The sequence below is a fragment of the Sceloporus occidentalis genome, unplaced genomic scaffold, assembly GCF_023333645.1.
Source record: "Sceloporus occidentalis isolate IW3139 unplaced genomic scaffold, rSceOcc1.0.p SCAF_1, whole genome shotgun sequence".
Taxonomy (NCBI): Eukaryota; Metazoa; Chordata; class Lepidosauria; order Squamata; family Phrynosomatidae; genus Sceloporus; species Sceloporus occidentalis.
Window position 1 is genome coordinate 20,114,632 of NW_028316981.1, and position 144,179 is coordinate 20,258,810.

Below are 144,179 nucleotides of genomic sequence, written 5' to 3' on the forward strand. Positions count from 1 at the left end.
CAACCTGATTATCTTGGCTTCTAGGGAGATTTCTGGCTTGATCTGCTCCAGGACCCATTTGTAGGTCTATTTGGCTGTCCATGGAATCCATAGCACTCTTCTCCAACATCACATTTCAAATGAGTTGATTTTCCTCCTTCTTAACTGTCCAGTTCTCACATCCATCCATGGCAATAGGGAATAGAACGGCTTGTACAATTCTAACTTTTGTGTTCAGTTCTATGTATATCCTTGCAATTTATGATCTTATTTAGTTCTTTCATAGCTGTCCTTCCTATTCTTAATCTTCTTCTGATTTCCTGGCTGCAGTCTCCATTTCTATCAGTGGTTGATCCCAGGTACAAGAATTATTTTACTATTTGTATTTCTTCGTTGTCTAATTCAAATTGGTGTAGGTTCTCTGTGGTCATTATTTTTATTTTCTTTAAGTTCAACAATAGGCCTGCCTTTGCATTTTCTTCCTTGATCTTTCTTAGTAGTTGTTCCAGGTCTTTGAGATTTTATGCTAGTATAATGGTATGTGTATCTCAGATTGTTGATATTCCTTTCTCTTATTTTCACTCCTCCTTCTTCTGTGTCCAAGCCTGCTTTTCTTTCAATATGTTCTGCATACAAGCTGAACAAGTAGGGTGATAAGATGCAGCCTTGTCTGACTCCTTTGCCAATTGGGAACCGTTCTGTTTCTCCATGTTCTGTTTGGACAGTAGCCTCTTGTCCTGAGTACAGATTTCTCATCAAGGCTATCAGATGTGTTGGCACTCCCATGTCTTTAAGGGCATTCCATAGCCTTTCATAATCTATGCATCCTAGGGTTGAAGGCACACAACAACAACATATGGCAAGATTTATTCTGAGGAGGTTTGTCATTACCTTCGTCATAGACTGAGAGTGTGTGACTTCCCCAAGGTCACCTAGTGAGTTTTCGCAGCTGAATTGTGATTCAGACCCTAGTCTTCATGGGATCCTAGTCCAATATTCAAATTACTATATCATGCTAACTCTAAAACTATTTTATTATATGAAGATGCCATGGGGCAGTGTTAATTACTTTGCCTGAGCTTCCCAGGCATTACCTTCTGTGGAGGGCAGAAAAGCTCAAGGGCTGCCCTTATCTCTTTCTTGCTGCCCGAGGAATGGGCGAGGTTACCATCCCATTGTAACTGCCAATCCAGTCCATTTCTGCCCACAGAAAGATAGGCTGGAATGCCATCTTGTCCTTTGCCTCAGGCAACAAAATGCCTTGATCTGGCATGGTCTCCAATCAGACAGCCTTCCTGTGCTGTTTGCTTTGTTGTCCTCCCGTCTTTTGCCTTCCCAAATCTTGAATTAGTCCCACACTCCCAAGCCAAAACAACCCCAACAATCTCCCCATTGTGTTCCTGTTCCCCCTCCTTCCCTTGCCTGTTTCAGACTTTAACCCAGCCATTTTTTGGCAGGGCCCTATGCAGAGTCTCCCCCATCTGCCATAATTCTCCATATGCCAAACATTTGGGGGGGGGGGGGGAGGAATGTGCCAGGCACAGAGGCTTGGCATTCTGCCATCTCCTTCTTTGGTTTTTCTGCTGGCAAAGGAGCACTTGCAAGGGAGTGGTTGCACAGGCCAAAGGCAAACATGGATAATTGCCATATATGTTAACTCCCTGCTTACTGAGGAACTTTGCTCTGTTTCTGGAAGTGTGCCATCTCTAAACCTGGGCATGCACTCCAAAGAGAAGGAGGAACTCTTGTTCTTGGGAAGAGCACTGGCTGTGCATGCAAAAGGTCCCAGGCCCCAGGCCCCAGGTCCCAGTAGTGGCGGATGGCCGTACTGTCAGTAGGAAGCAAAAATTTAAAAGCACCCCAAAAAAATCCAGAGGGAAAAAATTGGAGACATGTCTCAAGTTGCTCAATTTAAAAACAAATTTAATTTAGAAACAAATAAAATAAAATTCTTTAGCCTTAGTTCACGTTTCTTCTGATTGTCCAGTAAATGGCGTGAGAGGTTTAGCTCCAGAAATGTCTGAAGTTCAGTTTTAAATAGGTATGTGCAGATATCAGCTGTGTACAGATATAATAATGATTTAGTGTAATATCATTTATTTTATAATATATTTATGTGGTGTCTCCTTTTATGATTTTATATAGCCCTTGAAGAAGGCCTTTGAGAGCATATACAGGCCAAAATGCACTGAGCTTTTTATCAATAAATCTTCCACTGTCTGTGAATTTGCTCCAGGTTTCATGACAAACTTTAAAGGAACTGTCCATGGTGCTGAAGTTATTTGGAAGGACAGGTTTCATCCCCTTGCTCCTTTAAACCCATCTGGGGTAGCCACGTTGGCCATGTAGCAAAGTACCATAACATCCCAAATCCACAAAAAATTGATACCATTTTGCACAAAAAACATGTTACAAATTTTCAAAGCTCTACTTGCATCTTCATCAGGCAAAGATGTGTAAATCTACAGCGCTATATAAATATAGCATAATAATAATAATAATAATAATAATAATAATACAGGAGGGGAAAATTATAATGTTAGTTCCAAATCTGCATTTTGAGAGGAGACCCTGCTCTCCTGGGGCCCAAAAACAGGCTTGTTCTGCTTTGAAAAAATTCTCTTGGAGGCCCTGGATGAGAGATTCATTTCCTTTTGCACTTGGTAGTTCCACCCTCTAGTCTGTAGGCTACATGGGCTGAGAGAAAAGAGACTAATGTCATGCTTGGATTTTTCTACTGAAAGAGATGGAAACTCTTATTATAAACAGCATTACAGACAGAGTTCAGGACAGTTACTTTTGGGACTGCAACTCCCAGTATCCCCCAGCCAGTATTCTCTGGCCATGCTGGTTGTGGCGTTTTGGCAGTTGTCGTTAAGCTCTGGTTAAAGGCAGGGTTGTCAGCTTTCTTTTTTGGGCAGATCTCCTGTCTCTGTGGCAGAGAGCATGTGACTTGCCCAAGCTCATCCAGTGCGTTTCATGGCTGAGCAGGGAATCAAGCCCAGGTCTCCAGAGTCATAGTCCAACACTCAACCACTGTGCCACACTGGCTCATTATGTACATATATACAGATACAAGTATTTCAAAATCCAAATAAAATAAAATAAATCCAAAATGTGAAACACTTCTGCTCCCAAGCACATTGGATATGGGAGACTAAACCTGTAGCTTTAAGTTGGAAACAAGAGACATGGGGGAGTGGGACTCGGGGAAAGCAGGAGAAGAGATAAGCAAATCACAACATTTTCCTGAGGAAGATGACCTGGCACCCTTTTCTTGCTTTCTGTTTGCCTGGCTGCTACTCTTCCAGAAGATTTTGATTAATGATGTTGCCCCATCTAGCAAACCAAGTGGAAACATCACCTCTTATCTCTCCTGTCTGGGTTGTGAAGAGGAGCAGTCTGTCTGAAGATAAGTAAAGTCTGTGCTCAGGTGCAGGTGTTCCTCTGCATTCCTCACAAATGGCATGCTCTGCTAACTGTAAAATAAAGGAGAGGGAATGTTAGTTGTCTTTTTTTTTAAAAGATGAAACCAATTCACAGTCAAACACATGGTGGTACTAGATGACGAGCAACTAAAACTTTGTGAGGCTCCCGAGAGTCTCAATTTTAGGTTTCTAGTCTTCACTGTTAGGAGGGGGGGGCGGGAATCACTGATTTTGCTCTGTGGATCATCAGCAAGATTTTCCAGAAGCAACTGTAGCAGTGCATCTGTTTTCCTTACCTTGTTGTTGAGCACCTTCAAGATTTCCCAACTTATGGTAGCAATATAGCAACAGCAATAGCAAGTACATTTCTTTACCACTAATCAGTGAACTAGCTCTCCCTGAGCAGTTTACAATGTCTTAACCAATTAGCCCCAACAAACTGGATACTCATTTTACTGACCTATGAAAGGATGGAAGGCTGAGTGGACCTTGGAGTCCTCCTCTGGGATAGAACCTACACTATTGTGGCTGCAGTATCTGCATTTAACCATTTTGCCTCCAGGGCTTCCCTAATGAAGATCCTATATCATGAGCTTTTTTTTGATGCATCTAGGAGGTGAAATAGTGGTGAGACAATCATGTTATGTATGAGGCAAGTGGTGGAATGAAATGAGGTAAATCTGGTGCTTGATGTAATGGTTTGAGCGTAAGACTATGAGTCTGGAGACCAGGGTTCAATTTTCAACTTGGCCATGAAACCCAGTGGGTGATCTTGGGCAAGTCATACTCTCTCTCAGCCTCAGAGGACGGCAATGGCAAACCTCCTCTGAACAAATCTTGCCAAGGAAACCCTATGATAGGTTTGCCTTAGGGTTGCCATGAGTAAAAAATGATTTGGAGGCACACAGCACATATACAAATCTGGTGTTGCCTGCAGATTTACAGCCCTGTGACTCCCCTTTCTTCCAACCTTACTTTTTGTTTGGTTGTCCTTGACCTCTACCACCCGTTCTTTCTGCAGCTCCTGTTGTGTCTGCCTAGTAATGTAAATGCTAAGCATTGTAGAGAAGGGATGGGAAACATCTCGGTTGCTTACATTTATTTAGAAACAACAGAAAACATCAAGCAGAAGACTGCCCCGTATGCAGCTGAAATGAAATTATGCACCTTTTGGAAATGCTGGGAAATGTAAGAATATGAGTTCTAAAGATTCAAAATCTTGTTTGGCTGCAAAAAGTCAAAGTCAGAGCTGAACTCTTTCATTTTTAAAGCTGTTTAAGAAGAAGAAAATGTGGTGGGGTGGTTTCAGTGTTGGACTAGGACTCTGGGAAATTATGGTTTCAAGCCCCACTCATCCATGAAAATCCACTGAATGACTTTGGGAAGGTCATACTCTGAGATGAAGGCAATGACACCCTCCTCTGAATAAATCTTGAAAACCCTACAATGGGGTTCCTACAACTATGGAATTCTGGGATTTGTAGTTTTACAAGGCCTTTACCCTTCTCTGCCAAAGAGTGCTGTTGCCTCACAAAACTACAAATCCCAGGATTCTGTAGGATGGTGCCACAAGTTAAAGTGGTGTCAGATTGCATTATAAATGTGGGTTAGGGATAGGGTTAGATTTTAAATGTGAATTGTTTTAATATGTGTATATCTTGTTTTAACCATCGTGTTTGAATTGATGTTGTTTATCTGTCAATTGTTGTTGTTCCCCATCTCAATCCATAGGAAGAGGAGGATAAATAATAATAATAATAATAATAATAATAATAAATTTCTTACCTGCTTCTCCCCATGGATCAAGGTGGGGAACAGCAATAATAACTAGTAATTATTAAATTATTATTAAAACAATTATTAAAACATTTATTATTATTATTTCCATTCTGGTTTTTTTCCAGTTTGGGACACCAAGTGGCTTGTTGTTGTTGTTGTTGTTGTTGTTGTTGTTGTTGTTGTTGTGTGCCTTCAAGTCATTCCCAACTTATGGCAACCCTAAGGCAAACCCACGCTGAGGCTTTTCTAGGGCTGAGAGTGTGCGACTTCTTCTTCTTCTTCTTCTTCTTCTTCTTCTTCTTCTTCTTCTTCCTCCTATTTCTGCAGTTCAGATGCAGCCATAGAGCTAGCTGGAAGAGATCCGAAAGGCCATCCAATCCAACCCTCAGCACTCTTTGATTTTCAAATCACTCAGAGTAGAAAAGAAGTGGGCTTTAGCCAGAAAACACAGGCAGAATGATTGCAAGAGAGCCACAGTTTCTGCATAAGTTTCTGCATACGTTGTCCTCTCCTCTGAAAGGTCCTGACCTTTCCGGCAGTTTTCCATTTTAAATGCTTCATGTGGGGAAAAAAAGCCCTTGGTCTGGACCTGCTCATTTCCTTCGGCTTCTTCTCAACAAAAGGGGAGATTTTGCCTCACCCACAGAGAGAGTGCAGCTGTGCCGAGGTGAATCAATAGGGTTCCCTGGACTTTGCTATATAGAATAATCAGGTGATGCAGGAAGCTGTCCAGAGGGATTAGTCTGCCTGCAAGAGCACTATGAAAAGATGGGGTCACCGAGGCAGGCTGAGAATTCAATGAGTTCAATCAAACAGTCCCACTCCATCGCCTTCGATACACAACCCTCACCGCCTCCCCCCTCAGCAGGCCTTCTGCTTTCTATAGAATCCAAAGAGGACCAAGAGGCATTAATTTGTGGAAGGAGAGAGGGGGATGACAGAGCTTGACAAGCCAGAAGGATATGGGTCACTGGATTCACTGAGGCACATCTACTTTGGAGAAATAATTTGGTTTAATAGAATCCAAAGAGGTAAAAAGGGTCCCAAGGAGCCATCTAGTTCAACCCCATTGCCAGTGTACAACGGAACACAAGAAAACAGATTTATTATGCTAAACCAGACTATGGGCCCTAACAGACAGGCCAAAATAAAACTGCTTCAGGTCACTTTGGAGGTATGCTGTTTAAATGATGCATGCGTCCTAAGGGGCCGGAAGCCACGCCAAAACCATGCCATAAATCAGGACCTCCAAACCGGGACAAATGTAGGACAAATGTAGGATGACATTTTCAAATGTAGGACACAGTTTTAATAAATGGAGGACACACAAAAAAAGATGACTTTTTAAAAAATGATAATATAAATGCATGTTTCTTAGGCATGATCCAAATGGAGGACATTTTGAAATTTGACAGAAGAGGACATGTCCTGGAAAAGGAGGAGGATGCCTGGTCACCTTGTCTCTGGTCCAAAATACACTGCAGAAATAAAACATAGCTGGACTGAAATGCCCAGAGTTCCTCACCAAAGCTGCATCCACACTGAGGAAATAATCCAGTTTGAGAGTGACTTAACTGTCCTGGGTTAGTGCTGGGGAATGCTGGGAATTGTAGTACATTGTGGCCCCAGAGCTATCTCTGACTGGGAGTCACATAACCCTCCAAACGTAGTTGAACTGCAGTGCCCAGAATTCCTCCCCAGGTGCTGCATCCACACTGAGGAAATGGTCCAGTTTGAGACTGCTCAGTGCTGGGGAATCCTGGGAATTGTAGTCTATTGTGGCCTCAGAGCCATCTCTGACAGAGAAGTCTCAATGTCTCCCAAACACTAGCATTCCCAGGATTCCCTAGAATTGAGTTAAAACAGTCTCAAAGTGGGTTATTATTCCTGCAGTGTGTGTGAGAGATATAAAAGCTAGGGACTGGATTCATTTGGAGGATCTCTGTGTCCAAAACACACTGCTTGGACTGCCATGGCTCAGTGCTATGGAATCCTGGGAATTGTAGTTTATTGTGGCACCAGTGCTCTCTAACAGAGAAGGCTAAATGCCTCACAGACACCAGAATTCCAGAGCATTGAGCCCTGGCAGTCAAAGTTAGAAAAAATACACAGGGGCAACATAAATATTGAAAATGGCCACGCACCTCCTCCTCCTCATCATCATCATCACCATCCTCGCCTCGGTGCCAAAGGAAATGGCCCTCTCCCCTCTGCTGTCTTGTTGGGACCAAACAGAGGAGGAGCTGAGGCTCTTCCTTAGTCTGGCAACCTCCTGTTGCCAACAAGCCTCGAAGATAATTCCCCAAACGTTTGGCCAAAACTCACCAAATCCCCCCGTATCTCAACAAATATTCAGTCAAAATCCCTGAAAAGTCCCTGTAATGTTAATATGGCAATAAAACGTAGCCCTAATTGAATAAAAATAATTGGAACTTATTTCAACTCTCAAAATTACCATTAAAACCAACCACCAAAATCACACCAAAGGCTCTGAAAAGGACCCATTTTGGTGTGAAAGTCACCAGATTGGCTACACTTGGCCGGGAGTCAAGGAGGAAACCGTGCAGGGATGCCCCCTAGTGGTGAAAAACCGGGAATGTCCCGCCGGCAGGAGGGTTATGGCAACCCTAACTGGAGTGCAACTTTGGCGCAGCTCCTGGCCTCTTAAGATGCGTCATTTAAACAGCATACCTCCAAAGTGACCCAAAGCAGGTTTATTTTGGCCTGTCTCTTCGGGCCCTATATGACTCCTGACTTTGACTGGCAGCATCTCTCCTGGATTTCATATTTCATATCCTTTATCACAGATTACCCTCTCATATCAGGAATGGGGAATGTGTGGCCTTCTGGCCACTGCTGGGCTGAAAACCCAGTGGTCTCTCGCTATGATTATGCTGGATATGACTGATGGGTGTTGTAGTTCAGTATCATTTAGAGAACCATGTTCCCACCCTTGTTCCATACTGTTGTTGCTGTGTGCCTATATGTCATTTCCAGCTTATGGCAACCCTATCATGAGGCTTTCTGGGCAAATTTATTCAGAGGAGTTTTGCTACTGACATACTCTGAAGCTGCGAGTGTGTGGCTTGCCCAAGGACACCCAGTGCGTTTCATGGCTCAGCAGGGATTTGAACCTTGGTCTCAAGAGTTGTAGTCTTAACACTCAAACAACTATGCCACACTAGCTCTCTGTCCTATATATTACCTCCATTTTTAAAAAAATAAAAAAATATGCAAAACATAGAACTCAGGGAACTGAAACCCAGGGAGCTTAATCTTGATCTTTCTGCACAGACCTTGGAAGAGTTCCTTTGTTTGGACTACAGTTCCAATGGCCATAATGGCTGAGGGAGTCTGAAAAATAGAATCCAGTTTTTCTCTGTTTCTGCACACAGAGTATATGCAGTTGTTGTATGGCTTCAAGTCATTTCTGACATGTGGCAACCCAAAGATGAACTTATGACACATTGTCTAGGCAAGATTTGTTCAGAGGGGGTTTGCCATTGCCTTCCTCTTAGGCTGAGAGAATGTGACTTGCCTAATGGGTTTCACCCCATGGGTTTCCATGACTGAGCAGGGATTCAAACCCTAGTCTCCCAGAGTCCTAGTCCAACAGTCAAACCACTATACCATACCACCAGTCAATTTCAATTTTTTTTTACCTTTGTGACCCCCATTATATTTACATGTAGATGTCATCCCCTCCCACTAAACATAAGTGGACAGATAGCCACACATTCAGTAATGCGCATCCTTGCAGATACCCCCGTAAAAACCATGATTTCTTTTTCAGCAGTTTTTGGAATCTCCCCCCACCCCCCACCACAAAAAAGCCTGAATTCCCCCAAATCCTGTATGGCCGAATCACAGTATATTCAATTTGAATGATGAGTATTTTAATTGTGTAGACAAGCCAGTAGTCTTAACTCTCAGAGCATTACACCCTGCTGGCTTTGTGGTATAGTCAGAGAATCACAGAATTGTAGAGGTGAAAAGTAGCCTGAAGGGTCATCCAGGTTTCCCGCTGCTGGTGCATGAATTCCACAGCTAGAGCACAGATGATCATCCAATCTCTGTTTAAAAACCTTAAGCAAAGGGAAGCCCACCATCTTCTGAGCCATTTTCAGTCATTCCCCCCCCCCCCGCCCCCAAAGACCCTGGGAGCTCTAGATCTGGATGAGTAGAAGGAATCTGGAGTTGCCAGACTGAAAACTGGAGAGGACACCTGTACTTTTTCTTTCTTTCTTTCTTTCTTTTTTTTAAAGTTTATTGGTTAAAAACAAGCATAACAAACATAACAAAACATAAATAAACATAAACCGTATCATACTATCCATCACATATATATTACAACTATACATACAGTTACTACAACATACTACATTTAAAAACCCTTCCCCTCCCTCAAATCAAAGACAGCTGTCTATTATGTACTTTCCTTATTGACTTAACATTTACTTTATACTTGATCAGAAAAAAAGAAAAGAAGGAGAAACATATATATATATATATATATATCTTCTTTCGCACACTTCTCATCACCAGTATTATTATTTCCTTTGTGTAGAATCTGTCCCATCTTTATGACTAAACGTTGACTTATAAGTTTATATCAGCGAGCACCTTGTATATATCCAGAACTCACGTTACATTTTACTTTTTACTCAAATCCCCTTATACAGATCTATTTTGGTGCTTTCTTTATTTGTTCTTCACAGTGATTTATAATAGGTGCCCAGATACCCTCCCATCTCAATTAATCTCCACCTTGCAATGTATTTGTGAGTTTATCAGATTGAAACATATCAAATATTTTCATATACAGTACCAGTCCTTTAACAGTAAAGCGTCTTTGCTTTTCCATTTTTTTGCAATTACCATTCTTGCGGCTGTAATCATGTAAAAAATAATTTTACCATAGTCCTTTTCTAATTTTGAGTCATTTACCATCCCCAACAGGAAAAATTTAGGCTCGAATTTGAAGAATCTGGCAAAAATACAAACCTTATTTTGTAACTAAAATTCCCGTCTGGGCTTCGATAAACGAAGCCTTTTTTAGAAGAGAAAGGATGAAGGACACAGACTGGGTAAGATATAAAGATTTATTGAAGTTAGAAAATGGGCTTTTGAAAGTAAAAGCAATGGAGGAAATGATAGAAGAAGGTTTCAACGTAAATTGGTTTTTGTATAGACAAATTGTAGAGCGATTCAACCTGGATAATAAAAAATACCAAATAGAAAAAGAGGATACAATATTTGGAAGATTAATGACGGACGATACAACACAGATTATCTCCAAATTATATAAATTGTTATTAAAATTGGAAACAGAAGATGAAACGGTTAAACAATTCATGGTAAAATGGGCACAGGACCTCAAAACACCAATCATGATGGAAGAATGGGAGAGAAATTGGAAGGTTAGGCTGAAATATACATTGAGCACAGAAGTAAAAAAAATTATTTAAAATTACAATATAGATGGTATATAACGCCTGAAAAGTTAAGCAAGATAGACAAAAATAATAGGAAAGAATGCTGGAATTGCAAAGATAAAAATGCAAATTATATTCATATGTGGTGGGAGTGTAAAAAAATAAACAGTTTCTGGCACCAAATTCATAAGGAATTGGAGGTGCTTCTGAATACAAAAATAAAATTCGAGGACACCTGTACTTTTAATGGTTATGTGGAAGAGGGAATTTCAGCAGGTGTTGCTGGTTATCTGGTTGTGTGACCATGCAATACCTCTAAAATTCCCCCTTCTGCATGACCTTTAAAGGTACAGAAGCCTCTCCAGTTTTACTCTGATAATTCTAGTTCACATTACAGGGCTTCAGATTCCCCACCCTTAAGTGACAGCAAAAAAGTGTGTGTGTGTGTGTGTGTGTGGTTTTTTTGGCACCGCCAAATTGAGCAGGATTGGTAGCAATGGCAAAGATTGCTGGGAAAGGTACTCAAAACAGGACAGATGATCACATTCTGAACTCCACTGACATATCCGATGACTAGCGGGTGTGGGAAGATCCCTAGATATTAGCCCTAATTACAAGGTAATTCTTCCAGTTCATCCCAGGGCATTCAAAGGATAGTAGGAAATACAAACAGTCCCTAAGCCAGGGAAGGAAATATATCAGCCTGTTTCAACCAGAGATTTGAGCAAGGCAGGTTGAGACACTTGCTTCCCAATCCCACTTTCCCTTCCTCTTTGTTCTTTGTTTTCCTTTCTTGTCAGCGTTTTGGTGTTTCCCTTTAGCTAGAGTGCTTCCACTCTCTAATAAGCGGCTTTACAATCATACTGAATCAGCTAACCACTTTTTCCAGAAAAGAAGATTTAGTTTATTATATCTTCAAACAGGGGTTGTTCTAGACCTCTGTGAGCTCACAGGTCTTTCATCAGACTTCTCTTGATTGCTTATCACTGCTGTGAATCATTCAGCTTCTGGACAACTGAACATGGTTTTTCGTGTGTGTGTGTTTGTTTTGTATGCCTAGAAGTCCTTTCTGACTTATGGTGGTCCTAAGGCAAACCCACTGCAAGGTTTTCTTGGCAAGTTTCTTCAGATGGGGTTTGCCATTGCCATCTTCTGAGGCTGAGAGAGTGTGGCTTGCCCAATAAGCAGTGGTTACATTTGAATGAGATCCATAAGGGCTACTCATCTTATTTAATGATACAAAATGCAACACCAGATCATGTGATCAGGCATTGCATTTTGGATAACTTAACATGGCATGTATTTGCCATGACTGGAAACCATTTTTGGTAGCAACAAACCAGCTATGGAGAAGCCACTTCCTCATTCATTTCAGACAAGAGATATACTAATTCAGGGTTTGTCTACATAGGTTATTTACTCCAGATTCCCCCATGCTCACTGTGTCCTGTGTACATGATGCACAGCCAAAATCCTAAATTGAGCACAGACTGTCCTCATGATGTCTGCACCTGATCCTGCCTTTCCATCCCTTCACCCAAATTTTAAAACTTTACCATTTGCTGTTTTTTTCAGCTCTCTTCACAGCAACAATGGGTGGCTGCCTTCCCATGTAGTCCTTGCAAGCTTCCTGGCATTGCCACTGTGGGTGTGAGTTGCTCTGAAATCACAATGAATTGTCCAGCATTGATAACATGGCTGGGCACTTCATTGGGACATCAGCACTGACACTTAGTGAAAAAATGCGGATCATGTGAAAAGGCAGCTGCCTGTCGCTGCAGAGAAAGCACAGGCAATGGGGGGAATTTGGGGCCAGAATACTCTGGAGGAGGCCTGGCGTAATCTGCCCAATGAAGATAAACCCTAAAGGACACTTTCATGTGTTCTTTGTGGACTTCTTAGAGGCTATTAGGATGCCAGCCTATTTAATGGGCTTTTGATCGAATCCAGAAGTCTTCTTACATTCTCAGACTTCACCAGGCAGTGTTCTAAAACTCTGATTATTTGTGTGTTGTCTCTGGGAACAGAATGATCTGGACCAGGCCTGTAAAGTACTGTTCTGTTCTCATGCAGTTTCTGTCCATTTCACTGAATGTTGTGCAAGAGAATTGCCCCATGCCTTGTGTGTCAGAGCTAGCTATCTGACATGCTTGATAGCATCTTCAGGCTGTTGCTTGAGACTGTCTCCTCAACTTGCCTGCTGGCAGAGCTGGCACATTCCATCCATTGTACTTTTTCAGAGAACTCAACAAACAACCTTCTATCAAAGATCCCATGTTTATACATAAAACAGGCCATAAGGAATAATTTTTCTACTGACCACATGGAACCTTGTCACCCAGTTGGGCTGTAACTCTTCTCATTCCTCTCCTAGAAAACCCCACATATGAGAACTTGGTTTCTAACCACAGGTGAACCACTTTGCCCAGAATTACATTGAGTGGGTGAGTGAGAGATAGGGTTACCAGATCTCAGGGCCTTAGCCTTTGCAGGGCAGGAGAGGAATCTCAAGGCAAGAGCATTGTCTTGAAAATTATGTATGTGTGCATGCATATCTGTAGTTGATGCTTAAACTATCATGCTTAATTATATCACCAAGATCTGTCTCTTGTCATATCACCTATAGCATCCTGTGACATTGCAAGGGATCATCCCTAGGACTCAGGTTTTGGCCCTAGAATCTCAGGGCCTGGGACAATATTGACCTCACAATCCTATTACATCTGCTTTGACTGTGTATTCCTACATGGCACGGGATTAGACTGGACAATGCTTGTGGTCTCTTCCAACTCTATGAGTCTGTGAGTCTAGTAAGAAAAGAAGCACAGACAACTTGGTGTCTTGCTTCCATATACCAGAGCTTCCCCATTCAATTCCCTATACAACTCTCAGCAGAACAGTTTCTAAGGGCACATCTGCATTCCAGAAATAATCCAGGTTGACCTCACTTTAATTGCCATAGTTCAATTGCCATAGTTCATTGAGTCATGGGAGTTATAGCTCTGGGAGAGATTTAGCCTTCACTGTCAGAAAACGCTGGTGCCACAACAAACTACAATTTCCAGAATTCCATAGCATGGAACCATGACAGTTAAAGCAGTGTCAACCTGGATTATTTCTGCAATGTGGGTGCAGTTTCAGAAATCATATTGCCCTTATGAGACTGGAGAAGAAGAACTATACAGCTACCTGGAGTGGCTCTTCACTTCCAGGTAGCTGCCAGAATAGCATTTGAGGAACCATCTCGCTATGGGGAAAACAGGAGAAGACGTGCCAATGTCTTGGTAAGCTGCTATCATTCAGCTTTTTGAGGTGGCCTTCACTCGCTTCAATAAAAACAACTGCCAAAACAGCTCTTGAAAGCTGTCTTGCTGTGACGGAGAGGAAAAAATTCATGATCAGAATACAAAATGACAAGAGAAACATCAGAGAGAGAAGAAAGGAGGAAAAAATGCCAGCCCAGAACAGGAATGATGTCATGTAGAAACCATGACACTAGAAAGACCAGCATTCATAGAGTTCCAACTTGTGTCCACCGTCTCTGAGTCAACCATGACCATCTTGCTTCTTTCTATTTCTATTCTATATTTCTGATTTTCTCTTTCAGATTGTAAATCTCAGAGGAGGCACTAGAGAATAATTTATATATATTTGATAAGCTGCTCTGGGAGGCCGTTGCTGGTTGCAGAGAAGGGTAAACATTCTTTAAATATTTTTTTTAAATGCCTCCACCCCTACTGTGAATCTTCAATCTTCTCCCCCCTGTGAGATGGAGTCTACTCTTGGGAACCCAGGGAGTCCCATCTCTCTGCTTCTCCCCCCTGCTGCGTAACCCACTTGAAATTCCAGCTTCTGTGTCTCCCTCTCCCTTTCCAGCTGCTCACTGAGTCATTTTCAGTTAATCCAGGAGGAGACGTCTAGACCTGCCCTGCTGAAATCTTTGGTGCAATTAAATAAGTTGTTTAGGGTTGATGTTTTACCTGCTGGGGCCTGCAGCTAATGCCTGGGTGGCAGGAAACCTGAAAAAGGATTGTTATGAGTGCAAACCCTTAAGCACAATGTCCTTCCAAGTTCTAACCACTGGTTTAGGAGACCGAACTGGTTATCTCAGGACCAAACTGGGGCTGCTTTTCGAAGGATAGATCTTAGGGTGACTAGTGGAAAAACACAGTGGTGCGAATCTTTTCACGCTTCACAGAATTTCTTTGTTAACATTAAAAAACCCCCACAACTATGCTGGAAGAAAACATGAAAGGGTTACCAATGGAAGACAACAATTCCTAGATCCTCCATACAAATTAAAGCGTACAAACATATGGGGTGTTTTTGACTCAGCTCTCAAATTCCACCAACCAGCATGGCTTCTGCTGGAATTGTTGTGTGCCTTCAAGTTGTTTCCGACTTATGGCAACCCTACAGCAAATGGTGTTTTCAGGGTAAGATTTGTTCAGAGTGTGTTTACCATTGCCTTCTTTTGTGGTTGAGAGAGTAACTTGCCCAAGGGCACTCTGTGGGCTTCCATGACTGTGGAGGGATTTGAACTCTGGTCTCCTGGAGTCCTAGTTGTTGTTGTGTGCCTTCAAGTCATTTTCAGCTTATGGCAACCCTATCACAGGGGTTGGCAAGTCTTGTTGAAAGGGATTTTCCCCTCCCCATCCTCTGAGGCTGAGAGAATGTAACTTGCCCAAGGTCATCCAGTGGGTTTCCATGGCCAAGCCAGGATTCAAACCCTGGTCCCCAGAGTCTGTCCAGTGCTCAAACCACCATACCACACTGGCTCTCTGAAGTCGTAGACCAATGCTTAAACATTGCTGGTGTAGACCCATCCAATTCAATGTTTTGATAGACAAAACTACTTATCGGTGTGTGTGTGTTTGTTGCCTTCAAGTTGCCTGTTGACTTATGGCAACCCCATGAATTTAATAGGGTTTTTTTTAAGGCAAGGAATACTCAGAGGTGGTTGTGCCACTTCATTCCTCTGAAATACAGCCTACAGCCATTAGGTATTCATTGGTGGCCTCCCATCCAAGTAATAATCAGAGGTAATCCTGCTTACCTTCCAAGATCAGATGGGATCTGGTGTCTTTAGGGTATTTAATGTCTCCATTAAAACTGCATGGGAACAAAATCCCACAACTCCAGCTTGCTCTAATGCCAAACCTACTAAAAATAAGAAAATGGTTTCTGGGATAGAAACAGAAGAATGGCCTTGGAGAATCTGTCCAGTTTTCTTTCTCCCAGGGGGGCCAGTTAGATATTATTGGGAAGCTTGCAAGGGGAGGTGAAGGCAGACATCTATCTCCTTTTGGTTGTTGCCAGTATCTGTCACCTAAAGGCATGCATTGTCTCTGAATATATATATGCTCCAGTTTTAGCTGTCAAGTTAAATAGCTGCTGATAGACCTATTCATTTGCTCTAATCCTTTCTTAAGGCCATTGATAAGCTGGCCCCATTGCTGCATCTGGTGATGATAAATTTTGTAAGTTAATTATACTTTGTATGAAAAAAAATCCTTCTGTCTGTCCTGAATCTGTGGTGTTAGCATTCAAGACAGAGAATACTGTCCTCTTCACTCTCACTACCATACTTTGATAGTATTATGAACTGTATCACTCTTAAGCATCTCCCTCATTGTTCAATTATTATTATTTTAAAGCTTTAGGTTTTCTGGTCAGAGAGATGCTTGTTTCAGTAGCATCTGTACTGTATCTTCTCCAACATCCTCTTTGCAATGGGCAACCAGAACTGCACACATTAATCCAAACGTGTGAACACCACTGCACAAGCCTTCCTCAGCTGTGGGGCAAATGTGTTGGATATAAAACTCATAATTGACAGGGTTCCAGTGTATTGGTTGGCATTGGTTGTGGATGGTGGGAAATGTAATCTTTTCATTATCTCATTGCATTCACTTCTTTTTTGGCATGAATGTCATCCCCACTAGTTTGCACCACTTCGGAATGCATGTCAATCATCGGTGATGCTTGGGGGCTATTTTTCTTTTTTAAAAAATTGATAGAAGATTCGATTCATTGATTTTGCAACTACCTGCCCCACTGAGCTGCCGATCTCCCAGCTTGCCACCCAAGTATTTGCAAGTTGTTGCAAAATCAATGAATTGAATTTTCTATCAATTTTTTTTTAAAAAAATCATGCGCCCATAGGTCACACCACAAGCACAAAGTCAATGCAGGGGGGGAATGGTGGATCTACCAAAAACTGAAGCAGGATGGTAAACACCCCTCTGCCATTGATCCCTCCCCTCCAGAATGATGCAATTCAGATCCGCCATTGCCACTTATTGAACATGCTTTGGAATCATTTTTCCCCCAAAAGAACCGCCAAAGAACTAGTGTCAGGAAAGATTTTTTGTGTGTGTGTTTGCCTCACTTCATCACGATTGAAACCGATCACAGTAGGATTGTAACTGGTTTCAAATGGGAACTATGGTCATATAACCCAGTCAGTAATTAGCTTTAAATCATACTGGGAACACGGCCTTAGACTGCAGTTTCCAGAATCCCCAGCCAGCATGGCCAATGGTTTTTCTTTCCTTGGTATCTCTGCCATCACCTTGTTTACAGTAATTTTTCTGATTCTTGGAAAATCCTTGCCTATGTTCCCCTTAATCTTCTTTACACCTGTCCGGTCCGTTCAGCATTTCCTTCTGTTAATCATGCATTTCTAACTAGTAATAATCTATGCTGGTCTCCTTTGAATCACTTCCAGTATACAAAGAGCCAAATTAGACATAAACACAGATTCTCTCCCGTTGTCTCTCTGCGTGTGCTATGTAATTTGCAAGTAGCTGAGCTACACAGATTCCAAGTTGTTGGTGGTAATTTTTTTTTAAAATGAATGGACCTGACTAAAATGTTAAATGCTACTTCATTTTATCCAAATCTTGAGACATGGCCAACCCTACCATTAAGTATAATGAGATAGCAGGTTTGAAGTGGTATTAGCAGGAGAGCCAGCGTGGGGTAATGCATTGAGCATTGGACTACAACACTGGAGATCAGGATGCGATTCCTAGCTTGTCCATGAAACCCACTGGGTGACCTTGGGCAAGTCACACTCTCTCAGCCTCAGGGAAGGCAAAGGCAAACCTCCTCTGGATTAGTCTTGCTAAGAAAACCCCATGATAGGTTTGCCTTTGGGTTGCCATAAGTCGGAAATGACTTGAAGGCACACAATAAATTTAGAATTCACAGCCAGATTGCCCTAGTGCCTCACACACTCCCGTTCCCCAAACCATAGCACTATAATTGTGTAGTGTGGAAGGTACAACGCTTCAACTTCAACCCTGCTGCCACAGACTCTTGTGGCATTTTCTTCTTCCTAACTGTGGTCGTGTTTAAAACATGAAATATTTTCCCCAGAATCATTATAGTACAGAGAGTTTAAGGTGTCTAGAGAACCAAATGGAGATCCTCTACATATCCTTGAAGCTCACTACGCCAATCTCTCTCCTCTTAACCCAGTTGTTATTGTGTGCCTTCAAGTCATTTCTGACTTATGGTGACATTAAAGTGAAGCGATCATGGGCTTTTCTTGGCAAGATTTCTTCAGAGAGGGGTTGCCATTGCCATCCACTGAGGCTAAGAGAGTGTGACTTGCCCAAGGTCACCCAATGGGTTTCCATGGCCTAGCCCAGCCTAGCCCCAGTGTGTGGAAAATAGGCTGTGAAGGGAGAACAGTGTACAGTATCCTGAACTCTTTGGATGAAAATCAAGATAGTAGAGTTTCATCTGCTTTACTTCTGCCAACTGTGTGCATTTTCAGGGGTACTGTGCTTACTGAAGTTTGATTTCCGTTGGAAGTGGTTTGCTGGAGGTTCATTGGCATTTTGTAATATTTTCCTACTGTACAAAGACAAAAGCTGAGCATAGGTGGAGGCAGACAGTTTAAACACTCTGACAGCTAGCCAAACCCCACTGTTCCTACATGAGATCTCTAAAGAGATAGCTAGCATCCCAATGCTCACAGAGCCACAAAAGCTCTGGTATGTATGTGTGTATATGCATGCTTGTCCATACGTGCAGCGCATATAACTTCAAGTTGCCTGTTGATTTATAGCGACCCCATGAATTTAATAGGGGTTTCTTAGGCAAGGAATACTCAGAGATGGTTTTGCCAGTTCCTTCCTCTAAAATATAGCCTGCAGTACCTGATATTTGATGGTGGCCTGAAAACACTAAAACCTACAAAGTATCCCTAATCTGTGAAATGTGTGTGTGTGCGCTATGTGCCTTCAAGCCTGTTACAACTTATGGCGCACCTAAGGTAACCTATGGCATAATAATAATAATAATAATAATAATAATAATAATAATTTTCTTATGGGGTTTTCTTGGCAAGTTTTGTTCAAAGGAGGTTTGCCATTGCCTTTCCCTGAGGCTGAGAGCATGTGACTTGCCCAAGGTTGGCCAGTGGGTTTCATGGCTGAGCTGAGAATCCAACTCTGGACTCCAGAGTCACAGTCCAACACTCAAACCTCTATGCCATGCTGTTAAATATAGAACTAGGCAACAGGATAGGTGTGGACTGATCAAAACCCCTTCAACAGCAATGATGCATCTGTAACACGAATGACTGAATGCAAAGTAGTATGTATGTACACAATTGCAAAAGGCACAAACATGCAAAATTGTAGTTGTACCTGTTCTTTCCTGTCATTTGTTGGTGGTCTCCCATCCAAGTATTAACCAGGGCTGCCCCTGCTTTGTTTCTAAGATCAGATGAGATATGGTGCATTTAGGGTATTTAGGCCCTGCCTCAGATGTATGCAGTATTATTCCAAACTGCAGTATGAAATTTCTGTTTCCTTTAATGGCACCTAGATCACAACTTCCTCAGCTATGTTACCCTTTATTAAGGCTACTTTTCTTTTTAAAAAAAGAACAATGATCCAACTCAAAATTAAGGGAATTGGTATTGATGCTAAGTAACAAAGAGGATCTTCTCAGGGGCTGCCCCCAGGCTCTGAAACTCTCTTTGCAGAGGAGTGATACTGGCATGTCCTCCCTACTTCTTTTTCTGCAGACAAGTAAAGACTTTTGTGTTTAGACAGGTGTTTGATGATTGACTATATAAGGCCCATCCCATGAAATAATGTGCTGGATCTTGCTCATTGCTGTGCTGGTGTGCACACATTTTAATGATATGTGTTTTGATCTGATTTTAATCTTTTGATTGTTTAATCTCATTTTAACTTGTGTATCATTTGGATTTTAACTGTATGTTTTCTTAATGTGTAAAGAGCCTGTGTGATGAAATGGTTTGAGCACTGGACTAGGACTCATGAGACCATGGTTCGAATCCTGGTTCAGCCACGTAAACTCATTAGGTGACCTTCGGTGAGTCACATTCTTTCAGCCTTAGAGGGTGGCAATGACAACCTCCCTCTAAAGAAACCTTGCCAGGAAAACCCCATGATAGGGTTGCCATAAGTTAGAAATGACTTGAAGATGCACAACAAAAGAGACAGCATGATGTAGTGGTTTTAGCATTGGACTACGACTCTGGAGATCAGGGTGCGATTCCCCTAGTCAGCCATGGAAGCCCATCTTGAGCCAGTCACACACTCTGATGTGATAGATTTGCCTTAGGGTTGCTGTAAGTCAGAAATGACTTCAAGGCACATCAAGCCCTTTTGAGTCCCAAACTGAAAAAAAGGAAGGATGTAAATAACAACAACAACAACAACAATAATAATTGATCCCCCTGTTTTTCTGAGCTACAGCTCTTTCAGTGCCTCAGTTCTGAAACATAAAGCTGGTAACAAGCAAATAATAATAATAATAATAATAATGTGAGAGAAGGTGGGGCTGGTGGCTGAAAGAGATAGAGAGTTTTGTGGCATTTTGAAGACCAACAGATTTATTATGGCATAAGCTTGTGTAGACTAGAACCCACTCCATCAAACATATCATGACAGTTTATGTCACAATAAATCTGTTAATCTCTAAGATGTTACAGGACACTTTCTTTTTTTGTGTGCTTGATAAAACAAATGGACGCAAAGACCCTTCTTGTCAAAATAAGAATAGTTGTGAGAATTCGGAGAGAGAGGTGGGAAGGGAGGAGAACAGAATGCACCAATTACAACAGGATCCTGCCTCGTCCTGGCACATTTATATCTTTTCTCCATCCAAGCTGGCTCCTAGTAAAAGAACTGGCTGGTCCCTACGTTTTGCAAAATGTGCTCTCCCCAGCCCTTAAAGAAATGTAAAATATTCCACATCCATATGTACGAACCAAACTCCCAGACTCCATTCAGGCTCATCCATAATCAAGAGAAAACCTTTTGACCTTGGAAAAAGCTTTCATATTTGTGACGTGCTGATTTTCTCCAGGCTTGGCTTTCACTCTTATTAATTCTGTAATTTCCAGTCTGGAGAGGCACTGTGGAAATCCCATTTCGAGATAGAAGCAGGATCTAAATCATGCCTGAAGCCAGGAAATCCTGAGTTTGGTAATGGCATGATTCACTCCTTATGTCCAGAAAGTTCACTTTGTGCCAAAAAATTAAAACGGTGTAAAATTCTTTGATGGGCTCTGTGGTTGGCTCCTTCTTTTTCAGAATAAAACCAATTTTTTTTTGTTCCCAGGGGGGAAAAGATACTTTGGCTGCATCTGCACTGCGGTGTTTAAATTAAATAGAAAATGTGATAATATATGCAGTCTTGTCTGACTTCCTTGGCAAGTGGAAACAGTTGTGTGTCTCCATATTCTGTCCTCACAGTGGCCTCTTGCTCTGAGTATAGGTTAGGTATCAAGACAATCAAATATTGTGGCATACCCATTTTTAAAAGAGCTATCCATAATTTTCATAATCCACAATGAAAGGCTTTGCTATTCTGTGCTTTCAAGTTGTTTCTGACTTATGGTAAACATAAGGTTACCCTGTCATGGAGTTTTATTGGAAAGATTGTTCAAAAGGAATTTACCTTTGCTTTCCTTTGAGGCTGAGAGAGTATGACCTGCATCACATAGTGGTTTGAGTATTGGACTGTGCCTTTGGAGACCAGGGAGTGAATCCCCACTCAGCCATGGAAACCCACTAGGTGACCTTGGGCAAGTCACATGCTCTAAGCCTCAGAGGAGGGAAATGGCAAATCCTGCTCTGAAAAAAGATGCCAAGAAATCCCCATGATAGGTTTGCCATAGGTTGGCCATAAGTTGGGAATGACTCACTGTTGCTGCTAACTGCCCTTGAGTCAATCTCCATGTGGCGACCCTGTGGATAAGACATCTCCAAGACTCTCTGTCCTCCATTGCTCCCGCTTAGACCCTGTAAACTCATACCCATGATCTCCTTAATAGAGTCCATCCATCTAATATGTGGCCTTACTCTCTTTCTACTTCCCTCCACCTTTCCCAACAGTGAGTTCTCCCTTCTCACGATGTGCCTGAAGTACGACAGCCTCAGCTTGGTTATCTTGGCTTCCAGGGTGATCTCTGGCTTGATCATCTCCAGGACCGATTCATTTTCTCTTTTTGGCTATCCGTGGGATCCTCAGCATTCTTCTCCAGCACCACATCTCCAATGCGTTGATATTCACAACAACAAATGTACGTAGAGAGATCTTGGAGCACCTTCGAGACCAAGTGGATGAAAGAAGTTGGCAGCATGAGCTTTTGTAGACTTCAGTCTACTTCCTCAGATGCGTTTGGTGGAATATGCTGCATCTAGGAGAGTGGTGGAGTCTTTTTCTTTGGAGGCCTTTAAACAGAGGCTGGATGGCCATTGGCTGGGGATGCTTTGATGGTGAGTTCCTGCATGGCAGAATGGGGTTGGACTAGATGGCCTTTGGGGTCTCTTCCAATGCTATGAATTGAAGATACAGGTGGAATATCCTGGAGGGAGGTGGAGTCTTTTTCTTTGGAGGCTGGATGGCCATCTGTCACAGGGGATACTTTGATGCTGAGTTCCTGCATGGCAGAAGGGGGTTGGACTGGATGGCCCTTGGGGTCTCCTCCAACTCTAGGCTCCTGTGATCCTGAGCGCCAGTGCCTGCCAACAGCTGAGCCAAAAAAAGGCGTGGGTTTAATTTCAGGGAGGCAGGGAGAAGGATTGAAAGCCAAAGGGAGGCGAGGAAAGGAGGAGAGGGAGGAGGGAGAGAGTTGCAACCAGAGAAGAAAGAAGGAATAAGGAAGAGAAGGAGAGAAAGGAAGAAAGGAAGGAAGAAAGAGAGGAGGGGGGCCAGTGGGACCAGAGTCTCCGCCCCAAAGGGCTGGCAAGGTCGGTGGTGGGAGCAAGGGCTGCAAAGGCTGGAGGAGATCGACCAGGAGGAACTGGCTTGGCAACTTCAGAGGCTACTCTTTCTTATGTTGCAAGAGAGGAACCGGATTCACTCCTGGTTGAGGTTTCTCTTACTCAGAGGATCCTCTTGCACCCGATCCCCTTGGCCTGGCTTCCCGGACTGGATTACAAACCCAGCGATCGCCCCCGATCTTGGAGTGGATTCTCTGCCTTGCCATTCGGAGTGTATTCCTTGTCTCCTTTCCAGCAGAGAAGGACGCCCCAGGAAAGGTAATCGCCTTGTTTGTGTCACCTTCAACTGGGGCGAAGTGTTTGTCATTTGATGTAGGTCTTGTTGGGGAAAAGCAGGAGGGAAACACACACACAGAGGTGCATCTGCACTGTAGAAATAATCCAGTTTGACCCCACTTTAAGTGCTGTAGGCTCTATCCTATAGGATCCTGGGGTTTGCAAAGGACCATTAACACCCCAAATCCAGTTTTTGTACTTTATGATCAAAGGCAGCTGGCCCTGAATATATTTCCTGGGGCATGTAGTTTTACAAAGCCTTTATACAAAGAGGGCTGGTGCCCCACAAAACTACACATCTCAGGGTTCTGTAGGATGGAGCCCTGGCAGTTAAAGCGGGATCAAACTGCATTATTTCTACAGTGTAGATGCACCCTGAGTACCTGATCTTGCCTGGGCTTAGAGCCAAAGCCACCTGCTCCTTGGCTTACAGTACAGAAGTAGATTTTTGGACTTAAGGAGCCAGTGGAAACACCCCCCCCCCACACACAATTAAGTTAATTTTAAGTGTATGCATTTTGTATTTCATGGTGTATTTTCATGCTGTAACCCGCCTTGATCCTTTTGGGAGAGGCGAGATATAAATAAAATTATTATTATTATTAGAAGCAAAGTAGGACTTTTCCTTGACATGGGGCATACTAGTGTTTAGCCAATGAATCCTTCAGTGCCCTGTTTCGTCTTGGAAAAACAGGAAGTGGTGTTGAAGATGAGAGTACCCCTGACCATGGGCAGAGTGCCTTTCCCTCTCTGCCTTATTAAGCCCTTTCCTGTGGAAATCAGCCTGCAGTCTCCCTGTCCCCTTTCATGTTGTTCTGCACATGACATGGTATCTCTATGTGTGTGTTTGGTGTGGTTGTTCAGTCCTGTCTCTCCTTGCTTTTTTAGAGGGGTTTCTTCTCTAGAATAAATAATAATAATAATAATGGAGTGTTGAGTTTTCTGCAAGGAGATACAGCAAAAGCGTATTTAGTGTGGAGACATCTGTGCTACGTACTTATTTTGTACAGGCATACTGTGTACTGTTTTGTACATGGAGTACTTTCCCTGCAGGGTTTTGGTCATATCTCAAGCATTGTGAGGAATGCCGCACAGTTGCGTCTCTTTCTGCAATAAAGGAAAAGAACCTAAAGGCACCAGATCCTATCTGAACTTGGAAGCTAAGCAGGGTCAGTTCTGGTTGGGACTTGGATGGCGAGCCACCGGCGAATATCATGGTGCTTTAGACTATATATGAGAGGAAGGTACTGACAAAACCACCTCTGAATATTCCTTGCCTAAGAGAACCCTAGGAAATCCATGAGGCCGCCACCAGTCAACAGGTGACTTGAAAGCATATATGTGTGTTGTGTGCCTTCAAGCCATTTCCAATTTATGGCAAACCTATCATGGGGTTTTCTTGGCATGATCAGAGGAGGTTTGCCCAACTTCAGAGTCATAGTCCAGCACTCAAACCACTACAGCACACACAAACAAACACATTGCAATAAGGGACAAAACTGTTTAGGTGAGGTTCAAGTGCCATATCACCTTTTATCTTGGCCTGTGTGTATCTGCCTTTTAAGTTTCCTAGGCGGGTTACAGACTGCCAGTTTGAAAAAGGGGCGTCTCTTCCAGACGCCCCTAACCCTATCACGGACAGAGTCCGTGACAAATGGCGGTGGCCGTTCCATATGGCCGCCGCCATATTGACGTAGCGGACGCTGTGCGTCCGCACGTCGTGCCCCAGAAGTGACGCCACAAGTGCGCAACTAGTGCCTCGCGGCGTCTCTTCCGAGGCCCAGGAAGGAGCGCGATTTCCGTGCTCCTTCCTCAGAGCGTCCGGGAGCCATGCGGTTTGGCCACTGCGGCTCCCGGACACTGCAAGCGGAGGCGGAGCCAGACCGCCGCAGTCCGGCGGTCTGTAACGCACCCTAGAATCATAGAACAGAATCCTAGAGTTGGAAGAGACCTCAAGGGCCATCCAGTCCAACCTCCCGCCATGCAGGAACTCACAATCAAAGCATTCCCGAGAGATGACTATCCAGACTCTGTTTAAAAACCTCCAAAGTAGGAGTGACCCCCATGAACCTCATAGAGTTTTCCTGTGTGTGTATATGTTATTTTCCTTCAAGTCATTTCCAGCTTATGACAACCTTAAGGTGGACCTATCATGGGCTTTTTTTTGGGGGGGGGGGCAGTTTCTTCAGAAAGTCATGCCTCCCTGAGTCTGAGAGAGTGTGACTTGCCCATGCTGTCACCCAGTGGATTTTCCTGGCTAAGGGAGATTTGAGTCCTGATAGGGAAGGGATACTCAGAGTTGGTTTTGCCCATTTGAAATGTATCCTACAGCACCTGGTATTTGTGGGCAATCTCCCATCCAAGTACTAACCAGGGCTGACCCTACTTAGCTTCCACAATCAGATGGGGTTTGGTGCCTTTAGGCTATGTCGGCCCCTAAATACAGTTGACCCTCCATATCTATAGATTTTTTTTAATCCATGGATTCAAGCATCTGCTGGTTAAAAATATTCCAAAAAAGATATAAATTCCAAAAAGCAAATCTTGATTGTGCCGTTTTATATAAGGGACACCATTTTGCTATGCCACTGTATTTGATCTGAGTTGAGCATCCATGGATTTTGATATCCATGGGGGTCCTGGAATCAAACCCCAGTGGATACCAAGGCCTCCACTGTACTCGGGACTGGGAGTAAATTGGGAGCTTGTTTTGCCCACATTGTGAAGAACCTGGTAAAAAGTGAGATCATGTCTGACCCGTTGGATAATAATAATTCCCTTTCCTTTGAATCTGGATTTTCTTTTTGCCTGGACGAGGTATCCCAGGCAGGAGGCGCCTGAGACCCCAGCGTGTGCAACGTTGTCGCCCTTGGCTTCCCATTTTTCAGGGATGACGCCAGCTGTTCCGAAAGAAAGGCAGGTGGCCTGTGCGCTTTTGTGCTTCCTGCATATGTGCCAGGAATGTGGAGTGGCTCTGAACAAGTGCACTGGATAGGCTGATTTAACAAGAACAGCAGCAAATCATCTGCTGGCATTTATTTATATGTTTTTAGAGATCAACCATGCACTTAAATTTAAAAATTAATATTTTGTATTGAAAGGGTAGTAAGACTGAGGCTAGCCTCCTGGACAGAATTTCTGTAAGATTGATTACGGAGATTAAGTAACGGAAGCAATTGGAACACTTAGGAAATACACCATAGACAGTTATGCATTCTTGTTACTGCTAGCGGCAGCATTAGATCGGAGCCCAGTTGCTTGCTTGTTGTTATTTGACATCACATCTGCTTCGATTTATGGCAGCCCTGTGAATGAGAGACCCTTATGAGCCCTGGTTATTAACAATCCCGCTCCGGTCTTGCAGACTCAAGGCTGTGGCTTCCTGCATTGAATCAATCCATCTTTAATGTGGCGATCGGTACAGAGAAAATGGAATGGCACAGATGATTCTGACTTGGGTATTTATTGATGAGACGACCTGTTTGCTAGTCCTAACTAAAGTAGGCTTAATGAATCAATTGCTAGCACTTAGATAAATCCCATTGATTCAGTGGTTCTGATTTGAGCCTTAGCAATATGTGAGAGTCAGCATGGTGTAGTGGTTTGAGTGTTGGACTATGACTCTGGAGACCAGGGTCCGAATTTATGCCTGGCCATGTAAACCCACTGGATGATCTTGGCAAGTTACACTCTCTCAGCCTCAGAGGATGGTCATGGCAAACCCCCTCTGAAGAAACGTGCAAAGAAAACCCCATGAAGGGTTCACCTTAGGGTCGCCATAAGTCACAAACAGACTGAAGGCACACAACGGCAAACAACAAAATGCATCATATGTAATGACTGCGTACATGAGATCACTGTAGATTTGTCATCCCTTGATTTTTGTAAATACTTTGTCCTGTAATGAGTCAGCTTCAAGAGTGATAAGAGGCAGAGACTGGAAAGGTTATGTTTTGTTTTGTTTAGAACTACAACTTCCAGAATCCACCAACCAACTTATTTTGTACCTTTGGGAAATCTGCAGGAAGCCCAAAAGTAGTGGGTGTTAGGGCCACCCCAAGACTTCTTCCCACCTGAGGAAGAGTAGCAAATGATGCCATGCACCCATCCATCCAAGTCAAAGTGCATGTAGTACCCAAAGCTATTTTGGCACAGGAGAAAAAACAAACAAAAACAAAATCAGACAAGGACCTTTTGCCACCGAAAGTCAGTTCACTGGAAGAAAGGTGGAATATAAATGTAACTACTAAAATAAATAAATTATGTTTCTTGATGGTGTGTGGAAGTGTGCAGAGCACATCTCTGTTTTCAAAGGCCCACTGCACTTTTCCCAGACTCAGAGGAGGCTGGACCAGTCAGCATTTGAGACTGATGGAACAGGTTACTTGAGAGGACTAAGTTTCATGTTGGTGTCCTTGAACATGCACTTTCCCCCTCCCATATAAGTGAATGGCTGGCATTCATCCATAATGGAGATAATTAGAAAGCTCAGGACAATGAGATTTACTGCCAAGCAAGTTGTACATAAAATTATACCCTTAATTACCCTGGATTGCAACCCTTTGCTTACTTATAGGGGAATAAGCCCCACGAAAAACAGCAGGAGGATGGCGTGTGGCGTAGCAGTTTGAATGTGGGACGATGACTCTGTAGACCAGGGTTCGATTCCCAGCTTGGCCATGAAAACCACTGGGTGAGACACACTCTCAGCTTCAGGAGAAGGCACTAGCAAACCTCCTCTAAACAAATCTTGCCAAGAAAACTCTGTGATAGGTTCACTTTGTTGTTGTGTGCTTCCAAGTCATTTCTGACTTATGGTAAGTGGTGACCCTGAGGCAAAACTATTGTGGGTTTTTCTTGGCAGGTTTCTTCCTCTGAGGCTGAAAGAATATGACTTGCCCAAAGTCATCCAGTGGGAAGTTGAAGGCTTTCAGTGGGTTTATATGGCTGAGCCGGGATTTGAACCCTGGTCTCCAGAGTCCTAGTCAAACCACTACACCATGCTGGCTTTCATAGGTTCACCTTAGGATCACCATAAGTCAGAAACACTTTAAGGCACACAACAACAACAACAAAACACAGCAGGACTGTCATGGGAAAGTCATTGTATCAGAGTCAACATGGGGCCTGCAGAATTGGCCCAGTTCTGATGGAGCCAGATTGTTACTTGGACCAGTTGTGAGAAAAGCCCGATTTCTGATGCAGATAGGCCAGTGATCAAGTCAAACATGTTTTAGAGGCTTGTTTCTTGAATGCTTTGGGACTTGCACTATAAGATTCAAACTACAGGAAAAGACATTCATTAGGAATTAGGAAGAACTTCCTGACTTTAAAAGCTGCTCAAGCGTGGTGGAGTCTCCTTCTTTAGAGGCTTTGAAATAGAGACTGGATGGCCATCTCTTGGGGGTGCTTTGTATATTCTTGCACGGCAGGAAGTTGGACTGGATGGCCCTTAGGGTCTCTTCCAACTCCATGATTCTGTGAGAATTAGCCAGTTTAAACTAATTGGCCCACTGTAAAAAGAGAGAACAAGAGTGTCTTGTGCCACAAGAGTCACTGCAGGGGTGCTAACTTGGAGACGCTCCAGAGGGTCCTGTTTTGATTTCTTCAGAGTACAGTATAGGAGTTTGACACAGTTGCCCTGTGTTCATTGCCAGAAGTGTAACTGCTAAAGAGATTCACAATACTGTAATAGCTGTTGTTATCGTGTGCCTTCAAGTCATTTCCAACCTATGACAAGCCTAAGGCAAGCCTATCATACGGCTTTCTTTGGCAATATTAATAATATTAGTAATACTACTAATAATTGATTAAGTGGGAGTTGAAAAAAGTTATATTGTACACCAGTGGTTCTCAATCTTTGGTTCTGCAGGTATTTTGGAACTTCACCTCCCAGAAGCCCCCAGGCAGCATGTGCCCTTGTCAAGAATTCTGGGAGTTGATGTAATTGACATACATCAAACCAACTCATAAACAAACCAGAAAAATAATAAAAGAAGAACGTAACAAAACAAATTTATCATCCAACATCTCATATACTCCCTATAAACATACTCCTCCTATCAGTCAAACTCATCTTATCCACATGTAAAAATATCATCAAACCCATATTGATTTTGTCAATGTGTTAATTTGATGTACGATTAATTGAAATAAAGATTAATAAAAAAAGAATTCTGAGAGTTGAAGTCCCAAGCAGCTGCAGGACAAGATATTGAATACCATTGGTGTAAACTATTTCTGATCAGGATTTCAGACAGCCATGTCATCTTCCAGGTTAATCCATTGGGTTCCCCTCCCAAACATTTATCTCCCCCCATCTCCTTCTAGTAGACACTGGCTACTAGTGACTAGTGAGCATGTTGAAGCATGACAGAGTAGTTTGAGTGTTGGACAATAACTCTGGAAGGACAGGGTGAAATCCTCGCTTGGCCACAGAAAGCCACTGGGTGACCTTGGGCAAGTCACACTCTCTCAGCTCCAGAGGATGGCCATGACAACCCCCCTCTGAAGGAACTTGCCAAGAAAACCCCATTATGGGTTCACCTTAGGGTTGCCATAAGTTGGAAACTATTTGAAGGCACAACACCAACATCAACAACAAGACTACTCTGAATAAATATTGTCAAGAAAACACTGTGGTACGTTTAAGTCAGTGTTGATTTGAAATGTAAGTGCAACAAAAGCAGTAGTTCAACAAAGGAATGAGCCAAAACATGCTGGTATCTTAGCTAAGCTGATGGAATGGCCTTGATTTCTTTCTTTTCTGTACATCAATAAGCCATGATTCAGGAGTCGAATCTGCACTGCCAAAATAACGCAGTTTGACTTTGCTTCAAGTGCCATGGCAACTTATTCAGAGTAAGCTTGGCATTCCCTCCCTATAGAATTCTTGGATTTGCAGTTTGTTGTGGCACTCTGCTGTCTGATAGAGAAGGCTATTTGGGACATAAATTTGTAAATGTGGATTTTAACGTGTTGTAAGCCGCTTTGATTGTCTTGTCACAGAAAAGCGGGATATAAATAAAAGTTTTATTTATTTATTATTATTTATTAAGGCTAAATATTTGACAAAACAACCAATCCCAGAATTCCATAACACTGAGCCGTGGCAGTTTAAGCAGTGTCAGACTGCATTATTTCTGCAATGTAGATTAGACCAGAATTGTCTTGAAAAAAATATAACAACAAAATGGTATATGGTATGGGCTATTCTGAGTCCTCCCACCCCTAGCTGCAGTAAGATATTTTCCCTAAAGATTTTTTAAATGGTGTAGTTCTGCAAACTTTAGGTCCCTTGTGCCTGTTTCTGTTTTATGCATGGATGGTAACACTTGTGCTATGCACTGGAAAATGAGTGTGCATCTATGAGTGTGCATCTATCTGTCTATCTGAATCTGAAGCATTTTCATATGTATTTTTATTTTTTTTTAATTCTCTTAAAACAGCATACAGAAATAAGTATAAAACAATCCCTGCAATTAAGATTACAATCTAAATGACATAACACAAAAGGAAAAGGGATTTGAAGGGATGAGGGAAAAATTCCACTACTTCCACTATTAAATTATTATAATGATCAGCTAGAGCAGTGTTTCCTAAACTTAGGTCTTCCATATATTTTGGACTTCAGCTCCCAGAACTCCTGACTGTTGGCCAAGCTGGCTGGATCTTCTGGGAGGCAAAGTCAAAAAGACCTGGAGGATCAAAGTTTGGGAATCACTGAGCTAGATATCCAGCAGAGTGGAATGGTTTGGAGGTTGGAGTACATAAGAGCAGGGTTTGATTCCCTGCCCAGCTGTGGAAACTCACTGGTTGAATACATACAGGGGTAGCAGTGTTGGACATAGAATAAAATATAACAAAGTCCCAAATCCACAAAACAGCAATACTGAAAAGCATAAAATAAATATATCATGCAAGTTGGGCATATCAAATACTCTCTGACTCAGAGGAAGGCAGTGGCAAACTGCTTCAGAAAAAAGGTTGCCCACAAAACCCTGAGACAGAGTCACCTTAATCCAGAGTCAACCTGAAGGTTTATACTGTACAGTAAGAGCAACAAATGGGCATTAGAAAAGAAGAGAGCCAGCGTGGAGTTTGAGTGTTGGACTGTGGTTCTGGAAACCAGGGTTCATTTCCCAGCTCAGCCACGAAACCCGCTGGGTGACCTTTAGCAAGTCACATCCTCTCAGCCCTAATGGTAGGCCATGTCAAACCCCCTCTGAACAAATCTTGCCAAGAAAACCCCATGCTTTAGGCTCGCCATAAGTTGGAAATGAAGGAACACAAGAACAACAGTACGATGAAAGAATGAGCCACAACTTGCCTGCATCTCAGCTAAGTTGATGGAATGGCTCTGCTTTCTTTCTCTTCAGCACTATGCCTGATGGAAAAGCTACTGCATGATGACAGTTGATGAAGGAAGGAGCCCCAGGGGAACTGGCTTTTCTGCAGAACCCATGGTGGCCGTGGTTTCCTTCACTTCATCTGCTGTGCATGATGGAAACTGGAGATCTGTTTTTTGTATAGGAAGATTTTGCAGATAAGGGAACTGATCCCGTGATTTGTCAGAGGCTGCACTCTGTGTAGACGAGGGAGGCAAAATGAAATTAACAATGCTTTTAGACAACTTGTTGAATTGTTTCGAAATATTTAATAACGGTTTTATAATGGTTTTAAGTTGTCACTTTGAGATCTCTAGATAAAGTTGGGAATATAAATATTTTAAAATATAAAGTTAGCAGGGACATGCCCACTCATCAACTCACTCTGCTCTTTATTCTCAGTTCTGAAACATGTATGTGCCTGTAGAGTACACAATCCAGCCTATCTCTTGCCTTGCATTTTTGAATGTGAACATATAAAAACATTTTATGGGCACACCTTTAGTGTGACGTGACTCTGAGTTCCTAACTTGGAGGCAGAAATTATGCAGTCCTCTAGATGTTTTTGGACAGTATTTCCCATCAAAGCCCACAAGAAGAGGAATGGGGGACGTTGCTGTTTAACATCTACAATGCCTCATGATTCCCACTCTATTCCTGCCATATTCATTTTGCTAAAACATTTTTGTTCTTTAGTCCTCTGCCAGAAAGGCATCTAGAGGTATTATTGAAGATCAGGGATAGATGTTGTGCCCAGGTGAACAGTCTAAAAGACGTGGCACAAGAGGGAAGACTGATACAAGAAGAGATGTACAAGCAGATTGACACACTGCTTCTTAATATTGTGGACCCTTGGTATCTGCTGGGGTTTGGTTCAAGGGGTTACCAAAATCTGTGGATGCTCAAGTCTCATTATATACAATGCAGTAGTAAAATGGTGTCCCTTCTATAAAGACATAGATAGACATAGAATCATAGAGTTGGAAGAGACCACAAAGGCCATCCGGAATGGCCAAATCCAGATTTACTTTTTGGATTATTATTATTATTATTATTATTATTATTATTATTATTTTGTGGGGAATATTTTCAAGCCATGGATGGTGGAATCCATGTATGTAGTATCTGTGAATACAGACGGCCAACTGTACTGAAACTTCTTATCATAACCAGCTTGAATGGATACACTGTACCTGAGGAGATGGAGGAGCCAAATAGAACTGATCCATTAACAGAATCCATTGCATGGGTGTTGCTTTCCTTTTTGCCCTCTCCTATATCTAGGGGTACTTTTTGTTGTTGGTGTTGAGTGCCTTCAAGTCATTTCTGACTTATGGGGACCCTATCATGGGGTTTTCTTGGCAAGATGTGTTCAGAGGAGATTTGCAATGGCTTTACCCTGAGGCTGACATCATGTGACTTGCCCTTGGTCACCTAGTGGGTTCCATGCCTAAGTGGGGAATTGTACACTGGTTTCCAGAGTCGCAGTCCAACACTCAAATCACTACACCATGCTGGGTCCTTTAGCATTGCAATATTACAATGCTACAGTTCCACGTAGTTGTTGTTGTTGTTGTTGTTGTGTGCCTTCAAGTTGTTTTTGACTTAAGGTGACCCATGGGGTTTTCTGGGCTAGTTTTTCCAGAGTGGGTTTGCCATTGCCATCTTCATAGGCTGAGAGAGTGTGACTTGCTGAAGGTCACCCAGTGGGTTTCATGCTCAAGCAGGAAATTGAATCCTGGTTTCTGTAACTACCAAGGTCTTATCCTGTGAAATGCTGGGGTTTGTAGTAGGATGAGACACTAGAGGAGGGCTCTGAATTTGAAAGCTCCACTCTAAACAGCAGATCCCAGGATTCCATAGGAAAGAACCATGGCAGCTAAAGTGGAATTATTACACTATAACTATGCTGTGTGGAAGGACCCCTAGGTGAAATGGCAGTTGCTAGGTGGTAGTTAAGGGAATGAGAAACATGGATCCTTTCAAACAACACAATTATAGCTCTTTGATTCCACGTTAGCTGCCATGGCAACATCATATAGAGTCCTGGAGTTTGTAGTTTATGGAGGCTGGGATTCAAAATGTCCCCCCCCCCCCCCAGCTACAGATCCCAGGATTCCATAGGAGGCAGTCATGGCAGTTAAAGTGGAACCATAGAGTTATAACTGTAGTTTAAATGGAAACCTGTTTTTTTAATGGACCTAATGGGCTGGGCTTTGATATTCTTTTACCCTTGTGTAGCTCCCAGGTGGACAGCCAAAGACAGGATTGTGTGACAAATATTATTATTTGGAACAGTGGTGAGGCTGCTGGGAGGTGCAATCCAACAGCATATTCATTACTTGGACATATCCAGGCTGAAGTTCATACTAAGTCACGGAAGTCACTCCCTCTGTCTGATCTGCTTTCTAGTGTTGTAGTTGTGAGTAGCCCTTTGAGCATTGGACTATGACTCTGGAGACCAGGGTTCAATTCCCAGCTTGCCCATGAAACCCACTGGGTGACCATGGGCAAGTCACATACTCTCAGCCTTAGAGGAAGGCAGTGGCAAGCCTTAGGATTGCCATAAGTTGGAAAATGACTTCAAAGCACTCAACAAGATGAAGTTATGAGGATACAGCGGGGAGAAGGAGCTATTTATGCCATGGTTAGTTCACTGGAGAAGAAGTGGGGTACAGTAGGCCCTTGGTATCCACTTGGGTTTGGTTCCAGGACTCCCCATGGATACCAAAATCTGTGGATGTTCAAGTTCCATTAGATGCAATAGATAATAAAATGGTATCCCTTATATACAATGTCAAAATCAAGGTTTGTTTTTGTACTTTATATATTTTTAAAATATTTTCAAGTCGTGGATGCTTGGATATGTGGATATGGAAAACCAACTGTATATGGAGAAGAATAAAATAAAAAAATGGAAGGAGTGGAAGGGAGCTGGAGGAGAAAGACAGAGGGCAAAAGGACAACATTTTAAAATTTCTGGCCAGCCTGCTAGTCACTGAACCGTAATTGGTCTCGTCGCTATCTTAACTGTAAAGCAGAATAATTAACGAAGCTTAGTTGACATATTAATAAAGGCAATCTATTATTGATCAAGCAGTTTGCTCAGTTAGGCACCCCTACAAAACGTCGTTCTTCACAGCAGATGCAGCTGAGCCAGGAGTCTTTGAAATTAAAACCGACAGGGAGCTTGAACAAGGCAAAAATGACATTAACAGTGTGTCCAGTCTGAACACCCTAAGTGACCTATGAGATACTGTAATCATGCATAAGCACACAAGAGCTTAGTGCAGTTACATTGCTACAACAATTAAAAAGCCTCCTGGATAATGAACAAGTAACTGGTTCTGTATTTCGCATTGGCTAGAGGATTCACCGAGCCAGTGTGGTGTAGTGGTTTGAGCATTGGAGCTCTGGAGACTAGGGTTTGAATCTCGGCTTGGCCATGGAAATCTACTGCGTGATCTTGGGCAAGTCACACTCTCTCAGCCTCAGGGAAAGGCAATGACAAACCTCCTCTGAACAAATCTTGTCAAGAAACTCTGTGATAGGTTCGCCTTAGGGTCCCCCTTAAGACAAATCAACTTGAAGGCATACAACAAGAAGAGAGTTCACCACCCTTAGATTCTCAGATTTCCTTGTTTTTAAAAAAGTAAAATACTAGTCCTTATTATATCAAGGACAGGCTGGAAAAGGAGACTCAAAAGTGGGTACAGCATGTGGTGAGGAGGTTTCACATCTCTTTGGTTCTCTCAAAGACCAAGTAAAGCAAAATAAAGAAGCAACTTGTTTGTGCACATGTTTACTTACTATTTGGTCCCACTGTGTTCAGTCAATTCTACTCCCAGGTAAGGGTGCATAGAATCACCTAATGAAGAATCTCTGTAATATAAAAGGGTTACGGGCATAATTTTTCCCCCATGGAAAATAGAAGTTAAAAAATTAGGGAAGGATAGCACTGTATACGTTAGGGAGTAAGACTCTAATGCCTTTTCATTCTTGGTTACAGTTGCAACAAATGTATTCATAATGAACTTCCATAAATGTTTACTGTTTACAAACAGAGCCATTGAATCCAATGAGATTTACTCTCAGGTAACTGGATATAGTATTGCAGCCCAAACAACTTTTTCTTGGTGTGTGTGTGTGTGTGTGTATGTGTGCCTTCAAGTCGCGTGTCAATTTATGTGGCCCCATGAATTTCATGGGGTTTTCCTAGGCAAGGAATATTCAGAAGTGACTCTGAAATACAACCTCCATCACCTGGTGGTATTAGTTGGTGGTCTCCTGACTCCCATCCAAATAGTAACCAGGGCTGACCCTGCTTAGCTTTCAAGATCTGGTGCCTTGAGGTTATGATGTATTGTGGATAGTGAAATGTAGCCTCCATGTTCAGAAATTGTCTACTTCTGGTCACCAGATGTTAATTTTCCCCCTCAAAAAACAAAACACGAAGAAAGGAAGGAAGGATATCTTCATGGCTCCCTGCCTGTGACCTTCCGATCTGGCTAGCTACTGTCACTAGATGAAATTCTGAGATAAATGAATTGTTGGTTTGACCTGACATTGCAATTCTTGTGGTCCTGAGCAGGAAACTTGAGGCTGAGTATGATTAGGAAAGATTCAGCTTGAGGTCAGCGATTCACTGTCCTAGCAATTTGTTGCTGCTGTTTGTGTGCCTTCAAGTCACTTTCAAGTTATGGTAATCCTAAAGCGAATCTATCATAGCGTTTTCTTGGCAGGATTTGCTCAGAGGCAGTTTGCCATTACTTTCCCCTGAGGCTGAGAGAGTGTGACCTGCCCAAGATCACCCAGTGGGCAGTCCACCATCTGCCAAGGCATTTAACACTGCTACAGGACCTCTACGCACCAAGTGTATGACAGCAGAAAGCGAATATAGGCAAGCTATTTAAAGCATCACTTTGCACCATGGAGCTTCCTTCATCCACCACCTGCACTATAGAAATTTCTCCTGTAAGAGCCTTGGGGCAGGGATCTGAATATCTGCTTATGTTAGATTGTGCTGACTGCAGTGTTTTTCACTATGCAAAAGAAGAAAAAGAATAAGCTTGGTCTTAGGGGTGTTTCTTCTATTTAGAGACTAAACAGATGCTATGCCTAAACTTTGGCATGTGGTAAACTCATGTTCAGATGAACCATTGCTCAGTGCCATAATGAAAATCATGCAGCCCCTGCTGCCAGATGTTGTTGGTTTTAATTTACCACCATTAGTTCTGCTGGCTAGGACTTCTGGGAGCTGTAGTTCAGCAGCATTTACCCACTTGGCTAAATACTAAAGCAAGGGTTCCCAATCTGGGCTGCGAGGTGGAATTTTGGGGGGTACAACAAAGATACTTGTATTCATCTGGATTCAGTTTTCTTTTTCTTTTGTCAATCAAGAAAAAAACTAAGAATCGTCTGAATCCACAGGCAGACTTGCGGATCGCAGTCAGAAAGCTAGTTCCATGTTTTGACAAAATCATGAATGAGAAGCAGGAGGAAAGAAGTCAGTGAATTTTAGGTTCACAATTGGAATTATTTTACAGTTTACATTTTTTTCTGCATGATTAATTTAGATTTTTGGCTCAACTTAGATTTGCATTTTATGCACTGAGTTAAAAGCTTTTAAAATTCAATTTGTTCACCTTCAGTATTGCATGTGGTTCAGTTTGTGGCTCAAAAATTAGACTTCTTCATCTTCAAATGTGATATTTATTTTGTAGGGGACATGAACATTAATCAAACATTTCCTAGGGGTGTGAAGCATAGAAAAAGTTGGGAACTACTGCCCTAAAGGCACCAGATCCCTTCTGATCTTGGAAGCTATGCAGGGTCAGCCCTGGTTAATACTTGGATGAGACCACCAATGAATACTAGGTGCTGTTGTAAGCTATACAGATTGTTGGGGGCAAATTAGCTTACAGTTGTAAACTGCTTAGACACTGCTTAGGCGGTATGAAGCTGTATATAAATGAAGCTTGTTTGTTTGCTTATTTCAGAGGAAGGAACTGGCAAAACTACCTCTGATTATTCCTTGCCTAAGAAAGCCCAATAAAATTTATGGGGTTGCCAGAAATTAACAAGCAACATGAAGGTGTGCGTGCACATGCACGCACACACACACACACACACACACAGAGTTCCGATTCTTGACTCATTGGTACATCACATACTTTGCAAGCTGAATGTCCTAAATTAAATCTCTGGCATCTCCAGTTACAACATTGGTGGTGGAACTTTGCTTCTCAACGATCTAGGTAAGCAGCAGATGCAAGATATCTTCCTCAGATTATTGAGAGCTGTTGCCACATAGTACATCCATTGCCAGGCTAAGTGGACAAAATAATGTGATTTAATATAAAATTGTCTCCTGGGTAGTCTAACTGTTTGGCTATGGTGTGTTGTTCTCTATAGTGGATCTTTTCTTGGCTCCCAAACCTGCCAAAGTTGCCGACCCTTAATATTGCTAGAACAAAAATACACTACTAAATATTTCATGTTGTCATTTTTGCCAAGACTGTTATTGTTATTGGCATGCTTCATAGTTTAGTAGCAGGGACATCATTAGGGGGGTGCAGGGAATCCAGACAACACTGGGTGACACCTCTGGGGGGTTATCACCTGATGCGCTTGTGGGAAGGTACTAACCTCCCGGTCTACCTGCCGCACCTCGTCACAGGTAGACCGGGACTCTGAGCCTGAACGTCCTGAGAAGAACTCAGTCCAAACACTTGGTGGCAGCAAGGAAGCCAGGTGGCACGCTGGAGGACCCCTCCTCCTTGAATGGCACCTAGAACCCTCAGGAAGTTGCAGGCAAGGCGAGTAAACTAGAACAGCCTGGGAAACAGATGATCCCTTCAGGTGTCACAGTCTACCCCTCCTTTGTATCAAAGAGGCCAGTTTTTCTCTTCCACAGTGTCCCAATCTATTCCTTGGGGACCATTAACCTGGCTGGAGTATGTGCCAGGCAGTCTCAGGGTGCCAGCATGAGTACCATGCTGGTATAATACTAACTCAAATTATGCCACTGTTTAGTAGATATGTGATGTCACCAGTGCTTGACTTGCAGAAGGGATAGAGGAGGCCAACCCCCTTAAATGCATCTTATCTTTTGTGACAGCTGTTTTAACTGCTCCTTGCAGTATGCTATTAGCAATGGGAACGGGGAAAGACAATTTGGCACGGAATGTTATAATTGTTGTTATTATAATCAGTGGACTGAACTTTTTGGATTTCCTTAGACACCCTTGCTTTGCCCAGTTTTCGACCATAATGTAAGCACTTGTGGCTGCAGCTGTTTTCATTAGTGGTAATATTGTGGTTGAGTAGCCAGCATGATGTAGTGGTTTGAGCTTTGGACTATGCCTCTGCAGACCAGGGTTCAAATCCCCACTCAAGGATAAAAACTGGATGACCTTGGGTGACTCTTTCACCCTCAGAGGATGGCAATGGCAACCCCCCTCTGAAGAAACTTGCCAAAAAGTCCTTATGATAGGAATGCTGCAGGGTTGCTGTAAGTCAAACATTTTCCATATTTGGAGACACACAACAACAATGATACTGTGGTTCAATGCAAAGCTATTGGGGTCTCCTGTACCTTTCAGAAGAAGGAAGAGGGAACTTCACTGGATACCACTTTTCTCTTTTCTTCTAACCCCCTATGGTGATAAACTGCATTTGCTGGAATTTGCTCTTTTGGCAAATAGTTAATGGTACAGGAACTATATCCTCCTTTAGACCTGCATACTCCATCCCAGTGTTCATATCACTGCTGTGTCTGTTGCACCATTTGTGTGTGTCTATGGTAGTTTCTTTGTCACATTTTGTGGATTTAATGTGTGTCTTGCATATTGCATTTTTTTGCAACAGAACTTATATGGGTTAGAACCTGTATAGGGCTTTGGTTCACCATACAACTATGCCAAGCAGTCAGTTGCCTTTTCTACCTTTCACCTGGACCTTTTATAGCTGTACAATAGACAGAAACTCAGGTACAGTCTTCATCATTATTGCCATGCAAAGAAATACTGCAGCTATTGGATTTTGGGCTGGTATTTGCATACTCCACTTGTCCATTTGTTCAGTAACTTATCGTACAATTGCATTCTGAGTGGGAAAAAGAATTAAATAAATAAATAATAGGTTTTCTGTTTTTTCTTTTAAATTTTATATGGTTGGTATATGCTTGGCAGATTTTACATGGCTTATTATATTTCAGTGATGGAGAACCTTTTAGAAAATGAGTGTCCAAGCTGCAACCCAAAATCCACTTATTTATTACAAAGTGCCATGTCCCTCTGGCTTTCTAGTAACAAACCCTGGCAAACTCTGTGCTGGGGCGATGGCACATGTGCCCACAGAGAGGGCTCTGAGTGCCACCTCTGGCACACATGCCTTAGGTTCGCCATCACTGTTATATTTGATATGTTCTGTTGACTTAGTCAATAAATGTTATTTGCTTAATTCTGAGTATAACATATAGTTAAGATTGAAAAGGAAAATTATAGAAAGCAGCTGTCATGGTGGCAGCCTTTATTTGTTAGCCTGTCCATATTATAGTCAAAGAAATGGATTTACACATTTTAAAAAAACACCAGAAATGCTCCACTTGGTGATTTTCATTGCTGTTCCCACTGCTTTACTTTACACTCTGTCTGCATAAAATTCATCTTCAACGTGACTTGTTTTTAAGAAGTATTAGTAAGCTTAAATTCCATGCACACTTTTCTAGAATGAAGTCCCACCAAAACCAACCGGACTTAGTTTTGAGTAGACATAAGGACTGCAGCAACAATATTCCTGAAAGATACTTGGGAAAAGAGATGCAGAGTCAAATGTGCATTCACCTGTCGATGAATACGTGGATGCTATGTTTAAAAAATACTGAGAAAGAACAGTGGGATGAAAAAGGAGATGATAATCCATGAGAGACTACACTGCATCATTAATTTATGGCACCTTCCTAACCTTGGTGTTTTATCGGCTTAAAAAAAATTAAACATAAAATGAAAACATTCCTAATACTGTACTGATAAACGTTTAAAGCAGAAAGCTATTCTTCAGTTCATTTAATTTTTTCCACCATTTTCCCCATTTCTTTTTTCTTGCTCTTGCACTTTTTCTCATTGTTCATCATACTGATTGTCCCTCTCTCAGTGTTTTACCTTTTCTTGCTTCCTACCTGGTTTTTAATAGATAGCAAACTGCATTGTTTTCAGGTATTTTTCAGGATACTCAGCTACTCTTTAGGATTCAGATAATTTCCTTAATATGTTATATAGCAGCACTGCACAACTGAGCACCATGGGTTGGGTTAGACTACAGCTCCCATCATCCTCAGCCAAGCTGAGCAAGGTCGAAGTCACACTTCAACCCATGGAAAGAGCAACAGGTAGAGGAAAGTGGCTGTACCCAATAGCAAAGTCATGCTCTGGATATGAATCCTAAATAGTTAAAATGCTACCACCCCTAACAGAAAAAGGGGGTATCAGCAGATTTGGGTGAACTCCAAACTTTGCAGAAGTCATAAAAAGTTGCTTAAAGGAAGAACTGCATCCTGTAAGAGCCCAATGAGAACCAAGTTTTCAGTGCCATGGAGCCAGCAGTCTAAAGTAGTACAACCTATATTAAAGTAACATAAAGTCCAAAATCCACAAAACAGTCATGCCTTTATTGGGCCAACCAAAATGCACAATATACAGGTTGCAGCTTGTTACTGTACTTTGCTATATGGCCAACATGGCTACTCCTGGATATGTAACCTTTATCTAAGCTGGGGAACCTGTGGCTTTCCAGGTGCTGTTAGACTGCAGTTCCTGTGTTCTATCACCACTGGGCATCCTGGCTATTGCTGATGGGAGGTGCTGTCCAACATCATCCAGAGCTTGCTTGTCCCTATACAAGGATTCTATCAACTTATTTTCCTCCTATATAGAGATCCAACCTAACTGTAATATTTCTTGTGTCCACCTACTCAGAATTAAGTGCTGTTGAGTTCATGGACCTCACTGTTAGGTAAACGTGTACAAGAGGGGTAGTTGTGTTCCTTTTAGATGTTATTGGACTGCAGTTCGCAATATTTCTTATCACTGCTAAACTTGTTAGGGCAGTCTAGCCTCCAGTTCCTAAGAGTTGGAGTCTAACAAGATCTGAAGGGTCTGGATCCTAGTGTGTAGGACCAGAGCTTCCACAAGGTACTTTTTGGACCACATTTTCCAGAACATTCAGCTAGGTTGGCCAGGGAGGGCAAGAGTCTTGTTTTTGTTGTTGTTGTTGTTGTATGCCTTCAAGTCATTTCTGACTTATGACAACACTCAGGCAGCCCTATTATGGGATTTTCTGGATAAGTTTGTTCCGAGGGGGTTTGCCATTGCCATCCTCTGAGGCTGAGAGCATGTGACTTGCCCAATGTCACCCAGTGGGTTTTCATGGCAAGCCAGGATTCAAACCCTGGTCTCCAGTTAAAGTCCAATGTCAAGCCACTACACCACTACAATTCACGTTTCTTACAACTATGCTTGTTTAGTAAAAGTTCAGTAAAATCCTGTGGGATTAATTTTCATATTAAGTATGTACAAGACTGTAGTTTTTGAGACATGTGATGCTCCGTTTCTTTCCTTTTAAAAGACAAGTGACTGTGCCTCACCTCCTTCTCGCTCCTTTGAAACCATTAACAATCTGTTTGCACACTAGAGTATTTTTTCTCCTCCGCAGTCAGATAATTCCTGCAAACAACATGCCAAGAAAGTTTGTTACAGCAAACAATTTAGCACAGATGCATTTATGCAAGATAGTATATTCTTCTGAAAGTTTAAATGCCAGAAAGTATGGAATGCTACTGCATTCTTTTATTTTTAAAAATCTATTCTGAGAGTCTTTTCTCTTCTTTTCTCCTTCTCCTCCTCCACACTGCCTGCATTGTACAACCGACCTAGTTCTCCCATGTATGGTCAATAGCAGACTCTGGAGCCTATTGACTTTGGTGCTGGTGATTGACAGCTGGACTTGCATGATAACTCCCTACAGAAAGGAACACTTAACTCTTTGTTCATGGGGCTCCAGGAAATCTTGTATCCCCCCCACAAGCCATCAGCTTCAGCAGAATTTGAATCTTGTACTTTTTTTGGGTGTTACACAGGGTCCTTCTCTTTCCTCCTCACTGACTGGTTGCTTTGCCAAAGTTCTTCTCAGTATGTTCAGATTCAGGTATCCTTTAATGGGTTTTCTTCAGGGCTAACTAATGGAGAGCCAGTGTGGCATAGTAGTTTGAGCACTGGACTACAACTCTGGAGTCCCAGATTTGATTCCCAGCTAGGCTATGGAACTCACTGGGTGACCCTGGGCAAATCACACTCTCTCAGACTCAGGGGAAGGCAACAGCAATCTTTGGGGTGGCTGAAAACCAACTATAGTGGGAAGTCGAAGGCATTCATGGCCGACATCCATAGTTTTTTTTTGTGTTTTTTTTTTGGGGGGGGGGCTATGTGCCCATGTTCTAGAAGAATTTATTTCTGATGTTTTGCCAGCATCTGTGGCTGGCACCTTCAGAGAAAGCTGGCTGTGAAGAGGTCAGCCACAGATGCTGGCGAAATGTCAGGAATAAACTCTTCTACAACATGGGCACATAGCCTGAAAAACCCACAAAAAACCAACTATAGTGGGTTTTATACATCCGTGGGGCAGTTTTCAGAGGGCTTGGGATCTGTTGCAGAAAGGAAGTATAGTGCCTCTGGATTACACTGCATTACAGCTCTTGCAACCCGTATCATCACCAACACCGTCGTTATCATTCCCTGAATACTTCACAAGAACACACTAGAAACTGTTAAAAAGAGAACATATGAAATGAGTCTTGCATACTTTAGCATCAATCTAAGGAATTCTGCACTGCAAGGAGCTTGGGGTAGAATAATTCCTCATCCTTCTTTCCAAATATGTGAATCACACAGACACCTTGGGTGGAGCTGTACATGATGGGAGGGGATTTGAGGTTGGCTTTTTGTTCTTGGCACATGGGCCATGTGTTAAAGTAAAAAGAACTGGTAGTTGGCCAGATAGGTGGACACCAAAACACTAAAAAAAGAAATGATGATATAACTGACAGTGGTCTAAATATAACTGTGAGTTAGCATAATGTCAGTTAGCAATATCTGTGTATTTGTTACATTATGATATTTTAAAAATGGCCTTTTTACCACGTGACACCCAATAATAAAAAACACAGACACATATGTCTGATTTTAAAAGGCTTGTATAGCGACACCATCCAATTAAATTGGTTGTTGTTGTGTGCCTTCAAGTCTTTTCTGAGTTACGGTGACCCTAAGGTGAAGTTACCATTGGGTTTTCTTGGCAAGATTTGTTCAGATGAGGTTTGCCTTCCACTGCGGCTGAGAGACTGTGACTTGACCAAAGTCACCCAGTGGGTGTCCAGTGTCATAATCCAACACTCAGACCACTACACCACACTTGCTCTCTGCGTCCAATTAAAGATTGTTGCTGTATTCTGAGATTTAACATTAAACAAGGATTTAGCATCCTGTGCATAAGCAGTCATAAGACAAAGGTTTTATATACTTTTCTTGTGCATTGGGGAAGGGGGAGGGAGAAGCAGCTTCTGATTGTGAATAAAGGGAAACTATAGTTTGCTGTTGTGTGATAACCTTGGTTTGCTTAGTTTTACTATAACAGCAAACTCCGATTTGCCACTGATTGTAATCAAGCTTCTAATATCTTTTATTTACAGAAAGAAGGTGGTTAAGAGAGTATTTATTTATGCAAGCCTGTCACTGCTTATATGTCTAATGATTAAACTATATTTAACTTTACACTGGAATACAGCCAGTATCTGGCAATAATATAAATATTATTTTATAAGTCGTCAGAATTTTTTTTTCTGAGTGTGTTTTTGTAAAATTGGAGGTTCATGATGCACCTAAGCCTGTAATTACAAAATATTCTTGTAATTGACTGTTTCTTGTGATTGACTGTTTCAATCAAGTATCGGCTTCCTGGGTGCAAAAAGGGGGGGGGGGGGAACTGTAGCACTGCCATCTGTTTTAATCGTTTTCTAGCCCCAGTTTAATTCCCAAGACTGGATCCAGGAAAGCACATGGCTGCATGAATAGCAGAGGGGAAGGCAAGGGCTGAACATAGACATTATCCCAATTCAGTCCTTCAGTTTCACCTCCACATGCATAGACACACATGGCTTTGCCCACAAGAAAGATGCTGATTGTTGGGATTCCGCAGCATAATTTGAAATATCATTTTTTTTGGCTTCTTTTTTGCTTTCCATTTGTGCTGGAGAACATGTTTTTTCAGGTCTTGTCCTTGGAGAAAAATTGGAAAATAAATAAATAAATAAAATAATAGGTTCCCAAGGTAGCATAACTGAGCCACTGTGGTTCCACCCGCATTGCAGAAATAATGCACTTCAACACCATTTTGTCATGGCACCAGAGATTTCTGACAGAGAAGAGTGGTTGTTTAATAAAATGGAAAAATTAAATAAGATGGAAATGATGAAACAGCTCACAAAACTACAAATCCCAGAAATCCATAGCATTGAGCCAGGGCAGTTAAAGCAGTGTCAAACCACACTATTTCTGTAGTGTGGATGCAGCTTGTGTCTCATAGAATCATAGGCGGGTTACAGACCGCCAAAAAATACGTATTCCATACGTATTAGGATTAGGAAGGGGCGGTGCTTCCGCACCCCCCAACCCTAGTACGTATGGAATACGTACAAAATGGCGGCGCCCTGTTCATACGGGCACCACCATCTTTACGTCTTGGACGCATAGCGTCCAGACATCTCGCGGTGCCTATGACGTCGCGAATGCGCCAGCAGCGCCCCGCGACATAGAGGCGCCGCAAGAAGGAGCTCCATTTTGGAGCTCCTTTTTTGCTCCGCACGGGAGCCACGCGGTGTGGCTGCTATGGCTCCCTCACGGAGCAAGCGGCGGCGGCGGCAGACCGCCACAAAGCGGCGGTCTGTAACCTGCCATTGAATTGTAGAGTTGGAAGAGACCACAAGGGCCATCCAGTCCATGCAGGAAATCTAAATCAAAGCATCCTCAACAGATGGCCATCCAGCCTCTGTTTAAAGACCTCTAAGGAGGGAGATTCCACTACACTACAAGGGAGTTTGTTCCACTGTCGAACAGCCCTTACTGTCAGGAAGTTCCTCCTAATGTTAAGGTGGAATCTCTTTTGTTCCGGGTCCTGTTCTCTGGAGCAGCAGAAAATAAGCTTGCTCCCTCCTCAATTATGATTCCCCTTCAAATATTTAAACAGAGATATCTTATCACCTCTTAACCTTCTCTTCTCCAGGCTAAACATCCCCAGCTCCCTACGTCGTTCCTCATAGGGCATGGTTTCCAGACCCTTTAGCATTTTGGTCACCCTCCTTTGGACATGCTCCAGTTTCACAGCCACATACCATACTATGATACTGTAATGGACCTAGGTTTGGAGCATCTAGTGTAAATCACTGCATGATACAAAAAGTATCCATTTCCTTGCTTACATATTTGCTCCATTAGTGTGTGGTCTTGTGTAGGGTCTAATTTTAACTTCAGAAAGATTGTATGAATGAGACAAATTGAATTCTTCCCCATCTTTAGCTTCCTCCTTGTGACTTGTTTCCCCAGACACTGTTTTTCCATCCCAGTGTACAGTTTCAGTCTCCCCTATCCAAAATGCTTGTTTTGAATTTTGGATATTTTCGCATCTTGGAATATTTGTATCTACATAATGAGGTCTTGGGAGATGGGACCCAAGTCTAAACATGACATTCATTTATGTTACGTATGCACTTCATTCACATGGCCTAAAGGTAATACTGCACACACTATGTTTAATAATTTTGTGCATGAAACAAAGTTTGTGTGCCCTGGACATCAGAAAGTGGAGATGTCACTATTTCAACTATTCATGTGAACAGTTTTGGATTTTGGAATATTTTGGAATTCTGGGTAAGGGAGACTCAACCTGTATTTCCGGTATCAGAGGCAGGCAGAGGCAAAGAAGAAGAAAAAAGGATTTAAAATATTTGGGTGAGGTAAAGCAGCGATGAGAATGGCACATTTACCTCCCCTCACTCTCATGTTCTCTTTGATCCTAAAGTTAGATTCACCCATTATCTTATACATGAATAGGGCAGGCATGTGAACAAACAAACATGGCTGCCGCCATCATGTCTAGTCTGGCCTGGAGATATGTAAAGTGCTTTGAACAATCTGAAGCACTTCATAAATGCTAGTTGATCATTAACCCTACTGAGCCCTGGGCTCTCTGTTCAAATTCAGAGGAAACTTGGGTAACTTTTCCTGAGATGAACTGGGCAGGAGAGAGTGTTGAATAAATTCTGTTTTCAACACTTGATCTGGAGATGTTTTTAAAAATATCAAGGAAAATGAGTGGGGGAAATAGTTTTAACTGAGTGACTCCAAACTTGTGCCACTCTCTGAAGCTAGACAGCATCGCTGTATGAAATACTGTCCAGTCCAGAAACAGTGTTTCCAAACCGAATGCTAAGGCTACCTTCCCCGCCATGGGACTGCAAAGACGATCCTATAATTAGAGGGAGCGTTGCTTGGCAGTGACATTGGGTGGAGGAATTTTTATAGAAGTCACGTAATCCTATATGGATCAACCATTCCGAATTGCTTTTCTACAATTGATTTTCCAGTCGAGCAAACAAAAGGTGGTGGCTGAATAAGATGGAAAGGTTAAATAAGATGGAAATGATGAAATGGCCGATATGTGAATGCCAGGTCAGTCGGGAACTGAACATTATTTTTGTACACATCCCTCAAGACGCTCGTATACATATATTGTGGAGCCTGAAGATTAGTTTAGATGCCTCCAGTCAGAACAAGTGATGAGGAAATCTAGGGGTTATAGGCTCCTAAAGCTAGTTTTTTTTGCAAAATACAATAACATCCAAAATTCACAAAACAGTGATGCCTTTATGGGGACAACCAAAATACACAAAATACAGCCAGCATGGAATAGTGGTTGAGTGCAGTACGCTGGAGACCAGGGTTTGATTCCTCACTTGACCATGAAATCTACTGGGGGACCTTGAGTAAGTCACATGCTCTCAGCCTCTGGGGAAAACAATGGCAGACCCCCTCTGAACAAATCATGCAAAAACAAACAAACAAACAAACAAAACTGTGATAGGTTTGTCTTAGGGTCCCCATAAGTCGGAAACGACATGAAGGCACAAGAAGAACATCTTGCAAGCTTTCGAAGCTTCACTAGCATCTTCATCAGGCAAAGGTCTTAAAAATAATACAGGAGAAAGAAAAACATGACGATGTTAGTCACAGGCCTATATTTTGTCAAGATCTTTGTGCATTTAGGGCCAGCTACCTCTGGATATGTTTTTTGATTTACCAAATTATAGATTTTCCAGTTTCTTTCAGAAGCCTGCTTATGGGAGCTTAGTGTGCATGCATAGGCTGCTAAGCCAAGCATGTGCAGTAAGTGAAAATACTGCTTCTCACTTTTACTAGCAACAGATCGTTGTTAAAAAAATATCAATATTATTATTATTATAAAGAAGTAATGGTGGCAGAACTGGGAGTTTTTCTTCTTAAAAAAAAAAACCCCAACCTTTGTTTTTAACCTCTTTTCATTTCGTAACTCTGCTTACAAGAAGAAGGCATGCCAGTGCTAATGGCTGACTGACCTGTGATTGTCAAGAATATTTCTTTGGAGTTTATCACATGAAGGAGATTGGGAGTTTATCCTGTGAATATCCTGGAAAAATAATGTATTTACGGTAAATGATTTCCCACAACGTTGCACAAAACCTGCCATTAAAGTGGTCACAAAGAAGCATTAATGTGCATCTTTTTTATTTTAGGGATTTTAGCAACTAATCAGGGGTGAACCTTCTTAGCTTTCACAATCAGATGACATCTGTACCTTTAGGGTATTTGGGCCACTTACCAAGGGGTTAGTGGACAGGGAAATTATTTGCCAGTATTGGGCATCTAATACCTGTATAGGCTTTACTTTGGCAAGAAATTAAATTATATTTATTTATGGATAGCAAAACTGACTGTCATAGAATCATAGAGTTGGAAGATAACCTAAGAGTCATCCAGTCATGTGTCAGTTTATCTATTTCGGCAACAGTCTGAGGTATAAATAATAACCTAGAGGCAATTATCAGCCAGTATATCTCTGTTCCCCATACAGTTTTATCTGATAAGTTTCTGCATGAAGGGCCCGTAATGACACTGAGTGGCAGAGGTCAAAGACATAGGAAGAAAAGTTGAACAAACAGGAAGCAACCATTTATTGAGGTCTGTTTATCCTAATAGATCATATGTGGTGTAGTGGTTTGAATAATGGACTACAACTCTGGAAAGCAGGGTTCGAATCCCACTTTAGCCATAGATACACCTGGGTGACCTTGGATAAATCATACTCAATCTCAACGGAAAGCACAACATTGTGATAGGGTCACCATAAGTCAGAAATGATGCAAAAACACACAACAACAGCAATTTATTGGTGTATGCTAGTTATATGTTCTGGTTAGCACTATCTCTCAGAGAATTAAAGCACTACTATTTTTGTTTTGTTTTCTTAGCCCCAGGGTCAGTGGGCTTTTTTAGTGGAAATGGAAGAAACTAAACCTTGGCCCTTGGGTATACAAAAGATTCCCTCTACCATTGCACAACTTTTGGCTGTCTTTATTTGGCAAGGACTGTCCCGATTAATCCTCTGTCACCCCGCTTTTCAGCTGCTTTTAATATGTCCCAGTTTCTTCCTCCTCCTCCCGCTTTCCTATTTTGTCCCGCGCTTATTTCACTTGCTGCAAACTGAGTTCAAAATGCAAGCGTATTTTGCATCCAATTAACTCAGAGGAGTAGTGGTGTAGAAATCGTGTCCTTCCAAGTAGGCTTAGGCAAAAGCAAACTTCTCTCCTGGCTTCTGTGCTATTTCTCATTAATACCTTTTGCAATATTAGCAACACTCTGATGTTTCTTGGCTACACCTATCCTGCTTTTAAAATCTGTGAAAGGTTTTAGGGTCTACCATTGTGCTTGGAAAAGTCTCATTTTCGGACTGCAGTTCCAAACTAGAGGTAGCCCATGCTAGCTGTTGGATTCTGGGAACTGTAATGCAAAATAATGCTTCAGTGCTCTACAGCCCCTTCCTAAATGTAATTCAAGAGGAGCAAGTATCATTTATACCAAATCCTGCTCATCCAAAGTGGCAAACTATACCTCTGCTTTCTAAGTGTTTTTTCTTACCTTCCCAGGTTCTCTTTTTCTCATGTTATAAATCAGGAAATAGCAAGTGGGCTTTATTTATTTATTTATAGTAGATTCAGAATCAGAAGGAACTGACAAAACTACTTCTGAGTATTATTCACGTACGTAAATCCTATGAAATTAATGGGGTTGCCATAAGTTGACAGGGACTGTGAAGGTGTATATACATACATACACAAAATTCTTGTTCATGAAATACAGCTGGCAAGAAAAGCATTGCTTGCCTCTTTTCCAGATTTTGCAGTCAGTGTAACAGGCCAAGTTCATCTGAGCAAATGAAGACAAGATGAAAGAGCAAGTTGAAAGGGCGATCTAATTAAACCGATGATATATATGGGCATTTATGTTCTCATTGGCTGGTGGTTTATGTGGCCAGATCACGAGATATTATGTCACAATTTCTGAGTTTTCAGTTTATTTTTAAAAAGGACCTGTTAGTAAAATCAGGACTGAACTTGTGCCGTTTGGGAAAGGAGGAGGAAGAAAAAACAGGAAAAAAAGCGTTTTGTAATAGGTTTGGTCATGGTGTCTAATTAAACCACTCCGTTGGTGACAAAGTTGCCAACTTTCTTCTTGGCAATTTAAAATAGTTTTTAAAAATAGCATCAGGAACAACAAAAAGTAGCTGCAGTTGTATTAAAAAGAAATAAAATGGGAGGAAACATTCAGTATGAAATTATCAAGTATACGGAAGAAGTCATAGTACAGAAACATCCACGTGGCTTCAATAAATGTATATACAGTACTCTCCCTCACTAACAACTTTGAGCAAGTCAGCAAGCATTTGAGAAGAAGTGATATTTGACACTTGGCTGCTAAGTAAATGTGGTAGTATGTGATCATGCTAGCTGGGAGATTTGTGGAGTTAATACTTCTGAAAAGGATAGTTTTCCAGTTCTGGTCTTGGGTCACCCAGTGAAGCTGAATAGTGGGATTTTCAGAACAGACAAAAGCAAATAATTCTTAATTAATAGCTTATTCACAGAGAAATAGATAATATAGGTGATTTCGGAATGTACTCGATACATTGTTATAATTATATTGTTAATCATAGGGATTGATCTGTTTGTCACTGCTGAAGTTTTTAAAAGTACAGGTTGAGTCTCACTTATGTGAAATGCTTGGGACCAGAAGTATTTTGGATTTTGGAATATTTACATAATGAGACATCTTGGAGATGGGACCAAATTCTAAACATGAAATTCATTTATGTTTCATACATACACATAGCCTGAAGGTAATTTTATACACATATTTAATTATTTTGTGCATGAAGAAAAGTTTGCATACATTGATCCATAAGAATGTCAAAGTTTCACTATACTGAAATCCAAAATTTGGGATTTTGGATTTCAGAATTCCAGATAAGAGAAACACAACCTGTAATATATACAGGGATGGGGAAGAGCAATCAAACAGGTTTTTAAAAGAAACAAACACAAAACCTGTTAAAGTTAAAATGTTTACATTCAAACAGTCATTGCTGTTCCAGTAGAAAATAGTAATAATAGTCAGAGGTTTTTAAAAATCTGAATAATCAATTAAAAAAAAACAGGAGTGGTTTTTTTTATAAAGTTATTTGGTTTCAATTAAGGTTTAAAGAAACCAGCCCTGATATAGATAGATGGATATAACGTCATATTGAATATGGAGTCTCCTTCTTTGGAGGCTTTTGGATAGCCATCTTCGGGAATGCTTTGATTGCGTATTCCTTCATGGTAGATGGGAGTTGTATTGGATGACCCTTGGGGTCTCTTCCAACTTTATGATTCTATTATTCTATACAGTGTATTTCTCACAATGCTTAGCTAAGCTGTGGAATTTGCTAGTGTCAACCTAGATGTCTTTAAAAAGGGACTAGAAAAAATCATGGAGGATAAAGTTATCAAAGGCTATATAGTCAGCCCTCCATATCCACAGATTTTTTTCCACGGATTCCAATTTTAATAATCTATAAATTGTGAAAAGCAAACCTTGATTTTTACCATTTTATATAAGGGACACCATTTTATTATCCATTGGTGTATTTAATGGGACTTGAACATCCACAGATTTTGATATCCACAGGGGTTCTGGCACCAAATTCCAATGAATACCAAGGGCCCACAGTACTAAAAGTGATGGCTAGTGATATTTCTAAGTACAGGGGCAGTTTCCCACGGATTCCTAGTCACTGGAAAACAGCAACAGATGGCTGCTGTATTCATTGTCTTTCTTATGCAGTTCTGTGATGGGTCTCTGTGGGAAATGGATTGCTTGCAGTGATCGACCTGTGATCTTATCTAGTAGGGCTCCTTTTTTAGTCTTCTTAAAAGAAATTAAACTGCTTGAGATGTGGGAAGTGAGTAACAGAATGAAGAGGGAACTAGGCAGGATGTTCAGCAGCTGTGTGTTCTTCAAATACAGCAGAATTAAAGGTAAAGAATATTTATTTTATTTTATTTATACCTGAGAGTTGGATTCACTGGGAGAGAGAGAGAAAAGACTCCCTTCTCTGGGTCATGAGATACAGATTTAATGAGCTGCATGATAATATAAGTCACACCGAGGTGAAAAATTGATCTCCCACAAGTAATTCAGAACATTGGTGAATTGTAGTGAAACATGCAATCCAGGTTTCACACTTGATACTGGTTTCTAAGGAAAGAAAACCTCAGATTCTTTTTCATAGAGCTTGAACTGACCCTATAGTTCATTTCATGGTAAAATCCAGCATTCATTCACATTGGAAAGTGAATTCTACTTGCCTGAATTGTACATGAAGTTTTGTCAAGAAATCAGAAGACAATCAGGACTTGGAAGGGTAACTATGAAAGGAACAAGACAAGATCCTCAAGTTTAAAGATAAAATGTTGAATACTGAAGGCAGGATTGTCCATGCCATCATATTTCCAATTTCTATGTATAGTTGTGAAACCTGGATGGTGAAGAAAGCTGATGGGAAGAGGATCAATTCAGTTGAAAATGTGGGCCTGGAGAAGAGTGCTAAGGATAGCATGGACAGCCAAAAAGTCAAACAAATGGATCCTTGAATAGATCAAACCAGAAATCACCCTGGAAGCCAAGATGATGAGACAGAGGCAGTTGTACTTTAGCCATATCATGAGAAGACATGATTCACTAGAAAAGGGAATAATGCTTGGTAACGTAAAAGGCAGTAGAAAAAGAGGAAGAATGTATTGCTGATTGATAGACTCAATCAAGGAAGCCATGTCCAGAGTCTGCAAGACCTGAACAGAGCTGTTGAGGAAAGGGTGACTTGGGGGTTATTCACACAATTTGTTTTGCAACGTGACTTTGCAAATAATCTGTGCATTCCCAAATTGTTGTTCACACTATTTTTTAATCGGAGCTGTATCTCTGTATGTTCTGTTGCCCACACATGTCAGGACTGCAAAGAAAGATGAAGTTGAAGGTGTGGGTGTATTCGAAACACATTCAAGACATGCAGAGGTTTATCCCAATTTATCTCAAGTCTATCTGCATCGGTTATTCACACATCCGACAATGCAAATCTTTCAGGAAAGTTTGAAAAAGGCCCCCAGATAAATTATCCCAGGTTTTGTGGATTAATCTTAATTGGATGCATTTAAAATTCATGTGAACAACACCAATTCAACTCATGTTCGACTGGGATGATTTACACTGCCTGAATAACCCCTTGGAGGTCTCATAGGGTCATCATAAGTCTGAGGCTGCATCTGCACTGCAAAATTAATCCAGTTTGACACCACTTTAACTGCCATGGCTTCATCCTATGGAATTCTGGGGATCTGTGGTCTGTTATGGAACCAGAGCTCTTTGCCAGAGAAGTCTAAATGTCTCACAAAACTATAGATCCCAGAATTTCATAGCATTACACCATGACAGGAAGTGATGTCAAAGTGGATTATTTATGCAGTGCAGATGCAGTCTAGTAAGTCGACTTGATGACAGTTAACAATAACAGAGATGAGGTTTCTTCACAGTTGTTGTGAACTTATAAAGTTTCTGATTTTACTTCTGTGAACCTGAATGAGTTTATCTGGCGTTCTTACAGCTAGAACATACTTTTGCCTTTAGCAACAGGTTTTGTCCATTAAAAAAAATAGCCTTGTACATGCATATCTTTCCCTTTCTCTCTTCCTTGTGAGGAATGTTCTGTGCTCATGGAGTTAAACATATTGCTAGAGGTCAGCTTATCTGTAGCTGTGGGTGCTGGAGGGTAAAAATATTTAAAGAATAAAAAGGGAGTAGTAAGTTATGTTAAGTGGAGATTTTTTGCATGTGGAGCAGAGACAAGTTCAGCGTGTCTAAGAAGCTGGCAAAGTATTTGAGTGAATGCAAAGGGGTAGGGGTGTGGGAAACAGCAGTTTATGAGATATTTCTTCTCAGATCAGCACTTTCTGAAGTAGACAGAATCTGTTCAGACTGGGAAAAAGAAAGATAGGGAAAGTTGTGGTACTGGTTGGGTGGATGCTGATACAGCTGACTGCTTCACTGTGCAAAGTAAAAGAATTTTTCCCCTCCACCCCACTTTTTAATAATCTGGTTGCGAATGGTGAACAATAAGCATATTTTTAATGAGCAGTTTGGCTCTTTGTGTATCTAAAACTTATCTTGACATGCAAGTCACGCCTCCCTTCCAGGGCAGAGTCTGGCACCAGTTTTGTTGCCACCCGCACAAGAATGTGCATAAAGAGAGTTGGAAAGGCACCATTCTGGGGGGACACAGGGAAAGCCAAAAAGTATGAGACAGGGTTGAGAACAGGCTGTTGGATCTGTATATGTGTTAGCCTGTGCAGTTGCCAAAATTGGATCCTTTTCCCTTGAACCAGTGGTGTGCATGTGTACGCATCATCTGCTTAAAAATCAGCTGAAAGGTAGTGGGAAGGCCTTGCTTTTTTCATTCCCACCTTCTCTTCCAGCATGGCATAATAGTTTCAGTGTCGGACTATGACTCTGGAGACCAGGGTTCAATTCCCCACTTAGCCATGAAACTCACTTGTGACCTTGGGTGAGTCACATGCTCTCAGCCTCAGATGATGGCAATGGCAAACCTCCCTTGAACAAGAAAATCCCAAGGTCTTAGGGTTGCCATTTGTTGGAAATGAAGGCACACAACAGCAGTAACTTCTGCATTGGGAAGATGGTGTGGTTAAGTGATATCATCTGTTAATATCGTCTGTTCATGCACAGTTGATTAAAAATATTGTTTATAAAATTACTTTCAGGCTATGTGTATAAGGTGTATACGAAACATAAATGAACTTAATTTTAAGACTTGGGTCCCATCTCCAATATGTACCGTGGGCCCTTGGTGTCTGTTGACATTTGTTCCAAGGCTCCTTGTGGATATGAAAATCCATGGCTGTTCAAGTCCCACTAAATACAATGAGACAATAAATTGGGGCCCCTTATATAAAATGGCAAATTCAAGGTTTGCTTTTTGAGATTTACATATTTTTTAAAAAATATTTTTGACCTGCGGGTGGTTGAATCCATGGATAAAGAATCCGTGAACATGGAGAGCTAACTGTATATGCAAATATTCCAAAATCCTAAAAACTCTGGACTCCCAAACACTTCTGGGGCCAAGCATTTCTGATAAGGGAGACTTAGCTTGTATACTCAGTGGGTTCATATATGGTACCAATCTCTGGCATATTGGGAGAGGGGGGAGACCCTCCCAGTCTTCCACATCAGACAGCTTAAAAAGCAATGATTTAAAGTATTTAAAGTATTGTGGGGAAAAAATCTTACAGTATAAGTGAAAGGCATGGACTTTGTAGTTGCTTGTGCAGCCCCAAATCCACCTCTTCAAGTGGAGCCTACCCTATATAGTCTATTTAATCTAATGGTTAATTTATTACTGGCAGCCAGTCAGGACTGTAGGGCATCCGCTGGGTTTTGTAGCCCTTCACAGCAGGCCAGTTAATCTGGGCTGGCACTGGGATCCCAGCTGCCATACATTCCCACTGCATAGCTGGGATTCCTTTCCTTCCTTGCCTCTTCCCTGCATTTTGCTTCTCTGTCTCCAATACAGGAGGTTCTGGGACATCTCCAGTTTGCAGGGGGTTAAAATCCAGCTGGGCAAATTGAGGACACTCTCCTCTATTGCAGCCACAGCTAAGGAGAAAGGGACAAACACCTGATGAGTTAAGTGCCAGTCCTTCATATTACAATGGATGCCCCTTTCTCTTTACGAAGTTTAACATAAGCCAGACTTCAGCCAGTCTCAGAAAATAATTTTAATGTTCAGAGCTCACCCCAGGGATACCATTTCAGATTTAAGTAGATTTTAGTTCAAGGAATTTGGATGGGGCATAGGAGATGCATTTGTTGTTGCTGTATGTCTCCCAAGTCATTTTTAATTTAAGGCGACCTTAAAGAAAGCAAACCCACAAACCCATCATAGGGTCTTCTTGTCAAGTTCCTTCAGAGTGGGTTTGCCAATGTCATGTTCTGAGGCTGAGAGAGTGTGACTTGCTCAAAGTCACTCAGTGGATTTTTATGCTCACGTGGGGAATCAAACCCTAATCCCCATAGTCATAGTCCAACACTACGCCATGCTGGCAAGGTTGAAAGTCCTACTCTTGGATATATTCAGAACTCTTACAGTGTTCAAGCTATTATTGCGATTTTGTTATTGGTGTGTTCCTTCAAGTCTGACTTATGATGACCCTAAGTGGTTTTCTTGGCAAGAGTTTTTCAGAAGAGGGTTGCCATTGCCTTTCTCTGAGGCTGAGAGAGTGTGATTCGCTCTGTGCCACCCAGTGGGTCTGCATGGCTGAGTGGGGATTCAAACTTTGCTCTCGAGAGTCATAATCCGATGCTCAAACCACTACACCACACTAGCTCTATTACTACTACCGCTGCTGCTGCTGTTACTATCGTTATTTCTGTCCCAACCTTCTTTGAACAGCCTTTGACTTCACTCAGTGACCCTGTGTTGTTGCTATGTGCCTTCAAGTCCTTTGTGACTTAAGGCAACCCTAAGGCAACCCTTCATGGGTTTTTCTTGATACGATTTTGTTCCGAGGAGGTTTGGGATTGCCTTCCCCTGAGGATGAGTGTGTGTGACTAGCCCAAAGTCACCCAGTGGGTTTCATGACCAAGTTGGGAATCGAACCCTGGTCTCCAGAGTCATAGTCCAGCACTTAAACCACTACTCCGAAAATCATCTTTTGGCTTCGATGTCTGCTCCTTCTCAGTTTTGATCAGCACTAGTCCTTCCGGTTCTTCTATTATTATTTCTCCCGACAGGGGTTTTCAGATATAGGATTGATTGGGTGCAAAGTGTGTGTGTGTGTGTGTGTGTTTGTGTGTGTGTGTGTGTGTGTGTGTGTGAGTGATCAATGCCTTAATTCATCCCCTTCTTCTTTCACATTGGCACCCCCATCCATCACACACACACACAAACACACACTGGCCTGTCAGCTGCTGTTTACTCGCCTTAGATCAGGCAGCTGTTGGAAGAAGGGACATTCCAGCCATGGATTATGGGAGCAGCTGGCCCCCAGCCCTCTCACACTCACACCCACACACTTTCCCCCCTCATGGCTGGTTAAGAAACAGAGGAGGGAGGTGGACTTCGTTCCTAGGAAACAGCGGGTTTGGATTCTTGTGTCTGCTTCTTGGGGGCACTGTGCAGAGAACAGTGGATGGGCTGCGGGGGGCATTTGTCCTCTCTTCTTCCAATAGGAAAACATTGTCAGTGAGAAATGCAGGTTGGCATGTGGACAGGGTGACCGGATGGTCCTTGCTGCAAAGGAGGACAAAGCAGCACAAAATGGAAGGCATTCAAGAAAAATGCAAGACCTGACCAAAGAAAATCTCAAGACATTAATAGAAAAATAAGGAATTCATGCTTCTTCATGGTCAAAATGAATTCCCTCCTGGACAGATGGTTGAAATGGAGCACAGGTCCTGGAAAAGGAAGACCTTTGGTCACATTGCATGTTGGATGTCTTAAGAGGGAACTGCTTGCCTTTGGAAATGGCCAAGGTCTTGTTTGCCCTCAGTATTTGGTCATCTGGGATTGCATCCACACTGCAGAAATCATCCAGGTTGACACCACTTTAGCTGCAGTGGCTCAGTGCTGTAGAGTCCTGGGAATTCTACTTTTGTGAGACATTTATAATATTGAAATAAATAATAAATAAAATAATAATAAAATAATAAATTTAGCCTTCTCTGTCAGGGAGCTTTGGTGCCACAACAAACTACAGTTCCAGAATTCTATAGGATGGCATCATGACCATTAAAGTGGTGTCAACCTGGATTATTTGTGCAGTGTGTATGCAGCCCGAGTCACTGGTAATGGGAGCTTTTCAGTTGTTGTTTTGGGCCCAGGGCCCTAATTAAAAAATAATTAATAAAATTTAGTGTATTCATTAAATATCAAGTAATATGATCAGGATACCAGATGACCGTAACAGATTAGAAAGCAGGGGCAAAACCAAGAAAATGAATGTCAACAGGGAGAAATGCAGGGCAGTAAAAATGAAATGCACAGATATAGGGTGAGTGACTTCAGAGCAGTACATGCAAGAGGGATCTCGGAGTCTTAGAGGACCACATATTGGACCTGAGCCAGCAGTGTGATGCAGCAGCTAACAAAGCCAATGCAGTTCTTAGGTGGAGCATGTCCAGAGGAGGGAGACCAAAAACACACAACAACAACAACGGAACAGTGTACTCTGTGCTCACAGAATGATGGCTGAGTGTGAGAGGAGGGGATGGAAACTAAAGGGGGAAAGGGAATGGAGTATCCTGAAAGGTCCATGGCTGGCTGAATGCTAAATGAGGACATACTGGAGTGCAGCATTTCATTGCAGGTCCTACTTGTATGACTGTATATCTCAGAACCACTTGATTACAGTCTTAGACAAAAGTTCAGCCACTTTATTTTAGGTTATCTTATCTTTAACTGCTTAGTACATAAACCAATGGGGTTGGAATCTCCACTAATTTATCACATCTCAAGTTGATCGCTTGTTATTAACCATGACTAAGTATTGTGATGGATACATCTTCGATAATCATATCATCATGAAATAATTATCTTTCTATAAATGCTGGTTTACCTTTATAATTAGTGCTAGCCAGAATTACCCAATGGTGGGGGATGCTTGGAGTTGCAGTCCAATAACATCTGGAGGATCCTAAGTTGTCCAGACAATATTAACAGTTAACTTGCAGAAGCTAAAGAGCTTTGGAACTGGTCATTACCTCAACTGGTAATTTCATGTGAATGCTATCTATGTGCTGTGTTCTATGGTGTAAGCAAAGTAATATTTATATTTATATTAAATATTTGTAAGGAAGGAAGGAAGGAAGGAAGGGAAAAAGAGATATATTCCCACTTGCATTAATAAATTACATCCAGCTGGGTCCGAAATGTTCACTTATCCCCAATAAAAAAGGTTACACAGAGAAGGAGGTTAAATGCTCTCATCTTTTTCACCCCATTGTTCTAAATCAGTGTTTCTCCACCTTTGGTTATCCAAGTGTTTTGGGGTGTATCCACACTGCAGAAATAAAACATTTTGACACCTTAACATCCATGACACTATTCTACAGAATCCTGGGATTTGTAGTTCAGTGGAGCACTAGAGCTCTCTTACAGAGCAGGCTGAATACCTCACCAAACGACAGATCCGAGGCTTCTGTAGCATAGAGTCATGGCAGTTAAAGTGGTGTCAAAGTGGGTTTTCCCCCCCTGCAGTGTTTTTCCTTGCAGAAGTTCTAGCTAGTTTGGCCAATGATCAGGAATTCTGAGAACTTTAATGATTGTGGAGAAGAGGGAATTTCAGCAGGCATTATTTAACCTGGCATCTCGATGAAAGGTAATTGGAACCTCCATGTTCAGAGGCAGTATACCAAATGCTGAGAGCAGCATGGTTTAGTAGTTTGAGTGTTAGACTAGAACACTGGGAGACCAGAATTCAAATCTCCATTGACCCTTGGAAACCCTCTGGGTGACCTTGAGCAAGTCACACTCTCTTAGCTTAAAAGAAATAAAAGGCAAAGCCCTTTGGAACAAATCTGTGATAGTTTCACCTTAAGGTAGCCATCAGTTGGAAACAACTTTAAGGCACAGAACAACAATAATGGCTATTGGGGGCAAGAAACAGGTATGCCTGTGGTTGCTGGGACTTGCAGTAACATCTGGAAGGCCATATAATTGCCAGCCCTGGAGCGAATCACATTTTGCAGATTTTAGAAACATATTCATTGTTTCATGTGCATTTCCGCAGCATGTTCCTGTTGTAGGACACCTCCTTTCTTTCATGGAAAGCATCACAAGACCGGGAATGTATGGTTGCCCAGTTGGATGTTGCATCTGTTTCTGTGTTTGATCTGGCACGTGCAGACCTGGGGAAACCTGTAAAAGACCAAACAAACCAAGTCTACATTTGACAGAGTGGAGGTCACATCTCCCTCTTTGGGGCATCTGGTTAGCTTCTACCAAGAAGCAATGTGCCTGAGACGAGAAAGAGAGAAATGCTTTGCTGGATCGAGCATAGATTGTTACATTTTTTTGTGAACTCATTGGGAATCAAACAGTGAAACTTTTGCATTCCAAATAGTAGCGTGGCATATCAATATTTGTGCGCTTGCTGTCATGAGCATGAGTCTCTTTGTTTTCTTTCTTATAAATCACTCCATTGTTTTGACCCCCTCTGAGTCTATTTCACCAATATTTGACCTAATTGAACCAAGCTGTTTGTTTTGACTGATCCAATGACTGGCCCTCTTGTTCAGTCTTGGGATCTCCCACATGCTCAGCTTACGGCCGAACCACAGGTTTGGCTTGTAGCCCTCTTGGATGGGTGATGATGACAAAGATGTGTCACACTGCTTGCTGCCAGTTTGTCAACCCCTTTTCCCTTTCTGGCCCAGATAGGAAAGTGAAGACAATGGCAGGATGCTTGTGAGTTCTGTCCGTGGAATGTGTGCTATTCAGTCACAAGTTGGGAAAGGGCCTGAGTTGGGGAAAAGGAGGAGCAAGGCTGCCCATTCCCGTTGACTCACTCAGCTGTGGCTCTCTCGCTCCAACACATGGGTATGAGAGACCCATGTGCAGCTAACTGCTGTTTTCTATCCTTTTGAAAGGCATGACTATTCAACTGTCGGTGTAGCCGGTCAGCCCAGAAAGGATGATGGGACCCATAACACTTTGCTTCCTGGTCTTGGCATCTGTTGGCATAGCTGAGTTGGAAGAGCACTTTGACCCAGGTAAGTTTGTTGGTTTGTTTATTTATACAGTTTATACTCTGCTTCTCTCCCATCAAGGCACTCAAGGCAGCTTGGAAAATTTTAAATAGAAGTTGGCTAAAATGTTACATTACATAAGTGTTTTTTTTAAATTAAATCATAATTCTGTTTAAAAAGCCACATGGCCGAAACAATTTAAAATACATTTAAAACATAATTGAAAACATACAGAATGATGATGTTTATGATAGTATTTATTTCTCACCTACCTCTCCTCATGGATCAAGGTGGGAAAGAACAGCAATTAACAAACACATCTCATCTGTTGAAACCCATCAGTTAAAATACATATCAGTTTAAAAGGACAAATAAGACATGCACATTAAAACAATTGACATTTAAAATTCATTATTTAAAATTTTCAATTTAAAACACACCACACCACTATCAATGCTATCAATTTAAAAATTGCCTAAATAAGAAAGTCTTAACCTGCCTCCTGTGGAAGGGAGGTCCACAGCCTGGGAGGCTTTCTCTTGTGTCCTCACCAAACATGTTTGTTATGGTATTGGGACCAAAAGAAAGCCCTTTCCCAAAGATCTTAAAGATCTTCAAACTTGGGTAGGCTTATAAAGAAAGATTTGGGTTTTCAGATAGCCTGGACCTGAGCTGCATAGGGCCTTGTTGGCCATAACCAGTACTTTGAATTTTTCCCAGAAATGGATCAGATTGTAGCCAGTAATGCTGTTTCAACAGAGTAGTTCCATGATCCCCTCATACATTGGATCCAGGTGAACAAGGCCATAGCTGTGACCCCTTGGAGAGAAGGAAAAACAGCTGTTACTAAGTGCCAAGGTTTTTGTTGCTGGGGCTCAGCCCTGTTTTTATTCACCCTCAATATGTGAGGGGGCTGTTAAAGCAAAATATCTTGGAATATGTTGTCACTTGCTTAGTGTTAAGCACAGTTGCCTCTTAATGCACAGAACAGAATGGTGAGAGCTTAGAAACAACAAGTTGCAAGTAACGTGGTTAGTTGTAACTAGTTACCTGAGGAGTAATGATGTAGTGAAGTGATATTTCAGAAGTGGTGTAACAAGTTAAGAGTGGCATTGCTTTATTGGTTCAATCACCAATGGTTTCTAGTTACTTTCAAAAATAACTTTTAAAGGGCCTTTTAAAGAGGTATTTTAACAAAAATTGTTCATGTTTTGCTCATGTTGTTCTCTTGTCTGGGATTTTCCAGCCCTCGTCAAAAAAATAAAAAAGGTAAGAGAAAATAATTGAAAAGTGATGAGCAGCAACATGAAATGCAGTCTACCTTTTCAGCATGTGATAGCAATAAAATAATGCAATAAAATAAAATAATGGGAACAGCCTATTTTTAAAAAGTAACTTTCCAAATTCTGAACATGGCTTTCTGAATGAACGTCTTGACTCATGAAATGCAGTAAATTAGAGGCAGGGCACCTATGACAACTCCCATCAGCCACAGCCAAAATGACCAGTGCACAGGGATGGTTGCAGTTGTCGTCAACAGAACTTGGAGGGGGGCATAGAGTTGGAAGAGACCTCAAGGGCTATCAGATCCAACCTCCTGCCATGTAGGAAGACATAATCTAAGCATCCCTGACAGATAACCATCCAACTTCTGTTTAAAAACCTCCAAAGAAGGAGAGTCCACCACTCTCCAAGGAAGTGTGTTCCATTGTTGAACAGCCCTTACTGTTCTTACTGTTCTTCCTAACATTGAGGTGGAATCTCTTTTCCTGTAGTTTGAATCCATTGCTCCGGACCCTGTTCTTTGGAGCAGCAGAAAACAAGCTTGCTCCATCCTCAATATGACATCCCTTCAAATATTTTAACAGGGATATCTTGTCACCTCTTAATCTTCTCTTCTCCAGGCTAAACATCCTTAGCTCCCTAAGTCTCCCCTCATAGGGCATGGTTTCCAGACCCCTCACCATTTTAGTCACCCTTCTCTGGGCACCCTCCAGCTAAGAAATGAAGTTTGTTGGACTAGCCTTGCCCCCAGAAACTGGTGGTCTTTAGGAGTGTATGACCTCTGAATAATGAGCGGCAAATTCCAAAAATGAATTGTACATCATGCAACAAAATACTGTACTTACTCCTGCCTGCTCTGAATTTTACCCAGCCAAATGTGTTCTGCAACCCCAAAATTAAAAAACAAAACAAAACAACCCCCCCCCCCAAAAAAAACCCCCCAAAAAACCTAACATTCCCAGAGAGGAAGAAAAAATACATCACTGCTACCTTTCTCCACCCCATACATAATTTTATCAACCTTAGTTGGGTGGGAATCCTGTAGCTCTCCAGATGTTGTTATACAGCCAGTCCAATCAGGCCTTGTCAGCATAGCTTCAATGGTGAGGAATGCTGGAGTCCAACAACATCTGGAGGGTTTCATGATTTCCACCCCAGCTCTATAGCATCCCTAATCTTTTTTTCCAAGGTAAAATCTGCAAGTGCTTGCAATAACATCTTTTTTATTCCCTTTTCTGCACCTTACCAGCTCTTTGATATCCTTGTTTGTTTGTTTTTTTGAAGCAGAAGAAGCAGTATTCAATTCTAAATTAAGGGTAGAGGACAAGCTTTTTTTTTATTTGTCAGAAAATTCTAATATGGACGAAAATGAAACTGACAGATTTAGCCCTCTCCTCTCTTCCATATTTTGCTAGAGCAACTAGAGCAAGAGTAATGTATGAAGGCATGACATCACTAGCAGTCTATTCTCAGTGTCTTTTTAAAATCATCCCTTGCAGGGATTTTGCACTTTTAACTGTAGAGTGGTCCCTTGGTATTTGCTGGGGTTTGGTTTCAGGACCCTCCTTGGGTACCAAAATCCATGGATATTCAAGTCCCATTAAATATAGTGGTGTAGTAAAATGGCATCCCTTATATAAAATGACAAAATCAAGGCTTGCTTTTTGGAATGTATATTTTTAAAAAATATTTTCAAGCTGTGGATGGTTGAATCCTTGGATAAGGATTTGGAGGGCTGACTATATTCTAGAGCAGTGCTACTCAAATCAGTGATTCATGGCCTGCTGCTGGTTTCTAAGCCATTGGTAGCTGGTCCCTGACAAGTTTCTAAGAAAGTAACACATGCATTCAGTGGATACAAGTATGGTACTGGACCCAGGCACACTGGGGTAAAAGTTACCATTTCCCATCAGATATCTTAAGATGCACTGTTCTAGGCACTATCCAGCTTTGCAGACGAGAGATCAGTGACTTGAACACCTGTAAAATGTTTTAACTCCTAGGCTGACTCTAGTTAAGCACAGCTTAGTGTTTTCAACTTTTCAGTGATCCTCCCTCCATGTGTGAGATTAGACCACCATCTAGTGGAAGACATTGGCACAACAGTATTAAATGGTTTTATGGGTTGCAAGGTAACTCCTTTTCTACATGTATGTCTGTGATGTTTATCACACTATACTCTTAAAGTGCTACTATTCCACTTTGACTCCTCTAGCTGCCTCCTGTTGCATTCTGGGATTGGCAGTTTTAAGGAGGGGTATTTAGAATTCTCAGGCAGAGTTCTCTGCCTGAGAATTCTAAATACCCCTCCTTAAAACTGCCAATCCCAGAATGCAACAGGAGGCAGCTAGAGGAGTCAAAGTGGAATAGTAGCACTTTAAGAGTATAGTGTGATAAACATCTGTTTCATGGATTTTTCAAAAGTATGATATAATGTTTACCCCCCTCCCCCAAAACTGTTCTTTTCAACACTTAACTACTACTAACTGCTTACTAATACCTACTCATTTGTCCATTTCTAGTAATGTTGTTGTTCTATACCTTCAAGTTGTTTCTGACTTATGAAGACTCTAAGGCAAACCTATCATGGGAGTTTCATGGGAAGATTTGTTCAGAGGAGGTTACATTGCCTTCCCCTGAGGAGGCTGAAAGAGTGCGATTTGCCCAAGGTCACCCAGTGGGTTTCATGGCCAAGTGGGGAACTGAACCCTGGTCTCCAGAGTTACAGTCCAATACTCAAACCACTATGCTAAGCTGACTGTCTTGATAGTAACTAGCTGCTGGTAATTAATACACATCCCCAAAAACAAACTGAGGCCCCATACAGACAGGCCAAAATAAAGCTGCTTCGGGCCACTTTGGAGGTATGCTGTTTAAATGATGCATGTGTCCTAAGAGTCTGGAAGCTACACAAAAGCTGTGTTCCAGTCCTTAGGAATGGATCATGGCTTTGGCGTGGCTTCTGGACTCTTAGGATGCATGCATCATTTAAACAGCATACCTCCAAAGTGGCCCGAAGCAGCTTTATTTTGGCCTGTCTGTATGGGGCCCGAGTTACATTATGGTTGTAATTGTAATATAATGAAGGGTGGCCTGATTCCTTTAGTAGTGTAATGGTTAGATTTTAGTTACTTTGATAGTTACATAGGTGTGCTCTCACTAAACAACAGAGGCAGAATAGATAGTTACATAGGTGTGCTCTCACTAAACAACAGAGGCAGAATATTGCATGGTCAAAACACAGACTTCTTCTGTACTTCTGAGATAATCACAAGGGGAATGAGAAGAGAGCCTGTTTTGTACAAGTGACATGTTGCATTCGAATGTGTGGATTTTTTTTAAAAACAACTTTGTTGTTTGTTGTTGGGTGCCCTCAAGTCATTTCCGAATTAAAGAGATCGTAAGGCAAACCTATCATTGGGTTTCCTTGGTAACATTTGTTCAGAGGAAGTTTGCCTTCCTCTGAGGCTGAGAGAGAGTGGCTTACCCAATGTCACTAAAAGTAATTATTTTCATTACTTCTGAAAAATGAGAAAGGGTTACTTCTTTTAAAAAGAAACCCCTAACGGTAACAGATTACTTTGTGGGATGGCCTTTTAATTACAACTGTAACTATTTACTTGGTGAAATTAGCTTTCTGAGTTCTGGCTTAATATATGGATGGTGCGATTTTTATGTTATTGCTTTTGTCGGATTTCAAGTTGACTTCAAATTAAATACCCCAAAGGCTCCAGGTCCTGTTCAAGCAAAATTAGGCCTGTATGCAAAGGGATCTTGTAGCACCTTTGGGACTAACTACAAGATCCCTTTACAGACTGCTATTCCATACTGGTATGGCTATGTCTCAGGGTTAGGCTTTGTTAGCACTTGGAAGAGAGATGGCCGGAGAATACCGAGTTGTGTTAGATATGTTCAGCAGAAGACAATAGCACACATTCCTTGCCTAAGAAAGCCCGGTGATAGGATCATCTTGGGTTGGAGTTGACCTGAAGGCCCAGAACCACAACAGAGCCCTTACAGCAGAAATATATGCAACTCTGAGGCCTGGTACAGACGACCCCCGAAGGACGCCCTCATCATGTGTGAGGGGCGCCCCGCCCACACTCCCCTCACCGTTTGCACATGACAAGGGCGTCCTCACTGCGTGGCGCCGAATAGTGCATAGTGATGACATCACTGCTGCTTGGCCTCCAGACATGCTTGCGCCGCCGCCATCTGTTTGCAACAGCGCAAAAAGGTGCCACTTTTTAGCGGTCCTTTTATTTTTGCGTAACAGCGTCGTGCAATATGGTTGCGGCGCTGCTACATGGCAAAGAGAGGCAGCTCCCTGGCCATCTCTTCCTGGTGCTCTGTACCACACCTGAGTTTGGGAATGGGGAAGAATGTTTCTTACTGTCCTAACAAACTAGGGATCAGTTAATATAATAGAGACTGTAGAAAGTACAGGAGGCAGAAGAGAAGCATGCTTAGGGGAGAGAGGTAGAGTGTCCTGTTCTCTAATCAGCCTGGTGAATCTGTCCTCCTCCCATCCGTTTCTCTTTCTCTTCTCATCCCCTTTGCAGAACTCCTTTCTTCCTTGTTTTTCAGGGTCAACACAAGGCTAGATGCTGCTTGAGGGAAATTAAACTTTTGCTCCACCACTGCCCTCAGTGTTTCTCATCACAAGTTGCACAACATAATAATAGCACATGCAGTGATCAAGGGTTGACCAGAATACTGTTTATTCTGCTTTCCTTCACTTCTTGGCTTTCCTGCCCTTTAGGATGGAGTTTACATGCCCAGGGCAGACAGTAATACTCAGGAAAGCTCTGGAGGTCCTTTGGGATGCTGTGAATCTAACCCATTTGAACTCTGAAGCTGCCTCTCTGCTTCTCCCATCCCATCCCATCCCACCACCCAAAAACTTGACAGGCAGTGGACTTTCCTCCAAGGCATTTAATATAACTAAGGCAAGTGCTCTGAGAGTTTTGGTACCTTGGGTAATGGCAGCTTTTGCTTGCATGGTGAGTTGGCCCTGCACCTACAGCTAATGATAGCCCAAACCCCAGGCTCAGGCTTTTCCAGGTCATTTGTCAGGATCTGAGTCCCTTATCTTCCTGTCATAATTGTTAGTTAATTAGACTTTGCCTTTTGCCTGCTTTGTTTCATGCTTCTGAATACTCAGATTTGTCATGCTGGAGGTGCTGGGTGGAGAATGGTATCCTGGGGATACCCAACAAACAGATGTAAAGGGGAGTTGATAGGCACTGGGAAACTGCCAGGGTCAGTTCTGTGGGTATGCCTGGTACAAGGGAAAACAAGAGGGCGGTCAAGGAAAAGAAATGTTTTGCTTTTTGACAAATGAAGCACACAAAAGGGTTTGAATTGCTTTGTGTTTTTATTATACTGTGTAACCAACATGCCTCAGTCCTAACAACATCACCCTGCGGTGAACTGCTTTGGCTTCTGAATAAAGCTTGCTGTTTTCATTAAGTTTTGGATTCCCAAGTCAAAGACTGCCAGTACATGACAGTGTTACTCTACAACTCTCAGCATCCCCTGCAACCATGCCTTGCTGCCCAGGGATAATGGGTATTGTAGCACAACACACATGAAGAAACTCTGGTTGGGGAAGATTGGCATAAAGCATTAGGGGCCAGTGTACCCATCTGAAAGAGCAGATAGTGCTTGAGTGGTAATTTAAGAGTGGAGTTGGTTATCCCAACAAGGGTCTTGATCCTGCTTAAATGAATCATGACATGCATTGTGACACTATGCATCTTTACTCAGAGGTAGCAATACCACTGGATTTGGTGGGGCTCATTTCCAGGTAGGCTTGAGCCTGGAGTAACCTAGGAGTAAGCCTGATTGAGCCAATCAGTGTAGTGTGGTGGTTTGAGTGTTGGACTATGACTCCGGAGACCAAAGTTCAAATTCCAGCTCAGCCCTGGAAACCCACTGGATGACCTTGGGCAAGTCACATACTCTCAGCCACATAGAATCTTAAGAAACATGCCAAGAAAACCCCATGATTGGTTCATCTTAGCATTGCCATAAGTGAGAAACAATTTGAGGGCACACAACAACAAACCTCATGTTAGGAAGTGATGTACACCTTGTTATATTATGAAATATGCTGCCACATTTTTATAGTGGACACCATTCCCCCCCCCCCCCCCTACTTCCAATGAATAGACAGTTTTGAGGACTCTGGAGGCAAATGCAAGCTGGAGTCTGGAAGAAACTCAGTTGTGGTACACAAAAAATATTTAAGGTTCAAAATTATTTTAGCACTGTTGAAAAAGGAAGGCCAAGACATACATTAGAGGCAGGACCTCTTAGGCAGAGCTTAAAAGAAATAAACTTTTTTGTCTTGCAGAATCTGCCAGGAATTCTGGGAGATGGGACCCAAAAATAACTTACCCAAGCTCTACTCCTAGTACATTCAGGCTTCAGCATATACCTCCAAATATCCCTCTTCGTGGCACAGAGTCTGATTGCAAGTTCCATTAAAGGCATTAGGAGGATTTACGTTAGCCACAATTATCTTTAATCCTCTTTCCCTCGTTACAGCCAACCTGAGCTGGATCACAACAGTAGGCATTGAATGACATTGACACTGTTATGGAAGTCTCTGTGTAGTGCAGATAGCAAAGGAGCAACTTTCACTACAGAAAACATTCTTCACTCTGTTCCTTTTCTTCCCCCTCACAGCTAAGTGCCGCTATGCGCTGGGCATGCAAGATCGTACCATCCCAGATGATGCTCTCTCAGCCTCCAGCTCATGGTCTGACTCGACTGCTGCCAAACATAGCAGGTGAGGAGGAGGAAGACAAAGGCCTTTGAACCATCACTGTAGAACTTAGCTGGGAACCCACATTTGGATTTATCCATTATACTTATGTAGGAAAAGGAAGGAGTAATGCAAATATACACTGATACAGTACAGTTATAAATCAAATTATCCAGATATAAAACAAAAACCAATATATTATAAAATAAGGCATACCGGCAAATACGTATAATTGAAATAGACAAGATTATAAAACAATATTAAGTTAAAACTCCAAAAGCTTTGAAAAACAAGAAAGTTTTTCAATTGGCTGCATTAACACTGACACTACTTCAACTGCCAGGGCTCAATGCTTTGGAACTGGGAACAGTAGTTGTTGTGGCACTGGAGCTGTCAGACAGAGAAGTGAACTTTGTAGTTTGTTGTGGCACCGGAGCTGTTGGACAGAGAAGGTTAAATGTCTCACAAAACTACAATTCCCAAAACAGAGAGCACTGAGCCATGGCAGTTAAGCCAATTGATACTTCCAAAAAAGGAGGGAAGGAGCTGTCCACAAATGTTCAGAAAGGCAATTCCAGGAGTATTTTCAGCAATTAGATGTGAATATAAAATGGGTGAGTGCTTCAAAGGGAATTGAAATATTATGTTTAAAGGCCAGGCCCATGTTATTTATGAGTGATTGTTGATTATCAGCTTTCTTCCTCTACTTTTCTTCCTTGCTGTCCAGGTTAGCACTGAGTGAGGGAGATGGAGCCTGGTGCCCTGCAGGACCTGTGTATCCTAATGATGCTGAATACCTGGAGATTGACCTGCGTCGGCTACATTTCTTAACCTTGGTGGGGACGCAGGGCCGACACGCAAATGGCCATGGCAAAGAGTTTGCCCGTGCTTACCGGCTCCATTACAGTCGCGATGGACACCGTTGGATGCCTTGGCGGGACCGGTGGGGCAATGAGGTAAGTGAGGGACCAAACTGATTTAGTAAAGGCAGCCCATCTCATTTAGGAAGGCCTTTCTCAGTGGAAAGAAGGGCTAGAAACATATTTATACAATTAAACAAACATTTTTTCAAGATTCTCCAAGAGAAGTAGTTGCCAATGAGAAGGAGGACACATTTGCTTCATTTGGTGGAGCAAGGATTGCTAGTAGTCTTTGCCAGTTACATATTTCTGATCCAGCCTACTCCAGACTGCACATGCAGGCTTCCATTGGAAACTGCTTGGAGAAGGCCATTCAGTCAGCATGGCCAGTTGAAGAAATTTAGGGAGGTATAATCCAAAAAGTAATTTTTCTACACTATGGTCCACATGGAAAAGTATCAGTAGCTTGTCTTGCTGACCTATATAGAAGAGTTTGGTTGTGAGTTTTATTCAGAGATTCCTTCTTTTATGAACCAGTGCAGTATGGTGCCTTGAGTGCTGGACTAGGACTCTGGAGACCAGGATTTGAATCCCTGCTCAGCCAAGTAAATCCACTGGGTGACCTTGAGGAAGTCCCACTCTCTCAGCCTCAGGAGAAGGCAGTGGCAACCACCGACTAAACAAACATTGCTTAAAAAATGCTATGATTGCTCTGCTTTAAGGTTACCATAAGTCGGAAATGAATTGAAGGCAGAAAACAAGTTCCTTTCTGCTGGCCTCTTTGCCATGCTTCTGAAGAATTTACCTTTGGAAAGTTACTTTTAAAAATAACTTGTTACAATATAGTTTTGATTAGAGCTTGCAAATAACTAACTATAATTAATAGGTTAGTTGTAACTTGCTCCTTTCCCAATAATGAAGGCAAAACTACTTTTTAAAACTGATTTTTCAAGCCCTACTAAAGCGAGTTTGCCCAGCCCTCTGTGTGGCCTGGCTCAAAGTGCCTTACAAATAAGAGAGTTTTCCTCGCATGCATCAAGCTACTAGATTAAATACTATTTCAAAACCTGGAAAACATAGCTTTTTTTGGAGCAGAGCTCCCAAAACATCAGTAACTATGTTGACTGTGGATTCTGAGAGCTTTTGTACATATATATATATCCAAGCTCCAATCACTTCTCAGGTGTTTTTCTGTCAAAGCATCATGCATTGATTAAAGACCTCCATCCTACTTTTTACTCCTTGTTCCAAATTAGAGTTGTTTTTATGGATTCTTGAGAAATGAGAGAAAAATAATGACCCTTCATGACTACTGCCTGTCCCTTAGGTGATTTCTGGTAATGAAAATACAAAGGATGTGGTACTGAAAGATCTGGGACCACCAATCATTGCTCGATATGTCCGCTTCTACCCACGTGCAGACCGCGTCATGAGTGTCTGCCTGCGTGTGGAGCTCTATGGTTGTGTCTGGAAAGGTGAGCAATCAACTTTTGTATTCTTGTCTACATATAATAAAGTTCAACTCTTTTTCTAAACCATGGACCAGTTACTCCCAACCTTCCTGCAAGTTGCTCCCCCTCACTAATCCCAGCTAGTTCTCCTATCCTCTGCAGTCCCCCTCAAAATGATGTCTGGAAGTAACATTGCATCAGCTCATACCACTATTTTGAGAGGAGCTGGAAAGAATACAGATGATTTGGGTGTGTTAACATGGGGTTCTGTATTTGACTCATTGGAAAAGACAGTAATGCTGGGTAAAGTGGAAGGCAGCAGGAAAGGAGGGAGATTGCACTACAGGTGGATTGATTCAATCAAGGAAGCTACAGTCCTGAGTTTGCATGACCTCAGCAGGACAGTTGATGACAGGATCTCTTGGAGGTATCTCATTCATAAGGCCAGTTAACAGATAAGGATCAATTAACAGATGTTGGGGAAACCCTCTCTCCCAAGAGCGTGGAGACCCACTGCCAATCAGATTATGTTCAGATTATGCCAGGCTGCGGGGGCCTGTAGTTTTGACTCAGCATAAGGGTGTTTTAGAAATTTCTATTTTGCTTAAAAATATTTGGCATGCATTGCCTTTGTGTTCTCTTTACATACAAAAACACCTTTGCTGTATACAGAGTATTATCCTTCCCAGGTTCCAAGCTGTAGGTTTTCTACTAAATGTGTTATGTGTCTGCTTATCTCTGCCCACAGATGGCCTTCAGTCATACACAGCTCCGCTAGGCCAGGTCATGCCTATTGTCCCTGAACCTGTCTACCTGAATGACTCCACCTACGATGGGCACAGCATCCACAAGTGAGTGAGTGAACCTGCGCATTAGCCTGTTCTTGCACCCTGTCACTCAGCATGATTATTTGGGCTAGAATCTTCAGCTTCATATGGCAGGTTCAGGTGACCAAGGTCAATGCATGTTGACCACAGTCATCACATGATAGCCTGATTAACAGACATTTTTGTCAGCTGTTGATGCACAAGGTTATGATGGACCATACTTTTATCTCCTGAGACTACAGAGGAGGAAAGCTCCTAGCTGGTCAGATGGTGAATGGAATTGTGTGAATCTACCCAAACAGAGGTTCTCAGTCCCATAGTAGGATTAGGGGACTAAGAATGAGTTGTGAAGTTTAGGGGGTATTGTTTCAGATAAGTCACTTCTTCAGCCTCAGTTACCTTTCTGCAAAATGGAAGTAATTGTGAGGACAGGATAAGATAAGGATAAGGAAGGGATTTCTACTAAAAAATCTGTAGGGATGAGTGTTCAGAAGGCGACCTCTGCATTCTCCAGTGCAGTTGTAACATTTAAAGGCCAGCAATCATGTTGGAATGTGTCTGTCTGCATACATCCTTTCCCTGGATTATCATTTCCTTCCTGCTTACACAATCAGGGCTGCTGATACATTGTAGGCCTTGAAATCAAGGGTGGCTGATACAGGGTCTGTGGACTACAAACAGTCCCCCCACAGTCATTTTTGTTTCCCTTGCTGTCCTGTTTGCTGCCACTTTGGATAGAAACAATAACATAGGCGTCTTATTCTTCTTCCTTCCCTTCTGGAAAGGAAGGAGATGCTCTGCCCTGTCAGTCATAGAATCATAGAATCATAGAGTTGGAAGAGACTATTGTAGTATTTTATAATTCAGAAGGGCACTTTGGTACCCTCCAGTGCCAAAGAGAGCCATAGAAATTGCTGAATTTCAGTGGCAACTACAATGGCAACAGAACCTGGATAGGGGCATCAGTGGTGCAGCCACTGGGAGGTTGGGCTCCCAGTAGTAGAAATTTGGCCAGTCCTTCTTCAAGTCATACATTAGCTTTATTGGATCAATCCATATAAACACATCCTTCATGTGGAATGATTCAGGGTAACCTTTAAGGGACATGTCATGTGGATCCAGAAGTGAAAGCCCAATGGGATTCTCCCTTCCTTCTTGTCGACCTGCTAGTAACTTAGCCTTTCATTCTCACCACAGGTTGCACTTTGGGGGTCTTGGACAATTGACTGATGGTGTTGTAGGCCTGGACGATTTCACCCAAACCAAAGAGCTGCGTGTTTGGCCAGGGTACGACTATGTGGGCTGGAGGAACAGCTCTTTTCCTGGTGGCTTCATCGAGATGGAGTTTGAGTTTGATCAACTCAGAACCTTCACTTACATGAAGGTAACACAGGGGACAGCTGAGGATACTTCTGGAAAGATCTGTGGGGCGTAAATGAGATGGCAGGAATGATGAAACAGTCCTGTCAGAAGCAGAAATAAAGTCATGTGTCTGTTGGTAGAAGGAAATTAATCAATTTGTGCAGCTTATAAAAGAAGGCTTTTTCTAGGACTGAGAGAAGGATTGCCAGGAATCTAAGGGCCTGTACAGACAGGCCAAAATAAAGCTGCTTCAGGTCACTTTGGAGGTATGCTGTTTAAATGACACACGAATCTTAAGAGGCCAGAAGCTGCACCAAAGCTGCGTTCCAGTCCTTAGGACTGGAGCATGGCTTTGGTGTGGCTTCTGGACTCATAAGATGCATGCATCATTTAAACAGCATACCTCCAAAGTGACCTGAACAAGCTTTATTTTGGCCTCTCTGTACAGAGTCATAGGTGCATTACAGACCGGCGAGAAGCGGTGGTCTGCCGCCACTGCCGGTTGCAGCGTCCGGGAACCAACGGCGCAGTTCCCAGATGCTGCCAAGAAGGAGCGCGAAAATCACGCTCCTTCTTGCGGCCCGGAAGAGATGCCGTGAGGCGCTAGTTGCACACTCGCAGCGTCACTTCCACTGCGTGACGTGTAGACGCACAGCGTCCGCTATGTCAAAATGGCAGCAGCCATGTGGAACGGCCGCCTCCATTTGTTACGGACTCTGTCCGTAATAGGACAGACGCCCTCTTCTAGACGCCCCTTTTTCAAACTGGGACGTCCTGAGGACGTCCGAAATGGCGGTCTGTAACCCGCCATAGTTTCCAAAAATGTGGTGAATGTCAACATTTGGGCATTCACACAATCCATGTGAAAAGAAATAGATCTTTATTTGTTTTTTGGACATATACCATTGAATGGCTTTAAGGAAGTCTCCTGCTCCCTTAAAGAGCTCTGCTCTTTCCCCCTTGATGCCTTTATAGCTTGTCCCCTTTTCCTTTCTTCTTTCAAATGTCCCTTGAAAACCCAGATAAGGATTAGAATGGTTGAGGAAGGAGCTGGTTTCAAAGTGGTCTCTCATTTGTCTCCTGTCTGCTTCCTACATTTTCTCCCCTCCTGTACCACTGCATCCTCTCCAGGTTCATTGCAACAACATGCATACGCATGGGGTAAGCATCTTCCGGCAAGTGGACTGCCTCTTCAAGCGCAGCCTGGCCACGGCCTGGGAACCCATCCCTGTCTCGCAACAGCTCGCTGTGGATGTGAAGAACCCCAGTGCCCGCTCCCTCACAGTTCCCCTCGAAGGGCGCCTGGGTCTGTTTGTCCAGTGCCATTTTCACTTTGCTGGCGAGTGGATGCTTTTCAGTGAAATAGCTTTTCTCTCTGGTGAGTTGGTGCTCCCTTACCCCCTCTGATGTTCTTAATCTCCCACATCATGGTGATTTCCTTGCCAGTAGCTAATCCACTGGATTTTACTCTGAACTATAAACAAATGTGAAATCAAGCTCTGAAATACATTCAGTATCTTGAATAGCTCCATAATGAGATATCTTGGTGATGGGACACAGATCTAAACTTAGAATTCTCAGCTAGAGAACTCTGGAGAGTATTACATAGGATGCAGTTATGGCTGTTAAAATGAAGGTGGTTGTTTTGTTTCTTCAAGTTGTTTCCCATTTACGGCGACCCTATCATGGGGCTTTTTTGGCAAGATTTTGTTCAGATGGGGTTTGCCATTCCCTTCCCCTGAGAATTAGAGAGTGTGACTTGCCAAAGGTCACCCAGTGGGTTTGATGGCTGGGGATTCAAAACCTGGTCTCCCACCACTGCTGACCTCTCACTCTTTCCCTGCTACTGTTCCACTGTGTTTTGCCCAGTGCGCATGATTTTCCTATTCTTTTCTCTTTTACCATTTTTGGTTTTTTACCTTCCAGACATTGTGGATGATCCCTCTCTCTCAGTGTCAAGCGGCCGTCCCCCAGTAGTGGCCCCGCGTCGACCCTCAGGCCGCAACAATCCGATCTCCCCAGCCCTGGGATCTGCACTGAATGAAAATGCTGGTGATGCCTCAAACTTTACACTCCAAGGTGAGTTACCCACAAAACTGTATAATCTCTCTCTCTCTCTTCCTCTCTCCCCCCTCATCTTTTTCTTACACACACGCCCAACACTTCAGAGTACCATATGTTTTCAAATGCTTGATTAGAGGCCATAGTTGGACTTCTTTTTCTATGTTTTTTTCCCTCCAAGACCTTGAGAGCCAAGGGGAACCGAAATCAGGCCAGCCCATTGCAAAGGATGATAACAGTAATACCTCCATCCTGATTGGATGCCTGGTAGCCATCATCCTACTCCTGTTGGTTGTGATATTCCTCATCCTTTGGCGGCAATACTGGCAAAAGATCTTGGGGAAGGTAAGTGAGTCTGGGCCATAGGAAAAATGCTGTTATACTATTTGATTGTGGACGTCCCTAGGTATTTCCCTGGATTGGAATAGTGTTCTTTAGCCACATGTCCCATTGGCAGAGAGAAATTTCCAAGTGTTATTTTATTGGTGCAACCAAAAAGATGTACTTTTATGTAGGGGAAGAATAATCCAATTGTACAGGGACCCATCTTTGTGTTTTGGCATGGTTCATTGACTAGGATAGGACTACAGTTCAATAGCAGAGTCTGTGCTGCAGGTTTAGAAAGTCCCAGGTTTCATGTCTGGCATCTCCAGCTAAAACCACCAGGGGTTGGGAAGACCAGGGGTAGTAGCCCTTGACCTGAACTCATGTAGCCCTTGCTATAATTTCAAAGCCCACTTCCAGTGATCCCAGCTTAATAGGCAAGTAGGAAGAAATGGCAGAGAGACAGAGAGATCTGATTCAGTGAAGGAGCAAGTGTAAAAGTGTAAAATGGAGTGAAAGTGGAGAAAGCATTGTAGAAAACTTGGACATGAGAGGTCCAGGTTTTAATCCCCACTGAGCCATAAATCTCACTGGATTACTCGGTTTGGAAGTAATTTATTACTGTAACAATTACAGCAATTACCATTACATTAATTAACATTGCTCCTGTGAGTTGCAACAAGAATTCTTTTCAGGAAAAAAAGTAACATCTTTTTTTAGGAATGAATAATGTTTTATGTTAATTTGTGAGATCAGGGAGGGAAGTTACCTCAAAACTTAATTGTTTATGAGGTGGTGAGAGGCAGTGTAGTATAGTTGTTTAAGCATAGGACTAAGACTCTGGAATTGAGGTTCGATTCCCTGCTGAATAGTGGAAACCTACTTGGTGATCTTGGGTGGGTTCCACCCTCTCAGCTTCAGAAAACCCTGTCATAGGTTTCCCTTAGGGTATAAGGCAGGGGTAGGCAACCTGCGGCCCGTGGGCCGGATGCGGCCCGGCGAGGCCTTGGGACCGGCCCCAGCCCGGTCCTGCCACCGATTGCCGCCGTGGCCTTTGGCGTCTCACGCGAGGGGCATGGTGGAGCAATTGTCTATAGAAGCCTCAGAAACATGCATTTATCTTAACATTTATTTAAAAATCAGCAAATTTTTTCGCGTGTCCTCCATTTTTTATTTAAAAAGTGCCCTCCATTTGAAAATTTTGTCCTACATTTGTCCCGGTTTATTTATTTATTTAATTTTTTAAAAATTATTTAATTATTTATTTTTTGGCTTCGGCCCCCCAGTTGTCTGAGGGACAGCAACCCGGCCCCCGGCTCAAAAGGGTTGCCTATCCCTGGTATAAGGGAAAGTCAGAAAGTCAGAAATGACTTGAAGGTGCACAACAACAATATGAGGTGGCCAGTGGTCCTGTTGTATCTGTAGAGGAGGTTGGTTACAGGACCACACAGAGATTTTAAAAAAACATGGATATTGAGTCCCTATTAATAATATGGCATAGGTGACAACAAGGCCTGGCTTCCAGGGAGCATGCCAGATACCCTCACATCTCTCTGCAGCCTGTCCAGCCACATAAATACAGCACTGTACATACCACACTACTTGTGCTGTGTAAAGTATTGTGTATTGTGTTGTGTACAGTATTGTAGTTTGAACCTTCTATTGGTTGATACTGCAGATCCTGAGCCTGCAAGTATGAACAAATACCACTGTATTTGTTGTTTTGTTTTGTTTTGTTTTTTGGTCTATTCATATGGGCCCCATGCTGCAGAGCAGCTCTGGACCCTGCCCCTTGCTTGTACTTGAGAATAATCGCCAGCAGACCTGTACAATGTGGGAAGTGTAGATGGCCACACTTTCTTGAGATTGCTGAGAGCCTGTTTGTCACTGATTCTTTGGTCACTGTTTCTCCCTTTGCCTTTAGGCTCAACGCCGAATCTCTGACGATGATCTCACGGTTCACCTCTCTGCACCTAGCGACACTATTGTCATCAACAACACAATGGGTTCCCACAGACACTCCAACCGCTATGAGCGCATCCACTCAGGAGAGACGGAGTACCAGGAACCCAATAGGGCTCGTATGAAGCTGCCAGACCTGCCACACAGTGCTGAGAACTCTGGTGAGAGAGCCAATTGGGGAGTGAAGCTAAATGAAAGAAAGGGAAAAGGAAAAGGTGAATAGATAAACCATTGGAAAGGTTTGTTGAGGGTTGGCATAAAGCAAAAGTAGTTAACCTCTGTGTTCCTGGAGGTTTTAGTCTGGGGACAATCCAGATCCTTCAGGAATGAAATAGGTAAGTGCAAGCCTCACAGGTACGTGTACTTGGGCAATACATGTTTAAGATCAGCATAGGCAGAGAAATAAATGTAGTTTTGCTTACCTTCCACAGCCAGGGTATTAGCAAACTGTAAGGCGCTCTGAGAATCTTTGTGGCTGAAGAGCAGGATATAAATCCTGTAAATAAATAACTATCAGCAGCCCTTTGTTATTTCAGAATGCTCAGTGCAGTAACATTCCCATGACATACCTATAGAAAACTATTGTTTCTTGTCCCACAAAATGAAACCATAAGGAAAATTATTTTGCATACTGTGACTAAAAAAAATTGATATGTAATCCAAAAAAGTATTTTCCTCAACTCTGATAATATGATTTGATTTAAATAGATTGAAAACATTTCTGCCCTCTTTCTTCAAAGGCTCCTAGAGTGGTTTATATAAGAGATGGGCACCTGTGTGTGTGTGTGTGTGTGTGTGTGTGTACATGTGTTAATTATTAGCATACACACACACACACATTTATGCAGTCGCACAAATTCTCTCACACACATAAAGCTGGTGGCTGGTGGTTGAAAGAACCAGATAGAAATTGTGGCCAGTCAACATCTTCATAGTTTTGATTTTTCTAATATTTTGCTTGCATGGAATTATCAATATACTAATGTATTCTGCTGTGAATTAATAGCAAGCTGTGGCTTATGGCTAACTCTGAAGGATGAAAAGGAGGGAGCCAAGCAAGACAATGATGAAATGATGGATGAAATGCTTAGCTGTTTACTTGGTCCTGAAGGCATTTTCCCCAGCTAATAAGAGTAGGCTGATTTATATGGCTAGCAAAATCAAGTAAAACCAATTCATATTGCAGATATGCAGGTAGCTGGTTCACTTTTTCCCATTCTTCACCCCATATGCCAACCTGGGAAGAGAAGCAAAAGGGGAAAAATAAAAAAATGTATTGAATGAAAAATGTGGACAGTGAAAGAAAGGAAGTGTGTCAGATTCTGTCTTGGTTTTCTCTCATTTGCAAGTGTGGATGGTGCTTTCCCACCTGTCTTTTATTGCATTTGTTCCTTGCCCCTATTTTGTCTTGTGTGTTTGTTCAGCCTGCTCCCAAGATGGCTGTCAGAATGTAAATTTCTGACACCTACTTCAAAGCCAGTCAAGTCTTGCTCACAGCAGGAACAACAGAAAATGCAGCAATACTATTCTTTCGACTTCAGCCTTCAACAAAGGATTTCCATTCCTTTGAGGGGATGGAAATTTCTGATCATATTTGGGAGACAGTTGGTGTAAAATGCTGCCTCCTGACATTTAGTTTTCTGTGGACTCATTTAAAAAAAAAATGGAAGAAAATTCAATGATTTAATTTTTCCACCTCCAGCTAAAATGATTACAATCCAAGAACATTTATTTTATTTTATTTTATTTTATTTTATTTTATTTTATGTGTAAAATATTTACAGGCCACAATTTATCATATGGTACAAGGTACAATAGTTTCAAAAACCCTAATAAACAGAGACAGAAAGATGCATTATCTAACTCCATAAACTAATTTGAAATTTAACACTACGCAGCAAAAAGGGGCTGTCTTCCCGTCTGTCTTGACCCTAGGATTGGTTATGGATTGCAAACTGGGGATTGAAATGGGGAAATAAGTGTAAAACTCCTGAGGATTCGTTCAGAAAGAGAGGACATAGTGAGTCAGAGGAAGAATGCTTGAATAGCTTGGATTCCTGGGCTCCTTCCTTCTATCCGAAGTGCTGATGGTGGGATAATTCCATCTTTATACTGTATGTCATTTGATGTCTGTGTCTCTTGCTGCTGTGTTTGGGATGAGAGGCCTAAAAGGGGACAGGAATCCCTAAAGCGCTGCCTCTTCTCTGTGTCATGCCTTCCCTTCCGTGTGCGTTTCTCCATCCATCTGTCTGTTCCTCATCCGTCCGTTTGTCTTTTCCACCCACCCTCCCCTTCTCCCGACAGCTCTGCTGCTCAGCAACCCGGCTTACCATCTCTTCCTGGCCACTTATGCCCAGCCAATGGGAAGGCCTGCTTTCCCGCCACCCAACCGGGTTAAGCCAATCAACACCAATGGTAAGGAGGGCGCTGAGCTTTTGTGTGGCGCAGCTGGGAAACCTGGGTGGCCCACATGCCAAGCTAATACGAGAGCATTTTGCCTTCTGCAGTTTCTTTCCCTCCCATCAGGGGTGCTGTCTGTCTCCATCTCTCTTTTTTTCCACCACGTCTGTGCTCCCAGTTCATCTCCCTCTTGTCTATCCTGTGCATGGCTAACTCCTCTGGCTTAACTCTTCGGCTTTGCAGGTTCTGCGATGCGGCAACTTCTGGGGTGGATGGGATGGTTGGGGGGGGGGGGAAGTGAGAATTTATACAGGGTTCCATTTCTCCAAAGCTGAGATGCAGCTGGCCCTGAGCTTGCAGAGGTTGCTGGGTTCCTACAAAAGCAGCCACACTTGGGGTTGGAGCATATACCACACTAGATGATCTTCCAAAGTCAACTCAACTCTTGTTTTCCTTCTTTCCATCCACAGCATGTGGGGTTGACTACATGGAGCCAGAAACCACAGGCTGCCAGCCGGGCTTCCAGAACAATGTGCCACATTATGCCGAAGCTGATATCATAAACCTGCAGGGGGTGACTGGCGGGAACACATACGCCGTACCAGCAGTGGCAGTAGACGCCCTCACAGGGAAGGACATGGCGTTGGGCGAGTTCCCCCGGGACCGGCTCATCTTCAAGGAGAAGCTGGGAGAAGGACAGTTTGGAGAGGTGAGGAGTACCATGCTGCAGCGGTAGAAGATTTTAAAGACTTGTTAATGGAAGATTCATCCTTACTTTTCTAAATCAGACCTTGGGTAAAAAAACTGGAGGATCACAGCTTCCGGGTTTCACTTATGTCAAGTGGAATGCACATTTTAAACTAAATTTTCTCACTTAGTTACAGTTATCCCTCCATATCCACAGATTCTGTATCCATGGATTCAAGCATCCACGCTTGAAAATGGTTCAAAAAATGTGTAAATTTGAAAAAACAAACCTTGATTTTGCCATTTTATATAAGAGTCACCATTTTATTATGCCATTGTATATAATGGGACTTGAGTATCCATGGTTTTTAGTATCCATGGGGAGTCCTCAAACCAAATCCCACACGATACCAAGGGCCCAATGTATTTACTTATTTTTACATCCTGCCTTTCTCTTGAAATGGGGCTTGTTGTTATTATTAATTGCTTGACCCTGGCTCATGGTGACCCTGTGGATGAGATATCTCTAAGGCCCCCTTTCATACCCATGACCTCCCTAAATGATTCTATCCACCCAGTGTGCAGTCTTTCTCTCTTTCTACTTCTCTTCACCTTTTCTAGCATTATTGTCTTTTCTAATGAGACAATTGTAAAGGCTTACAAGGATGAAATAATATAAAGCCAAATATTTGAGGATACAGAAATTTAAAATATAATTAAATAAGGTATCCTGGTTGAGTCTCCCATATTCAAAATACTTAGGACAAAAAAGTAGTTTGGATTTTGGATTTTTTTCAGATTTTGGAATATTTGCATGTAGATAAGTGATATCTTGGAGATGGGACCCAACTCTAAACACAAAATTCATTTCTGTTTTGTATAATTCTTAAACACGTAAGCTTGAAGGTAATTTTATACAAAAGAAAGTTGTGACAAAAGAAAGTTGTGTACAAAAAAAGTGTACATTGAACTGTCAAAAAGCACAGGTGTCTATCTCAGCCATCTATGTGGACAGTTTTGAATTTTGGAATATTCCAGATTTTGAAATTCCTAATAAGGGAGAGTCAATCTGTAATTCTAAAAGGCATATAATAATTTTAAAAACATAACATTAAACATAGCATATATACACACCACAAAAAGACTTAAAATAATATATAACAGCAGAACACAGTGACTGATACACTAAAGTTCCATATTTGGTCAATAGCAGTGTATGAAAAGTTACTTTTCAAAAATAAGTTGTTCCTGTTAATGTTAGAGTTATGTAACATTAACATCTTGCAAATATTGATGTTCTTTATTAATTTGTTACTTTTTAAAGACAGAAAATTTTAGGATTTTTAAAGATAGAAAATTTAGGATTGCTTGATGGCAATTTATAACTGGAGGATCAGAGGAACTGAGACTGGAAAAATCTTGGGAAGCAGCTAGGATAAACATGTCTGCTTACCAAACCTGGAACCAAGATATTGAATTGATATGTTGAAAATATTGAATAGATATCTAATCTAGATACCTCTAAAATACTTGACCCTTGAATTTCCAAGTGTGGAAATGTTTCAGGCTACCCTCACCAGAGGGTGGAGAGCCAGAGTGATGCAGTGGTTTGAGCATTGGACTATGACTCTGGAGACCAGGGTTCAATAACTATGATTCTGGAGACCAGGGTCTAAACCAAAGCTGAGCCATGGAAACCCACTGGGTGACCTTGGGTGAGTCACACTCTCTTAGCCCCTGAAAACCCTGTGATAGGGTTGTCTTAGCATTGCTGTAATTCAGAAACAAACTGAAGGTACACAGCAGCAGCAAGTGTTATACAGCCTGACTCCTTCCAGATGTGTTCGACTGTAAGCCCTTTCATCCCTGGACAGCATGTGAATATTATCACATCTGGTAGATGTCAATTTGTATAAGACAACTGTCTGGGCAACCCTGCTGTTTTTTGAACTCTAAGATGGGGTTGAAAGGAGCCTGCCTCCTTCACAGCAGTATAATGGGTCCTTGTTATCCGCTGGGGTTTGGTTCCAGGATCCCCCATGGATAACAAAATCCACGGATGCTCAACTCCCATTAAATATAATGGCATAGCAAAATGGTGCCCCTTATATAAAATAGAAAATCAAGGTTTGCAATTTGGAATTTATACTTTTTAAAATATTTTCAAGCTGTGCATGCTTGAATCCGTAGATTAAAAAGCTCCATGGATAAGGAGGGCCAACTGCAATTGGTTCCCCTTCGTTGCTCTTTCCTTTTGTTTTACGGGGTTTATTTTCTCACAAGGTCCATTTGTGTGAGGTGGAGAATCCTCAGGACCTGCCGAACTTGGAGTTTCCCTTCAATGTGCGCAAGGGGCGCCCCCTTTTGGTGGCTGTGAAGATTCTGCGTTCCGATGCCACTAAGAATGCAAGGTGAGTTTACCACTTTCTCTGCCTAGATAAATAGGTATGATATGCAGTTTCAAGGAGCAGCCTGTTAGTCAATCACTGAATCATAAATATAAAATTCATCAGAGGCCACCACCTGCTTTATTCTGTCATACAAGAACAGGATTATTAACATGACTAAAGCCTTCCAAGTCTAGCCCAATACAGTCTGTGTTATACTCAGGAGCAGTTCTCCTGTGAGAATCTGGGGACAGATGGACTGCCCAAAATAGTACAAAACACTCACTCTCATACACCAGAGGTGGTCAGATGTCCATTTCTTGTTATCAGTGGGTGGTGTTTTGATATTAAATAGTAACGGTTGAGGTGGAGTTATCCTGAATCACCACTCTTGGAGGCTTCTGCAGGTAACATTTTACCCTTGCCCCCCTTTTTGGCCGAAAGAAGGGCAGCTCAGGAGCTAAAAGGGATTGAAGGCCACAAAAACAGGCTTTGGGAAACTATCTGGAGCTTCAGGAATGCAGTCTCCCATTCTTGATCTATTGAAATGGGCTATGGCTCTCCTGGAGCTCCTGTGATATTCCTTCCCACTGGACATGTGCATGACTGACAGAACTTATGCAAAATGTTTAATCCTACCTTTTCAGCAAAGCCAACATGATTCAAGGGGATTTGTCTAGCACTGTAGGCCTCTGAGTTAGTGAGGGAGCCTCACAGCTAGAGCCATCCTGTCACTGTAACAACACATTTCATCTCTTCTCATCAAGGCCAGAAGTAGTGGACACTGTTGCTGCTAAGCATTTATTTGCTCAATTTGAGCAATCTTATAAGTTTCCTGACTGATACCACATCCAGAATTTGGCTTTTGTTATTAAACGCACACATGCCACTTCCTCTACCCACTTCAACTTTATATCAGAAATGGATCACTTATTGCTCTCCAGATGTTGTTGGATTACAACTGCCATCAGCTCTAGCCAGCACAACAGAGGTGAAGGTTGATTAAAAATTCAGTCCAACAGCATCCCAGGGGTTTCAGGTTGTCCAACACCTTATTCTTACATCACTGGGTGACCTTGGGGAAGTCATACTCTCAGGCTGAGATGAAGGCAAAGGTAAACCCCTCTGACCAAATCTTGTTAAGAAAACCCTGTGATAGGCTCACTTTCAGGTCACCAATAGTTGAAAGCAAACAACAATATTAGTCCTATATGGGCATTTTGCTTCCTCAAAGTGGTGTGTGTGTGTAAGTATCATACATCCAAATCCATCCTCTTGGTGCCACATCCCTGGCTGCTTTCTGATCTACCCACAGGATCACAGACTTGATTCACATTCTCTTGGAACACAAGATATGGGAGATGTGGCAAGCTGCCTTATAGCCACTGCAACCACATCCCATAGAAAGGGCTGAAGTATTGGAAACAGAAGAAAGGAGGGTTATGTGTATTAAAGCAAAATAGATGTTGATGACCAGATTTCTTCCGATGGGAATAACGAGTTCCACTCCTCACCTCATTGTCTGTGTCCTTTTCTGCCTGCCCACAAAGGAATGACTTCTTGAAGGAGGTGAAGATCATGTCACGCTTGAAGGACCTGAACATTGTGAGACTGCTAGGTGTGTGTGTACAGGATGATCCACTGTGTATGATCACGGAGTACATGGAAAATGGTGACCTGAACCAGTTCCTTAGTGGACATGAGCTAGAAGATAAGCTGGGTGGCAGCCCCAGTGGGAAACCAACCATCAGGTATCTACTCTGAATATATAAGAGCAATTCAGACACATAGCTGTGTTAGCCTGGAATATCAGTATACAAAGGGATTTTGAGATGACCTGAGCAAAAGATGTTGTAGCATAAGCTGTCATAAACTTAGGGGGCATTTGCACTCATGTTTGTTGTTCTGAGGAGATGCGGTTGCCAAGTTGGTGCATATTGGATTTGTTGTTCCCATTTTGTTTTGGGTTCGTGAATCTCTTCAAGTCATTGTAACCTCTTTGTTATTCACACATGCCATCGTTTTGGGATAAAATGGAGCCACCTCCATTTCCTTGAACGATACAGAGCGATCCGAATTGATTCAGAAGCTTATTCACACTACTGAAGCTGTGGATAGATGAGGATCTTTCAGGAAAACTCGGGGGGAAAAACAGTATCAAATATCCTGAGCTAAGCAGGGTTTTTTGCCATCCCCGCCCAAAAAGTGCATTGAATGCATTTGGGACGTGTGAACAAGGATTCAGCCCAGATTCAGCCTGGATTATTTTCATAGTGTGAATGGGACCTTGGTCTAATGCAAATCAATTTATTGTGGCATTAATATGGGGGTGAACAACTTTTGGCTGTCCAGATTTCTTTTGGTCTATGGCTCCATCAGTTTTACTCAGCATGATCAATGCTAAGGAGATTTGGGAGCTGTAGTTGAGAATTAGCTGGTGGGTCAAAGATTTCCTACTCTTACATTCATCTTTCATAATGCTCCTTTCTTAGGTGCATCTTTGAAATGCCAACAAACAAACAAAAAAGACATTCTAAATGCAAGAGAGTAAGTTGGCTACTGTTTAGGAATGTCGATATTTCCAGTTATGAGAGGCTACTGCATTTGCAGAATTTTGTTAAAAAAAATGATAGAAAACTATTGCATTTTGCCCATTGATGTTTAGTAATAGTGCCTTAAGATTCATGAAAGAGACTTGATACACCAAAATTTTATAGCTATCACTTCCAATTTTTCAAGTAAACTTTTACATTAAAACTATGGACATTAAATTTGAAATGTCATATTTGAAAGGCAAGTGAAAAATTGTTTCCACTCTAGTTGGGCTCATTAAAAAAAGAATATTTTGGTCCATCTTTTGAAAGAGAGAGGTTTTGATGTTTCTCTCTATTCACACTGATTGGGTTGCTAGACTCCCAAGACCGGTTCAGTTCAGATGAATTATATTGTAATGTCTGATGGGGCTATCCTTTCTGTCACAAGGTTTTTGGAGACTGTTCCTGACATGTGTTGTTCTCTCTCTCTCCCCCCTACTCAGCTATCCAACCTTGATTCATGTGGGGGCCCAGATTGCCTCAGGAATGGCTTTTCTTGCCTCACTCAACTTTGTGCACCGAGACCTGGCTACACGAAACTGCCTAGTGGGTGAAGGGTTCACCATCAAGATTGCTGACTTTGGCATGAGCCGGAACCTATATGCTGGGGACTATTATCGTATCCAGGGCCGGGCTGTGCTGCCTATACGCTGGATGGCTTGGGAATGTATCCTCATGGTGAGAGAATTAAGCTGTAAATATGGCTTTAGGCAGGGATGGGCAATAATCTGGGTGGATTCCAGAGCAACATTGGACCTGCTGGTACCCATCACTGCAGAAGTTGAGGGACAGCCATCATTTTCGCTGTTGATTAAATTCATTGGCAATTGTGGATGCTTTCAGTGGTGCAAGAAGATGCCAAAGACAAAAATGCTTCCATCATATAGTCTAGTGGAACAACTGGTGGCTTCTATGTCATGGGTGTGATAAATCCACTCTAGAGTTTCTTCTAGACCATAAAGGAGCTATCCAAGCTATTGAACTTGTTTGGGGGATAGTGTTCAGCACATTGGATGCCTCCTTTGAATGGTTAGTTAAAACCTGGAGAGGATTGACCGCATCCCTGTCATGGAAGCCACTGGCCACTACTGTAGGTTAAAGGGCAGAGTGTCTTTTACTCTTGTGGCAGGAAAGGGATCCCCCTCTTTTCAGCAGCAGTGTTGATTTTTGTTAGTGTAGTTACACAAAAAAATCATGTTGGTTTCTGGAAACAGTGGGGTGGGTTGCATAAAAAGTTTGTTTTGTGCACAAAATACATTTTTTCACACACACAGAAAAACAGTTACCAGAAACCATAATATTTTGTACAATTTTTTAAAAAATATTAAATTTGTCCCCAAGCCCCATGTGTGAAAAATCTGGTTTTGTGCATAATCCTTCTCTCCCCCCCAGGAATTTTGTGCCATCTCAAAGACAAACTCCTGAGATGTGAACAGCTTTAGTCCTGGTCCATGAAAGTTTATGTCATAATTAACTGTGTATAGGCATAGGCTTTAATAGATTGGAGTCTGCCTAGTCCAAAAATGCTTATGCCATAGTAAATTTGATCATAGTAAAAACTAGGGATTTTTTCCCCCTTCAAAAACCAGAAGTGAAACTGAGCTATCAGGACACTGGATTTTGTGCTTTTTCTTATGGAAGTACACCACGTGCAGGTTGAGTCTCCATTATCCAAAATGACTTAGAAATATTTTGGATTTAAGATGATTGGAGGGTTTTTTTGGATAAGTTGTATATGCATAATGAGATATCTTGGAGATGGGACTCAAGTCTAAACACAAATTTCATTTATGTTCTATATCTACCTTATACTCATATTCTGAAGCTAACTTTATATTTTTAATGATTTTGTGCATGAAATAAAGTTTGTGTGCATTGAACCATCTGAAAGTAAAATGTCACTATCTTGGCCATTCATGTGGACAATTTTGGATTTCGGAGTATTTCAGATTTCAGAATTCTGGATAAGGGAAACTCACCTCCAGATGAGTTTATTTGAGGAGGCCATCTTGCAGCATCTGAGATCTGATGTCCCCTTTATTTTCACCCTCCTGTTCCATTTCTCTTCAGGGTAAGTTCACTACTGCCAGCGATGTCTGGGCCTTTGGAGTCACGCTTTGGGAGGTGCTCATGCTGTGCCAGGAGCAGCCATACAGCCAGCTGACTGATGAAGCTGTCATTGAGAACGCTGGTGAATTCTTCCGCCACCAGGGCAAACAGGTAACTATGTGGAAGCCAAGCCAGAGGCCTCCAGATATTTAAGGGCTTGTGTGCTGTTGAGGTTGTGATAGTATGTGAGACCTTTTATCACATCCACAGTCATATATATGAACCAAATAGAAAAATGGTAGAGTCAACCTACATAACTTCGGACCTCTCACCTGAAAAGCAGTCTGCTGGGGGTTCCCAGTTGTCATCCTGTTCTCCTGGGGCTTTGAATCCTGGTCTTCAGAGTCCTGTTCCATCACTCCATTAGTTCCTCTTCCTTGCTTTTGCAGTAAGAAAAGAATGATGATGATCATCATCATCATGATAGCTGTTGTTTGATGTAACCCCAAATATGCTGCCTGAGTTAGCTGCCTCACTTTGTATAAAGATCGGGCTGGCGCTGAATATAAACTTGGCCTGGCTAGATCTATTTAGCTTACTGTATATACTTGACTATAAGTCAACCTCATGTATAAGTTGAGGGCAGGTTTTGGAGCCAAAATTATGGATTTTAATATGACCCATGGATAAGTCGAGGGTGAAACTTAGGAGTGTGTAACAAAGAAACTAAAGGATGAAGCAAAGGAAAACAATGCTAAATAATGTACAAAATTCAGTGGTGACACTGAAGACTGAATGGATGGCAGTGGGGTCAGTACTTGCAGAACAGATTACACTCTTTTCCTTTCACCAGAGGATTTTTCTTTTTTAAAATAAGAATTAAAGTACTGTACTTACATTGACCCATGGATAAGTCGGGTTTATTTTTTGGGGCCAATTTTTTTGACTAAAATTTCTAGATGTATACATGAGTAGATACAGTAGTTCAGTTTTTCCCTCTTCTACTGGGTGACTTCACCACAGCCTTCCCCAACGTGGTGTCCTCCAAATGGGTTGGTCTGTAACTCCTGTTCCTTCAGCCAGCATGGCCATTGGCCTGGCTGGCTAGGATGATAGCAGCTGTGGTCTAACTACAGGGCACCAGATGGCTCTAGTATAGGATTCAGCATCCATTCATCTTCAAGCTATTCCATCCTTGGAGATGAAGAATTTGTCCTCTGTTGCCATGACAGTAGCCATTAGGAAGCTATGTTCTATTTTGTTTAATCCCTTTCAAAAGCTAGTGGAGTGGCCATCCTTTCTACATTTTGTCTCAGTGAATTCCATCTTCTGATGACAAGCTGTTGAATCAGTTGTGCCTTTTCTATGGCCGGCTCTGTGTAGCTGTCAATTCTCTTTCTTCTTTTGAACTGGATTGTAAGTTTGTGCTTGTCTCTGTACAGAAAGTGAGCTTACCAGAGGACTCAAGGTGGAAAGCAGGGCCCCTCATGTCCAGAGTAGCCTTTCCTCATATTGGCAAGCCATGGGATTTGGAAGAAAGGCAGTATGCTTCTTTTCTATAGATTAGGGCAGGGGTAGGCAACCTTTTTCAGCCGGGGGCCGGGTTGCTGTCCCTCAGACAACTGGGGGGCCGAAGCCAAAAAATAAATAATTAAATAATTTTTTTAAAAAATTAAATATATAAATAAACCAGGGCAAATGTAGGACAAAATTTTCAAATGGAACACACTTTTTTTAAAAAAATGGAAGACAAGCGAAAAAATTTGCTGATTTTTTAAAAAAATGTTAATATAAATGCATGTTTCTGAGGCTTCTATAGACAATTGCCCCCCAAAGGCCCCGGTGGCAATCGGCGGCAGGACCAGGCTGGGGCCAGTCCCAAGGCCTTGCCGGGCCGCAGGTTGCCTACCCCTGGATTAGGGCATTTGATGGTGTCTCTTCAGAGAAGATAAAATACTAAGTACCTTTCAGGATGGAAGGTTTCTCATGTTAGCAATCAAAAGGCATTGTGGAACTATATTCTGCCTTTTGTGTCTTCATAGTAAGGGAAACACTTTAAGGGGTTTCCACAGTAAGGGAAAAAGACAAAGGCAGCAGGAGAAATCTAAGGAGGATTATTAGTGGAGGACATGGTCATCTAAAGTCCATGTAAAATTCAGATGACAAGGCAGAGCAATAAAAGCATCAAGGCAACTTGTGCGTTTATTCCATGTCTCATTTTTTTTGCCCAGTTCTTTTGTTACTTTCCATATACACAAAAGGTAATAAATCTTTAAAAACAGAAAGTTGATATCTTTTTTTCTGACAGCAGCTCGTCCAGAAGTGGCTAATAATTGGAAAACAGGTCTTGTATCCCTGGATAGATTTTGGAAAAGAGTTTGGGATCAATGGCTTATGAAGAAATTAACATATAATATGAAATATAACTCAAAACAACAAAATCAAAGACCTGTTCAGGAAAAATGGTCTCCTCTTATAGATTACATTCATACAAATTTTACATCCATTTCTCCTCCATCTAGCCACTGTTCTTTATGGTCAGATTTATTTTAAACGAATTGAACTGTGTAAAATTTTAATAAGGAAAGTTTTTAACAACATGAAACTTTTTTATACTATTGTTTTATGATTGCAAGATTTTGTATTTTGTATTATGAATAAAGTATTTTTATTATATTAAAAAAAGAGAGACTGAATAGGAGACAGCCTAGCATTGCTCATCAGTAAACAAAACTTAATCTGCACATGTTCTAACGATGTGTGTCCCATATTCTAGGATTGTACCCTGGCTTTGCAAACAGGTTTGGGGAAGCAAAGCCCTGTGTGTCATGTTTAAACAAAAGACTTTGCTAAGGATGTAAGATGATATTTGCTGTATTTGGAGCCTGTTGTCATAAGTGCCGTCCTTCCACTTCCAGGTCTATCTCACCCGCCCTCCTGCCTGCCCCTTAGCTGTCTATGAGGTGATGTTGAGATGCTGGGCACGAGAGGCCAAAGACCGCCCATCTTTCCAATACCTGCACCGCTTCCTTGCTGAAGATGCCCTCAATATGGTGTGAACCAACCTGGCACTGGATAGCAATGGCGATGTTAAAGAGTTGGACTACAACACAGAGACTGCTAGGGCAGCATGTGGCTTGGGGAGGGGTAATGCTCTGGAACTTACTCTACTGCAATCCTTATGGGGGTATTGCCTCATCCCTGGTCCAGCTGATTTCCTTACATCAACCTCCACCCACCCATCAGTCTCTACTAATTCACTTTTTCATCTATCATGCTCTCTTTGGCATATTCATCTTCCATCTCATGATCCTGTCCAACACACTGCTCCTTCTTCTTCCAGTCTGTAGCTTCACATGCATACATACATACATAGTCTTTTCTTGTTTGTGTTTTGTCTAATATCTCTTAAGAAATTTTGTGAGTGTCCATTCATTAATGCTCATAATGTCCTCTGCATTCTTCTCATCACTATGCGTATTTTCCATATATCCATCACATAATCTATCCATCTTTCTCTGCTTCCTTGTCTCATCTTTGGTTTCTCAAAGTGTGAGTTCAGCCTCATTTAAGGGAACAGGGAATTGGTTGGCTAGTTGAGGGCTTAAGAGCATCTTCCAGAGTTCCTTCCTTTGAATGGTCTGGGCGACAGAATGTTCAGTCAATAATTTCTTTCTGACTAATTCATTGCTAGCTTACTGTATGTGCTGCTCTGTGAACTGATATAATACAGTGGCTAAGACTGGGAAGCTGGAAGACCAGAGTTATAAATTCTGCTGGATGGCTTTAGAGAAGATATCCTTGTGGTCTCAGGCCCTCTTTTTCAAGCTGGTGGTTTTAATACTTGCCTGTATCATAGGGTTGTTGTAAGGATTACTGAAAGAGAGAGAGAGAGAGAGAGAGAGAACTGAAACGCTTTAATCAAAAATAGTAAAAATCAATTATCATTGTGCATATTTTGTGCCCTCATTTTGTTCAGGAGAATGGCACAATGCCCTGATTCTGAACGGTGTTGTTTTTTCCTGCTGTTATTACTCCCTATGATGCTTCAGAACCAGGAGCTGCAAAACTGTGAGGCCATACCCCCACCTTTGGGAAACATGAAGCATGTGGATGAAGGAGGAGATTCAGAGTTCTGAGAAAGAAGGGAATATGAGGAAGGTGGAGCTTTCCTCACCTCACCAGCCAAGCCGTGAATAATTTGAATGCCCACTAACAGAGAATCCACTGAGTCTCTCTGTGTGTAACTGTTCCCCTACTAGCCCTCTCTCTCTAGCCCCATTTCCCAAAGCACTCCTTTTTGTTTTAATTATTTCTTTGCCCATGGAGATGCCTTTTTCAATTCTTCTAATGACTAGGACAATCCTATATGTAAGTCAGCTCCACTAAGCTGGATGTACTTGCTTTCAGGAAATTGTGTTTGCAGCCTTGGTACTGTATTAATGTTCCAATGCAGAGGCTTTTGTGCACAGTGGCAGTCTGCAAGGACTTTTACATACTGAGGGTTGGTGGATGGAAAATAGATAGTGGGCCCAGACTTGTGGGGGACTTGAAACTTGGAAGCAATTCGGTCTGTAACTCCTTAGGCTGCAGGTCATAGTTGGGATGAATAGTGGCTATCAGCAGAATTGCCTTTCATATATCAATGCCTTGACCAAATAAGATGCTCACATTATATTTTTTCCCTTCCTTTAAGGGAGGAGGCTCACCATTTCTAATCTCTGAGAACTCTAGTTTTGTTCTCTTGACTATTTCTGCTCTTTCTCTAGTGAATGCCCCTCTTTTATTATCACCTTCATCAGAGACAATGGGTACTAAGACTGGCGGTGGTGGGGAGATACCTAGAGCCTTTGAATATCTCCATATTGGGGACTGTGTTTCTGTCTTTAGATTTCACATACAACTGGACTAACACTGGTTAAATAAAACAGGACCCTTGGGTCCAAAAACACTGGGATTAATAGAGCACTGGATGCTTGGAGAGGCTGGAAGAAGTGGTTTGAATGGTACTTCACAAGGCCACTTGAGGCTGGGAGAACCAGTATTAGCTGCTCTTGAGAGGCAAGGGGAATACCTCTTGATCTTATCCACTTGTTGAATGGGTGGTGACTCAGGCTGGCAGGATCTGATATGGCACAGAATGGACTTTACGCTGGAAACGTTTCATGGACTAACCTTAAAAATGAATTTAATATGATATTTTCCTAAAGAGCAGGTTTCCATTCTGCTTCCCAACATGCTACAGATCCATCCCACCTGGAGAGCTGGTCCCATTTGTTGTAAATTCATTTGATTTTCCTTTTTCCTGGAGACTTGAGGTGACCTGATTGTAGATATTTTACTGTACAAAGTGGTGGGGAAGGAATGCACTTGTCCAAAGCAAATAGAGGGTGTTGGGGGAATTGATCTAGGTTTCATGTTTTGCTTGCCTGCCTGCTATTTCATTGTGGAGATGCCCCAAGGAAGGGTCTCCCAAATCAGCATTGTAGTTGTGCTCACAGCAGTGGGATCTGTGCACATATATGAGATTCCGCAGTAATCTATGCTGGCAGCATCCAGCAGATAACTAATGCAATAATACTATTGCCAATGCCAATTCTTATGTGTGGTGAGAACAGGAAAATATACCTCTCCCCCTTAAGTTGTGTTTGACTTCCTAAGGAAAAAAAAATGGAACAAAACCAAGGGAGGAAAGGTGCACTTTGAAAGCAGTCTGTTTCTTCAGCCATTTTTCAAAATGTAAAGTTTGTTTAAATGGATAATTATAATTAGCAGTTGGGAGCAAGGGAGGGGATCATGTGTTCCAATCATGTGCTCAAAGTGTTCCAAAATAATTAGACTATCTATGCTTTGTGTTTCAGCTTTTGGCAAGTACACCTAATTTGAAAAGACATCATTAATGGCAGTTATGCATACGTTGGGCATCATTTTTCAAAAGTTATGTTGTGCTGTCCAATCCCATCTGGAGATGTTCCCCTGAGTTTGATGGGATTTACTCTCAAATCAATGTGCCCAGACAGCAGCTTTAATCCTATTCCATTGTTTTCATAATGTGTCTTGGATCAAGAGATGCAGAGACAGGAGATATTTGGGCAGTAGCCCTGTTTCACAGACATTTACGGACTCTTGGAAGATGTTGGTTTAAACTACCTGCATTAAAAGAATAGCATATAGCGCAATATTAATTCTGTTTTACTTGGAGGCTAGCATGTGGGGTCCACTGAGTTTTCCCCCCATTAGTCTTGGATGAGAGAAAGTGAAATTATTTAAAAAAAAACACCCAAATGTGTGGGAAATGTTTAACCATTCACTATCTACATTTGGTGGGTCTGTTCCATAATACAAACATAACTTTGTGCTACATGCTCTTCTTTTAGTAGTGTGTGCAGTTAACTTTTAACCCATGGTGTGTGACTTTATGCAAGAGACCTTAGAGTGCCTTGTGCTAGCAATGTGTTTTGAGACCTCATGCAAACTACAGGGACAGCTTGCTGCAGCTGTGAATTTCGGTTCTCCCGTCTTTCCCAAGGGATGTTGCACAAAATCAGAAACAGCCCTTGTGTGCACAGAACGACATCTGAGCTCAAACCAGTGGGATGCAGCCTACATTTTCCAGCACTGGAGGGGAAACATCCTGTAGTGGGCTGCTCATCCCATTCACTTTCATAGGCAGGATGAAGTTCGCTGTAGCAGCCAGCAAGAGAAGCAGCCCATATTCTGCCTTACTCCTGCCTCTGCTGTGCATAGGCTATTATCTTTGTCATTCTTTCCTTTGTTCCTCAATTCTTCATATTTTTTTAAAAAGCTAGCCTTCCTTTCTCTTCCACAGTTAGTGGATTTCTTTTATATTACATTGACTGAATAGTTCATGGGGTGTTTCCCCTGCTAGCTGCTACTGCAAACTTCATCTTGCCTATGAAAGTGAATGGGAGGAGCAATCCATTATGTTTCCTCTTCCACTGCTGAAAACGAAAAACCTTGCAGGTAAGTCCAATGTTCATATCTGAAACATGTTCACTTGGGAAGAAGTCCCACAAGAAAGTGTCCATGGGATTGTAGTCACAATCATGATTAATTTTAGCATGATTAAGAAGGACTAATGTTTTGAATATTTTCAGCTCATCATAACTAGATGTATATTTCTGTTTTGAAGGTGTTTCCATGGCACATGATGCCCAGTGTTGCTTCTCCGTGTCATTGACTGTTCTCTCCTCTATGCTGACCCTGTTGAATACCTTTTTTGTGTTTCTCTGGGGCTACTTGTAGCTGTTTGTTTGTATTGTGCACCGGGATATGTATATATTTGAAGAGCAGAAAAAAAGATAGAAAGATTTTTTTTACACTAATATATAGATGTTTGGGGATTTGTTTGTTTTTTAGTCCTTTCCATTTATGTGGTGAAATAAAACGCTTTGCATTTTGTACAGTACTTTCATCTAAGTTGTTCTCTGAATTTGGGCAGAAGGGGGAAATGAGATAAAGAGGGGAGGGACAAGGATGTAGGGCAGTGGTTTCCAACCTTTTTTATGCCCCAACTCCTAGGAAATGTTTGATTTAACATTCACACCCCCTACAAAAGGAATATCAGATGTGAAGATGGAGCAGTCTAATCTCTAATTTTGGATACAAATTAAACTATATACAATACTGCGAGTGAACAAACTGAACTAAAAAGAAAGCTTTTAACTCAGTGCATAAAATATAATTCTAAATTGAGCAATTAGATTCTAATTTATTCAGAAAAAACTAATGACTTGTGACTCAAGGACACAAGCCACTCTTTGTTACGCCCCCTGATTCTTTATCTGGCACCCCTTAAGGGTTCAGGGACCCCAGGTTGGGAACCCTTGATGTTTGTTGTTGTTGTTATCCAGTTGATCTCAACCCATGGCGACCTTGTAGATGAGACATCTCCAAGACTCCCTATGCGCCACTGCTCTGCTTAGGTCTTGCACATTCATACCCATGACCTCCTTAATAGAGTCCATCCATCTAGCATGTGATTTACACTTGATGTAGGGCTTGGAAAAGTTACCTTTTGGGCCACACCTCCCAGAATCCTCTAGCAGCCATAATCTCTGAGATTCTGGGAGTTATTATTATTATTATTATTATTATTATTATTAACCTTTATTTATGAAGCACTGTAAATTTACACAGCGCTGTACATACAATCTTTTAGTTAGACGATTCCCTGCCCTCGGTTCTGGAAAAATAACTTTCCCAAGCATTGGAAGAATGCAGAGTGATATAATGTGGACTCTATCTGTCCCCTCTCACTCATGTGTAATATCTTAAAGACACCTTCACCTCCTCTAACAAGAGTGAACAAAGTGTGGCCCACGGGCAGGGCTTGGGAGTAGTGGTGATTTGGGGGTTACTTCTTGTTCTACTCCAGAGTATGATACTTTTTTCTTAATGTTACTCCTACTGCTACTACTCCTATTATACTGCTCAATGTTGTCATTGCCACATCACTCATGAGGCTACTTTTTGGAATTCTGACTAAATGATAATCAGGAATAAGGAGTAACAAATATATTTTGATACTCCTTATTCCTACTCCTACTCCTGTAAAAATTTCTTACTCCTTACTCATACTCCCTAGCCCTGTCCACAGGCCATTTTTAGACACCAAATTAAGAATTTAGCATACACCAGTGAACACTGAAAAAATCATATGAAAGGATTTGCCTGCAATCCCCAGGGTAGATCTGATGCGCAACGAATCACATCCGGCCTGGAACATAAGAAGCTGCTTTATACTGAGACAAATCATTGCTCTATCTAGCCAACTAGTATCAACACTGATACGAGTCTTTGAACTCCTTAGAGATGGCCAGGAATGAAACCTTATGCATGCAAAATATGTGGTGTACACCTGAATTATGGTCATTTTTGATGTTTTTACGATACTTTTTATTGAATTTTTAACAAAAGCAGTACAAACCACAGCAAAGTAGTAAACATTTTTTAAAAGTAGAAAAGGTGAGAAAAAATAAAAAGCAGAAAAGAGAAATACATACATAAACATATATAACGATACATGTGTGTATAACACTAACCTAACAGTGAGCTACCCTAAAACTAACACAATGCTGATACAAAGAGGCTCTACCCACCCACCCCATTCAAACGGTAATGATTGAGGAACAGAATTGAACACAGAATATATATATATATATATATATATATATATATATATATATTAGCATTACAGATCCAACTAAATAATCCCAGTAGGTTTTTTGTGGGTTTTTTCAGGCTATGTGGCCATGTTCTGGAAGAGTTTATTTCTGACATTTCGCCAGCATCTGTGGCTGGCATCTGCAGAGAATGCCACAGATGCTGGCAAAATGCCAGGAATAAACTTCCAGAATATGGCCACATAGCCCAAAAAACCCACAAAAAACTATGGATGCCTTCGACTCCACAAATCCTAGTAGGGTTGTTAATTCAAATAACCACAAATTATTGCATCATTCATCTTATTAGTCAAAATGTTCATACATGGTTTCTAAGCTATAAAAATCAATTGGTATGTTAATTTGGCAATTTAGGCTAATTCTGCAATTTGACAATCCATTCATGTTGAGATTTCTTTCTGCCATTGTGTAAAAAGTATTCCATTTCTTATGATGAGGATTTTTTGAAAATAAAATAAAAGTCTTGGCAACACATTGGCTTTTAGCGCTGTGATTCTTCCCACAAAAATAAGTTTAACTTTCTCAATTTTTCAAAATCTCTTTTCATTTCTTTCCTGACTTTTTCATAATTTGAAACAATAAACTGTTATTTTTCATAATGATAACTCCCAAATATTTAATCCCATTTATTTCCATTTTAAAGTTAGAAAGAACCATTAGCAAATTTCCCTCTTCTGTAGTCATATTTTTAGTCAACAGTTTTGTTTTAGCTCCATTCACTATGTGATAAAACAAAGTTGAAACCAGAGCATTTCTACTTAACAGAAAGGGGAACCATATTTTGCTTTTAGGTGATGCACACACATCATAGCAAGTGCCACTTTTCAAAAACAGTTCTTTCTAAGAGAAAGTGAGAGAGATGAAAAATGCAGCTACCTTGACATCAATCGCTCAACATTTTGTTATTGTTGTTGTTAATTACTTATAATAGATATTGCTTCCTTAAAAAACACTCTACTGCCCAATTAAATGGGGCCTGTTTTCAAGACAATGGTTTTTTTCACTCATTAATCTAAACAGATTAATCCAGGGATGAGGATTATGTGGCTTTCCAGATGGTGTCAGACTGCAGCTCAGAAGTTCTTGGAAAAGTTACTATTGTGGCCCCCAACTTTCATCAGCCAGCACAGCCAGTGGTTATGCTACTTAAGGGCCTGGCAATTGTAATCCAGAAAAACAGATTTCCTTCTATTCCTCACCAATGGCTGTACTGGTTTATGAGATGTAGTCCAACCACCTCTGGACTACCACACATTCCCTGACCCTTGGTTTAATCTAATGCATTTCAACCAACTAGATTAACATATTAAATACTGTGGTCCCAGTACCTGAGTTTGAGGGTGGGTCTACACTGGCCAAAATACTCTGCGCTGCTCCTGGAGGATTTTGGCTCCAAAGCTGCCCTGGATTCCCCCCATCATCTTGGCACTCTGGATGCTGGGTAGCTGCCCATACATGCATCACATTGTGCTGACCACTGATGCGAGTCACTACCTCAGGTTGAAAATAAGGTGCCCAGGAGACTTCCGGGTTGGAACGGCGGCCCGTCGGACGCAAACTCGGGGAGCTCCTGAGTAACCGTCCTCTCTTGCTGGCGCTTTCCCGCTTGCAATTGACATCGCAAAGCAGGGAAAAACCCCTGGCACGGCACTACCAGGGTGAAGAGGCTTCGTCATCCTTTCATGCTTTGCCTTGCAAGGGCACCCGCGGTCTCTCTCGGGACCCGAACAGGTAGAAGCGAGGGAGGCAAGAAGAGTCGGCGCCAGGTAGAGAGCCTTCTTGGCACAAGAGCTGCCACCAATTTTTTTTTTAATTTTTTCTTGAAAAAGAACTGAGAAAATAACAGAAGCTATTTGTGTTTGGATTTAAGAGAAGATATCTATAACTAAGTTCCTTTGAAATAAACACCAAGAGAAAGCTAAACCCAGCTGCAATTGGCGGGTGAACTGCATTTAAAGCTTGTTTTTGTTCACCAATGCTCTTCTCAGAACCGGAGCTATAAAGTGCTGTTAAGAAGCTGTAAAGCTGAGAAGAACAAACAGACACTATCAATCTAATTTTTGCGTAAATATAACTTTTACTTGTCTTAAAATCCAAGAGAGGCAGCCAAGGACGGTTTGCGGATTGTGAGAACAGGCTCAGCTGCTTGCAATTGGAAGCAGCCTATTACACCAAGGAGGAGTAACAGCTGCTCAGAACTTTGGAGGACAGTAGAGGCTTGGAGCCCTCAGAACTTCGGAGGATAGCAGAGGCTTGGAGCCCTCAGAACTTTGGAGGACGGTAGAGGCTTGGAGTACTTAGAACGTTGGAGGACAGTAGAGGCTTGGAGCTCTCAGAACTTTGGAGGACAGTAGAGGTGTGGAGTCCTCAGAACTTTGGAGGACAGTAGGGGCTTGGAGTCCTCAGAACTTCGGAGGACAGTAGAGACTTGGAGTCCTTAGAACTTTGGAGGACAGTAGAGGCTCGGAGTCCTTAGAACTTTGGAAGACAGTAGAGGCTTGGAGACCTCAGAACATTGGAAGACAGTAGAGGCGTGGAGTCCTTAGAACTTTGGAGGACAGTAGAGGCGTGGAGTCTTCAGAATTTCGGAAGACAGCAGAGGAGTGGAGTCCTCAGAACTTTGGAGGACTGCAGAGGCTTGGAGCCCTTAGAACTTAGGAGGACAGTAGAGGCTCGGAGCCTTCAGAACTTTGGAGGACAGTAGAGGCGTGGAGTCCTCAGAAATTTGGAGGACAGTAGAGGCTTGGAGCCCTCAGAACTTTGAAAGACAGTAGAGGCTTGGAGTTCTTAGAACTTTGGAGGACAGTAGAGGCTTGGAGCCCTAGGAACTTCGGAGGATAGAAGAGACCAAGGTTAAAAGCGGGTGTTAAAAGCAGGAAAACCAAGGACAGCAAGGAGGACGAAAGGCAAAGCAAGAGGAAAAGTGGGCATAGTAAGAAAGTCTAAGTCAGAGAATTGGTCTTGGGGCTACTCCTCAGGAGACCAACGAGGAGGACGACAAGGTAGCATAAAGGGATAATCTATGAAAGAGACACTCAGAAGAAAGAAAATCTGGAGGAGTGGTATCAGGGTGGAATCAGAGGACAAAACAGGAATATATACATTGTAACAGTGTCAAGGGACAGAAAGGGATTGTTTAAGGGATTGTTTAAGAAAGTTATACAAACAAGAATTAAACATACTATTGACTGCAGGAGCAGCGCTACTGGAAAGAGCAATATTGTAAGACTGCATTTGGTTCCTTAAGCTGTTTTAGCCCAACAAGAAGTAGAGTGGAGGAATTAAGCAGGACAATATAAGGACAATAGGTTAACAGCTGTAGAGAAGACAACTGAGATTAGACAGACCAGTACCAACTTTTGTGCAGAAATTGCTATAGGACATTTAGTCAATAATATATAATTTATAATTTAAAAAAAACATTAAAAGATAAAACAAATAAATAATTTTTTTTTTTTGAGAAGGGAAGAAGAGAAAGGGAAAGAAAGAAAAGGGAAAAAAAAAAGAAAAAATTTGATTTTTTTTTCTTTTTTTTCAAAAAGGAGAAGGAAAAAAAAAAAACCAGTGTGAAGGGGGAACTCAGGAATAAAAACAACTAATAATGACAACGAGGAGGGCAAAAGAATTAAGTCAACAGAGGCGTGATTCTTCAGAATCAATACCAAGAACTTCAGAGCAAGTTGCAATTCTGGAGGAACTAAAAACTTTATACTATGACATGAAGGAAGATATTAAGGCAATGAAGAGAGATATGGCAGCTATGCGGAAGGAAATAAAGCAAGAAATACGACAGGAGATCAGAGTGGAATTAAAGGAAATTAAGGATTCTTTGGGTAAAGTCACAGAAGACATTAAACAAATGGAGAAGAATATAACCAGAATTGACGACAAAACAGAAAAAATAAACAAGAAAGTTGTGGATATAGAAAAAAGACAGGAAATCGATCTCGACGAGAGAGCCCTACAAGATCTAAAAGAACGTGAAAATTCTATCAAAATTAGAGGTTTAAAAGAAAAAGAAAATGAGGATTTATACGAATATCTAACCCCAATTTTGGCAGATTATGTTGGAGAAGATCTAGATGATTTTGAACGGGAAATTAGTAAAATGTATAGATTGAACTCTAAGACAGCGAAACAGAAAAAACTCCCGAGGGACGTGGTAGTTTATTTTACCAGGAAAAGAGTTAGAGATGAGATAATACAGATAAATTATGAAAGGAATTTAAGGATAGGAGATGAAGATTTGATTATATATAAAGATGTACCACTGAGACTCTTGAAGAAAAGAAACGAATACAAACCGCTTGCCAATCTTTTGAGATGTAATAACATTGTATATAGATGGGACATATTAGAAGGATTAATTTTTAAATACAAAGCCGAAATATACAGAATCAATTCGATACTGAAACTGAAGGACTTTCTTAAAAGATATGGTAAAGACTTAGAGAGAAGAGATAAGAAAGAGGAAGAATTAGAGAAACCGAAAGTAGTTAAAACCTCTCAAGAAGCAGCGGAAAGAAAGTGGGAGGCCTCAGAAGAACTGATAACTTTAATAACATAAATAAAATGGCCACAAAAAGGAATATCTCAAATGTTCTTAAAAATGATACCACAACTCTAAAAAGTTCAAAAATTAAACTTATATCATGGAATGTGAGAGGAATGAACTCACCTCAAAAGCGGAAAAAAATCTTCAATTATCTTAAGAAACAGAATGTAGAAATAGCTTGCCTACAAGAGACTCATATAAAACAAAAGGACACTAGATTGCTTAATAACAAAAAATTTGGCAAAGAGTTCACTTCAACTAATCTCAAAAAGAAAAATGGTGTGGTCATTTATGTGAAAGATAAATACAATCCCAAAAAGTTATCTGATGACAAAGACGGTAGAATCTTAGGAATAGAAATAACAATACAAAATGAGAAATGCTTAATAGTGGGTATATACGCACCCCTAGAAAAGAAATATCAATTCTTTAACAAACTAAATGGAATGTTAATCAACCATAAATATGAAAAGATATTGATAATGGGGGATTGGAATGGTGTGGTAAATCCTGACGTTGATAGGAAATCGGTTAAAAAAATAAAAAAGACACAAGGAAAACTACCCAAAGCTTTTGAAAACATGATTGAAGAACAAACACTACACGACATCTGGAGATTTAAATATGGGAACTCAAAAGACTTCACTTACTATTCAGAAAGACACAAGTCCCTATCCAGGATAGATATGCTTTTTGCAACCAAAGCGTGGTGTAAAGATGTTGTAAATATGACAAATGAACCCAGGTCAATCTCAGATCACAGCCCCCAAACAATCTTAATAAAAATAAATCCAATCCAGTATGCATGGAGATTAAATGAAAGCTTACTTCAAAAAGAGGAAATAGTAGAAAAAGCGAAAAAGACCCTGACACTATTCTTTGAAGAAAACATAAGCTCGGAGATAGATATAACGATTGTTTGGGAAGCCTCAAAGGCCTTCATGAGAGGTTTCTTCATTCAACAAAATCACATCGAAAAGAAAAGGAAAAAAGAAAAAATGGAGAAACTATACAATTTACTTAGACAGAAGGAAAAAGAACTGGGTGAAAACCCAGTTGATAAAAAAATTACTAAGGAAATTAAAACGATTAGGAAACAGATTGACTGGGAAGAAAATGAGGAGATCCAAAGAAACCTGAAATATTTGAAACAAAGACATTTTGAGTACTCCAACAAGCCGGGCCGTTGGCTAGCACATAGGCTGAAAAAACAAAGAGAAAGAAACATTATATCTGAAATAAGATCTAAAGATTCATTTATTACCTCAAATCAAGACGAAATCATGAAAGAATTTGTAAACTTCTATAGTCAGCTGTATCAAGGCAAAGAGATATCAAAACAAAAAATAGACGGTTTTTTAAATAAAGCATGCTTGCCAATTTTGGATACACAACAAAAAGAGATGTTAAATGGCCCTATTACAACCGCTGAGGTGGTGGAGGTAATAAAGAAAGCAAAAAATGGAAAAACACCGGGCCCAGATGGCTTTCCTGTGGAATACTACAAAAAATTTGAGGAACAAATCATCGTACCCTTTAAGCAAACAGTAAACGCCATTGGGCAACAGAAGTATCCAGAAACTTGGAGACAAGCCAATATTATCTTTTTGGCAAAAGAAAACAGGGACCCAAAAGAAGTTAAAAACTATAGGCCTATCTCCCTGTTGAACACGGATTACAAACTTTTTGCAATGATTTTGGCGGAGAGATTTAAAAAAGTCCTGAGAGATTGGATCCCAGAGGAACAGGGAGGTTTCCTACCTAATCGCCAACTAAAGGAGAATTTAAGACACATAATTGACACATTAGAATATTATGAACATCACAACGAGAAAAGCCTGGCTCTGATCTTCATGGACCTAGAAAAGGCCTTTGATAATGTTAATTGGGATATGATGCTGTTGTTGATGGATAAGGTGGGAGTGGGATTTGTGTATCGTAGATGGATTCAAGAAATCTATAGTGTACAAAATGCAAGATTGATTATAAATCAAGGTAAATCTGAAGCATTTCAAATCTCGAAGGGAACTAGGCAAGGGTGTCCCCTGTCGCCCCTTCTCTTTATTTTTGTTTTGGAAGCCCTCAATAATAGGATAAGGATGGAAAAAAGCATAAAAGGTCTGAAAATCAAAAAATATGAATACAAAATGCGTCTTTACGCGGACGACATTGTCTACATATTGGAAGATCCCTTAGCTAGTATCAAAAATATTACTTTAATTTTGGAGGAATTCCAAGAAGTGACAGGACTTAAAGTAAACAAAGAGAAAACAGTAATGATAACAAAAAATATGGGCAGGGATGAAAAATCTAATTTGGAGGAAAAAAGTGGTTTCAAGATAGAAAACAAAGTAAAATACCTAGGCATAACCCTAACCAATAAAAATGTGGATTTATTTCACAACAATTATGAAAAAGTATGGGCGGAGGTGAAAAAAGATCTGGAAAAATGGGGTAACTTTCAATTCTCTCTCTTAGGTAAAATAGCTGTGGTACAAATGAACATTCTTCCTAGGATGCTATTTTTATTTCAGACCATTCCGATCTTACACACCCTTAAACCCCTAGAAAGCTGGCAAAAAGAAATTCAAAAATTTATTTGGAATAACAAAAAAGCCAGAATTAAAGCAAAGATATTGTGCGATGAGAGAAAAAGAGGTGGATTGGGTTTGCCAAATCTTAAAATATACTACTTTGCGGCTGTCATGGTGTGGTTAACGGAATGGCTGTTATTGGAGGATGACAAATTATTAACTTTAGAAGGATTTCACATGAGGTTTGGATTTCATGGGTACTTGTTTTATGAAAAACGGAAAGTACACAAGAACAGTACCATTCATGTAGTATGTAAAGCACTGTTATATATTTGGGAAAAATTGAAACCGAATCTGTGTCGACAGATCCCTTTAATATGCTCCCCACACGAGGCCTTAATGGGAAAAGAAAGTATACCGAGGTCCAAATGGTTAAGATATGGAGATTTAATTAAAGTCGAAAAGGAATTAGCTGATTTAAAATCCCAAGAGGATCTGAAACAAACAGGAATCGAGTGTCATTGGTACCTATATATGCAAATTAGAGAGAGATGGAAAATGGATAGAAAGACATATGGTATTAATGGGAAGAGGTCAGAATGGGAAGAAATAATAAACAAAGGAAAAAGAAAACTGATAACAAAGTTTTACAAAATGTTCTTAACCTGGGAGACAGAAGATGAGATAATAAGGGAAAGCATGATACGCTGGGCCCAAAATATAGGGAAGAGCCTGGATTATGAGATGTGGGTTAAAATGTGGAAATCTGTGAAATATACTGCTAACCAAGATATAAAAGAAAATATTTACAAGATGTCTTACAGGTGGCATATGTCACCACAAAAAATCGCACATATGTTCAAAAATAGCAGTCCACACTGCTGGAAATGTGAAAGTAAGGTTGGATCATATTTTCATATGTGGTGGTTATGTAAGAAAACAAAAGAATTTTGGTTAAGAATATACAAAGTAATCACTGCAGATTTAAAAATACCAATTGTTTTTGCACCTGAAACTTTCTTACTAGGCATGATAGACGAAAAATTGGATAGAACATATGGTAAATTAATCTTCTACTTGTTAGCATGTGCTAGAATTGTTTTTGCTAAAGTTTGGAAGTCCAACCTAACACCTTCAACTGAACAATGGCTTATAAAAGTTCTGGAAACCGCCGAAATGGATAGAATGACTTCTTGGATGAAAGAGAAGAATGAAGAACAAATAAAAAGAGAGTGGGATCCTTTTTATGTCTATCTGAGAAAAGAGTGGAAAAATGTTTTCCCATGACAAACTGTAATAGAAATATTAGAAGCTTTAGTTATCTAGTTTGTTTTGATTGAAAGCGGGATTAAGACTGTTATGTGCCACATATTATATGCAATAAGCAGTTAAAGAGTTTACCAGAGGAAAAAGATGTAATTAGCAAAGCAAGTTCTCTCAAATAAAGTAAGTATAGTATTCATAAATATATATAAATTCTTAATGGGTTGAGAGACAGGTTACGTGAAAGGAAGTAACTTGGAAAACATTAACAGATAGAACAAAGTATAATTTGATAAAAGAATTGTCAAACCAGATAGCCGGAAGCAAGATTTATGTTGCATGTTTTTTTTTTTTTTTTTCTCATTGCAAGAGTTAAGAGAGACTATGTATTCTGTTTTTATGTCAAGCCAATTTGTATTATGTTAGGTTATGTGGTGTTGTGTTGTGTTATGTTGTGCTTTGTTTTGTCTTTATAAAAACTGTAAAAATTAATAAAAAAAAAAAAAAAGAAAAGAAAATAAGGTGCCCAGAATCGACCGCATGGGCAGGTGCATCTGTGGCCTCAGAGGGAGCAACTCATGGGAACAACTGGTGATCGCAGGCAGCATAGCAAGATACTGTGTAAACATCTGCTTGGCTTCACTTTAAATTTCCTTGGAAGATCCAGAGCAAATGCTGATGTTTTTTAAAAAACTAGATTAAGGTAGGGATGGTCCAAACTCAGCACAGATCAGGCCTTTGCCTTGTGGACAGGATGACATGTAAGACTCCTTGTAAGAGTAGAGGCCAAACAGAGATGTGGCCAGGGTAGTGACTGTTTCCGATGCTGTTCTCTACACCTTATCACAAATGCTCCAATAAAATAAAGTTCTGAAAATATCATTCAAATCAAATGAGCTAAATGTGTTTGAATATAACAGTTAAACCACACATGCTAGATCAGATAATATTATTTAGAGCACTGGGAAAATTTCCATAAAACTTTCCAGTTTTAGTTTATCTGGGGAAAACTCATCATTGTGGCCCTGTCTTTGCTACATCCTTACTTCTGTTCTGTTTCTTAGGTATGTCATTTTGGTGCCGCCAGCTCCAAGGGAAATGGGAAAGGAAATGGCTATTTGTTCTGGGGACTCTTTGCTGAACCAGAGCCACGGCCTTTCCCACGACCTCCACGATGGGATGCCTGGGGTCTGTTCTTCTGAGCCCCCTGGCTTTCTGAGGAGGCTCCATCACCTTTCTTTGCAGACCCTTGTCCTTGTCCTGAATCTCCTTTGCCAGGGGAGTGACCCCTTCTGGGTTTGGATGGCTCTTTCTTTATAGCTTGCCCTTTGCTTTGGCCTGAGCTGCTACTTGCACTAGATTGGCACCTCTGTTCATTAAACTCGCTTCTTCCTTGCCCTGCTACATGAGACTGACTGGGTTTGCCTGATTCATTCTTTATGGATCCTCCTTCACTTTGTCCAGATATGTTACCACCACTGGACTGGGGTCTCTGTTTATTGAAACAACCCTGTCCTCGCCTCCAGCCATGATCACCTCCAGGTTGGCTTGACTCTCCTGTTGGAGATTTCCAGCTGTCTTGGAGTGAAGAGTTGCCTTCACTAGGTTGGTATCTCTGCCTGTTTGGACTGTTTCCCCTGCCTTGTCCCCTGCTGAAATAAAGTGGCTGCTTCTGTGAGGTTCCCCTGCCATGAGACCATCTGAGATGAGGTGTCCAGCTACGTACATTCCCCCATCCTCGCATGGAACTATTATTGTAGAAAGGCAATGGTTGGAAGAGAGGCACTGGGAAAGTGGGAAAGTGCTGTGGTGGTTTATAAAGGGCCTCTCCCATGGTTGGAACTGTACTGGAAGCACTGCTTGGTGGAGGTGTCTGCATATTAAGGGATCCTACACCCAGGGCCAAAGTCCTGGCTTCTACAATACTGTTTAGATCTTCCACCACTGTTCTCTCTTTTTCTTCAGCTTCCTCAAAGTTGTTGCTGTCTTCCCCTAAGGGTGGCGAATCAGGAGAGGCTGGGGCAAACATCTCCCCAATACTAATGCTTCTCAACATGTCCTTCAAGCTCTCAAAATTGAGCAACTCTTCTAGCTCTCCAAGGGCTGGGTCTACAGGTACAACCACTCCAGCCACATCTTCCATGGCATTTGTAGCTTCTTCTCCAGAAGCTTCTGCTTTGCTTTCACTAGTGTTTTGTGGTTGATCCTTGCTCTCTTCACCTTCCATGACCCCTTGGCCACCTTTTCCTGTTTCCCTTCCTCTGTCTTCATTCTCTTCACTTAGACGATCCTGGATCCTGTAGGGAGCGGAAGAGACTGTCCTTGAAAAGTTATTTGCATGATAAAAGGCCTATATTCCATTTTCAAAAGCCTAAAGCTATAAAAAGATACTGGATAGAAGGGCTGGAAACAGCCAGTTTGCATAACCACTGGCCATCTCAGCTAAGGGATTCTGAGAGCTGCAGTCCTACAAGCTCTGTTGGAAACAACCTCTGAAATTCTGTCTCAGAATGACCAATGGTCTGATTAGATCTGCCACAAAGTACATCATATACTTTGGGACAAGAGTGAGAACTTTGGATAACAATTCTCTCAGTCCCTTACCACTGGCCATACTGGGTGCAGCTCATGGGAGATTTGCTCAGGATTCCCATCTGGTACCTTACTGGATTGGGGGAAATAGGTGGGAAATCACAGATCATTGAGAAACGCATGGGAGAGTTACCCAGGCCTCATTCCCATTACAAGAATAAACTAGTTTTTGAGTCGAATCAATGAAACGATTTAGCGTCAAATAGACATTCACACTATTCGAACAGCGATTGAACCTTACCCATTTCAACAGAATCCACTTTGCATTCACATTCATCAATGAATCGATTCAACATGGAGTCGTGCCACAGGGAACCAATTAAGATCTGCAGTTCATTCACACTGGCACTGAATTGATTCACTGCAAAAGACACAGGGAATGCAGCGGATGCAGAAGAAGCACTTTAAATGGGTTTAGTGCTGGGGGCCCCTTCATAAACTGCATCAGGCAATTGGTGCGAGTGCAAACAAGGGCCATTTAAACCGGTTCACATCCGTTTGCAGACCGGTATATTATGTAGTGGGAATGAGGCCCCAAATATGATCTTGCTACTCTGCAACACTCAGATGAAAATGGCCCAAGAGCCATGGCTGGGGAGAGTGGGACTTGTAGTCACAAATCTGTTCTCTATTGCTCCCAAGCATAGATTCACAATGAACGGGGTCAGCTTATAAGAAAGGAGACTTTGAAAGACATCCTTGCTCTCTCAGCAGTTCATGGGTGGAACAGACCGCTCAGAAGCTGGTGGGTTCTCCTTTCTTAAAGGTTTTCAGGCAGTGGCTGGAGAAGCTTCTTGTCAGGAATGCTATACTAGTGGCTTTCTTGCATTGATAGGGGGTTGAACTAGATAACCTTTTGAGGTATCCTCCAATTCAATGATTATATCTAAGTTTCATTCAAAAGTATATACAGACATCAACACTGATATAAATAATACAAAGTTGGTACTGATGATGAAAGAGAGAAAATTGAATCACTAGTGAACAAGTTGCTGAATCAGTTAAATCTGCCAGAACTTGTCTAGCTCACAGTCTTGGACAAGGACAGTTAACTCTATATTGAATTCCTTATGGAACTAACACTTTCATATGGAAGTTGCTATGGAATTATCAGATTTATTCTGAAAAAGCATGGGATTAATGGAAGAGTGTCACAGTCTACACAAAGCAGGGTTAGGAATTAAGTGGGTGACAGAAGACATATGAGCTCAGGGCATTTTGTGGAAGGCTCTAGTCCCTTTTTGGCCTCCCCAGCACTGCCATCCCACAGTGAAAGATTTGTCACCCCTACAGTCAGCTCTCTTTATCCACTGGATGTTAATCCAGGGATTCAACCACCCATAGCTTGAAAATATATAAAAATATGTAAATAAATGTCAAAAAGTAAACTGTGATTTTGCCGTTACATATACTGCACTCTATTTTACTATGCCTCTGAATTTAATGGGACTTGAGCATCCATGGGTTTTGGTATCCACGGAGTACCTGGATCCAAACCACAGTGGATACCAGCAGTCCAGTGTATATACTTCCAAGAATGCTGATGGTGCTTTAAAACAAGGCATAGGGTTCCTGGATCTTGGAGTGGAGTGGCACTTGACACATTGGTCCCCAAATCCCGGGAGTTTGCCCTCTCCTGGTATACAGCACAGAGTATAATGCAAGTCACTCACCTTCTCACCAGTTCCTTGATTTCCTGTGGGGTTGAGGGAAAGAAACAGAAGAAGTTCATTTGTGAAACTACCAGCTGCAGCTCAACTGATTAGAATACCAAAGACTATTTTCAAAATACTCAGGAATTTAAAATAAATAAATAAAAAAATTATTTGTATACCGCCCTTCAATCGATCAGGGCGGTGAACAACATATTAGCAATAACAATACAAAACACCATAATACATAAAAGTACACTACATCCATATTAAAAACAAAATTAAAACATCATCAGCCAATCACCATTGTCGCCGGGGGGGGGGGGGGGGGGGAAGACTAGCTGGAACTTCATTCGGGGAATGCAGATTGAAATAAGAAGGTTTTTAGCTCCTTCTTAAACTGGATCAGGGAGGTGGCCGAGCGGAGCTCTATGGGCAGCATATTCCAGAGGGCCGGGGCGATGATGGAATATGACCTCCTCATTGTGGAGGTTAGTCTAGCCCCTGGGACCCTCAGTAGTTGCTGCCCAGACGTTCTGAGGGTGCGGGGCGGAATGTATGGAGAGAGGCGGTCCTTTAGGTATCCTGGGCCCAAGCCATATAGGGCTTTATAGGTTATCACCAATACCTTGTACTGTGCCCGGAAGCGGATGGGCAGCCAATGCAGGTCTTTAAGTATAGGTGTAATATGGCTGGCCCTGGAAGTACCAGTGACCAGTCTGGCTGCCATATTCTGTACCATCTGTAGCTTCTGGGTATGGTATAAGGGTTGCCCCATGTAGAGCGCATTGCAGAAATCCAATCGAGAGGTTACCAGAGCATGTACCACCGTTTCAAGGTCTCTCTGGGCCAGGTATGGGCGCAGCTGGTGAATAAGCTGGAGCTGATTACAGGTGCTCTTGACTGTCGCATTCACCTGAGCTGTAAGGTGAAGCGACGAATCAAGAAGCACCCCCAGACTGCGCACGGAGTCCTTCACAGGAAGCGTGATCCCGTTCAGGACAGGTGGAACCACTGCCATTCCCGGACCAGGGGAACCTATCACAAGTACCTCCGTTTTCTCTGGATTCAGACTGAGTCGGTTTTCCCTCATCCAGCCCATTACCGACTCCAGACAGGCCACGAGAGGAGAGACGCCATCCTCAGTCACTGCATCAGTCGGAGACATAGAGAAAACTATTTGGGTGTCATCAGCGTACTGATAACCCCGCACCCCATGTCTCCGGATGATCTCTCCCAGCGGTTTCATGTAAATGTTAAATAGCATGGGAGACAGAATGGCTCCTTGAGGGACCCCAGTTGTGAGGGCCCTCTTATCGGAGCACACGTCTCCCAGCTGCACTATCTGGAACCTCCCAGAGAGGTAGGAGCGGAACCACTGGAGCGCAGTGCCCCCGATTCCCACCTCTGCCAGGCGCTCCAGAAGGATACCATGGTCTATGGTATCGAAAGCCGCTGAGATGTCCAAGAGCACCAACAGGGACACGCTTCCCCTGTCGATGCCCAGACGGAGATCATCGACCAAGGCGACCATGGCCGTCTCAACCCCGTAGCCCGCCCGAAAGCCGGTTTGAAATGGGTCCAGATATTCCGTTTCTTCCAAGATCGATTGAAGTTGGATTGCAACCGCCCTCTCGATCACCTTCCCCAAAAATGGCAATAGCGATACTGGCCGGTAATTATTATGCATCAGGGGGTCGAGGGAGTGCTTTTTTAGCAGTGGTTTTACAGTGGCCAATTTTAAGCTGGATGGAAATTGCCCATCCCTCAGAGATGTATTTATAATCCGGTGTAACAACAAGGTTACAGCCGGTCCCCCCTGAGCCGCTAGCCATGAGGGACAGGGATCGAGAGAGCAGGTTGTCTTCCGAACGCTTCCAATGATATTGTCCACATCATCGGTACTCACCAACTCAAACTGATCCAGTTTAATAGAGTCCACGGAGGCTCTGGATGCCTCTACCCTAGGTTCTGCTCTAATGCCGGCGTTAAGACCTTCGCTTATCCGAGAGGTTTTATCCGCGAAGAAGTTGTTAAATTGGTCACAGCAGGCCTTAGAAGGTTCAAGGATCTGGTTCGGGGCGGGAGGGAGCTGAGTTAACTCCCTGACCACCCTGAACAACTCTGCTGGACGCGACTCCGCAGACGTGACACGAGCACCATAGAACGAGTTCTTAGCTGCTCGTATCGCCTCTCCATAGTCCTCCAACAGGCAGTCTAGGAGAGCCTTGTCGGCTAAGCGTAGGTGTTTCCGCCAGCAGTGCTCTAGCCGTCTCAGGTCTCGCTTCCTTGCCCGGAGATCTTCCGTATACCAAGGCTTACGTTTGGAAGCAGGTCTGAGAGGGCGCTTGGGAGCGATACTGTGTATAGCCCTAGAGAGACCGGTATTCCAGATACCAGTCAGGGCATCAACAGAGTCGCCGTCACTTCCAACCATGTGTCCCTCTAGGGCTTCCTGGAACCTTTTGGGTTCCATCAGCCTTCGAGGGTGGACCATCCTAATAGGTCCACCACCCCCGGGGGGGATCTGGGTAGAGACCTTGATTTTTGCCTCCACAAGGAAATGATCCGCCCATGACAGGGGGGAAATATTGGTTATTTCCGTCCACGGATTTTCCGCATCCGAACAAAAGACCAAATCCAGTGTATTACCCGCAAAATGCGTCGGACCCGAAATCAGCTGGGACAGGCCCATGGCTGCCATGGTATCCATGAATTCCCGAGCCGCACTGGATGGAACATAGCTGGCCGTGAGGGAGATGTTGAAGTCGCCCAGGACAAGTAGCCTGGGCGTCTCCAGCATCAGCTCCGCGACCAGCTGTATTAGCTCGTTAAGGGAGTCCGTTAGCGCATGGGGTGGCCGATACACCAACAGAATCCCTAGACTATCCCTAGCTTTTAGGGTCAGGTAAATACACTCGATAAAGGAAGTCTGCCGGATGTGGTTCCTGGTGAGAGACAAGGTGTTCTTAAATATCAAGGCCACACACCCCCCGCCCACCTAACCTGGACTGGTCCTTCACCGAGAACCCGGCAGGAAGGGCCTGTGCCCACACAGCATCTCCCTCAGGCCCAAGCCAGGTCTCGGTAATGCAAGCCAGGTTGCACTTGCTGTCATCCAGCAAGTCATAGATTATGTGGGACTTGTTGTTAATCGACCTGGCATTGCACAGGAGCAGCGACAGGGTTTGTGGCACAGTTGGAGTGACCCTCAGGTCCCTTTGGTTGGGAGGGGGACAGGAAGGAGAGATAGATATGACGCATCGATCTCGCCTTCCTCTGTAACGCAAGTCCCTTCTCCCACCGCCATACCTCCCCCTGCCCCACACTACCTCAATGGGAGCTCCGCTCGTGCCGATGTTATCCCCCTCCTCCCCAGCCAAAGCATCCCCCGCATCCATGTCCATTCAAATGGTAGGAAAGAACAAAGCAGACATACGTGCTAGGAGAGGATGCCCCCCAGTGCATAACTACAGGCAAGATAGTTCCTTCAGATGGAGCAATAGGTTGCAGAATTTGTTGCCATAGTTCATGAGATTAAAAATAAATAAATAACCAAGCTAGACTAGCCTTTCTCAATCGTTTTACCCTGGTAAAACCCTTGAAATAATTTTCAGGTCTCAGGGAATCCCTTTACAGAAAGTATAGCTTTATGAGACCCTTGCATGAAACGTACAGGTCTCAAGGACCTATGAATGAAAATTGTAGGTCTCAAGGACCCCTAGATAAAAATTATAGGACTCAAGGACCTCTTGCATAAACATTATGGGATCCTCCATAAAAACTTTGGGCAAGTCACACTCTCTCTGCCTCAGGGAAAGAGAAAGGTAAACCAATTCTGAACAAATCTTGCCAAGAAAATCCAGTGATCGGTTAATCTTAGGATCAACATAAGTCTGAAAATGACTTGCAGGCACACAACAGCAACAAATACACATATACACACACACAGTTGAGAAGACTTTGTTTGAGACTCACCTTCAGGAAAACAAATTCATTGCTTTCTTCCAGTAGAGCCCAGATGCTGGAAATGGTCTCATTGTGGGATGACTTGTAGTCTTTCAGATACTCCAGCATTCTTTCCATGTCTGCTTGGTTGTTCTCCTTCATCTGTTTCACTGTATCCATCATGTTTTGCTCTCTCTCATTCAGGATTTCCCGTAGTTCTTCAAATGTAATGAAGATCAAGCCACACAGATTTTCAGTTAGATTCTGCAGTTGGGGCAGAGAAACCACACTGAATTGAAAACTGTGCTTATTATAAATGTGTTCATTTATTCTTAGGACTTATAAAACACTCTATATCAAAAGTTTGGCAGTAATGTACAAGAGATTTTAAAAAATACAAAAAAGTCATGGTAAAAACCAGAAAAATTGTGCAACGGGGAGTGGACTCTATCAGACAGGAAACATTTATCTGTTTGTTTCACAAAGACTGAAACAAACAAGTGTAAGTAGATTTCCAACCTCAGTTGGGAAGACAGTCCACAGGATGCCAGGGGTAATACCCTAAAAGCTCCTTTTCCATACTCACCAACTGTCCCAATTTAGCAGTGGTAGTACCAATTAATCCTCTGTTGTCCCACTTTGCAAATTGCCTTTCAAATGTTCGAATTTGTCTCTTCTACCTTCTGCCATTATCCTCAGCTCACTTTAGATGCTGCAAACTGAGTTCACTGCACAAAACCGGTTTGTGCTCCATCAATGCAGCTGGGGAAGAGGAGGGGAGGGGGGCAGAATCTTGCCCTTAGCAGGTTCAGGCAAAAGCAAACTGCTGCAATCTTCCCTAGTTTGTCTGCTCTGGCTTCTCAATAACCTTTGCCACTTTGACTACAAACTGATGTTGGTTGCCACATGTGTCTCCGTGTTCATTTGTGCAGTGCTGGAAGGTGCTCTTGATATCCATGGGGGATCTGTTCTGGACCACTCCTCAGAAAGCAAAAAACACAGGACCTTAAGTCCCATTCTTTCAAATGGACGTGTGCTCCCACTTATGCTGCCATGTGCGCGCTCACCCATTAAAAAAGTTGGGGCTTGCTGTCTGCGGAAACTCAAACTGTGGATGTCAAGACCACACTTGGCGCAGGCGCACTCTATGCTTTTCTGGTGGATTCCAAGAAAATTGCAGATCCACGTAGAGTCACCAAAAGCACCTCCACAGGGCTGACAAAGTGGGAGCAGATATAAATTACTTAAATTTAAATGCAGTTTCAGTCAAGGTTTTGTTATTAGTTAAATACAATTGTAGCCTTTGTTTTGCTCAGAACTCTATAAGTATATTGCAAGCCAACAAGGCATTTTAACAAAGATAAATTCATCACAAAAATATGGTTGAGTATATAATAAAATAAAATACATGTAATATAATTGTAAGTAAACCATATGACACGAATGTGTATCATATGAGTGTTTTTAGCTTTTGTTTGGTTGTGCCCTACATTATTATCAAATGTCCTATATTTTGTCTTGTTCTCCTTTGTGGTTATGACATCTGGTCATCCTGGTCAGGGAGGGATAGAAGAGGGCGAAGAGCCTCAGATCACTCCCCTTCATGCACAGCCAGGATGCCCTTTCCCACTCAACCCAAATTCACCAATCTGGATCAGAAGTGGTAACACAGCTGGTCTACAGCTGGCCATTGGCAGTCCCTACCCATCACACAGATCTGCCGCAGGTGAACAGCTCTTCCCCACTTTTCCCCTCTCATCAGGGCTACGTGAACCTGCTTGTGGCAATCCTGTTCAGAAGGACAAAAAAAGCTTGTCATTACATGTGCTGGTCATAAATTATTGAGGGCCAAAATTGGACCATGGGATGCAGTGGCTCAGCAGTTAAAACACCGACTCTGATGACTGAAAGACTGGCAGGTCAGCATTTCAAGACCCAAGCACAGTATGATGAAGTGAGCTCCCATCACTAGTCCCAGTTTCTGCCAACCTAGCAGTTTGAAAGCATGTAAATACACTCTTACCTCGGGTTACGAACGCGCCGGGATACGAACTTTTCGGGTTACGAAAAAAAAAAAAATATTTCCGGGTTACGAAGGTTATTCCGGGTTACGAATAACCTTTTGGTGCTTTTCGGCGCTATTTCGCACCAAATCGCGGCTTCCCTCCATTAGCGCCTATGGCTTTCTCGGCTTACGAAGACTTCCGGGTTACGAAAATGGCGGCGGAACGGATTATTTTCGTAACCCGAGGTAAGAGTGTATGTAAGTAGATAAATAAGTACCACTTTGGTGGGAAGGTAACAGTGTCCTATGCAGTCATGCTGGCCACATGACCACAGAGTCGTCTTTGACAATGCTGGCTTTTTGGCTTAGTAATGGACATGACTAGACAATCCTGTCAAGGAAAAACCTTTACCTTTTAAAAATTGAACCTGATTCAGTAAAAAATGGCTTGACAGAGCAGAGCTTTTAGAAAAAGTGTGACATAGAGCTAAACCTAGCAACAGCAAGGCAGTTGGCCAATGTTTGCTTATTCATAGGAACACAGAGCAATGGATTCAAACCACAGAAAAAGAGATTCTACCTAAACATTAAAGAATTTACTGAAGTTAAAGAGCTATTTGACAGTGGAACACACTACTCTGGAGAGTGGTGGAGCTTCCTTTGGAGGTTTTTATATAGAGAATGGATGGCCATCTGTCAGGAATGCTTTGCTTGTGTCTTTCCGCATGGCAGGGGGTTGGACTGGATAGACCTTGAGGTCTCTTCCAATTCTATGATTCTATGTTGATCAAATCAGTTATCACAACCTGATGACTACATAGTTTGATCCTCAACGTGAAGGTCTGCAATGGCATGCAAAAGGACATCAAGCACAGAAGCATTGACCCCTGAAACTAACTAAACAGCTTTTAGCTAGTTCACTGTCTCTCATCCTGACCTACTGACAGGGATTAAGTGGAGAGGATAAAAGCCACATGTGTCACCTTGAGCTCATTAAAGAAAAAGGTGAAATTAGTTTTCAATAGATATAATGAAAGTCAGGAGCTGGGAAGGTGGAGCTGAAACATCTTGGAGAGATATGACTGCAATTGGGTATGGCACAAAGGCTAGAAGCTAGACTGGGTCGTCATAACTAGTATGCTTACTTTTTGGGAGGAGGTTATTAAACATTAGCTCTGCTTAGTCATTATAGCAGAAATACTCTGTGGCAGATAACAAATGTTTACTGAGCAAACAGAGCCAAGTGGACTTGAGCTGATGAGAAGATAGTAGCTACATGTCCACGGTATAGAAAAACAAAAACAAAATGACTAAAGGACTGGAGCAACTGCCCCAAGACAAAAATAACAAAATTAGGAGCATGTTTAGCTTAGGAAAAAGGGCAAGTAAGGAGAGACATGGCATAAGACATAAATATCCTAAAGGCATCAGATCCTGTCTGATCTTGGAAACTAAGCAGGGTCAGTTCTGGTTATTATTTGAATGGGTGAATGTCAACGAATACCAGGTGCTGTATATTGCATTTCAGAGAAAGGAACTGACAAAGCTACCTCAGTATTCCTTGCCTGAGAAAAACCTTTGAAAGTTATGGAGTCGCCATAAATTGACAGGCAACTTGAAGGCATGTACAGATAAACACACAAGGAGAGACATGACAAAGGTGTACAATATGATGTATCGTGTGAATAGGAATAAACTTTTCTCCCTCTCTCATAATACTAGAACCTAGGATCATTGTCTGAAGCTGTATGGTAGGAGATTTAGGACAGATAAAAAGAAGTCCTTCTTTACATAGCACATAGTTAAATTGTGGGATTTACTGCCACTGCCAGTTTATGAGATTATCACATTGCCTTTCCTCCCAGCATAGATGCAGGATGTAACTTTAAGGCCTCATTCCCACTGACAAATAATTTGATTTGTGATCCGAATCTATTAATCTGTTCGACAACAGGGAGTCATTCACACTACATTTGCACTAACTGAAGTCCTCTTCCATGGCTTCTTTCCCCCCCTGTCAAGCCCGACGCACAGTGGTAAGGTTTCCTCCCCGTGCCTGACTTCACTTCAAGGTGGGGGTGAGACAGGTGGCCATGGAAGGTGGCAATGACAGAGGCTTGTTGAGGGGAACCACCGGCTTTCTCCAGGAGAGGGAGGCCATCCCTACATCGGACCATTGTCATAGTGCCACCGCCTGTCCCAGAGGACAAACTGGGAAGACACGTCGGAGGGCTCCCCAATGAGTATGGAGGGGAACTCCTGGGGGGGAGGGCATTAACGCTCAAACTTTCTGCCTAGGTGAAAGAACTGGTGGTCACGGAAGTGACAGCTACAGATGTGGCCACCACAGCAGTCACATTTGGGCGGATGGGGCACCCCAGAAGGATTGGGAAGAGTTGTCCACAGTGTGCAAGTTGAGGAATGCTTCACAGGGAACATAGTCTGATCTGCACCCTGTTCACACTATGCTGAATCGATTTATTGCAAAAGACACAAGGAATTCAGCGGATTCAGAAGATGCGCTTTCAACAGACCTAGCGCCGGGTGCACCTTGACAAACCATGTCAGCCATTTGGTGCAAGTGTAAACAAGGGCCATTTAAAACACTTCAAACTAGTTTGCAAACCAGTTTATTATGTAGTGGGAATGAGGCCTAAGAAGGTGGATCTTATCATATTCACCCATTGCAGGGCAACAGACAGCCCATTTGCAACCCAGGCTTCTCTCGAATCTTTCATGAATGGGATTTTCTTGTTCTGGAAAAACTGCAGTAGAAGCTCGGGTTGCAACAGGCTTCCTGCTGCCTGGCGATGGGTGAATGCGATACGATCCATCTTCTTAAAGTTACATCTTGCATCTATGCCAGGAGCAAAGGCAATAATCTCCTTAGATGGGTTTAAAGGGGGGGGGGTTAGATAAATTAATAAAGGTCAGGCCATCAGTAGCTACTGGTCAAGCTGTCTCCATCACCAGTACCAGTATGGTTCTGTAGATCTAGTGCTGGGGAACATGAGATGTAGGGGGTGCATTTGCAGTCATGTCCTGCAGCCATGCATTGCTATATTGCATGCCACTGTACACACTGGATTAGTTTGCTGGGTTAGGTAGGCTTTCAGTCTGATCCGGCACAACTCTCCTTATGTTCTTATGACTGGCTGGTCCTGACCCAAGATGTCTTCATAGAACATCCCCTTGCCAGCTCATTGGTAGCCATTAACTAGTCAGAGTCTGAGGTGAAAAAATTCTTGCTCTTTGGGTTTTTGTGTGCTGTGTAGGAACATCCACTATGATCCCAATTAAGGATGGCACTTGACAAGCAGCCTCATTGTAATAACAAGCCCCTTCCCCTTCCTTCTTGCTCCTTAAGGCCATCTATCAATACCACATCATCCTCAGGCTTCTACAAGCCCCATGATGACCCTCTTGTTTCTTCCCTTAAATTTACCTCAAGTTCTTCCATTGCTTCTTGTTGGAGGGACTGATTACTTGTGGCCCGCTTCACACCTTCCTCCAGGGTTTCCAGAGATGTCTTCAATTTCTCCTGCATGGTGAACAATACATAAATAAAAATAAGCAGGGGGACAAAAGAATTAGGAGAGAAAATAATTAGTGGCTTCTTGCCCCTGTTCCACAAAACATGTCGCTGAAGTAAATAACAGATGGTGGTACCCTCCCTGTACATATGATGATTGAGTATGTAGAGAGATCTTGTAGCACCTTCAAGACCAACTGAATGAAAGAAGTTGGCCACATGAGCTTTTGTAGACTTCAGTCTGCTTCCTCAGATGTATTTGGTCAAGTGGAAAGCCAAGGACAGATTTATATATGCCACTGGTGTATGAGTATCTCAATTCAAATTCAAAATAGTGACAACTGGATTTTAACTCAACAGCTCTTAGTAACATAACCTACAGTTCAGATTTTTAACCTTTAGAGGGTTACAGAACTGTCTGAGAATTTGATGGAAGCTATGCACATGCTCATCATAACACAATGCCAATTAATGTACATAATGTGTTCATATGAAATAGCATTCTATGCCATCCTAAACATCTTTGGAACAAAACTATGTCCAGAATTCTACATGAGCTATAATGGACATTATCACACCAGCCCGCTGTCGTGCCACAATCACACTAGTTTAAAAATGGAAGCAGTCTAGTTTGGCATCATTTATTATCACACTTTCCCCTTCAAGTGCACTGCTTTGGAGATCCATGGTCAGGTGATCTGCCTTCTGCTCCATTGCCAAAATGTCACCATCTGACCCCTGCATGCCCTACCCTGCACATGTGTGCTTTCTGACCTATTTTATTTTGCTGCAATTGCAACATTATGGCAATACAGTGCACACTGTACTATAAAATAAAATAAATAGTAAATAAAAGAAAAACAGCTTGCTTTGGAATAGCAAGGGGAAGGAGGAGAGGACCAGAACTATGCTCACTCACACCATCCAGCTGCCTAAGAAGCAGAACTGCAGTGGGAGGCACTTATTGCACTTAAATCCATACTGGAAAAGTAGTGCAATTGGGAGACATTGATGGATTTTACCCGTCAATGAATAGGAGCATTCTAGAAATGGATGGAATGCAAACCAGTTAGAGGACACACATGGCATCATGTGGTAACAGCCAAAGATGCCATTATCCTGTGAAAATAAACCTTTATGAGCCTCATGTAATAAAGTTCTTAGTTAAGTACACTTAACTATCATGGCAATAGTCTCACAATTGTGATTAAGTAATGATTGTGGATATGGAACCATTATAGACTAGCAAGTCTAGGTAACTGTTCTGTATTCAGAATCACTACTTAGTCACAATTGTGACACTACTACCACTATTGTACTTCCCTCCAACCTATATTATCAGGCATCAGCTGAATGGGGAAAAGGAGGTCAATTCTGCCAGTGATCGGAGCATAGGTAAATGACCTTTCCGCCAGGCTTGGGGGTGGCCAGGCTCAGAGAGATTACTTAGATGCGGTACAGACCACCCAAAAAGAGCGTCCTCTCGGTGCCTGTTTTTCCATTGGAGGGAAGCCACAGCTGCCAAACTCCATGGCTTGCTGCCAGCAGAAAAAGAACCCACAAAATAAGGGTTCTTCTAAAGCCGTGGCGACAACGTAATAAGTGCTCTGCCCCCAGGCAACGCTAGCACATAACGAGGGCGTCACAAAGGGCCCATATGTACCGGGCCTTAGATATGTATAAGTTAAGTATAACTAAGTGTACTTACTATAAATAAGTAGCTGATGGAGAATGCTGGTCAACATCTTAATAACATATTGTGACAATGAAACAAAAAATATTTTTCCCACAAAGGAAAATTGAAAAGGCCATTTTCATAGTAGGAAGAAAATATTTTTTCTTGTTTTTGCATCCAGTTCATCAGCTCCTTAAAACTCATCCATGACTTTCCTATGTGGTTCATGGTCTACAGATTAAGAACTTTATCACACCAAGCTTGTAAAGCACCCAAACAGCAGGTTAGAGACAGTCATTATCACACAGCTCTTCCAAACTGCCATGGTGCTGCTTCTGTCCTGGCCTCTGTTGTCCACACCCCATCCTCCATAGCCTCACCTCCCTGCCCTATCTCCTTCCCAGCATGCATGTCAGTCTGTATTTCTTTTTATTTCTTTTTATTTTTAGCATAATTATGTCATCATGGCAATCTATTAAGTAAACATGAAAGAAAAGAAATTTGAAAAAAAGAAAAAACATACTGCTTGGTGAAGAGGAAGAGGGAAACAAAGAGAGGAACATAATCATGCCCATTCATACCTCGTGGCTGCCTGCATATCAGAACTGCTTTGGGAGGAACCTATTACACATGAATTAAAGTGAAAAAAACAGGTGGATTGAGACACATTGATGGATTTTGACCATCAATGAGAAAGAATATTCCAGTAAAGGATGGACTACAGACCAGCTATTGGACAGACGCAGCATCATATGATAAGGTATAGCTACATACACTAAAATCCAGTTCTAATTCCACTTTTCAAACCTCATGTGATAAAGTCCTAAGAACTTTTGCATTATATACAACATAGTTGTGGCCTTGGAACAATTCCAAAAATAGGCCCCACTTTTGTATGTGAGCATTTGTGAGCTGTTCTCTGCACAATGGCACAGAAATTAAATAAATGAATGAATAATTAATGAATTTTAAAAATGGTTCCCGATTGACTAAGGAGTCAGGCAAGGTTGCTTTCTATCACCCTATTTGTTCAATTTGCATGCATAAAATATCATATAAAGAGCAGGCATTGTGTGCATATAACATTTAATGTTAACAGCCATTTTAGGTAAGTAGCCTTATTCTGAAACAGTGAATTTATTGTCTCAGCTCTGTTTACCACTCTGACAATGAACGTGGTGTAAAAATGTATGTTTTGCAAGTTTATCACATAGTTGCTAAATTATTCAATGCATCTTTGTAAATTGTTTTTAATTTATTTTTGTTATTGATGCTCTCCGGTATCATTTTCATTCAACCAAATGATGAAATCCTATTCTGTAATCATTCCCATCACAAACTGTATAAAGAGATCCTCAACCGCTTGCATGAGTAAAAGCGAAAATTTAATTTTGTTGTATGCCGAGCTTTTATGTGTTTTCTGAGTTTTACAATTGTTCTGTATGAATGAACAGAACAATTTTTTTCTAAATAAATACCAATGGTTGGTTTTCTTTCCCTTGCTTTTTAATTCTGTGAACCAGTGCAACCTGTCTTAATAAAGGGCTGAGAAACCTAGGGAAAAAAGAGCAGTCTTAGACTTGGAAAAAGGAGGAGTAAAGACAGAATGAACTAATATCAACAAGATACACGGATAATACCATACTACTAGTGGAAAACATCATGGACTTGCAACAATTACTATGGAAGATCAAAAAAGAAAGTAAGCAATTGGGAAGGAGAGGGAGGAAGCTACATATTTTCCCATCAGCCAGTGAAGGGCCTGAAGCAATTGCAGTAGATGAACCCTTGATAATCCAACCCTGATTATAACACATTACTTCCAATGCATCCTGCAACTCTGCAGAAGCACTGCAAGTGTCCAAAAACCCTTACCTTATAACTGTTTACGGCATTCTTGATGGGCAAAAAATTGTGACCCTGATGCTGAGGCAGATCCCGGCAGATCACACAGACAGGAGCCTCATCCTGACTGCAGAAGAGTTTGAGGGGCTCCTCATGATCCTCACAAAAATGCCAGCTTCCAACCACACCGGACTGGCTCCCCTCCTCCAACTTGAGAAGCCGGGCTTTCTCAGACAAATTGGCCAGGACGCGGTTGCGAACAGCATCTTGGATACTGAAGGGATCTCGGCACTCAGGGCATGTTCCATGATGCTGTCCCTTGGGAATGACACAGCTCTCTAAGCAGGAAAGGCAGAAGTTGTGGCCACAACCCAGCATACGAGGATCCTGGAAGATGGAGAGACACACTGGGCACACCAAGTCTTCAGTAATGCCAGACACTTCTCGGACTGAGGCCATTGCAGCTGATCTAAAGTGGTATCTGTTCCTGAGGTGGGATTGAAGGTAGTTGGTGAAGGAAAGTTCACAGAATGAATTTAAAACATAGATAAATTAGGCCTGCAGTGTTTCAGTCAGTCTGCCATTTCAGGTCTAAATCTAGTTGTTATTCTCAACTATACAACACAGAAAGCCAACATATTATAGCAGTTTCAGTGTTGGATTAGGATTCCAGAAGATACCATTAGGATCCATGGTAACACACTGGGCAAGTCATAGGCCTGTTACAGACTGCCAAAATAAAGCTTCTTCGGGTCTCTTTGGAGGTATGCTGTTTAAATGATGCATGCATCCTAAGAATCCGGAAGCTGCACCAAAGTTGCACTCCAGTGCTTAGGAATAGAGTGTGGCTTTGGCACGACCTCCGGACTCGTAGGACCCATGCATCATTTAAATAGCATACCTCCAAAGAGACCCGAAGCAGCTTTATTTTGGCAGTCTGTAACAGGCCATACTCTCTTTTATCCTACAATGATTGCAAATATTCTCTGAATAAAGTAAGAAAATTTATGAAGTTGCCATAAGACAGAGTCAAAGTGAAGGCACATAAGAACAACCATACAAGACCACTTAGACTCAGTGGAGCTTATCTGTTGATTTAATGCATTTCCAAAGTATTTATTTTACTTGGAACTAACCACTGGATTTAGGCCTCAGTATTTCAGTCAGCCAGGATCATGTCCTCCTCTACCATAGCAAGAAAGCCACAAGCCATTAAAGTTGCTCAGCTGACCTTTGAGATCTTCAGTGGTTGCATCCCTCTGAGGTCACTAAATTGAATATCTAGCTTGTTGGGGGCAATTAGCTTACACATTGTAAATCACGTAGAAAGTGCTGAAGTGCACTGATAAGCGGTATAGAAATGTACTTGCTATTACTATTGCTATTGCTAGTTTGGGCCCAGCATTCTAACCTTTTTAAGGTCATTTTGAATTTTGATCCTGTCCTCTGGAGTTGTAACCGAGGATCCAGCCCTCAGTCACCCCTCTATGAGCGGCAGCTAAAAAGGCCAATGCAATTTTAGGCTGCATCAATAAAAGTATAGTGTCTAGATCAAGAGAAATAATAGTGCCACTGTATTCTGCTTTGGTCAGGCCCCACCTGGAATATTATGTCCAGTTCTGGGCACCACAATTCAAAAAGGACATTGAGAAACTGGAGCATGTCCAAAGGAGGGCAACTAAAATGGTGAAGGGTCTGGAAACCAAGCCCTATGAGGAACGACTCAGGGAGCTGGGGATGTTTAGCCTGGAGAAAAGAAGGTTAAGAGGTGATATGATAGCCCTGTTTAAATATTTGAAGGGATGTCATATTGAGGAGGGAACAAGCTTGTTTTCTGCTGCTCCAGAGAACAGGACCAGGAACAATGGATCCAAGCTGCAGAAAAAGAGATTCCACCTCAACATTAGGAAGAACTTCCTGACAGTAAGGGCTGTTCGACAGTGGAACACACTCCCTCAGAGAGTGGTGGAGTCTCCTTCCTTGGTGGCCTTTAAGCAGAGGCTGGATGGCCATCTGTCGGGGATGCTTTGATTTGGATTTCCTGCAAGGCAGGGGGTTGGACTGGATGGCCCTTGTGGTTTCTTCCAACTCTATGATTCTATGATTCCATGATTCTATGACCTTTAATATCAAATTAATATCAAAAAGGGAGGTTGCTACAAAGCAGCCAAAGGGGGGCTTGTCAGAGTAGGAAAAAAGCCATGTCATATTGAGACATCTGGATGGTTCAGCGTGGGAGAAACCCAAGGCACTTAGCGATGATGGGAGTGCTCAAGATTGGAATTAGCACAATCCCTAAAAGCATCATGGTAGTGAACTGGACTTAAAAATTGTTTGCATCCAGCAGTCAAAGGGAATTTTCTTCTTGGAATTACACTCTTTTTGTCTGAGGATATTCATGCTGATTGTCTGGATATTCTTGATTGTCACACCCCATTCTTCTCCCCTGGGAAAGTAACTTAAATCTTTCAATTCCTGAAACACTGCCCTTAAGATATGATTCTTGCTATAAGTACATATGCTCAGACACTAGCAAATCAGTCTAGTTTGGAGCCAGACATAGCCTCTGTTCAATTTCAACAGGATACGTCAGTAGCGAGCCAACCCCCATGTTGCCAGTAGCTACTGAGCCATCTTCATTCTGGTAACCCTGCAATCTGGAGCTACACTTTGGGTCAGTGTAGTATTTCATCTTAACTATCCTGCAATTCATTATTACATGCTACCTTGGCATTGATAGTTCTTGTGTATGTGAGTGAGAGAGTGCTTGTGAGTGTGAATTCCTTTTTTAATAAACTAAATTGATTTAAACATTGCCTGTGGAGTTCTCTAGGTTTGGAACCATTATATAAAGACGATGATCCCAGCTTTCCAGTACCAAAGCCTTCTTGCTGCTTCCAACTGAGCTAAATCAATTTCCCCATTGAGTACAATTTGTGGGTGCCTTCTCAGGACCCCCTACAATTTAGGTAACACAGTATTAACTACTCCACCTAATGTGGTGTTATATGCAAATTTTATTAGCAGGCCTTTGATTCTTTCAATCAAATCATTGATAAACATGTTGAATAGCACTGGGCCTATGAAAACCCACTAGTCCCTTCTCTCCAGGATGAAGAGGAGCCATTGGTGAGCACCCTTTGGGTTTGGTCTGTCAATCAATTACAATTCCACCTAACAGTTGTCTAACCTACATTTTACTAGCTTTTTTGCAAGAATATTGCAGAGGGCCTTGCCAAAGATCTTACTGAAATCAAGATATGCTACACCCACACCACTCCCTTCATCTACCAAGCTGGTAATATTATCACAAAAAAAGAGAGATAAGATTAGTTTGGCATGACTTGTTTTTGAGAAACCCAAGTTAAGTTTTTGTGATTATGGCATTCCCTTCAAAATGCTCACAGACTCTCTGTTTAATCATCTGCTCATAGAATCTTTCCTGGTATTGATGTCAAGTTAACCTGGCAGTAATTGTTTGGGTCCTTCCTCCACACTTTTAATGTTTAAAATTATTTAAGTTAATGTTTGAAATACTACTTTAAAATTGTTTTGCTGCCCTCCATATCCCTAGATTCTGCATCCAGAGAGTCATCCATGGCTTGAAATATATATAGTTTTATTTTATCAAAACTTTGATTTTGCCATTTTATGTAAGGGACACCATTTTACTATGCCATTGTACATAATGAGACTTGAGCATCCATGGTTTTTGGTATCCATGGGATGAGGAAAACCTAAAATCAACCCTCAGAGGATATCAAGGACCCACTGTATATTGTTTTTATATTTTATTATATAAGCATAGAATCATAGAATCATAGAGTTGGAAGAGATCCAAGGGCCATCCAGTCCAATGTCCTGCCAAGCAGGAACTCTCAATCAAGGTATACCCAACAGATGGCCATCCAGCCTCTGCTTAAAGATCTCCATGGAAGGAGACTCCAATACACTCCAAGGAAGTGTGTTCTACTGTCGAACAGACCTTACTGTCAGGAAGTTACTCCTAATGTTGAGGTGGAATCTCTTTTCCTGTAGCTTGCATCCATTGTTCTGGGTCCTGTTCTCTGGGGCAGCAGAAAACAAGCTTGCTCCCTCCTCAATATGACATTCCTTCAAATATTTAAACAGGGCTATCATATCACCTCTTAACCTGTTCTTCTTCAGGCTAAACATATCCGGCTCCCTAAGCCATTCCTCATAGGGCATGATTTCCAGACCCTTCACCATTTTAGTCACCCTCCTTTGGAAATGCTCCAGTTTCTCAACATCCTTTTTAAATTGTGGTGCCCAGAACTGGACACAGTATTCCAGTTGGGGCCTGACCAAAGCAGAATAGAGTGGCACTATTATATCCCTTGATTTAGACACTATACTTCTATTGATGCAGCCTAAAATCACATTGGCCTTTTAGCTGCCACATGGCACTGTTGACTCATGTTCAGCCTGTGGTCTACTTGGACTCCAAGATCCCTTTCACACTTCGGACCTTATCTGACACATTTCCCCCACCATTTTGAGCATGGGAAGGGGACGCTCGGGGACATGTGAGTCTGAGAAAAAAATGCATTTTACCAACCCCAAGCATCCCCTTCTTGTTCCCATAACAGGAAAAATCATGTGTCCGATAAGGTCTGTAGTCTACTTCAGCCAGGTGTCCCACATCCTATATCTGTGCATTTTATTTTTCTGCCCTAAACATTTTATTTAAAACCATTTAAGAGATTTCATTATATCATCTGCTATTGTTACAACAATGATTAAATCAAATATTCACTCCATTCCCAGTCTTTCACTATTTCTGTAAGTCTTCCTCCTCTGATCCACAAAGGAGTAGACTTAAGTCTATGAAAGCTTATGCAACCAATATCTATCTTTCTTTCAATTCCTTTCAAAGGCATTGCAAGATCCCTTTCCTTCCAGGAGAAAGAGTACTGTTTGCTGAGAGGGGGTGGGGTATGAAGCAAGTTCTGCTTTGAGAAGAGGGGCGTCCAAAGCTGAAGAAAAAGGGATAGCAAATAGATCAGATAACCAAAAGCATGACTGGGCAGAGATATCAGTCCTAGTTCCTAGGGCCCTGAGATTTCCGAAAGGAATGTCAGATTTCAACAACTGCTTTCACTACCCTGACACAGAACACACACAGAGCCTGAGCTGGTTCCACACAATTGGCACCTCCAGACCCCTGAAGCAGCTAGGAAAAATTGGCTGAGAGAGTGGCACAAGGATGAACTTCATCATGGAAAGCAATAGGCAAAGTTCAGCTAGCAGTAGCAGCAGCACCACACCTATCTGAAGGATAGCTCTGGTCTGGAGTTCTCCGGTTTCCTTCCTTCCTTCCTTCTTTCCTTCCTTCCTTCCTTACGGTGCTGAAATTTCAGGTCCTCAGTGGGTCAGTACCACAGGCTGGATCCTGGAGCCACAGTCATGCACAGTTACCAAAACCATACGCACACACAGGCGGTGAACACAGCACCAAGAGCCTGCAGGAGATACCAGTGCTCCACCCGCTTCTAGCTTCAGTTTTGACTGGAGGAGATAAGGTTATGAAAAGTCAATGTAACGTCATAGTTAAAGAACAACACCACCCTTTAAAAATGTGCAGGGTTTAGTGCGCCACACGGTGGCATCTAGTTCTGACTCAGAATGTTTTGTTCATATATCAACACACCAAGATGCAGAGGTGGAAGAGAGCTATTTAAAGTCACTACCCTTCCCTCCCCCCTCATCTGATGGCCTGAAAGAAGACGTTTCAAAACAGATATAAATGTGAATCACACAAATAGCTTGACTTGTGCAGGAAGGCAGATGACTGTTTATCATGAGTTATGGGAGGAAAAGATAGAGTGCTGGCTGCCACAGATTTATTATTCCAATTCAACATTCAAAACAGGAATGAGAATGATATGGCCCCTTTGATGTTGCTGAATGCAACTCTCAGTGTTCCACACCATTGGCTAAACTGGCTAGGGCACCTGGGTGTTGCAATCCCACAACATCAATAGTTAACTGCCCAATTCTAATTCCAACATATGTAAGTCCATTTAAAAAGATGTATCTTCACAAAAAGATTCTGACCATTGTTAGTATGGGTTGATCAATCATTATTACTGATTCTAGGTGGCAAACTAGCTTTGGTACACCTAGCTTTGGTATATACTAAAACAAAATGTGGGGCTGTTTTAGCTTGGTCTCCGTGTTTTAAGCTTTAGGAATCGTACAGGCTTGTTTCCATTTACAGAGAATTGCATAAGTTTTCTATGTTCTCAAAGTAACTTGTGAATGGCATTGCAAACATTTTCTGTTTATTTAGCCTTTTACACACACCCCTTCTCTCTCTCTCTCTCTCTCTCTCTCTCTCTCTCTCTCTCACACACACACACACACACACACACACACGAAACAGGGAGACTGCTGTCACAGTGGTGTACCTATTATATTTGACCCCCAGTGCAGATCTTTTTTTTTTAACACTTCCCTTCCTTTCCTCAGCTGCCTTTTTCAGATATGGTGGAGCTGTGGGCTGGGCAGCAAAGGGAAGAGATTCACTTTCCCATCTAGCAAGCAGAGCTGCCAGACCTGGAAAGCACCTTTTCCCACGGCACACTGGGTGACACCCACATACAGTGAGTGAGGTGTCATCCAGTGCAGTCCATACACCCCCCACTGCTTGTGATGCCCCTGTGCTGTCGGTACAGACAATCTGTGTGCAGTTTGAAACTCTGATAGTGAAGAAGTCTAAATCATAAAGGGAACCTGTTTGCATACATCAACCTCCCCTCTCCAGGGCTTGGTTCCCAGTGTGGATGGCAACAACAGGGACGTAGCTAGGATTTTAGGAAGGGGGGAGTCCAGACTAAGTGCCACCATTATAATGGGGCTTGGGTGCGGCGGCGCAGCAGCACACACCATTCATTTTTCTAATGGAAGGGGGGGTCCGGACCCCAAGAACCCCCCCCCCCCCCGGCTACGTCCCTGGCAACAAGGCAGTGGGGCTGGAAACTGCTGCAGCCACTCTTAGCTTGTGTGTTCTTCCTCATGAATAACTTTTGCTACTTTGACCACACTCTGAGGTTGCTTGGTCATGCATCTCCCAGCTACATCTGTTAAATATTGGAGTGTACACAGGATGATCAGACATCTTCCTTTTCCAGGACATGTCCTACATTTCAACCTTTTGCCCAGGAGGAATTTCAAAATATCCTCCGTGCTGAGCATGACTAAAGGGTTGTAAGACAAGCCTCAAAGGGGTGGTGAGGCCAGGGCAGCCTACCGGCAGCCCCAATCCAGCCATTAAATTGTTGTTGTTATTTTTTTTAAAACATAATCTTTATTTATTTTCATTTACATGATTCGTTACATAAAGCTTATATATAAATTATTCTCTTGTTTATTATCTTCATGTCTTCATATCTTCTTATCTTCATTCTTCATTCTTGTCTTGTCTTCCAAATTACTCATTTTTCCATATAAAGTTTATCCTTCTCAAAAATACGTAAATAATACAGTATATAATATGACTTTACATACATATCTTTCTTAATTCAGAATTATTTTCTTACTTTTTCCTTATTCTTCTTTTCCTTCATCTTCTTTTCCTTATATCTGCTCCCTTTATGGCTCTTATTTTCACTTATATATTGTTAATCCCCAAATAGCTTTCAGATATTTTAGCACAGGTTCCCCTTCTTTCTCCCAATTATCTAAGGTTTTTTCTTTTTCCAAATCGTTATTTTGTCCATTTCTTTTAATTCCAATCCATTCCTCTATTTTAGGTATCTTTTCCAGTATTTAGCTAAGGTGATTCGTGCTGCTGTTATTAGGTACAGCACCATTCTCCAATGTCTCTTTTCTATATCTGCTTGCAAATCATGTATCATGTTAAGGAGGTAGAATTCAGGGGTGCTTTGCGTATTTCTACCCAGTATCTTTTTATTTCTGGGCATGACCACCCAATGTGGCGATATGACCCAATTTTTATATGCCATTTCCAGCAATTTTTGTCTTGTAAATTATACATTTTTGCTAACCTTAAGGGTGTATAATACCATTAGTTGATGGTTTTATGATAGTTTTCTTTTAGATCTTGTGATGTTGTAAATCTTCTGGATTGTTCCCAAGCCCTTTCCCAGTTCTCAATCAAAACAACATGACCTAATTCCTGTGCCCATTTTACCATAGCGTCAGTTACTGGCTCTGTTTCTAATTGTCTTTGTATCAATATTTTATATATTTTTGATACTTTCCCTGTGTCCTTGTAACGAAGTTTTCCTATTGTGCCACCCAATTATGTGAAGGTCCCATCTAGTCAATCTTCACCCTAATGCTGCCACCAAATTATGTGATGCACACCCAAACCACAATCCTTTACCATGATGGCAGGCACCTGGGAGTTTTTATCCCACCGCTGCCACCCGTGTTTTGTATTGTGAGTAGCATGGTATTAACTCAAGTCCAGGTGTGTCCTTCTTGGATCAAACTAATAAAACTTTATTTACAAGAAGGTTTAGCAGTGTTGGTTTTAATATGATATCTTATGTTACTTTCTACTTTGTTATAGTTACCATTGGGTTTATAACTCTTTATCTAAATCACCAGTTTCTTATAACTAAGATTCACTCAATCCTTCTATTACGTTCCTCTCTTAAAATTAGACCTAACAGTCACCAAAGCTATCACTATCCCGCAGGATATAACACACCAGCCACTCCCTTTCCTAGAGTCCTGGAAGTGAAACGGTAGGGAGTCCTTTCCCACTCAGACTCTACCCCTAACCGTCCTTCTCTATCCCTGGAACCCTAACTCTCAGGATTCCTGAATGTACCACATTTTGGGGTGCCTTGTCCTCTTTGGCAGTTATGACAGCTGGTCACCCTGAGTGTACGATGCATGGTTATTCCACCTGCTGTCCCTTTCCTCCTCCGACCTGGAGGCTACAGTGTTAATGGGCAAGAAGAGTGCTGAGTCAGATTTGCAAGAATGTTGGCACAGTTTGCAGAGGAAAGGAATGCCGCATCATCACTATCATATGGATGTGAGCCCTGCTGCAGTTTGGTACTCCACTACTGAGTCCTTGGTCACTGCAGTTTGTGCCTGGATGTAAAGGGGAAGAACAACTGGGAAGGGAATGAGGTGCTGAGGAGGGAGGTGCACCCTAGTACATGACAAGGTGGTACCTAACCAGGGAGAAAAAGACCTGATTCTCAAATCTGATTCTCAAAGTTGAAAAGAGAAATAGGAGAAGAATGGGATACAGCCACTCCAGAGAAGAAAGAGAGTTTCAGCTACAAGGGTAAGAGAGTGTCTTCTGCTCCCTTCAGTGTGGACTTTGGCATGTAACGAGATCTCATCGTTTCAATCATATGAAAGAAACAGCTTTAGAAGATGTGGATGAAGTTCCAAATGTCAGTTACTGACACATAAATCTCAATGAATCAGTGGGGCTTGCTTCTGAGTAAACTTGTTCTTCACATAATTTGTGACATAAATGCAAACTAAAGTGTGTGTGTGTGTGTGTGTGTGTGTGTAAGAGAGAGAGAGAGAGAACAATAAAGTGGGCAGTTGTTAGAAGGGCTGTTGAATTTTGAAAAATGAAATTAGTATAAAGTTAAATATCTAAATTAAACTTGTTTAAAAGACTGTGCTCCCTGAATGAGCAAGGGTTATGATTCTTAAATGTCAGCTGCTTTTGCACTATATGCTATTAATCTTTTCTTTTAAAAAAAAATCTTCTTGAAAGTCAATGTTGCAGTACTAGCATGTGATATTGGGTTATCTGAGGCAACTGTGCTTTGGTGCACTACAGAAACTCATGCAGCTGACTCAGATCTCAAGTCACCATGTGCCCATTTAATCAGCAATGGGAACCATGAGGCAGTCCAGAAGTTATTTGACTGCAACTCCCAGCACTCTCTGCATTACTTATACTGGCAAGAGCTATTAGAATATGCAATCTGACAACTTCTGGGGGGATAGGTGATTCCATCCCTGCATTAGATGGATCAAGGCAGCTGGTACCAGCTTCATGCCTTCCAGATTTATTGTACTGCACCAAAGCGTACAACATTTTCAGCCCCAGAGACCACATCTGAACTTCACAGGGATTCCAGAGGCAGCAAGAATGCTCATGTGCATTCACAGAGAGAGGGTGTGTGTGTGTGTGGGGGGGAGCTTTTCTCATATCCCCACGTCAACAATGCAGTGCAAGATCATAGGGGCTTTTTCAGGAGGAAGGCGCTAATGCCTCTTCCCTCTGCACTCCAGACCAGAACTGCTGTTTCTGCATTATAGCGGAGAAGGAGGGAATTTAGCTTCCTCCCTCCCACAGTGATGCTGGCCAAAGTCTTCTCCATTGTTGTTGTTGTAGTGTGCCTTCAAATCGTTTCCAACATATGGTCACTCTAAAGTGAACGTATCACAGGGTTTTCTTGGCATATTCCTTCGGGGGGGGGGGGTACTTGCCATTGCTTTCACCTGAGACTGAGAGAGTGTGCCTTGCCCAAGGTCACCCAGTGGATTTCCATGGCAGAACCAGGAATCAAACCCTGGTCTCCAGAGTCATAGTCCAGTGCTCAAACCACTACATCACACTGGCTCAAAAGTACCACTGTCCCACTTTGGTCAGAACAGTTCTGATTAATCCTCTGTTGCCCCACTTTTAAAGCTACTTCTAAAGTGTCCCAGACTGCTTGCACACTGCAGAATTAATGCAGTTTGACACGGCTTTCACTGTCATGTTCTATCCTTCGCAATCCAGGGATTTGTAGTAGTCTATTCTATTCAAAAACAATTGGATACATACCATCAGCATTTCATGATGAAAACTGGGACACCTGATACCAAGCAACATCAAGGTGTGCTCAGGAGGTCAAACTGGTAAAACGAATTAACGAGGAAAAACACACAAGCTAGGAGAGGCTGCAGCAGTTTGATTTTGTCTGAACTTCCTGGGAAGGGCAGGATTCTGTCCCCTCTTCTCCCACTGCAGAGTTAATAGCATGCAAACTACTTTTCCACTTTAAATTCAGTTTGCAGCAATTGAAGTAAGCTGAGGACAAAGGAAGAGGGACATTTTAAAAGCAGTTGGAAAAAAGGGACAACAGAGGATTAATTGGGATTTTCCCTGCCAAATCGAGATAGTTGGAAGAGATGTGGATATTTATAGAGGGAAGCTGAACCATGCAACTAAATTCTTCATCTTTTGTATTAAAATATTATTCATTTATTCATTTCATTATTTCTACTGTTATTGTTAAAAACAGGGTATCCTAATTCATGAGCCATTGATGGTTTGTCCAGCTAAATAAACCTTAAATCAGAAAGAAGAAAACTCAAGACACTCTGCCAGAAAAACAAATTTGAGGTCAGTCGAGAGAAAATTTTACACCAAGCTAGTAGGTAGAGAGCACGGCACATCTGGGAAACGTGGCAAGAGCTCAACATGGCCTCTGTGCGAGAGGTATCCAGCTTCACTGAGGACCTGCTGTGTCCCATCTGCCTCTCCATCTTTCGGGACCCTCACATGTTGGAGTGTGGCCACAGCTTCTGTGCTCCATGCCTAGAGCCCTGCATCCCCAAGGGCCAAAGGCGTGGGCTTTGCCCTGAATGCCGGCGACCATTTGCCCTACGCCACATGGCCATCAACCGAGCTCTGTGCAGCCTGGCAGAGAAGGCCCGGCTTCTTAAACTGGATGAAGGCCCTCAGCTGGGAGGGACTGGAGGCTGGTATTTCTGTGAAGAACATGAGGAACCACTAAAACTCTTCTGCAGCCAGGATGAGGGACCAGTCTGTGTCATCTGTCGGGACCTGCCTCAGCACCGTGGGCATGACTTCTTGCCCATCAAAAATGCAGTTCTGGCTTATCAGGTGAGAGACAGGCATGCTCTAGTTGTGGTAAAACAGACCTGGGACCTGGTGGTTGAAATCAGAAGATTTCAATGAGAGTAGCTTCTCTTCTGAGGAGACTATGGAGTTTGATAGATCTCCCCTAAAGGGTGGCCTGCAGCCACCCATTTTAGCGCCAGATTGGGACCACAGCAATTACATGCCACGGCCTCAATCCCACCTTTCCGAGGTGCAAAATACTTCTCCTTTTTGCACCCTGGAAAGGGCACCATAGTCACTGGCGTGCGGCTTTCCCACGCTCCTTTGCTACTGCAGCATCTAGACGCAGCACCAGAGGAGCGCCGTGATGCTGCGTGCCATGTGATGAAGCATGCAGCATCACGCCGGCCTTGGGGTGGAGTCGGGGCATATGTCATGTGGACACCATAATGGCCGGTCTGTACAACCCCTAAATGGCTATAGCCTGCAGACATGGCTTCTCAGTAGCTGCTGTTGGGTTATAAAACTTCTTTCCAAGATTGACTAGCCTGATGGTGGCTCTATCTCCAGTTATCCTACTTGTTGCAGGTTAAGGTACCTACCTTTTTATTCAGAATGGCTACTGGTAATTCAAGATGGGCTTTTAAGAAGTTCCTCCTCTCCTTTTTAACTGCTGTTCCTGTAAAAATTGCTTTTAATTCAGCTGTGTTGTAACATTGTAATTTGTTTAAGTGTATTATAATGTTTGTTTATTTTGTTTGGTTGTTTTCATTTGTGTCTGTGTTTTTAAAAACTTTTGTGAGCCTCCCAGTTTTAGGAAACAAGATGATTTTAAATCAAATCAAATCAATAAATAAAGGCTGGGATCCTTCATCAAACATATAGCCACAATGACAAACCGTTGACTCTCCGTTTCAGCACTTTAAACCATTGAAAGCCAGACTTCCATCTTTGTGCCTAGCTCATTCTAGCTGTCATTGTCATAGAGTGTAGTATTCTTCCATGAGTCTTTTCTAAATGATCAGCTAAAATTCCTAATAAAAAGAATTCAGGATCCAACTGAAGTTTAATTTTCAGAATATGCTTCACCAGTTTATGAATTTGAGTCCAAAAGTTGTTAGCTCTTTCACAATTCCAGAGGTCACAAAGATTTTCAGCACACTTTTGTTGCCTACAGGACTCAGAAAAATAGCTTAGAGCAGGGGTTCCCAACCCCTTTGACTCATGGAGCTCTTTTTACAATCAGTTTCTATGGGGGAGCCCCTAAGAGGCCTACCCTATGTCTTACAAGTTAACGGTGTTCAGGAGTAGTGTTACTTTTTGTTTCTTATTCTTTAATTTCATTCAATTTTTATTTCTTTTTTTTAAATTTTTATTAAGTAGATGTTTACAAAATAAAAGAGGGTACAATTCTCCACACATTATACGGTCTTATTTCAATATTCTTAACCCTCTCCCTCCCCATGCCATCCCCTTTTCTATTCATTTTAAATACTGCTTCCATATTAGCTATACCTTCCGAATTCCTCAAAAGTTGAATTTCTTTTTCCCCTTATCTCACCATCTTCAATTTCTCTCTAGCTTATAACCTAAGCATGTACAATTGCTGTGTTTTCCCAGTTTATTTCACAGAATCGGTATAGCCTATTTTCCCCCCTATTCCTTTCTTATTTTGTCTTGTTCTTCTGGTATGTTTCCCTCACTTTTGCCCATATTTGATTTCCTTCTTCTGATATTTCTCCTTTTAATTTCATGGTTAGTGTATCCATTTCCATCACCTCTAAACATTTTTCCAACCAATCTTCAACCTTGGGTGCCTCCTTATTCCTCCAAACTTTTGCAATTGTTATTCTAGCCGCGGTTACTAAATACAATAATGGCTTTAGTTTTTGTCTTAACTCCCTATTTTCTACTATATTCAATAAACAGACTTCCGGAACAAGGGGGAATTTCATTTGTATAATTATCTCAATTTTCTTATGCACCTCATTCCAAAATTTCTTTATCAGAGGGCAATTCCACCACATATGAAAAAAGCTACCCATACTTTGTTCACATCTCCAACAATTTCCCTTATCATTTTTATATATCTTTGCCAATCTATTTGGAGTTATGTACCATCTATTTATCATTTTGTATAAATTTTCTTTTAGGTCCATGCATAATGTAAATTTTAAGTCCTGTCCCCACGCTCTTTTCCATGCATCAAATTGTATATTTTTCCCTATGTTCTGTGCCCACTGTGTCATACAATGTTTTATTTGTTCCTGTTCTAATTCTAATTTCAAAATTAGTTTGTAAAATTTACCTATTTTCTTCTTTCCCTTATCTAACCATATCAGACCCATTTCTGTTTTTTTTTGTTATTCCGAATTGCTTTTCATCCATTCTATATTGTTCTGTTAACTGATAGTATAGATACCAATTTATGTCCATTCCTTCCCTATTCATTTCCTCCCTAGATTTCATTATTAATCTTCCTTCAGATATCTTTAGACAATCTTTATATCTTAGCCATTCTTTTCCTTCTATTCTACCCTTCTTTAGTATTGCTTCATGTGGGGATGTCCATTCTGGTAGGCTTCTGTAGCTTTTTTCTTTATATTTTGTCCACACCTTATATAATGTTTTCCTCACTATGTGATCTTTGAACTCCCTATTCAATTCTACCTTATTCCACCACATATATGCATGCCACCCATATCTTAAGTTGAATCCCTCTAAGTTTAATAATTGTTCATCTTCTAATTCAATCCACTTGGTTATCCAGTCTAAGCAGCATGCATGAAAATATAATTTTAAATTTGGCATCCCTAGTCCTCCTCTCTCCTTATCATCCGTTAATGTTGTCCATTTCATTCTGGCTTTCCTTCTAGCCCATACAAATCTTTTTAAGTCCCTTTCCCATACTGTAAAGATTCCCTCATTGTGAATTATTGGCAGATTTTGAAATAAGAATAGAATTTTTGGTAAAATGCTCATCTTTATCAATGCTATTTTCCCTAATAATGATAACTGTAATTTATCCCATTTTTCTAAATTTCCCTTTATTTCCTGCCAGCTCTTTTTATAATTATTATCAAATAAATCACTGTTCTTTTTTGTAATATAGATTCCCAAATATTTAACTTTTTTTTTGTATTTTAATACCTGTTCTTCCCTGAAGTGTCTCTTGTTTCTTTTTTATCATGTTACATGTGATCATTGCTGATTTATCTTTGTTAATTTTTAGACCAGCATTTTCTCCAAATTCATTTATTATATTTAATACCTTTGGAATATTTTCTGTTGGTTCTTCTATCATTAACACAATATCATCTGCATATGCCCTTAATTAATAATAATAATAATAATAATAATAATAATAAACTTTATTTCTACCCCGCCCTTCCAAGAAATGATCAAGGCGGCTTACAAAATATGAAACATTACAATACAGAATAAAACTTCAATATAAAAGTTAAAACATTACTAGAAAAAACAGGAATTGTATTTCCCTTCCTTTAATTTTAGCTCCTCGTATCAATTTTTCTTCTCTAATTTTGTTACACAAAATTTCCAAACATGTTATGAATAATAAGGGAGATAAGGGGCATCCCTGTCTTGTTCCTTTATTTATCATACATTCTTTAGTCCTAATACCATTAACTATAATCCGGGCCTTTTGTTCCTTATATGATTCTTCTATCCATTTTACAATATTATTACCTAAATCTAATTTTTTTTAGTATTTTCAGCATGAATTCCCAATCTAGATTATCAAAGGCTTTTTCGGCGTCCAAAAATACTAATGCTACCTCTATCCCTGGATTTTTATCATAATATTCAATCAAATCGATTATAGTTTTTATATTTTGTTTGATTTGCCTTCCTGGTAAAAAGCCACATTGATCTTCTTTTATCCACTTCCTAAGAACTGTTTTAACTCTTTCTGCTAGTATAGTCGTAAATATTTTATAATCTGTATTCAGTAATGAAATGGGTCTAAAATTTTGAGGGCAATCCGAATCTTTCCCTTCCTTAGGTATTAATGTTATGTTTGCTTCCTTCCATGAATTTGGAATACCTTCTATTAGAATATTATTGAACACTTTGTCCATGGGTTCCAATAATTCCTTTTCATAAATTTTGTAAAAATTTAATGTGTATCCATTCGGACCTGGGGCTTTATCTTTTTTCCCTTTTCTAATTGCATCACTTATTTCTTCCTTTGTAATTCTTTGATTTAATCTTTGTTTGATCTCTGTTTCAATATCAATTTTCTCGACTTTTTCTATGTATTCATTCAACTTTTCTTGTTTCCTTTTACTCCTCTCCTCTTTCCTGTATAGATTTTTATAATATTTATAAAATATTTCCCTAATCTTAGATTGTTCTGTAATAGCCTTTTGGTCCTCTCTTAATACCAATATTTGTCTTTCATCTCTCATTTTTTTAACCTTATATGCCAAAAATTTCCCTGCTTTATTCCCATATTCAAATTGTCTTTGTTTGATGAATTTCATTTTTCCCCCAATTTCATCCATCATTTTAATATTAAGTTGATTGTTCAAAATTTTTATCTCTTTATCAATGTTTCTGTTTTGAGGATCCCCTATTTTTTTCCCTTTCTTTTTCTTGTATTTTTTCTCAAATTATTCTTATCTCATTTTGTTTCTTTTTCTTCTTTTCTGCTTTTTTCTTTATCAAGTGACCTCTTATGACCGCCTTTGCTGCATCCCAGATAACTTTTTTTATTTCTTTCATTTGTCTGGAGCAGCCACGGAGCTCTTAGGAAGTACACACAGAGCCCTAAGGGCTCCTCCAAGCACAGGTTGGGAACCACTGCTTTAGAGACACTTTGCTGCAGTGGACTAGCCTGAAGGGGTCACTGTCTGTTCTTGACACTTCTGCTCATTCCTTTCCTCTTCAAAACTATCTATCCCTAAATAATGATGAATATTTGCTCTTCTTTTCCTTCTAGGACCAACTAAAGGCATCTCTAGAGCCTCTGGAAGAGGGTCTCAGGCGTCTGAAAATGAGCCAGTGTCGCCAGCAAGAGAACATTATAGAATTAAAGGTGTGGCAGGCAATTATGGGCTGGTACATACGGGGCCTTTGTGACACCCTTGTCACATGCTAGGGTTGCCTGGGGGTGGAGAGCCCACGTGCCCTACAACCCTAGCACGTGACGAGGGCGTAACAATGGTGGCGTCCTGTAAACATGGGAGCCACCGTTGTTACATAAGTACTGTGTGGCATCTGTGCGGTGCCGCACAGCACTTACATAACCACTGCACCAGTGGCACACTCATTACACCGCCACCGTGGCTTTAGAAGAACCCGCTTTTCGTGGGTTCTTTTTCCACCGGTGGGAAGCCATACGGTTTGCGTGGCTGCGGCTTCCCTCCGGTGGAAAAACAGGCGCTGGGAGTCCACTCTTTTTGGGTAGTCTGTCCTGCGCTGATATTAGCTTTTTTGAAGTGTGCTTGGAATTTTCCATTTAGTGTTAAACTGCATCTGCCTCTTGTCATCTCAAAATCCATGACTGTATATACTTTTCCTGCTTTGTGTTATTTTATACCTGATATTAGCAATTGCTGGCATGATACTACTCAGTTAGAGGATGCCAGTCTGAGACAAATGTGGAGACTGCTTATTTGCATCATGCAAGTGTGACCATGAAGAAAATGTCATAGCATGAAGTCCACCTGTTTCGAGTTCCATACAGGCAGCTGATCAGTCTCTTTTGGGGTTGCTCCATTCTGGTCCCACATCTTCCTGTTTTTTTGGTTCCTGTTTCCTACAACCATTCTTAGTTTTCTTAGTGTGAAAACTATGAAAATCTTGCTTCACCCAAACCTCTATAGGACATTTTTTCCATAAACAATTATGTACTTCTATAAACATTAGGGTTTCCCCAGTCCTACTGTGTGTGTGGTACTGTTCTGGTTACATATTGATCCATATAATAGATGTGATTTCTGGATCAAGCCTCTACCCCAGCAATAGTCAATCTGTATGGGGCTACTGTTCCTAACAAGTATAGGTGGGAGTGGGGGAGGCGATTCATAGGAGGAGGAAGCGGCTGGCCTCAGCTCCAAGAGGTAGAAAAATGAGAGCATGATCCCTCTAGGAGAACATATGTTGTTTCCTTATCCTCATAGCCAAAACCAGCTGCTCCTTCTTCTAGTGCTGGTAAACTAGCAGGAGCCCCACAAGACTTGCTTGTTTTCTCGAGTGAGGTTTTGGACAGAGCACAAAGGGATAGAGAATATCCCCTGCATCCTGTCCTAAATAAAATATATGCATGCACAACCAATAGTTATATGCTTATACTTTGCCAACATGTTTTCAGACCAGAATTTTCCTGGTAGTATGTTGTTTTCTTCTTCTACAAATCAGGCTACATAAAGATGGCAAATGATCTCAGCTTTAATTTTTTTTAGATATACTATGATACACTGTCTTCTCACACAAACATACCCTTCCTGTATCTGATGCCAAGACAGGTGGTAGTAGTGGTGATGTAGTTGTGTGATAGCAAAGCACCACACATTTTGTAGTGTTATAAACCCAGTGGGGATTAATCATCCATAACATCAAGAATAAATGCCAGCCCTGCATAGCCATGGATGTTTATGGTGATGATGGCCCAGAAGAATGCTATTACTTCCATGGGTTGTGGGAACCCCCAAGACATTTGATTGGCTTTGTTGTTGTTTTTGTTGTGTGCACCTTCAAGTTATTTCAGTTTATAGCATGGGGGTCCTCTTGGTAAGATTTGTTCAGAGGAGGTTTGCCATTGCTTTCCCCTGAGGCTGAGAGCATGTGATCTGCCCAAGGTCACCCAGTGGGTTACATGGCCCAAACTGGGAACTGAAGCTTGGTCTCCAGAGTCATAGGCCTGTTACAGACAGCCAAAATAAAGCTGCTTCGAGTCACAGTGGAGCTATGCTGTTTCAATGATGCATGCGTCCTAAGAGTCCAGAAGCCGCACCAAAGCCACGCTCCAGCCCGCTGGAGCGTGGCTTTGGTGCGGCTTCTGGACTCTTAGGACGCATGCATCATTGAAACAGCATAGCTCCACTGTGACTCGAAGCAGCTTTATTTTGGCTGTCTGTAACAGGCCATAGTCCAACACTCAAACCACTATGCCATGCTGTTGGAAATATTGTAGATATTTCCTTCATCTGTTCTAGCAAGTAAATGTTCGGAGCATAATCAGTTGCCTGGATTAATGGGTTGTATGGATTTGATAACAGGTCTTGGGGAAATGGGTCTAGGAAATCAATACATTCTGTTCTTGGCTTTGGGTTAGATGGTGGTCATGTTTTTACAGAACAGAACCTCAGGTCTGACCTATTTGTGCCCTTTCAGACCTGCTCTGAATCCTTGTCTGACCATCTCTCTGGGGAGTTTGTGAAGTTGCACCAACTGCTAAATGACAGAGAGCTGGGGTTAAAGGAGGCCCTGGAGAATCAAAGAGAAAAGAACTTGGCCCAAATGGAAACAAAATTAAAGGAATTAAATGAGAAGGTGGCTTCTTGGTCTGAAACCCTCTGTCAAGTACGGGTGGGACTTGAATGCAAAGACCACATCAGCTTCCTCAAGGTGAGAAGGCCCTTGGTCTGAGGTAAGCTTGGAAAGGAGGTCAGAAAGAGAAAGAATACCAAGCTTAGCCCCTTATGTTCAACTTTGGCTGCATCTACACTGGAAAAGTAATGCAGTTTGACATGACTTCAGCTGCCATGGCTCCAGGGGCATCACTTGTGGGTGGTGGTGGTGCAAGCTGCAACAGGTGACACCCTAATGAGGGTGACCGACACCGCTGTTTCCCAAACATCTGCCTTTGGGCAGAAATGGGCTGAGGTGCTCACCTGAATCCCTTTAAAGCACTGAAGAGATGGTGGGAGTGGGGTGAGGCTCAGTAGGAAGAAAAAGGAGAAGTCACAGTTTTTTTTAAATTAAATTTTTAATTTAAATGCTTTTTAAATTTTCTTTAAAAACATCATATCTTACCAAATTTCACTTCAATCAGATGAAACTATGAACATGTAAATACATTTAGGCTCTGTGTATGATACTGTAATTTAAACATATAATTTTAATTTTGCTGGCAGTTTGTGCCATAACTATTACCGTTAAACTCAGTGATAAAATTTATGAGTAACATTAGTACAAAATCCATTACTAAGAATTTTGTATGGTGTGGTATGGGAGGAGGTCAATGAGGAATGACACCATGAGTTACCACTGGGTAACTAGGACACCAGTCCTAGTGATGCATTTTATTTGTGTATGTGTATGTGTGTGTGTATCTACTGGGTGTAGGGAGGAATAAATAGGTTATTATGAGCCTCAACAGACCGGTCATAAAGGCCAGCATCGAGGTGGAGTGGAGGCATGGCATCCACATGACGCACACCCTCACTCTGCCCCCATGCCGGCATGACTGCACACCCTGCCACATGGTAGGTGGTGTCAGGGTGCTCCTCTGGTACTGTGCTCAGATGATGCAGCACCAAAGGAGCACCAAAAGCCACAGCACTGGCAGCTGGGGCACCCTTTCCACGGCGCAAAAGGCCAGATTGGGCCACAGCATGTAGTTGCTGCAGCCTCGATCTGGTGCTGGAAAGGGGCAGCCTGTTCAGCCTCTAAGCCAAGAGAATTGTGTCAGCAGGCTTCAAAGGGACTGTCTGTTTTCCTGGGGGTGGTTGTTTGCCTTTAATGGCCATGGGACAACACACCCTCCAATATTTCACAGGACATATCTGACCAAGCAACCTTATAGTGTGGTCAAGATGGCACCACAAGCTAGCAGAGGCTGCAGCACTTTACATTTGCCTTGAACCTACTGGGAAAGGCAAGATTCTTATACCACCCCTCCAAGTTAACTGCTTTTGTGTTTTGAAGTCAGTTTAAAAAAATGAAGTAATGTGAAGACAGATGGGGGGACATGGGAAGAAAAGCAAGAAAATTGGATATTTTAAAAGAAGTGTAAAAAGTGAAATGGCAGCGGATTCATCAGGAATGTCTGTGCCAAATCAGGACTGTTGGATGGAACAGGGCAGAAGAATAACCAGAGAGATGAACCTTTTCTCACCATTTCTTCTTGTTCACATGTCTGGCTTCCATGTCATGCAGCCATTAAAAATTGTCAAGCTGCCTCTGCTGAGAAAAATGGTGAATACTGTAGGGAAGAGCCATTTGTAGTTGTTTCATTACCTTGCCCTTTTCTCTTTCTTTCTGTCCAGGAAGCAAAGGAGTTGCTGGAGAGGTGAGTAACATCTGCCTTTTCTTGTATAACAAGTAACCACAGAGAGGTAAAGCATAAAAAGACAGCCACAACGAAGCTGAAGTTTCAGAAGATTCTGTTTCTCTGACTCATACATGTAGGAAAATAAGAAACTGTCTTATAATGAATCAGATCATTAGTTTGTCTCACTTAGTATAAACTGTAATTAGACCAGGAAAAAAGCA

At 41.9% G+C, this 144,179-nt stretch overlaps 3 protein-coding genes across 5 annotated transcripts in view; 2 read left to right on the forward strand and 1 right to left on the reverse strand.

Annotated features, from left to right (window-relative positions):
* The first annotated feature begins 22,525 nt into the window (after positions 1-22,525).
* Positions 22,526-95,515, forward strand: DDR1 (discoidin domain receptor tyrosine kinase 1). 2 transcript variants are annotated; one of them, XM_089515164.1, is made up of 18 exons: positions 22,526-23,160; positions 60,968-61,090; positions 69,044-69,146; positions 69,850-70,078; positions 71,310-71,457; positions 72,182-72,284; positions 73,458-73,644; positions 74,754-75,000; positions 75,549-75,701; positions 75,865-76,028; positions 77,932-78,130; positions 80,274-80,384; positions 80,840-81,078; positions 83,340-83,467; positions 84,994-85,194; positions 86,481-86,715; positions 88,108-88,257; positions 91,005-95,515. In XM_089515164.1, exons 2-18 carry the CDS (start codon positions 61,012-61,014, stop codon positions 91,143-91,145), a joined length of 2,817 nt encoding a protein of 938 aa, XP_089371290.1. In that variant the 5' UTR covers positions 22,526-23,160; positions 60,968-61,011; the 3' UTR covers positions 91,146-95,515. The 2 variants fall into 2 exon arrangements, with proteins under 2 accessions (XP_089371290.1, XP_089371299.1); XM_089515173.1 differs by lacking the exon at positions 80,274-80,384 and having other exon boundaries at positions 22,528-23,160.
* Positions 95,516-106,379: 10,864 nt separating this feature from the next.
* On the reverse strand, positions 106,380-144,001 carry LOC149321064 (uncharacterized). Its single transcript, XM_089515187.1, has 7 exons — positions 143,925-144,001; positions 128,182-128,422; positions 122,924-123,380; positions 119,287-119,382; positions 113,867-114,100; positions 109,910-109,932; positions 106,380-107,941 (listed from the first exon to the last, which is right to left on the reverse strand). Exons 3-7 carry the CDS (start codon positions 123,350-123,352, stop codon positions 106,759-106,761), a joined length of 1,965 nt encoding a protein of 654 aa, XP_089371313.1. The 5' UTR covers positions 123,353-123,380; positions 128,182-128,422; positions 143,925-144,001; the 3' UTR covers positions 106,380-106,758.
* Positions 134,334-144,179, forward strand: part of LOC149321065 (zinc-binding protein A33-like) — an 18,960-nt gene continuing 9,114 nt past the window's right edge. For both annotated transcript variants that reach the window (XM_089515199.1, XM_089515208.1), the window contains exons 1-4: positions 134,334-134,759; positions 139,681-139,776; positions 142,077-142,310; positions 143,954-143,976. In XM_089515199.1, the coding sequence (XP_089371325.1) occupies positions 134,334-134,759; positions 139,681-139,776; positions 142,077-142,310; positions 143,954-143,976 (779 nt within the window). The remainder of the gene's footprint in view (positions 134,760-139,680; positions 139,777-142,076; positions 142,311-143,953; positions 143,977-144,179) is intronic.

Coding starts and splice junctions, on each gene's coding strand:
- LOC149321064 (XM_089515187.1), bottom strand. CDS start 123,352: ATGGCCTCAGTCCGAGAAGTGTCTGGCATTACTGAAGACTTGGTGTGC. Junction 119,383..122,923: donor ATGCCGTAAACAGTTATAAG/GTAAGGGTTTTT, acceptor TTCACCATGCAG/GAGAAATTGAAGACATCTCT. Junction 114,101..119,286: donor AAGCAATGGAAGAACTTGAG/GTAAATTTAAGG, acceptor CCCCAACTGCAG/AATCTAACTGAAAATCTGTG.
- DDR1 (XM_089515164.1), top strand. CDS start 61,012: ATGATGGGACCCATAACACTTTGCTTCCTGGTCTTGGCATCTGTTGGC. Junction 75,702..75,864: donor CTCAAACTTTACACTCCAAG/GTGAGTTACCCA, acceptor TTTCCCTCCAAG/ACCTTGAGAGCCAAGGGGAA. Junction 81,079..83,339: donor GAGAAGGACAGTTTGGAGAG/GTGAGGAGTACC, acceptor TTTTCTCACAAG/GTCCATTTGTGTGAGGTGGA.